Here is a 144,179-nt window from a genome sequence, read left to right on the forward strand (position 1 = left end):
GGGCCAGTACTCTATTTTCTATTCTTTCAAAAGAAACTTTAAAAAAAATTAGTTTTTCTAATAATAATTTTTATAATAAAATATCTTGACTTCTACATGTGGGTTTCATTTCAGACAAATACATGAAACCCAAAGAAAATGGGTTTGTGGGGTAGATATGCCTCTTAAGATGCATTTCAGCATCCAGTTTCCAACCAGCAAGGGAATGTGAGGGTCTTGTTTACAGTGTAAATTTTTCACTAAACAGACAGGAATATTGTGTCCACAATATTTTAAAGGGCCCACAGAGAGCAAGACTCGATCACAGGTCATTTAAGTGCCCCTCCATTGCACAGATTTTTAAAATGTTGCTTCCAAGCTTTGACCCAACCAGGTGTATTTGAGAATGAGGATAGGCTTGAGGGTGACACGGTGTGAGACTATACTGTAGATGTGAAAACACTTACTCCTCATCTCATCGCCAAACTGAGACAGGCGTGTCCCTGTAAGGAAACATCGGTGCCAGACAATCGTCAACAGGCTGGGCTCCAGTGTTCCCAAGTGACCTCCTTACCCATGAGTCTGAGAATACACTGGAGTTCACTTACCGTCTGCAGTCTCTCCCTGGACTGTATATTCAGCTGTCAGCATGTACTTGAGGCTTGTTCTGGCCCCACCCTAAGGATGGTATGCATCTCTTAATAATTTGTAGATGACAGCAGGGAGTTTTTGTAGTTGATCCCTGACAAAGGTTATAATTTTATATAGTCTAAGGAAAAGAATCTTTTTACTCGTATACAAATCATTTGGGTATATCTCTAAGCTCATCAAGAGATTAAATCCCCCTTGGAAAATATTAAAGGATTATTGCTTGTTCTTAGGTGTGAAAACATATGTGGTTGCAATGTATAATTTTATAGAATACCCTTATTTTTCAGAAACACCTGTGAAAGTATTTAGGAGCAAAATTCATGATAGCTATAACATACTTTCAAATGAGTTAGCAAAAACATATGTGAATAAAGGTAATAGGGAAAAACAAAAAATGACCTGAGTCTAAGTGGCAAATATACTTAGTTTGAAAAATTTCACAATAACATATAGATGAAAAAATCAAAAAATAAACCAATTCCCAGATTAATATTTTCCATAAAATCCTGGGAAACATTATCATATTGAGTTTAGAATAAGTATTTTTGCATTAGTTATACCTAGTCTAGTTCAGATCCAGACTCTAGTTAGTTGTAAGTGTAATTAAAATAATATTAATAGTGATTGTTTTTAAACATTGTAAGTGCTCACATATGGTAGCCCTATTACACTACTTCAATCTGATTTGTGAAGGGATTTATTTATTTATCTATTTATTTATTTATATATGCATATAAGAGCTGGGGTGCAGGCCAGACATGGGGGGTTGAGAGGATTCACCAGAGACAGAGTGGGGAGCAAAACAGGCAGACCTACTGAAATACACACTGCTGAGGGGAGCAGCAGGTGAGACAGGAGAGGTCTGCCTCACATTGTGGGTCACCACCTGGCCAGGGATCCAATGTATAGCTTCATAGTGCTGACACTTAACCCCTTGTGCCACTAAGGAGGCCCCTGTGAAAGGATTTAATACTCAGTCATTATTTTTGTGCCATTTTTAAAAATCCAGAGATGCCATTATTTCCAGAAAGACATGGGAACTAATTAACATCTTCCTAAGGATCAAGCACTGTTAGTTTGATTCCTCCTCGACTGTGGTCTTAATTGAATTTCAGTTTAAGAAACATGCTCCTATAGTATCTGAGAAATAAAAATTACGAAGAAAGGCCATGAGATATGTAGATAAAACATGACTATATAATTCAATTCTCTGTGTAACCATGGAATTGCATTTCTAATCTTCATGAGCTATTTCTTTGGAAGCTGTGGGTGCTGCCCACAATTTGGAATATCTGGCATTGTTCAGCTTTGGCAGAGGAGTGAGATATAATGATGGGACACACTAATTCATGTGGATATTCTCAAGAGGGCTAGCTTTTGGGGTTTGAGGATATTAACTGCTTAGGCTCTTATACTCTGAGCTGTAATTTGAATCATTATCAAAATTTGGAGCTGAATTTGGAGGATATGCTCTGAATATGTTTCTAAATGGCTTTACCAAAGGTTTGGGAAGAAGTGTGGACTCAACCAGATTGGCAGAGCCGGACTCTGGCAAATTAAATGTCAACACTTCCAGTTCTTCTTGGCAGATGCTAAAATCCTGATGTCATACAGCAATGATGTAAGCCAGAAAGAGTGTTATTTTGCAATGGAGAGATTCTGGTAACCCTTCCCATGAGTGTGGGCTGCAGGATATCAATATTTATATCATACCACAGAGAATGTGTGATATTTTGTAATTCAGAGAAGTCAGATGGCTAACTCATTGTCTCCTGCAGAGAAGAATTGTCCTCAATAGCCAAATCCTAAATTGCTGATGTTTGGCTTGTTATTTTCTGAAGACATTTTTTCAGTTACATTTAATGAATGGAAACCTTGATGTCACAAAAATAGACATTTCAGAATTTAATGATTAGTTCTCTATTGTTCCAGGAAATATTAAAGATGAAATATGCTATAAATCCATTAACTTCAAACATTATAAAAATATGATTTTACAAAAAATAATTTTGGGGAAAAGATACTATATCATAATCCCTTTTTTTCACATTAACTGGCTCAAGTATTAAGATGAAATTATAAGATTTGCTTCCACCCTGATTATGCTCCAAAATGTTAACTAGTGAAGCATTTGTGAAAATTGGTGACCTAAGAATGTATTATTATATTAAAGAATTGCATAAAATATTCAATTCCTGTGTCCAAGATGGATACAGGAAAGAGACAAAGTAGGGGATTGAGGAACTCCTTGCCCTGGTTTGATATAGTCAAAGATGCCAGAAACTTCTTCTTACCTATTTCTTTAGTGATCCATTCTGCGTAATGATCCATAGACTGACAACTAAAAATATAGTTCTATTATAAGTGTTCACTGGTAGACTCTTTTTCAGAGTTTATATATATATATATATATGTAGAGAAGAAGATGAAAAAATTGTAGAACATCTTGCATTTATATATTTTCCCTCTTAAGTCCCACTGACATATGTAAATATTGCTAGAATTGACTCTAGGAATTACAAGATCACAAGATTATGTAACAGATCATAAACAGGTGACTTCTTATAAGCAACACTTCAAATTTCTGTAGTGTCACTGAGTGGATTTTATACTGTTAATGCTACTGTTTCATAAGTGAAAATATTTGAATCTCTACTGGGTCTCATTTTGGTTTATTTTTTGGTTTGTCAATCAATCTGGAAGTTTTAATGATCTATCTAGTGTTCTAATTTCAATTACACTGTGTTCATAATTTAGAAATTTTTATGAATAGCAAAATATTTTTGACTTTTTAGGTTATCAGCTTTCCAGACTCTACCATGCATTCCCTTTCCTTTCATAAAGAGGTAGTCCTTAATTAGGCTTTATTGTTTCTTCTTGGACTCTCCCCAAGCTTTTTAACACCTTTTTGAAAGGCTCAGGAAGAGTACAGCTTTCTAGGTGCGGTCGCTAGAGTCACTGGGAGGAACCTTCACCTCCCCACTCTTTGAATGATGTAATCTTTGTATACTGTGTGAGGACATGCAGAAAGTGCTGACATGCAATTCACCTGCATGAAAGTTCTTCTGAAGGAAAAACAAGGCAAGCTAAATACCTTCTACTTAAAGGAAAGGATATTGTAAAGTTCTGTTTAGAACTAAATTAAAAGTTATAACTTAAATAAAAAGGTTTAAAAGTTATAACTTAAATAAAAAAGTTTATTACTGGATTACCATTGTAAGAGCATTCATGTTTAATTCTCTTTTAACAATCTCATGGCCAAAATAGTTTTTCTTATCTACATCACAATGAAAAATAAAAAGTACAGAATTTTGGATTGAATCTAAACAAAAATGTAGATATTATTTTTTAATTTCACTTTTACTTCCTTTAAACACACAAATTCTTAAATTACTATTTCACAAAACACTATAATATACACCTAATTGATGTCCAAATGTGTATTTTGGGATTAGAGGTGGGGTTGGGATTTAGAGGTAGGACTGAAGATAATCCCACTTGCAGCACAGATACAGAAAAATTTCTCTCTTTTCTTATTGACAGATTTTAGAGTTAGAAAGTCCTTGTAGAAATGAAATCAAAGCCCACAGAAATTAAGGGGTCTGCATAAGACTATTGGGATCACATGAAAGAAATATGATCAAGAGGGAAGACTTTAATTCCCAAGTTGTTATCACTACCTTTGTTCAATTTTCTCTCTGTGCAAATATGCTCTCAAGTATTCAGAAATGGTAAAGAAAATTTCCACATACTGCTGACTGTTAAAAATTCCTATGTCCAATTCTTCAGTTTTATTTCAGAACCAATTGTAGAAAATTGTTAGTAGAATTCTAAGATGTTGGTGCAAATGTCTAGTCACCAGGTAATTCCATTAACATTAAGAGGAAGAAGTGCACATAAACAGTACAGGACCAGTAAATCCAACATGAAGTCTTATAATCCATGAAGAAACAGAAATGTTTTGCCCACTCCAGGCTTGATGTCTGGAAAGCTTTCAGTCAACAGTAATGCTTTAGCTTATTCCATATTTCACAGATAAAATTTGCACAGTATTGTCACAACTTAGTCATGATTTGTGCTTGAATATTCTGTTTTCTTTTCTCTTAGACTTCAGGTGCATGTTTGGCTCACTGAAGTTGCCATAGTACTGAACTCATCCTAATATTTGATAGCACATTCTTTTAGACACCATGGAAGCAGCAAATTTGGGATGAGGTCCATGGAGCTCTGGTCCACCATGCTGGCAGCAAGCACATGAAGAACCCAAGCTTGGCATTTCTTTGGCTTGCTGAAAGTTTGATAATTGTTCCCATAAAAATTCATCCCTGGTCAGAAGCATGAAACTCTTTGTAGTGAGAACAATGACCACACACCAGCAATCAACCTAAAGTAGGACTGAGAGTTTGACTCCTGTCATTGTGACTTGTTCTCTTGTCTCCCATAGCACCCTAATAATAGCAAAGTCTAAAGACCAGTGTTGGATTTCATTCCTTCATTTCATCACGACCCCAGCTTCTATTATATTCAAGTCCAGTTAGCTTGGGGCGGGTTGTTCACTCATTAGATTTCGATTTGGGGCACACTGACTGTTACAAATGCTTCATGAAGGTTTCTTACAGGGGTCTCACAATGGGCGTCCTCCAGAACAGATGTTGTAAGGTGATTTCAACTTTAGACACCTGAAACAGAGCAGGGATTTCCATATGAATTTGACCGGTGTTTGCAAGCATATTGAGTATTACATAAATGTGCTGTTGGTGGAGCAGCTCTCAGTGCCTCAACTTCTTACCCACAGGTGGGGCCATCTTCCAGCAGCTGTGGGTATTAACAGACTCACAGCAGCGTCCTTCACCAGATGACTGCCCTTGGCTAGCAAGGCACTTTGCCTGAAGATTCCTAGGAGATTCCAAGTCCCTACTAAACCCAAGATCCTTCACCTTCTTGTGATAAGTCTGCAATGCCATTCATGTTCTAGACCATTCTGTGGAATTAAGTTGATGCTAGACTTCAGCTAAAGCCTCTTTGTTTACCTTCTTCCTCTGCCCTAGCTTTCCTTACTTCATTACAGGTTTCACCTTAGAGCACTCCCTCAGCCAACATTGCACAAGAATCCTTACCTTAGGTTCTAAGTTTCTAGGAACCTGACCTCAGATAGCTATCTTGTTAATGTTAAAAGGTCTTTCATCCTTTTATCCCCCCTTCACCAGTCTGTTAGGCAACTGATATAACAATATCAATTGATATACCAGATGTAATTATTAATTATTAAGATGTAATAATTAAGCAAATAAAATTTTCCTTATTTCCTTGGTCATTTAAAAAATTGGCAACTTAGTTAATAGAATACAGTAAGGGAAATGTATTCATAGTATTTTCTTTAGTGTATTTCATTACTTTTTAACTTTTCACTAGTTACTTGCATTTAAGGGAAAATTAAATCCTTTAGTTAAGATAAGCCAGAAATAAGAATGCATACAGAAGTAATTATACTGTGGAACAAGCTTATTTTCTTAGTCTTGTAGCAATAAACAGTATCTCCTTTTATATCCTCAATTAATGTCTAGGGAGAAAATGGTCTGTGTTTATCCCACATTTTCACTGATTTAATACTTCTTGATTATTAATTTAATCATTTTTACTGAGTGTTTATTATGTGCCAGGCATGGTACTAGTCACTAAATGTCTAATTGTGAACAAGATACATTCTCTATGTGTGGGGTTTACCTTCCTCCTCATTTGTAACTTTGATGGAAGCGGAAAGAGGATGAAGGGAAATTGTAAATTGGAGCTATACTATTGCCAAGTGCAAGTAAATTTTTACCACCTGCCTGGGATTATGAGAAAATATGTAGGAATATGCCATATTGGTAGGAATTGGTATGCCAATTGGTAGGAAAATAAGGAATATGCCTTATTTTCACTTAAAAATTATACATGTTAATGTTTGGCATATTGTAGGGGCTCAATATGTATTTGTCAAATGAAAATGTGACTTCATATTTTGTCTTTTCATACCTCTTTCTTATATAGCAGTAAAAAATAGCAAGAAAACCACTTAATAACAATCCAACACCAATTCCAATTGCAATGTATTTTTCATAAGAGTCCACAGCATATGAAGTTAAGGTCAAGTGCTCACATCTTTCTCCAGTATAACCAGTAAAACATCTATAAAAAAATAAAAGAATGTATAATTTTAAAACTCATGATAATATAAATGCAAGGAAGTGACCAATTTCAAAGACTGAAAGATTTCAATAGAAAATAACTAAATAAAATTAAAGAGGCAACTATCAAATGTTAAAGATATTGAAGAAGCTCTGGTTTTACCATAATAATTTCATTAAGGCCCATATTAGTATAATTTCTCTCTTTGGTAGCGGAAAAGGCAGGTAGTTCCTAGCTAGTGCATGAGTTTATCTAGAAAACTGTTCACTTCCTCTTTCATGGCAGAATGTTGAGTAAATCAATTATCATTAAAATTGTATCTTAGTTGCTCTGCAACTTTATATTTTTGGAGTGTTTTTGCCATAGTTTATTTTATCCCCTTCTCTATTTAACATTTTGAAATAATAGAATCATCTCTGCATGTTGTTAAAATGCAGATTTTGATTCAGTAGTTTTGAGGTAGCGCATAAAATTATGCATTTCTAACAAGCTCTGTACAAGTTCTATAATCTCCAATTACAGAGATGTTATTGATCTGGGACCCATATTTTCAGTAGTGCAGATCAAATAGCTCAGGAAAAAAGGCCCTTAGTTATTAGAATATAAATAAGTGGTGAGTCAGATTTAGATCATGTATCCCTTATTCTAGATGAGAGAGATGTGTGTGAAAATGCACCAGGTGAAATACCAGAAGCATAAATTTACCTCCCGTTTTATAGACTTAGAAAGTTCTTTGTAATTACCTGCAGATGGCTTTCTCCAGCTCATGGTGGAATGCACAAACACCATTGATGCAGTAATTATTGTGATCTTCCAGGCAAGGATGTGAGAACTTCAAGGCTATGTGTCCTTCAATATAGTCAGCTAGGAAAAGAAAATACAATGTTAACAGATAAAGTGAGTCATGTTTTTCATGGTAGATTTACACTTTATATGTAAAGAGACCTTTATTTTTTAAATTATTGTTGGGCCTCCTTGGTGGCCCAGGCGGTTGAGTGCAGCACTGTGAAGCTGTCCATAGCCTCTGCAGTGCTGGTTCGATTCCTGGCCTGCCAGGGAGATACCCACATGGTGCAGCAGACCTCTCCTGTCTCGCCCACTGCTCCCCTTAGCAGTGTATTTCAGTCAGTCTGCCTGTTCTGTTCCCCGCTCTGTCTCTGGTGAATCCTTTCACCCTCCCGCACATCTGGCCTATACCCTGGTTCTTGTATGCATGAATAAATAAATCTTTAAAAAAATTATTGTTGAAGTAAAAATGGTTTATAATAGTATGTGGGTTTCATATTCATGGCATTATAATTGGACCTCTCTATAGGTTGCATTATGATCCCCACGAAAAATCTAGTTTCTGTCCACCACTAGACAATTGACTCCCATTCCCTTTCCCTCTGGTAATTACCATTCTGTTAGAATCTAAATTGTTTTGTTTGTTTGTTTAGAATATTTAAAGCAATCCCAAGGGGTGGGGCTAACAAAAATGAGGGTCTCGTGCTCCCTAACTTCAAACTATACTATAAATTCTAAAATCAAGCAAATTACAAAAGCAAATTACAAAAATTACAAAAATTAAATTAAAAAATTAATCAAAAGAGCATAATGCTAAAAAAAGGGGGGGGGGGCACCTAGATCAGTGGAAGAGAATTTAAAGCCCAGAAATAAGACCACATACCTATAGACAGCCAAGAGCATACAACAGAAAAACGAAAGCCTCTTTAATACACGGTGTTGGGAAAGCTGGAAGTCACATGCAAAAGAATTGAGACTCACTACTATATTACAAAATGTACAACAATTAATTAAAAATGTGAATATAAGACCTAAAATTATAAAATACATAGGCGTAAACAATGGCATAAGTTTTTGACATTGGTCTTCTTGTCTTTGGGAAATCATTTCTAATGGCAAAGAAACAATAACAAAAATAAACAAATAGGACTACACCAAACTAAAAACATGTGTACAGCAAAACAAACAAACAAACAAACAAAAACCATCATCAAAATGAAAAGAAAATACTGAATGGAAGAAAATATTTGAAAATCATATGTTAATAAGGGATTAATATCCAAAATATATTAACAACTTGCATAGCCCAACAACAAAAAGAAAACCAAACAAGCTTATTAAAAAAAGCAAAAAATATCTGAATAGATATTTTATCAAATTATCCATACATATGGCCTACAGGCACATGAAAACATGTTCATCATCTTTTATAGATAGGGAAATGCAAATCGAAACCACAAAAGGTATCAACTCACACCTGTTAGAATGGCTGTTATTGAAAGGAAAAGAAACAGTAATTATTGGTGAGGATATGGAGATAAAGAAATTCTTGTGCACTGTTGATGGAGAGTAATTTGGTACAATCACTATGGAAAACATTTAGTGAGGTTGCTCCAAAAATTTAGAACAGAGCCACCATATGATACAACTATTCCTCTTCTGAGTATCTGAAGAATACCAAAAAGACATACGCACCACTATGTTCACTACTCACAATAGCCAAGTTATGGAAACAATGTAAGTGTCCATTGATAGATGAATGTATAAAAATGTGAGATATAGATATAGATACATTCATACACACACAGTGGAATACTACTCAGCTATAAAAAAGATAAAATCTTGCCTTTTGTGACAACATGGATACACTTTGAGGTGATTGTTCTAAGTGAAATAAGTCACATGGAGAAAGACAAATAACGTATGACTTCACTTATGTGTGGTAGATAAAGGAGCTAAAAATCAAACAAGACAAAATAAAACAGAAGAGATCTTTATTTTTAGGAATATTATTTGGGTGCTCTGTCTTTTGAACTGTTGATTGACTCCCATGGTAGGTTATATTTACAAGGGTTGGGTTAATATTATCTAGATATATAGTTAATTAAATAGGGCGTGGGAGTGGATTCTTTCATTCTTTAAAAGCTATGTAATGAGATATAGGTACAAGTTTGCCAAAAGGTGGCAGCATTGATTCTAGCCTTAGCAGGTTATTTTGAGCAAGGTTTCCCAAATGCTAACAACTATAGAAATCTAACACAAATTTAGACCGATTTGGATTACATTTGTGAGCTAATGACTTGATTTCTCTTCCTTCCCCAGAGAAGTGTAAGATGACAATTCTTGCTTCCTGTTAGGTTTTTTTTTTTTTTTTTTTTTTCCTGTTAGGTTTTCTACCATGAGTGAGTAGCTAGTGGAAAGAGGAGTGTTTTCCCTAACTGACTTCAAAAGAGGTATTTTTATGATGTTTCTGAGAACCCGGAAACAACTTATGCCTCAGTTTAACATATTCAAGATAAGGCATAGAGATAGGTTTACTCAGTTAAAAGGCATTATGAGATAGTGAGAGAAGACATCAACCTGGAATTTAAAAACCTGGATTTTATCTCTAGCTCTAATACTGCAAATTATCACACTGGGTAAAATTGTATAAAGTATCCAGAAAGTTCTTTATGGGAAGCTTCCCTTTTAGAGTCTATGTTTTGGCAAAAAAATGTATATATTTCAGGATGATTATATCTGATTCACTGGCATACTAAAGACATGTATCTGTAACATCCTTGGGAATGACTCTTGGATAAAACTGCCTAATGGAGTCCTTTTTGGTAAACTTTAACTACCAATTCTTAAATTTTTCTCAAGCAGAATTAGTGGCACTTCATTTTATCACTGGAATGAGTACATATTTCCTCACCCTTTGTTATGATATTAAGACTATATGTGCTTTGCTCAATAGCTTATGAGAATCCAACTTATTTCTTTTTAGGAAAGAAAATAAATCTAAAAAGGTGTCTTTATAATGAAAATATGAAATATTTAGCTACTAAGGCACCAATAACATATTGTGTTATATAACTTCATTTTTATTGAGAACACACAATATTACTTTAAAATCCACATTTATTTTATTGATTGTGGCATAGTGAATCAAATACTCATTTTAATAATTAACTTTGAGGTAGTGGGAATTTCCCATTATAAACTTTGCTAGGTTTTCCTACTTCAGGACTAAACAAGTTTACTTAACCAAACCAAGCCAGAATTTGCTAGAAAATATGAAAACAGAATGAAGGCATCCCCAAAGAAAGTGTATACTAGAGAGTCATCATTCTTCTAAGGAGAATATTAATTATAAATTTATGAAAATTTTCCTCAGATACTAGATTCAGTTTATTAAGTTAACTAAAAAGCAAAGAAAATTAAAGTTCTTAATCAAGAAAGTGTAGGAAAAAATACTGATGATATAGTAATTTTTTTTTCCATTTTTACCATCTGTAACTTGGAGAATTTCATTTGCAGCTCACTATACTGGAAGAAAAAGATGGTTCTGGGCAAGCTATCACAAAGTCAGTCACTAAGATAAATCTATACTTCTTTAATTCTCTATGGCATTATCTTCTAATTAAAATGTTTCCTCTTCTTTCATGTCAGAAGACATCAAGTTAGCTAAACGTTATTCTAAAACCCACACTGATTTTGTTTCACAAATTGACAGAAAAGCAAAAAATTAAATGGATATTTTAATAAACCTTTTAAAATGTTAAATTATTGGTGAAATGAGGAATACTTAATAGTACTCTCTCATATTCAGAAATGAAATACTTTCCAGGCTCTGAGATCAAGAAGCAGTTTCCTCTGCTCTGTCCCATTGCCAGTCTTCACATCGGAAGGCAGTGTGCTATTTCTGTGGGAATCACAACCACCCAGTACACAGGTCTTGACGGGTAACAAGCTTTCCAAGTTCACTTCTAAGAGTTCAAACTGGTTTGAAAAAATGCTGATGCTCAAGAGCAGCTAAAGCTAGGCTAATGATAATAATAAAGTAGGAAAGAAAAACATCATCACCATCAACAAAAAAAAAATCTGGGCACAAGCTGCTAGAAAATGTTGTATGTGCTAAAACAACAGAAGTCCCAAAAAAACGAACAGAAAAAAGAACTTTCCAAAGAGAAGAGTAAGCAAAGCAAGCCTTCATCTTGTAGCTATAACTTCTTTCACTGCAGATCTCAGTCAGTAATCAAATTATGACGTCACTCATCAAGAATGTCAAGAAGGGACAAACTGCCTCTCCAGGTGCATGGAATACAGAGAACTAAGCTGGAATCAAGCAAAAAATGTGGAATGTTTCCCATTCAGGACAGTAACCAAAGACAACTTTTCTTTTCTCACTTCACACCCTCCTTTCCTGAAGGCAATTCTTTGCTAACAAATTGACCTGTCACTTCTATTGAATAGCATCCTGCTAAAAGAGTGGATTCCCTAATAATAAAAAAATATATTTACAAATTTCCAGTATTACTTTTATCACAATCCAAATTTATTTCAAAATGTTAAAAAAAAGGTCACTTGAAATACAAAAATGTAAAGAAAATACCTTCTGTTTTGTTAACTGTCCAGTTACTGTGCTGGGCAGTGATTGGGGGTGTCACAGATATGGCTGCCTCTTCAGTCAGTGCTGTCATTGCTGTGTGAAGGGGGAAAAGGCAGCTTTAGCAGGTGAGCCTCCTATGTACAAGCCACAGATGGAAAGTTACTCTCTTTACTCTCACTTCTGTTCTATTTTTTACACATTTACATTTGAAATTCATAGCCTGGTTAGGGAACTCCTAAGAGTTTCACATACATACCAATTCCTTTGACACTGTAACTCTAGGAAATAATTTTTAAGAGAATGTAAAGACATTTATATTCTAATTCAACCACAGGATATTACATAGTAGTTAATACGTATCAACTACTTTCCAATTGTATAATGCAAACATTTAAAGGTCTCAGAAAAAGAAGTCTTCTCACATCAAAAGAGGAACATAATATTATGTAAGAATTTACTAAATAAGTAAATTCACAGATTCCTTGCTCTAATCTTTGTCATGACAAAAAAGTGTTAAAAGTCATTCTGAGAAAACAAATTCTATTCACACTTTACAATGATACCAAATTAACAAGACATGAAGAAGTTACTTACCATTGAATAAAAGATAGACTGACACTGGGATTCCCAAAGCCATTTCCTGCTCTTGTTAACCGTATCTTTTTCTTATCCTCCTCGCTGGACAGGTAGAAGGTTTTTATTGCACTGCCTGAGCCTTTCTTGCATTTATATTTCACGAAGCGTCATCTGGCAGTTCTTACCAATCAAAAAAAAATGTACTTCTGGCAGCAGCATGAAGCCTGCAGGCGCTCACACACTTATTTAGGATACCTGTGTTATCTAGCAATGTGATCAGACTTTCTTTGGAAACACAGGTTTCCTGTTACCTGTGGGCATAATCATGTATGTAAAAGTATTTAAAATAACAACAAAAAATTGAATTCAGGAAACGACTCATGGTGTTAACAGAAATGTGCCAGCTCCAAAAATGCTAGGGATCTAGAGCCAATATAGGTTATCAACAAGGGGTAGTTTTGATATTTGCCAACTAGGAGACAGCACAATCTGTTATTAAAAGAAACATCCCTGAAACTGCAGTCACACTATCTTTCATTACAGATATGGTAAATCAAGATATTTCGTAATTTTGTGGCAGTGGAGAACAAATAAATTTGTGTAAAAACAAAGGTTTAATATTCCATTTCAGTTTTTGCTAATTAGTTTTACCATTATAAGTTCTATAAAAATCATTCTTTTTAATAGTATAACATTTACCTTTATGTCATTCTGCTATTTTTTTCTGGGTAAGCAGCATGGGCTACCAAATTCTAGTACGTACAATACCTAAATCTATGCCCCAATGATTAGACTAGAGAGAACCAGTAAATTACTAAAACAGCAATGATGATGATGATGAAAGTTTCCATCAAGGTAAATGAAGATATTTAGATTTAGTACATCTAATAAGTAGAAAGTTTTAAATTTAACATAACATTCAAATCTTCACAGTTAACCTAGTTATGATTATTAAAGTGCCATTTTAAAAAATTAAACATGTAATTATTGTGACATTTTATGACTATTGGTACTTCCCATAAATTTTCACTTGCTCCAAATTGTTATAAATATTTATAAATATTTCTTGCTGATGTGTTATGACCTTTAATATGGAATTACAATTGCTCATACTTCCTGTACCTTAAAAATCTGTTTCAGTAAGTTAAAAGTGTCATTTACATCCTGTCCACTAGGCAAACACAATTTACCAGAAAGGATTCCTTTTACTATTCAAATATGAATTTGGCTGTAGAAATCACACAAGAGTGAGCTTGTTGAACTCATTATAATTTGGGCAATCACTTTCCACTGGAGTCATCATTTTTAAATTAAAAAAATATATAGCACTTGACTTACTTTAAATGTGTCTACATTTTGTATTTCTACTTTTGTGGCTTTTCAAAAATGAGACAATTTCTTGATAATATTTTCCCAGGCAAATAATATTCAAATTACAACTCAAATAATCATCTTAGGCATCACTGGTGAGAAATAAAGTATTATAAAATTAATTTACAATGAATTAAAGAAACCATCACTACCAATTGCAGCTTCTAGAGGAAGATGCTGGGATTAATCTTAAATATTTTTATTTCTAAGATCAGGCTAGAGTACAACAACTGTTAGGGGGAAAAGGATGTCCCAAAGCTAATTCCATATAGGCTTTGTGGACTCCACCCCCACCCTAGGTCAAAGTCAAAGACACTGGGAACTCCAAATCCCATCACCACCAAAGGGAAGGTGGCTGGGACCTGAGGGTGGGGTTAAGCAGCCAGGTGGATATAAAAGGCAGACACGTGGGCTTTGGAGGATCCCCCATTTTTGGCTCTCCGCCAGCTCGCAGCTCTGGCCAGCTCTGAGAGTGACTTTGGGTTTCCAGGTCGTCGGATCGGGTAGGACGCATTAAAGACTTTATTTCCCTATTTTCTCCCTGAGTTGTACATTTTCCTTATTTCCTTTTCTCTTGTAAATAAACCTTTTATTAACCTTTTGTGTGTGTCTGTAGTAGAGTATTCATAAGTCCCTTTAAAGCGCGCGGGTGAGGACCCACAGCCAGGAACCCGTTTAATATCGGGGCTGCTCTATAACACAACCATCTTTGTAATAATTACCAACTGGTACTACTTGGCATTTTGCATAAGATTTTCATGCATATCTCAATGATTTCTTTAGTAAACCTAACTCCCCCCCAAAAACCTAGTGTCTGATATATAATAGTCAGTGAGTCTGTCTTGAGTAAAGAAATAGAGTCAAGACTTGAACCCATGTTCCAAATCTTGATCTATTCTCTTAATTATCTCCTAAAACCAACCTTTAAATAAATTACCTTTGTCATGAGAATCTATTACATGAACTGTGGCTTTCACATACATTTAGGCTACAAGAAATGGACTGCTATCTCTCCAGATATTGCTGCATTGTGGTGAACTGGGCTATATCATAGAGAAAGTGATCTGCCAGTTTAGCTAAAGGTTGATAGCAGAAAATGGTTCTAAGAGAACTTACATGCTTCTTTTTCTCTTGGACTCATACTGATAGATCTCACACTCAGTAGAAAATTCTCTTACCTTCCCTTTTTAAATCCTCTCATCAAAAAATTATTTTTCCCAATCCTGAAGAATAGAGTAGCTTACAATAGTAAGGTGACCTCACTGATATCTTTATTCATTCTTGATGTACTTTAGAGAAACTTAGAATAAGAAAGGAGAAAGAATCTCTAGAGCTGAGCCACTCTGTCATCACTTTTCCATCCTATACTTTTTATGTATTCATTTCTCTCCTTTGAAATGTGTCCTTTCCCCTTCTTCTACCATCCCTTACTTTCCTCTTTATTTCTTCTTGCTCTTTCACTAAATCAAATTTTGTAGGCATTAACAACAGCTCATAGCTTCTCTCACAATAAACTTATTCTATAATTCTCATTAACTCAGTTGCATTCATCTATTCATTCGCATTGAATACCCACAACATCGATTGATGGCCCTTGGATAAGTGCATTATTTGCAAGACAAATCATGCTTGGATTCTACCCTAAAGGAACTAAAGGGAACCAAGGAAAGCACATATCTAATTACAATACAGGGCAGGGAGTGATACCTGCTGTGAATATGGGCATAAACAGCTGAGAACTCAGGGTGGGACCTGGTCAAACTCATAGTATTATTTATGGACAGGTTTCATTTGAAGTGAATCTTAAATTACAAGTAGAATTTAGAAATACAGTGATAACATAAATGATTGGTGGGGTGGAGGTAGAGGGGGTTGGCGAGAATAGGCAGATTGGTGTAATGAAAAAAAGAGTGGGTTCCGGCTCACACAAGCCCAACCGACCTTGCTTTGAATTCCAAATCCAGTTTTATTTTCCATTTGGTCATGGCTGGGCCTTTTTTTTTTTTTTTTAATATTTTTTTTTTTTTTTAGAGGCATGTTTTTTATTTATTTATTTGTTTGTTTGTTTTATACATGCATTGGGTACAGTCAGAAGCGCGGGAGGGTGAGAGAATTCACCAGAGCCAGAGCGGAGAGCAGAGCAGGCAGAAGGACCGAAGTACACTGCTGAGGGGAGCAGCGGGCGGCAGGAGAGGTCTGCGCGCCCTGTGGGACCCTCCTCTGGTGGCCGGGGAGCAGCCGGGGATCGAACCGGCGCCGCAGAGGCCGCGGGCAGCTTCGCAACCCAGCGCTCAACCGCTGCGCCACCGGGGAGGCCCGGCTGGGCCTTTTTAATAATCCCCAGGGTTGATTTCCTCTGTCAAATAGAGATTGTCAATAACCAAAAAAAGGGCTCAAAATTACAGCTTTTACCTTTTCCATTTACCTGTGTTTTGATCATTCTATTTGTTTTGGGAATGTGGGACCCTTAAAAATTAGAGACCTTTTCTGAAATCTTCACTCAGAAGTTTTGAATTTAAGCTTCTCTCAGGGTCCTCAGAAAAAGATAGGTATGAACTCATTGTTGAACGGACTGTAGAAACTTTTGCTTCGTGTTTGAGCAATTTACATATTTTTCCGCATGCCATAAAGAAAGGGATAACAAATATATATGAAAAAATGAGAAAGAAAACAGCCATCATTCAAATTGCCTTTATTATACAGTTGAATTATTAATTATAAACATCTAGTGTATTTCATACACACAATCAAAAGTACACACTAATAAAGACATGCCATGGGGTAAGGGTCATTATTAGTATAGAATACTTGGTTTTGGACATTAAAACAATGTAATTATATGGCTAGAACAGTCTCACAATTGCCTTCAACTGACATCCACATGTATTTCCTATTTTAAGCTATGTTAGACACATGGCATCTAGTTTGAGAACCAACTGCCACAACAAAAGAGGGAAGAACTGTGAATAATAAAGTAGTAGATTTTCAGTCATGTCCTAAGGCTTAGCTTTGGCACGCTGGCTCAAGATTTCCGAATTTGTGGAAACATAAGGCTTCTTTAATAAAGGCCTCACTTCATCTGATATATTTTTTGAGTATTTGTACAAAAACACAACCTTAGCTTTTGTGCTGTGTATTTGTTGGGGGTTTTACATTATTCCTCACTAAGATATTATCTAAAAACTTTTCTGGAACAGCAAAATTACATGTAAACCTAATAAATTCTCATTATAGTTTTACTATTGCAAGTAAGTCATTCACAATTTGCAATGATCAATATCTTTCAAGTAGCACTGCATTCTGTTTGCCTTCCTTGTATATTTTTCTTTCCTTGAGTAGAGCATCATTCCTCATGTCTCACAGGCCACAGATGGGAGATTTATGAGATCCAGATTCTTTTTTAAATCTTCTCTTTTAGCAAATAATCACTTTCAACATATACTAAAGAACATAAAACACATAAGCATGCTTAAGACACAACCTAAATCACGCTTTATGTGGGTGCCCATTTGAATGACAAAAATCTGTTGAAAACATACTGTGATATTTAATTCTGTCAAAAATACATTCATTTATTATGAGCCCTTTTGCTTGAAACTTATGAACAAATACTATTCACAAACAATTGTTAACAAAGTTTTCATTGAAATTGTTTTGTTTTTTCGTAAAACTCAAAGTTTATTAGCAGGAAATGCACAGAGTTGTATGAATCATCTGATCCACAATGATTCCATCCATGAAAAAATAAATACAATGTAGAAATAAATAGCTTTGTAGTAAAATATAAAGGTTTTTGCCCTTTGTCAAATAAATAAATACAATGACTTCGGTTGCTTTATTCTCTCATGTGATCTAGAAAATGACTTTTTTGGCAGCCAGAAGGGTGTTCCTCAGGAGCATCAGCACTGTCATGGGCCCGACACCCCCGGGAACTGGAGTGATAAAACCAGCTTTTTTCTTAACAGCTGAGGGAGGAAGCACAATATTCTTAATTTTTAATTTTTCTGATAATTTCAGATTTTTAAACATACTCAACTGTAAAAGAGAAACTGAGACATATCCATTTGATCTATTTGAATGAGCACTGATCCATTTGAATGAGGTATCTCTAAATAGGAAATGTTCAGGGGTGCTCCACTGGACAGGTGCTAGAGGTAAGTTTTATGTGGAAAAGGCAAAAGAAAAACAAGGAAATTATTGGTTGACTATAGCTTAAACCTCATTTGGCTGTGATATGTTGATCTTGGGTTTTGCTTTGCTTTGTTTCATTGAGGTAACATTGATTTATGCCATTACTGGTATTTTGGAAGTACAGGAACCCTCTTCAAATTTCATTCCCATAGTGCACCCACCACCAAATCATCCATGTCCACCACCATAGTCCATTGTTTTCCCTCCCTTCTTGTCCTCACCCTATCTGAATCCTCTCCTGCTCGGAATGCTTCCAGTTCCATGGTCAGCTTTCAAGTGTTAGTTTTCAAGCTTACTCCTGGGTATTGATTTTGAAACCTTCACTCATTTTAAGGCTTCAATTTTGGTTTGCTTCCATTAGAGCCACATCAGTCTAAGGTGACATTTTTAGTTTAACAGACAATAGTGGACTTTCCACACTACATATATAACTCTATAATCCCAAATCATTTTTAAAATGACATAGACCATAACACACATACATGTTTATATCTGATGTGAACAGAAAGAACAAAATGAGGCTAACACAGTAAGCTGAATCTCCATGCAACTCAGTTTTAAAGGATGAAGTTCTATAATCTGTGATTTAACCAACTAACTGTAATTCCAGTTAACTGCATCAAAGCTATATGATGTTGGCTGTCAAGTGAAGACAGGATATAAAGACATTTTGGCACAAACTATTTGTTCAATTGGAATATTCTTATAACAATAGCATCATGTATGTGTGGATAATACATTCCAATGCAAGAATGAAACAAATCATTACACATATTTGAATGACTGGGAATATACACATGTACCTGTTCCAAGATAGGAAGACTTCTTAGTTAGTGAATATGCTCAATGAAAACCTTCAGCAAGTTTCACTTAAGGTTTTCACACTATAATATTACAGGTGAATAACTCCCTGCAATATTGGATGAGTTGGGGTGGGTTGAGTACTTCACCATGTGAAGAACAATAAAGTTTTCCCAGGTAGACTTTTTTTTACAAAGTTAGCCTAGACAATACATTTTTAGTGCATAATCTGATGTTACTATCATATTATTTAGATGTATTGCTTTTTACAAGTTTGCTCATGCACACTTCTACATGAACCAGAATCTACAAACCTACAGTTATTTCTTAGATCTTAAATATTATTTTTGTATACTTTATATTGCCTTCTTGAAATATGGTTTATAAAGTTTATGTTGACTGAAATATGATTTGTAAAATTTATGTTTATTGAAACACAGTTTGTAAAATTTATGTTTACCTTATTTGAAGTGTAGTAGTTAGTGCATGGCAATAAATATTTTTAAATCATGGGAAAACAAACATTCTTTGACTTAAATAAAGGTTTAAATAAGCTTTAAGATATCACAAAAATTCCAGCTATGAATGAATCTTCTCATGGCATGTAATGAGAAAAAAAATCAAATATTTAGAAGGTAATCTTTAAGTTTTTGAAAAGCCTCAATACATATTCCTTTACCACATGCATCCAACATACTCCATGCTGGATAAATACTACACTAAGTCATGAATATCAAAAGCTATGAACTACCAGATTTTCCTTTTGTTCTAGTTATTTTCTTGACCTGGAATGCTGCTACCTATAAGAATAAGAAATGTCTTGTCAGTCTTTAAAAATTAACAAAATGTTACCCATTTATAAACAGTTCTCTCAAAAAGTTATCCTTACAAACTCCAATGAAAAGTTCTACCATTAATGTTTCAGAAACTTTATTCTTAAGTCCACATGGGACTGAGCATGTTGCTCTGTCTGTTCCCTTAACTAGACACCAGTACCTAGAAAGCAAAAACCAGAACTTGTGGTGCTTTTAGTTATTATTTCCAATCTTAGAATTTCTCCATTCACAGGGTAGAATTCACTAAATTTTGGTAAAGTAAATTAAATAGCTCTTAGAATTTAAAATCTAAATCAAGTTGCCAAAATGTACTCCTGTGCTTTAGTCTGGATGCAAACATCAAGTCAATTTTGTTCAAGTTAATGTACTGAAAACTATAAACTACTTATTTTGCTTAAGAGTAACAAGCGCATTTTTAACTTTTCAATAAACTGACTTGCTAGTATCAGGAACACTTTCCAGAACTTTTTCTTTAGGATTGGGGGAGTAACACCTATAAAAATGTCAGCAGGCTGCTAGAAGAAATGTACTATACTATACTATCCACATTGATATAAAAACTGGGGCCTCCCTGGTGGCACAATGGGTTAAGATGCAACCTCCAAAGCTATTCACAGCCACTGCAGCATGCATTAGATCCCCAGCCAGACCTCCTGATTCACCTGCTGCTCCCCTCAGCAGTGTATTTCAGTCAATCTGCCTGTTCTGTTCCCCACTCTGTCTCTGGTGAATCCTCTCACCCCCCCCACACCTCTGGCCTGTACCCCAGTTCTTATATGCATAAATAAATAAATCGCTAAAAAACCCCACATATTTGCCAAGCACTATGAAATATTAATAGATAAAAATAGAAGGCCACTGAATAATGTGGTTAATTAAAAATTAAGTACAAACTTCAATGAAAAACAAAAGGTTTTAGTCCATAACCAAAAGGTGGATAAAATTGGCTGTATCAGAATATGTATTGTGGGTATTTAATCATTTCTATATAATTTGGCTTTCAACTTTGAGATGAAGTGACTTAGAATTAGGTGCATAAGGATAAATAGTAAAAATCATATTTTCTATCACTTAAGTACCCTATTACCTGCCAAGAACTTTATATGTTATTTGAACAATTTGTACTTAATTATTGTTGCATTTTGGTAGACAAGGAAAGTGTGGCTCATTGAGGTGACAGTGACTTACCACTCTCCTACATGACGGAGACATAATTCACAGCCAGGTCTGAAACATTCTAAATTTCCATAATACCACCCACAATAATACAACTTTATATGACCAGGACAAATAAAAAAGTTCCCAAAAGGCTAATGTGGCAAAAATTAACTCAGTGTTCTCAAGGGGTTAGAAGCATATTCTGAAAAAAAGCAGCAAAGTGGACAAAGTTCTAATATATAATTTTCCTCCATTTTTACAACGTGTACTCATAGCTCATCATCGTTGAATCACACCCAGCACTTCAAATTACACAGCAGGCTTAGCAGTAGGAGTTGCTTTATTCCTGAGTGTCAGATCAGATAAACCACTGTTCTACTCATTGACCCTCCTCTTCCAAATTATGTTTTTCTCAACATGCTTATTGTTGCATATTTTTGGCTCAAAAAGTGGGGTTTGGATTGAGAAAGAGTGAATGGGAATGAGCAATCGCATGAAATAAAACCTGCCTGAAATGTGTAGCTCAGTGTCTGCATTTTTGCACACTTTACTGGTAGAAACTAACAATGTGATAGGTAATGGTTCTTCATCTATCTAGGCACTCATAAACATTTAGTTGCATCAATGGAATCTTGTTAATTACTCACTAGGCAGAAGTTTATGATATCACTGTGAACACACCTGGTTATTCAAATATACTTTTCAAATATTTTTATCTTTGAAGTAAACTAAGCAGATGTGAAAATTAAGTTTGCACACATTCATGAGAAGCAGACTGAAGAATCTGATTTAAAAACACTTAAGGTCTCTATTACTTTTGCATCTGTGTCTGAGAAAGAACTTTAAGTTTATCTACAGCTAGTTAGTATTAATATATTACTATTTGTCTATGTACAAAAGGAATCAGGATATGGAAGTAATTTTTAAAGAACGTGAGGAATTACCATTGGCTGAAGCCAATGGGCACAGATGCCAATGCTTAAAAAGAAATTCCCTAGTCTAATGATTTGGTGTAACTTTTCAGGGCTGTCTTATGCAGTGTGTTTTTGAAGTACTGGAAGTGACATATGAGCTAAAATTGGACAGCACGATGGACTATGGAGGTGGACTATGGGTGCGTTGATGGTAGGTCTACTATGGTGACTGCACCTAAAGTGGGAGATTCTATACTCCCAGATACTAGCCATGTGTAAGCCAAAGGCATTTTAATAAAATAATAAAACTGAAAGCTAGTGATCTCAAAAAGAGTTAAATTCTACACATAGTTGATCCTCTGTAAAACATCTTCCCCAATCATGTCTGGAGGAGAGTAAGTTAACAAGCATTACATCACCCAATTAACCTCTCATTGAGGACAGACAAAGGTTTGAATGTCACTTCCAGCACCTATTAACTCCCCAGGCTGAGTTAACTCTCATTCTTTGATTCATGAAACTTAGTAGAGTGATTTTTCAATTTGTAGATGCAGAGTATGTTGGAATCTCCTGAGAAATGTAATCAACTATGTAAGCCTCCTTCCACCTCAAGATTCCAGTGTTCATCACTGAGAATGACTGTTGAAGTTAAGAGGGAGGAGTAATTTTTAATTTTTGCAATGACAGGGAGGAGTGTGTTATATATCAACAGCATGGAGCATTATATTTATTTATTTTAAAGATTTATTTATTTATGCATAGAAGAACTGGGGTACAGGCCATAGGTATGGGGGGTGAGAGGATTCACCAGAGACAGAGTGGGGAACAGAACAGGCAGACTGACCGAAGTACACTGCTGAGAGGAGCAGTGGGTGAGACAGGAGAGGTCTGCTGTGCCATGTGGATACCCACATGGCCGGCTGGGGATCGAACTCATGTTGCAGAGGCTGCAGACAGCTTCACAGTGCTGTGCTTAACCCCTTGTGCCACCAAGGAGGCCCATAGAGCCATTTTAAAACACAGTTGAAATTCCATTCTTCAGTAAGACTACTTTGCAGGGTGAATTTCTTAATCCCGTTCCACATAACCCCAATGTGCAAATGCTTGAATCATGGTTGCTAATAATCCTAGTCACAGGTCAAACTCAAATTAATAGACTTGGAAAATGAAGAGTGACCAAGTCACACTACCAACGGGATATACATACAGGGACAGAAAGTATGTGAAGTAATTTTTTATAATCTATTGTCATAGTCACTTGCTTCCCAGTCTCTACGATAAGAGCCATATGAGGGCCTCCCCGGTGGCGCAGCGGTTGAGCGCTGGGTTGCGAAGCTGCCCGCGGCCTCTGCGGCGCCGGTTCGATCCCCGGCTGCTCCCCGGCCACCAGAGGAGGGTCCCACATGGCGCGCAGACCTCTCCTGCCGCCCGCTGCTCCCCTCAGCAGTGTACTTCGGTCCTTCTGCCTGCTCTGCTCCCCGCTCTGGCTCTGGTGAATTCTCTCACCCTCCCGCGCTTCTGACTGTACCCAGTGCATGTATAAACAAAAAACAAACAAACAAACCAGCAAACAAATAAATAAAGCATGCCTCTATAAAAAAAAAAAAACTTTAAAAAAAAAAAAAAAGAGCCATATGACCTGCTGCCAGACTTAATTCCTTAAAACACAAATTAGATGATTTCAGATTAGAAACACTTGATGACTCTGCATTGTCTCTAGGATAAAACATCAATTCTTTGTCATGGAAATTAAGATCTTTTATGATCTAGATCTATATCATTGCTTTGCATTATTTCTTAACCCTTGCATATTTTCCTGACTCAATTATTCACTGTTTCCACACATGCTACAGATTGACTCACATAGATTTGTGACAAAATTTTTTGAGAAAGATGGAGATCATCCCTGTGCCTTGGAGCTTACAGTCTAATTGGGAGATAGATATTATTAAAAATACATTACCTAAATAATAACTGGATTGCCTCTATGAAATGTGCTACAAGTCAAATGTTTAACGTACTGGTGTTAGGAGGGGCTCAGTGAGCCTGAGTACCATGTACCTATGTATCTATGCCAGGTCTGGAAAAATGAAGAATGAATAAAAAATTGTCAGGTGTAATGGAGAAGTGGGAGGTAGACAGCATTATTAGCAGGGGTTGCAATGTCTGTGATGGAGGGAGAGAGAAATTTCCCTCAGGGAACTCTTGGAAATACTGCAAGAAGGCCAGTGTGGCAGGAGCAAAGGGGAAGAATTGAAGGAAACAACATGAAAGAATATGGCTCCCACAGAGTCAAGCTGAAAATATTAAACATTTTGGATATTAACCTAAAAGCAATACTTGTATTTTAAAAATTTAGGAAAGATATTTGGAGTCAGGAATAAGGTCAAATGGGAAAATCATCTGTTCTATATTATCACATTCTTCTACTGAAGTGGGTTCATCAATTGGGACAGAGGGAAGGGAACAAACACAGAAGTAACAACAAAAAGTGAGGTGCGCTAAGATGGTAATAAATTCTAGTTTTTGTGAAAGCACTTCAAAAAGCGACAGAAATTTAATATGAGGTCAGAGAATGATTTGAAAGTGACAGCAAAGTTTCGAGATCTTATGGACGCCCAGGGGATTAGAGGCAAAGAAAACAGTGCAGACATTGGGAAGAGTGAAAGGAAAGGAGATATGGATTTGACAATGAATCTGATGCAACTGAAGAGATGAAAGAAGTTCACTCTGACCAAGCACATGGTGAAAACTGAGAGTAGAAAGAGATGAGGCTAGGGAGATGGAAGGATGTGTCACCCTGAGGTGAGAGTTTATGATACTTAAGATTGGGTGATGGCAGCAATTAGCGTTGTGTTCAAGGTGAGGACATTTTTAGAAAATCTTTTGTGAATGAATCTGGTTATTTATATACTTAGAAATGGCCAGCTTTGCAAGATGAGAGACTAGAAAGGAGTATGTGGACTACTACCAAACTTTCAGAAGAAAATTTAAACAAAGAGAAATTCAGTGTGTTGGCATCATGTTTCAGGTTCTTGCACAGCATTAAATTGTTACCAAGAAAGGCTTTGACAGTCTGACATACATGACCAGCGTTCTGTGTGCCCTGTGTCCACCATATGGAGAGCTACTTGTTCATGGATTGGGCTTCAGATTTCTAAAGGGAAGAATTAGGACAGGTTTGACTTGTCATCATTTCCATTATTCTTACTCAAGGCCATATTTTTCATGTTAGGATAAAAATAATAAATATAGATCAGAGGTTATTTCATATTTAAATTTTGAGGTGATGACAGGAATGATGGGGGAAGGTAGGTGGCTATTCTATTTTTGTGCTAAAAAAAAATAATTAAAAAAAAACAGCAGAGGTGACCTGTGGTCACAAGGTGTGGAAAGATTACTCATGAAGGATACTATTAATAATAACAACATAAGGGACATTAAAATGCCCTTTTCGCAACTTCGGCAAGAATAAAGGACAAAGTATGTGATAATTAACCACTGGCACGGGCAACCTATGCTTCATGACAGGGTGTCTCTGGCTTATGTGTTCTGTGTCATTACTTCCTCTGGAAACTTGAAGTTCCCAGGTTCCCAGGCCTGGGTTTAGTAATCTAAACTAATTCTTTGGCAGATAGTGAATATTTGCTTTGGTACATCATATACTACACAAAAGACTCCAAATAATGGACTTTCCAGATGTACCTAAACAAAATTGATTTTGCTAGTGTGATTTGGAAATTGTATATTCTGGCAAAGTCAAAGAAGACATTCATACTTTATAAATCTATTATTGGTTGTAGAAAGAAAGCAGAGCTGATGTCTCAAATACCTGTAACACTGTTTTATCTTTGTATTTTGTCTGATTTTCTTTCACTTCTAAAGAAGTACTCTATGATCCATGGCAGATTTTGACAATGATACAAAAATATTTCTGAAACCAAATTCTTTCCCCCCAAAAGAAAGGGATGATTCCTTATCTGTGGCAAAGCAGCAGAAGGAAAATGTCTTGTTTCTCTGATGTGACTTTCAGTCTCCCGGTATACATGTTTAATTGTCTAAATTAAACGCTTGGAGAATTTTCCCATGCTTCTAAATGCAGGCCATTTAGACATGACCTCTCAAACATATCCACCATAATGAAGGGGAGACAAGCTTTAGGAAAATGAAGTACTTGAATAACAACCAGAAAAACCTGACTGGCATAGGACTGGAGAAATACTATGACTCAGGAGGTAATGGAAAACACACCACTTTCTTATATGGTTGATATAAAAATGATACTTAAATGCACGATGAGCCAAGTGAATGGCTCACAAATGAACTCTTACAAAGCAGCAAGGAATCAGATGCCCCAGAGCCAATTTACTATGCCTTCTCTTACATATATCTGGCTTCTGATTCCTAGGGTTTCTATAAGTTTTCTACATATATTAAGACACTCATTGTCATGGCACCCTGCAGGGCAGTGATGGGATAGAGATACAAGATAAATGCCCTGTTGGGGTACAGAATATTATAATGTGATCCACATTCCTATACAAATTGTGTTGGCTTCATTAGATAGATGGGTTGTACTTATAAAAACTTTCCTTACCTATTTACGATGCTATCTGTGTAGGATGGCTAAGACTTTTAAAATCATTTTATCATTATTTTTTTAGTTACTTTTCACCTTTATTAACTCAGATGTACATATATCCAGCTACTTGCCTGATAGATGTGAATACCCCAAAATACCATGCATATCATTCAGAAGGCATCCAATGGAGCCAAATAGCAAATCAATCTTCTGATGAAAGTCTGAATTTGCTTTCTGTGAACTCTGCTGCCTATGACCCAACAATGGAACCTCCTCACTGACCATAGATGGTGTCACTATCATTGTCAAATTCTGTTTTGGTAGGCAGGAAGGCAGGAGTAGGGATTATGACTTAAATAATTTCCTTTCATGACTTCATTAAAAAAAAAAAGATCATCATACATTCTTGTCATTCTCCCCAATTCTTTTTCTTCCCTCCCAATCCATTTTCCTCAAGTGGTAAATATTAAATAGGCTGTCTGGAGTATCCTCCAAATCTCATGCCAGACCCTTGATCTCTGCTATAGTCAACCAAAATACTGGGAGATAAAATTTCTCTCCTCTACATATTTGTATTCTAATACGGAGCTCTGAGAAATAGCTATTAAAAACTTCAACAACAAGTATAAGGGAAGAAGAAAGACATGCAGAGGCATCAGGTACTTCTCTTGTCCCTACAGCTGTTCATTGTGTGCTTCAACTTTTACTCTTCCTTATAAAGGGAGATTATTCAATGTGAAATACATTCTACTAATTGTAGAATTGTAGAATGTTTTCTAAAGGTTGACCTGAACTCAAAGAACTCAGATTTTACAATGAGCATCTTGTCCGTATTTGAAGCAACAATGGAAGCAGTTTGCTCACTGATGATAAGAATCTTAGTGACCATCAGTAGTTCTAGCTTTTTGATGAAGTGACCTGTGTAGATACTGTGCCCACAGTGTTAGTATTAGTCTCTCCAAGAAAGGCTTTTGTGATTTCCTTCAGCTTATTCAAGATAATTGGATGAGGTCACTTCTGAGCTAACATGTTCAAACTTCCTTTCACGCAAGATGGTCTTTTGGGCTACTTTATATTAATCTATCACACACAAAATGACATTTTGGGTCAAACTAATCAACCATCTTGGAATATGTGCCCTCCCCGCAATGCATATGTTAAAATCTTAACCTCTAGAATGTGGGCATTAGGTGATGAGGGTGCAGTCTTCATTAAAGGAATTAATGTCCTTATAAAAAAGACACAGAGAACTCTCTTTAGGTCATGTGAGAATACATGGAAAAGTAGACCATTTGCAACCTGTAAGAAGGTTCTCATCAGTATCTGACTATTATGGCATCATAATCTTGGACTTCCAATATCTGAAACTATAAGAAATAAATGGTTGTTATTTAAACCATCAGGACTATGGTAACTTACTACAGTAGCTCAAACTTACCAGATACATATCATCAAATTAAATGACTAACACTGAAAACCGGGTTGGTGGGGAGTCATTTTAACTTGGTTATCTATAGTATTATAGATTCTAGTTCCTTACAAGTGACATAGTACAAAATAGTTGTATTTACATAGAAATTAGTAATTTACTCCTATTTTTTCCAATTGTAGAACATGCAGTAGGGCACAGCTGTGCCAAAATCACTTTCAAAAGAATCCTACCTTTACCTAGAATCTACTGAATATAAGTTCCTTCAGAACTAGGGCTTTGTCTATCATGTGCACGACTATATCCCTATTACCTTGAGGTGTGTTAAGTGAGAAATATACTCTGAGTGAATAAACAAATGACATAATGAATGTACTATTATTGGATCAGGGTTGTTGTAGACTAATAAATTGTTTGATACTAACTTGAGTGGGAGCTTCTGTTTCCAATAAGACAACTTTTAGGAATTGCTTCTATAACTAAAGAGTAGTAACACTAGAGATTTGTAAGTACAGAGGATGACCATGGAAGTGACCAATGGTATGACTAAAAGGGCTGAGACCTGGTGTTAGATGGACATACAAAAGAAATGCAGGATAAGAAGCTTACCTGACAGTAGAGAACAACAAAGTAAAAGAACAGGATTACAGAGGATTAAGAGAAAACATGAGTAACGTGAATGAGACCTACCATAGGAGTTTGGAGAAGATGAGGATAGCTATGAGAGCTTTGAAGTTGATTTACAGGACTATTGGTTGAAGACTGGACCATACCAGAAGAAAGTGAAGGCCAGAAAAGCAGTGAATTACAGGGTGATAATTTATATATGACATTGTATGTTTCTGAATAAGTACTGTAATGAGAATGAAGAGAAAAGGTGAACGACATGTACACACACTCACACACAGTATTTTCTAGCAGCCATTATGCTCAGCAAGTCACATACCTTAGCTCATGTGAGGTGGTTATTTCATTTACTCTTCATTACAACTTTATAAGATAGGTTTTACCTCAGTTTTTCAGATGATAAAATCAAGTCTCAGAGAAGTAAAGTGATTTACCTAAGATCATAATTGTTTTGAGCAACAGAGCTAGGATTCAAACCCTGACACCAAATCATTACCTTTTATGAAAAGTTGAACCTAACATAAAGTGAGCAGGGAATGAAAGGTAATGCTCAGATTTCAAAGAGAGAGCATTATGCACACACAAGACATCTGGAAGCACTAACTAAAACTCTGAGTTTTAGTTCCATCTCTAGCAGTTTCTTAGAATAATGATATAGGAATTCTATGTGAATCCAGACACTCTTCCATCCTAATATTTTGACTATTAGGTTGGAATTTTGAGGAATAATTCTGCTCAGATAGTGTTCCTAATTATAGGTCCTTTTGCTGTAAGAACAATTTTCTGTACTGGGCATTTTTAAAGAATGCAACAACTCTAAACATCCCTCCCATCTTCCTTTACTTTTGCAACACCAAACACTGCCTAATATGTTACATGGATATGTTTGTGTATATTCTATTTTGTGTCCTTTCCAACCAGACTGTAAGCTACTTGTGGGTAAGGACTTTACCTATTTAGGTCACTATCATATCTCAAGTACCTGAGGCAAGCATCAGGGGTGCCCTGCAGTGCTTTCAGTACCTCTCAGGAGGACCCACAAGATGAGCACAGCATCGAGAAGCAGTGAGCCAGGCTGCACCAGGAGGGAGAGACCCCATCCTCAGTTTTTTTTTAATATTTATTTATTTATATGTACAAGAACTGGGGTACAGGTCAGAGGTGCAGGACAATGAGAGGATTCACCAGAGACAGAGTGGGGAGCAGAACAGGCAGACTGACTGAAATACTCTGCTGAGGGGAGCAACAGGCAAGACAGGAGAGGTCTGCCACGCCATGTGGGTAGCTCCCCAGCTGGCCAGGATCAAACCTGTACTGCAGGGGCTGTGGACAGCTTCACAGATCTGCAATCAAATGCCTATGCCACCAGGGAAGCCCTCCATCCCCACTTTCACTCTATCCCAGCCTGGTCTCCAAGCAGACCATCCTGAAAATCTGTACTCTTCTGCCAGATCTCCCTTTGTGGGCTTCTCTTTCTCACCAGGTCAAAATAGGTAGTAACTTAGCTGGTAACTCAAGTGTCTTTTCCACTCAGGACCTGTTGTTGGTGACTGGGCTAAGGCTGGTACCAAGACCTACTTCCTTTGTTATTTCCAACTCCTGAACATACTGCATAACATAGTTCAATAAAGATATGGCCTGCTAAGTTGAAAGGCTATACAGAAAACATCAACAATGATTAAGAAATTGAAAATAAAGTCCATAAAGTTGGATACATAAAAATGGAAGCCACAAAGGGACTTGATATATAATTTTCAACATTGCATGAAGTGGTCATAAAGTATCTAGTCTCTACTGATGACTGAATAATAAAAATGAATGGCCAGAACTGGAGCATTTAGGTGGGGCTATATTATCTACACAAATGCTACAGCAAATCTAGATACCTTTTATCTGTGAGGATTTAAGGGTTAACAATGTAAGAAGATCTGAGCCAACACATAACTTCACTGACATTCTTGCACCCACCAACCCCATAGGAAAGAGTTAATAAATGGAGCATGCTTTGAAACTAACTAAAACTCAAGCAGGCAATGATGATGTCATCTTTGAGCTTATCACAACCAGGTAAGTCAGGATAGATTGAATGGTATGTGGCTGTTAAATAAAGAAATCCCTCTTTTTTTCACATAGGAGATGAATCTTCATGTTCTTATGTGCAGAATGGATCTTTATTAATCCAAGTATGGCTTCCCATACTGAGACTGTGGATGCCACATGCTTTCTCCTCCTACTTAGGAGTGGCCATGTGACTATGATCATGTCATTATGATGCTAGCAGAAGTGATGCAACCAGCTTCCAATTCTATTTTATTAAAGGTGAGATCACCTGCCTTCATCTTTATTTCACTTCTCCATGGAGGAAAACATGGATGAAAAGGAAATTAAACTGTATGGATGAGAAGAACAATGAATGCTTAAGTGAAATTGTTTTGCACTGAACTGTGGCCCCTGCAAATTCATATGTAGAAGTCCTATCCCCCAGTACTTCGGTATATAACTGTATACAGAAAGTAACTGTAGAGGTAATTACATTAAAATGAAGTCATTAGGGTGTTCTTTAATCCAACATGGCTGACATCATTATAAGAAGAGGAAATTTGGACACAAACCTGCACACAGGGACACAGACAGGGACAGTGTGAAAACACAGGGGAAAGACAGGCATCCACAAGTCAAGGAGAAAGGCCTCAGGAACAATTAAACTCTAAACTGGTCTCTAGAATTGTGAGAAATAAATTTTTATTGTTTAAACCACACAACCTTTGGTATTTCATTAGTTCAATCAAACTAATGAAAACAGGGCCTCCCCTGGTGGCGCAGGGGTTGAGCACTGGGCTGCGAAGCTGCCCACAGCCTCTGTAGAGCCCGTTTGATCCCTGGCTACTGGCAAGGGTCCCACATGGCACGCAGACCTCTCCTGCCACACCCGCTGCTCCCCTTAGCAGTGTATTTCATCAGTCTGCCTATTCTGTTCCCTGCTCTGACTCTGGTGAATCCTCTCACCCTCCCGCGTTTCTGACTGTACCCAGTGTTTGTATAAATAAATAAATAAATCTTAAAAAAAAAAAAAACTAATGAAAACATGCAAACAGGATGGATGAGGACAGTATTTCTAAATGAAGCAGAAATAGCTAGCTCCCTCAACTGCCTTCCTAACTACAAACTTTTGTGAGAGTTAAACTAACCTGTTTGAATTAATGTAATCTGGTGCCCATTTGTTACAGCAGGATAACCTATACCTTGGTAAAGAAGTGAAACAATGGAAATGAGTTAAGATTTTAACAAGAAAGAAAAAATGAAGCAAACCTGGATATACTCACTGAACACAACTCAGCATGCAAAATGACTGATTTAGGCTTTAAGGCATCTATCCTTCAAATTATGTAAAATTATAAATATACAAAACTTTTGGAAGCAAGCATAGCATAAATAAACAGCTTGTGTTAGAGTAGTTATTTTTTACCATACAATATGGCTTCCTCATTTTTTTCAGTTTCTTCAACAATATAATGTACCTTTAGATTTATCTCTACTTTTTCTATTTACCATCCCATAACTTAGGTAAGCAGAGAGAATCACTCTTACACATTAATACCTCACCCCCCATTTTGATTTTGGGAAAAGTGCTTAAACATTGCTCCTACTTTACTTCCTGTTCACCAGTTCTTCTCACTATTATTATTTTTTAAAGATTTATTTTATTTATTTATGCATATAAAAGCTGCAGTATAGCCCAGAGGTGTGGGGGAAGGGTGAGAGGATTCACCAGAGACAGAGAGGGGAGCAGAACAGGCTGATCTACTGAAATACACTGCTGAGGGGAGCAGTGGGTGCAACAGGTAAGATTTGCTGCAACTTGTGGGTTAGCTCCCTGGCCAGGGATTGAACTCATGCTTCAGTGGCTGCAGATTGCTTCATAGTCCTAAAATTCAATCCTTTGCAGTTGCAGTGAGGCCTCTCTTCTCAGTAATATTTTATTCCCTGTTTTACTATAGACCAATAAACGGTGACATGTAATCAGGAATTGAAGACAGGGAGAAGAGATGGACAAGAATAAGGAGGGAACATTCCACCATGCTCTTGTAGAATTCATCAAGTTCAAGTACAAGAGATTATAAAAACATTTCTGTGCTAGCTATGGGTTGTACATGAGGTCTGATAGTTTAGCAGTGTGAGAAAGTTTAGCTGAATTAATGGCAGGGAGGTCATTCATAATTAGATTGTTCAGTTGACCAAATATATTCAGTGTATTGCTGTTACAAAGGCAGTATGATTGTAAGTTTCTGAATCGAGGCTTACAGATGACTTCATTCATTTTGTCATTCAGAAAAAGCAATCTACAAGTCACACCACATAATCTCTTCCTTTTACATTAGATGAAAAAATACCCTTCTTTGGCAGAAATGTGTACCTTTTCTTTTAAAGCTATCAGTAAAAAAATGATTAAAGCAACTTAAAAAATTCTACATAGCAAATTAAATTTTTAGAGATTATTTATAGTATAATAAGCACTATAATTTTCAGGCAAAATAATTTTATCGCAGAGGCTTTTAAACACTGCTTCTTCTTTCCTGTCTGAATTTGGGGGGAGGGCATGTTCAAGTAATTGAAGGGGAATGGTAATATTTGCCAGAATGAGATAGCAATGATGAACTATCTAGAGTTCTATAAATGAGGATTAATACAAAACAACAAAGCACATCAATTTAGTGATAACTTTAAGATTCAATTAACTCTTCAAAACATGCAGAGAGAAATGGTGTTGCAGGGAAGACCTAACTTGGACTATTCTATGTTGAAGAAAAGCACTCATGTGAATCCCTAGGAAAGATGCTAAGCAAATAATACCTCCAATACCGAACAACCTACATTTGCAGAAATATTGAGAAATGGTAATCAAATAAAACTGAAAGATAATGTCGTAGAGGTGATTATGACATTGGACATGAATTTGAAAAATATGATCACTAATTTCATGAATTTTATTGGACATAACAGGAGTTTTACATTTTTACAGTTGTGTAAGATCATAAAATGATTGTTTAAGTTGAAACAGTGCAAAAGAATCTTAAAAATCCATGGGAAAAATATCCTTGATTAATGACCTTTAAAAATGCTTGTCAAACATTAAAAGCATTCATGATGATTTATAATTTATATAGGTTTTTCAAAATAATAGCAAAACTAATATTTATTGAGTAAACCATATTAAAACAATAGAAATCTGAGAATTAAGGTGTTGTTCTAATTTGTAAAAATCATACCAAGAATAGTTTGAGTGGTGCTTGTCTCCTTCTGGTCTTATCTTACAGTGGAGCTATCACCTTGTCTATTTCTTCTTGACTTGTTAACTTCCTTTCTAAGTGTAGACCAGCTTCCAGTATTTTGGTTTTGCCTTTTCAGTATTACAAAATATCTCTTGAGGTTTCTTTAGAGTGAAGTGTTATGTCACTTCCTCTGGGCACTGTTATCCTTTTCATCACAGCCATTGTTCTCATGTTCATCTTCACTAAGTTCCTCCGGCTGTATATCTAGAGTGTCTGAAGTGACGAACAGTGGCATTGTCCACACCCTAACGTCAGGTATTCCAAATTGCACTTTCAGCATATTTCATGTTTCATCTTTTTGCGATAAATTCAGAATGCAATAGCAATGATGAACTATCTTGAGTTCTATCCATTCACTTTCCATGATCTATTTTTCTAAAATGTCATTTTGTTTATCATGGGAGACAAGGAGTAAATGGAACAGCACACTTTGTTGTCTGCACTGAACACTGGATGAGCCACAACCCCGCACCAAGAAGGAGATGATGTGTCTGGTCACAGATCACAGTGCACACTTGATTTTTACAAAATGAGTTGTAGACTGACGTTTGCACTTTATGCATTACAGTTAACACACTATGGTAATTAAAATTTGAACCCTCTTTTTGATGAACTGGTGTTATTTAGCTAAATTATAGTACTGAAATTTGTGCCTATCAGAACCGTGCAAAGTAAGAACTGTTAAACAAAAACACTGGTGTTCAGATATTTTTTAAACTTAATATTATACATACTCTGGGGCTAAAATAAAAGAAGTTGATTCATATCCCAAAGTATTAACCAAGCGAAGTAGAAGAGAGTGGAGACATTAGAGGGTAAAAATTCCAAGCACTTGACTAGTGAACCTTTGGTGCCCCACTGCTAGTCCCTCTCAGGCAAGATGCCGAGGTTCTGTGTGTTTCCATGAAATGGGGGATAATAATAATACCTACACTATAGGGTTACCATATGAATTAAGTGAATAATTGATGCAAGAGGTGAAAAACAGGACCTAGCACACTGTAAGCACTTCTCAAACATGAGCTACTATCATGACTACTGAAAAAATGAAAAATAACCCGAAATGCCTGACACAAGGTTGTCCCAAATAGAAAACCTCTTACACTGTCCTTAGTCTCTGTAATTTTTACAAGATTTTCCTGCCACTTCTCTCAGAATAAATGGCAATTTTTATATAAGATGACAGGGAATTGTTGGAGAAGCGGTGTAGGAAGAAAAAATGTCAGTTCTAATCCTGATCACTATACAGTGCCATCAGTTACAGAGGGACTATTGTATTTTATTCTGGGCTTAGGTTAAGGAGAAAGAAGAAAGGAGGAAGAGAATAGAGCAGAGGGGAAAAAAAAAAAACAGAGCAGAAAACCAAATTGATGCTTTGGAGGAAATTACTGAAATAAAAATCTGAAGTTAAACAAGATGGAGGGCCTCCCTGGAGGCCCAAAAGGTTGAGCACCGCACTATGAAGCAATCCACAGCCTCTGCAGCATGAGTTCGATCTCCGGACAGGCCGGGATCCTGTTTCACCTGCTGCTGCTCCCCTCAGCAGTGTGTTTTGTCAGTCTGCCTGTTCTGTTCCCCGCTCTGTCTCTGGTGAGTCCTTTTATGCTCTGCATCTCTGGCCTGTACCCCAGCTCTTGTATGCATGAATAGGTAAATCTTTCAAAAAAAATAAACAAGATATGGAAACAAAGAAGTTGATTAATGAAGTTGATTAATTCCCCACATGGGACAATCTGATGCAGCTTTTCTTTAAACATCACTCCTGTCAATATAATCTACTTCACTAGTGAGTCAAAGATTTCAGCAAGGACACTTTCCTTCAACAATTGATTTTATTCATTCCATAGAGGATGAAAGCATAAAAAGATGTGGTCTATACACACAATGGAATACCACTGAGTTATAAAAAAGATGAAATCTTGCCCGTTTGCAAAGATATAGATAACCTTGAGGGTATTATGCCTGGAGAAATTTCAGAAACAGAGACAGACAAATACCATAAAGTTTCTCTCATATACAGAAGATAAAGAAACAAAACAAATTAACAAATAAAAACAAACTCTTAGATTACAAGAGCATAATGGTGGTTACCAGAGGAAGAAGGGAAGGTAAGTAGGTAAACTGAGTAAAGGTGGTCAATTGTATGGTGATGGATGTCTAGTCAAAAGTCTAGTCAAAACTAGACTTTTGGTGGCAATCATAATGTAAAATAAACGATGTCGAGTGACAATGTTATACAGCTGAAATCTAATGTTAGAAACTATTTAAAATACTGATGTGGGACCTCTGTGGTGCCCTAGAAGTTAAGTCTCAGTGTTATCACCACTAAGGCCTGAATTTGATTCCGGGCCAGGGAGTTAACCCACACACCGTACATCAGACCTCTCCTGTCTCACCAGCTGCTCCCCTCAGCAGTGTATTTCAGTAGATCCACCTATTCTGCTCCTTACTCTGACTCAGGTGAATCCTCTCACCCCCCCCCCCCCGCCCTGCACCTCTGGCCTACACCCCAGTTCTTCTACACACAAAAAAAAATGTTTAATAATAAAAATAAATAAAATAATGATGTGAACCAATATCACCTAAATTAAAAAAAAAACCCTGACATTAAAGTTAAAGAGAAATATTTAGACTGTTTCTATGTCTCCTTTTGTCCAAATTATAGTAAGTGGTGATGAAACCCTTGTGTTGTATCTGATAGAAAATATTACTGTTCTTAAAGAGAAACCTGATTCAAAACTGATGCCAAAACATCAAATAATAAAGAAGATTACAAATAGGTTAGTGTGTATTCTTAGAAATAGAGAAGATAAAATAACTTCTGGTTTTATCAATTAATGAATTCGTGATTATTTACCTATTTCCAATATTCCCCACATGGGACAATTTGATGCAGCTTTTCTTTAAAGATCACTCCTGTCAATATAATCTACTTGATTAGTGAGTCAAAGATTTCAGCAAGGACAATTTCCTTCAACAACTGATTTTACCTACATTTTGTTTATCTTGGCTATAGTTACAGCGAAACTTTCACCGATACCCACAAAGCAGCAACACTTCCCCCACGGCAACTGCAGTCAAATGCTTCTTATAAGTTCTGTGGCATAACCCAAGTTAACGTCCCTCCCTCTCAGCTGAGAAATCATCTCTCACCTCAGGTTAAGTCGTGATGCACAACCTGAAAAGCAACATGTCAAAACCTAGGGCCTGCCTGCTCCTCTGGGTGGCTGAGTCATGGCCCTGCTGGCAAGATCTTCCTTAACAAGCCCAGGTCTTCCCTGGGGTCTGACTCCATGAACCAGCAGGGCAGAAAGAATAATATATCAAACACGGAGACATATGATTGGTTTGGAAAAATTTGATCTTGCAAAAGTTCCTGTGTTTTTACACAATGTCTAAAAGTTTCTGGGTTTTTACACAATCATAGATAGCACAAAGTTGAATGTCCAAGAGGCACCAAGCATCACAGCTGAAAAGAGCCATAGAAATCACTGAACTGAGAACGATACCAATGGTCAGAGAGGTTGTAAAGTTGTCAGGTTATAATAAAAGGTGTAAGAGAAACTCTTCTGTCTCCCAGCCCACTGCTCCTTTCTATTCATCTTATAGCTTTGTTTCCATTTGTCATTTCCTTTCTGATTGCTCTATACACTTGTCACTGCAATTTAATAGTTACTACCAAGTGGAGTGGTATGCCACCTGAGTGCACAGCTACGTGTGACTTGGCATATGCACCTCTCAAAAATGCTCATTTTATAACATTTTCAGAATACCTTGATAAGCAAAACAAATTCTTGCTAAACATAAGAATGCATGGAAATGATCTGACACCACCAAAATATACTGAAGGGTGTCATAAAATGTGGTGAACTTCTGGGCAAGCTTTCTGCACAAGCATAGTCAAGGCTGTGAGCTGCAAAAGTTCTTTTCTTTCCTCGTTACTATAGGCCATCTGGGCCATCTGGGTGCATCATAAGTGGGTGGTGATTTAGCAACAGACACATGGTAACCATACTGATACCAAGTAGTAGAGTGACAGTGCAAGAATTAAGAAATAAGGTCAGATTTAAAATGAAATGTAACCTTATTCTTTTAAGTTAAGAAAATCAAATCAATTATTGATACCTGGCATGAGTGATTAAACATGGAAAATGAAATAAAGAAGTCATTTCTTAGAGTTAAGCTATATATGCAATACACACACAAACACACACACACACACACGTCCACTTGGAGAGCCGCCCCAGTAGACTGGAAGCATCATACCTGGCTGGGGCCATATGAATGACAGCTAATGAGGTTTCAGTGTGTTCTTTGATAAGGTACATCTGTATCTTGTTCCCATCCACCATTCAGTCAGAGTGCATTGCTGCATTTATGAATCCCCAGGTTTTCCATTTTTTCTTTTCATTTTTCTAGCAAGGTCAGATTGTCTATTTGGATTTGATCCTTCATGTACCTTAGAATCTCATATACATAGGGCCAGTACCCTAGGTAACTTCTCAGTGTGTGCACATTGAATTTTATTCATTACTATTTTGGAGTTGAATAAACCATCAGTTGATAGATTCCAACAGAAATGTTAGATTTGAATTATTTTAAAAATTACATCATCTATTTCCTTCAATTTGTCTGTAAAAACACACAGATGCCTAATGAAATTACTGACATGTTCCTACTTTTCTTTAGCCATAATAATTAATACAGAAGATATTCTAATATGAAAATGTTAGATTTACTTTACTATATGTCCTATTAGACATCAAAGATTCCTAGACCATATTGAAAAACTGAATGCACTCTAGGTATCTGACAAAGAAATTGCAAATCAAATTGGATTAGGGGTCAGGCATCTAGAAACATCTCTGTCTCAAGGCTCCGTCTCTTTGTCAGAAAAAGCAAGGCATATGGTTAGGTTTTTTTGCTTGTTTGTTCTTTATGATTACATATTTATTGCCTTATTTCCTTCATTGACCACAGAAATGTTGGTCTAATTTTCCTTCCTCATCCTTTTCAAAACACAAGTGAAGAATGTTCATTTGAATTATCCAAGTAACTGTCTAGATATGAAATATAGTTTGGTTTAGCAAACACACCCTAAAATGCCTTTATCCCTAAAAGTGAGTACTGATCATAGGTGGGGAAATATAGAAATACATTTAAAAAAATCAAACTAGTGCCGACTGTAAAAGAGCAACTGAATTCTTTCACTGAAAACACTGCACTATAAGGAATTTAATTTTAAGATATTAAGGGCACAACTATATTTTCCTCCCAAAATGGGAAAGAAGAAAAGAAAGAAAGAAGGTAGGGAGAAAAAGAGAAAGGAAAAAGAAAAAGGAAAGAGAGGTAGGGAAGAAATAGGAAGTATAATTAAACACTTTTTGCCTCAGGGGAAAAGAGGCATTAGTAAGTAACTTAATAATGTCCCCATGAAATAGAAAGTTCCTCTTTCTACTATCAAAACATGCAATGTAGAATCTTTTTTCCTTCACTTAGCAAAAAAGGATCTAATGTATTACCTTCAAAGTCCACATCTCCGACTAACTTTGTCTTTCCTGTCACTGGGTCAGGGACATAATTAATACCCACGTCAATTACTGCAGCACCTTCTTTGACCATATCGGATGTGATTAACTTTGGAATACCTGAAAGCAAAAGAGAATCATAAAATACTGGGAAAAAAAAAACCTTAAACTTTGTCCTGGAGAAAATCAGTGGTTTATGCATCTAATATCTTTCTTTTTATGGTTTTAAACAATATACAAAATACACACTACCTAAGATGTCACCTGGGCTTTGATCATTTCTGATGAAGCAGAAAAACAAAGGTGGCACGAGAGTGTGTGGATCAAATCCAGGAGGTGCCCTTTTGCATTAGAGACTGGCTACCAGATTTCTCCCAATGGATACCTGCTTGAGCAACCTCCTTTTGCATTTCATGTACTATTTTTTTTAAGATTTATTTATTTATTTATACAAGCACTGGGTACAGTCAGAAGCACGGGAGGGTGAGAGAATTCACCAGAGCCTCAGCGGGGAGCAGAACAGGCAGACAGATGGAGGACACTGCTGAGGGGAGCAGCGGGCGCGGCAGGAGAGGTCTGCGCACCTTGTGGGACCCTCGCCAGTGACTGGGGATCGAACCATCACTGCAGAGGCTGTGGGCAGCTTCGCAGCCCAGAGCTCAACCGCTGCACCACGGGGGAGGCCCTGTATTTCACGTACTGTTAATAGCCTGGGGAGATTATAGAGATGAGATAGTCTCCTGCTGAGGTGAAGTAGGGTGGAGTGAAAACAGCTTGGAAATTGGAGGCAGAGAAAAATAATTGAGGGAGAGAAGAAAAAATAATGAGGGTGATAATGACCATACTCCTTAGCGTTGTGATAAGCTGCAAAGTGCCATCCATACATATAGTGGACTCTCACCAACTCCAAACATGCATTGCTATCGCAAACTTTCTTTCAAATTTTTTCTTGTTTTTTTTTTATTTAGAATGTTCATATATGACTCAGATGAGTGTAAGATATATTAAGTTCTACTCATTATTTTCTTCAGTCCAGTTTGAAAAAGAGCTCTACAGAGAGCTTATGTCATCATCTGTTTCCTATAAGTATATTCGGATTTTATTTCAAGTCTGACAACCCCTGGTTACAATGGCTAAGGTTCACACTTTTTTGTTAATGATTAACAAACCATCACTTTATGGCTCCGTGGTTGACTGAGCTCAGCTGGATGGATCTTGTTCGAGTCTTTCATATGCTTGAGTTAGATCATGGTGGAGGCTGGAGTCGTCTAAAGGTGTGATTGGGCAGAATGCCCAAGGTGGCTCACTCACACGGCTGCAAGTAGGCTCAGGGTGGGCTGGGAGCTCAGGTAGGGCTGCCCACTGGGACACGCAGGCATGCTGGTAGCTGACTTTTAAGAGACACTGCTTCAAGGGGCAAGAAGGAAAAGTTGCCAGTATCTTAGGGCTGAGACCTGGAAACTGGCACGTCATTACTGTCATATTTTATTGGTCAAATAGTGACAGAATCAGCTAATTCTCAAGGGAAAAGATGGACACTCCATTTCTCATTGGGAGACAAGTGAAAGAATTTGTGCCCATCTTCACTCTCCTACTGGACATTGTATTGAGTAGTGATTTACTCACTTTCAGTCTACATCCTTCGCAGGAAAAGGGGTGCTATCTGTTGTGTTGTTAGAGATTTCCTTCTAGCATCTGAACTATTCATGGATGCATTCCAGGTGAATGAAATATCACCTTGTGACATAGTGTTTAATGTTAGCAGAAATTGAAAAGATCTAAAGAAATGGTCAGTAGCAAAATAGCTGTAGCTATCTGATCAGCCACATAATGCTATAACCAGTGAGGCATCACTGTTTGAGACATACTTTTTCTCTTGCTTTCAAACCCTACAACAGAGAACTTTACCCTTAGATTGGGTCTGCATATTGAATATTGCCCTAGAGACAGACATGAAATACTGCTTCTTCTTGGCATTCGATTAAAAAAAAAATACATTCATTGTAGCTGCAGGAAATTTTTTTTTAAAGATATATTTATTTATTTATACAAGCACTGGGTACAGTCAGAAGCGCGGGAGGGTGAGAGAATTCACCAGAGCCAGAGCGGGGAACAGAACAGGCAGACTGACGAAATACACTGCTGAGGCGAGCTGCGGGCGGCAGGAGAGGTCTGCGAGCCATGTGTGGGACCCTCGCTGGCGGCCGGGGAACAAACCAGCGCAGCGGAGGCTGTGGGCAGCTTCGCAGCCCAGCGCTCAACTGCTGCGCCACCGGGGAAATTTTTTTAAATTTAAAAAAAAAAAAAATTTTAATCTAAAAAAAAATAATAAATTTTTTTATCCGCAGGAAATTTTTTAAGATAAAAATGTTGAAGTAGGGCCTCCCCTGGTGGCGGAGCGGTTGAGCACTGGGCTGCAAAGCTGCCCACAGCCTCTGCAGTGCCGGTTCGATCCCGGCACCGGTGAGGGTCCCACATGGCGGTTCGATCCCGGCACCGGTGAGGGTCCCACATGGCGCGCAGACCTCTCCTGCCGCCTGCTGCTCCCCCTCAGCAGTGTACTTCGGTCCTTCTGCCTGTTCTGCTCCCCGTTCTGGCTCTGGTGAATTCTCTCACCCTCCCGCGCTGCTGACTGTACCCCAGTGCTTGTATAAATAAATAAATAAATCTTAAAAAAAAAATGTTTAAGTAGAAATTAAAATTCAGGGCCTCCCCGGTGGTGCAAGGGGTTAAGACACAACCTATGAAGCTGTCCACAGCCTCTGTAGCATGCGTTCTATCCCCGATCGGCCAGGGGGCAACCCACATGGCACAGCAGACTCTCCTGACTCACCTGCTGCTCCCCTCAGCAGTGTACTTCAGTCAATCTGCCTGTTCTGTTCCCCACTCTGTCTCTGGTGAATTCTCTCACACACCCCCACACCTCTGGCCTGTACCCCAGCTTTTGTATGCATAAATAAATTAATCTTTAACAACCCAAATACCCAAAAATAGATGACTGGATCAGGAAGATGTGGTACATATACACAATGGAATATTACTCGGCAATCAAAAAAGATAAACTCATGCATTTTGCAGCAACGTGGTTGGAGCTGGAAGGGATCATGCTCAGCGAAATAAGCCAGAAAGAAAAAGAAAAATACCAAATGGTCTCACTCATAGCGGGAATTTAGGAAACCTAAATAAGGGACCAGTAAGTTCATTTCTTAAACTGATACTAACAAGTTCATAAAGTATCTTCCCAACTTTAGAAAATCCTGTGGAAAAACTTTGCCTCAAGTCACTTAGTAAAGTTTTATGGGAATTTTCCTCAGTCCTTGTCTTGTTTTGTCTATAAAATCTCTCCAAACCAGTCTGAGGGAAACTGCAAATTAAGTCAGGTTTGCAGCTGGAGAAAGGCCAGCCATTTGGGAGCCGAGGCATGAGATACACAACCAGCAGATTCTTTCTTTTTCTTTTTTTTTTTTTTTTATTGAGGTAACATTGGTTTTCAACACTGTACATGATTTAGAGGTACAGGATCACACACTTGAGATTTATTTTATAACACCACACCCACCTCAAGGCACCCACAATCCTCCACTCTCCACTGACAAGCAGCACTTTCAGTGACCAGCCAGGGACTCTCCTAGGTTTGCCTCAGTCTAAACTTAAGATGATTTCCCCTCTGATAGAGATACCTGCTTCATATGGGTATTTATACCATAACCAAAATTTTTAAACTTACTTTCTAAACATCATCATTTCATCAAGTATAATTTAGAATTATGAATGTTTTTCTGAGCAACTTCAATATAAACAAGTGTTCATTTCAGAGGAGACTTAGAACATAAAGGAGTAAAATTCCAAGCATAATGACCTGCATTTTTAAATGTTCTTGAGGGAGTATCCAAATGAATAGATTCCAAAATTGTTCCCTTAAAAGTTATCTTGGTTAAGGCAAAAAAGATGAAAAAGCAAAAATCATCTTAGATTCTTCCAAATGTCAATACAAATTTAATATTCTTTATCCTTTTATTCCACATTCCCTGCCCCATTCCCCCAAAATGCTTCTCTATTTTTTTCTGACTTGCTTCTCTTCCATCCTGGTTGGTCAGAAACCTCCAAAGAGTAATTATCTCATCAAGTTAAATTCCCGTCAGAACAGAGACAACCACTTTGGTTACAAGATCTAGTGTCATTCTGCCCTGAAAGTCAGCATTACAAATTTTCTAAAGCCTAGAAAGATAAATTTGCATATAAATACTATAAGAAATAGAAATAGTTTTAGGAATTGAGAGAACTGAAGAAAGTAGAATTGTGTGTGTGTGTGTGTGTATTCAGAAGCAAAAGAAATGAAGGAAAAAATGGAATTTAGAAAAGTAATACATTTGGGCATTTGAAAACTATCCCCCAAGTCATTCCTGTGACCACAGGCTGGACTGTGATTAACTCCATGAGCAAAGAAAGAACCCATCCACTGGGTAATTCAGAGATAGTCTCTTTAATGCCTCCAGATAATAACTCCTGGTATAGCAGTAGCCCCAGCTCTCTGCTCACTTGTGGAAATAACCTTAAGACAGACAAAGAAGGCTTAATGAGTTAAAAAAGCTAAAATGAGAAATATCCCCAAATGCAGACCCCCAAGTGTTTTTGCTGAACATTTTAAAGAACTAAAGAACAAAAACATAGAATTCAGGATAAATGTATGACCTTACAGATAAAATAATCAAATATTCCCAGTGATTAAACACAAAGAAGGAATCACTTGGAAGGCCCTTATAGATTTTGAAGAGAAAGAACACCGGCAAAACAAAAACCTAAAAGGAAGTGAATGACACACTTTGTGATTTAAGGAAGAGGAGAAGGAACCAAATGCCCAATCTCCCACTTTACTCTTAACTGCTTAAGGAGAAATTTATCACAATACTGAAGAATAATCTTTTACTTAATCTGAGCACTACGTTATTAGCCTTATACTCTGCTATTCTTTAATATCTCCCTCAGAATAAACAAATTACTCAGGTGATAGATAGCTAATAGTCCTCAGACATTCTGCTGTCCCATCTATAGCGGTGTAGTCTTTTCTCAGCTGTGAAATTACATTCATTAATTTGGTAAGGAGAGCTGTCCTCTGAAATGGAATTGCCACATTAAAAGATGTCTTCAAGGCTTCTTTCTTAACACCCCTGAGAATTCCCTTCATAATGAGGTCACAGTTAACTCGAGCATCAGCATAGACTTACCAGTACCTATATGTCTAAATGGAGCTGAAATTGAAGTCCTCAAAGAGGTGTTAGAGTTTTGAGTAAAACTTCTATGGTATCTGTAGTATTAATTGGGCTCAACCACTGAGGTTTGACCTCTTTAAACTCTAAACTTTCATAATAACCTTTTGAAGAATAAGATTTAAAAAAGATTAAAACTAATAGAAAATAGACTAATTCATAAAACTTTCAACCTCCTGGTCAAAAATCCCAATGGGTAAGGATATAGATTCATTCAGAATTTGAGAGTCATAAATAGAATAATTATTTCATGGTTCCCTGCAGTAGCATACTTCAAATCTATTTTATATTTGTGCTGACTGGGGCTATATATTTTAATTTTACAACTGTATTTTGTTTGCTTTAGTGTCCCTTTAGATAATGATAGTTAATTTGCCTTCTTCTCAAAATATCAACAACATAACTGCCTTGAATGTTATATTCTAGGAGTTGATTAAAGAATCTAAAATGCCTCTTTGTTTCTACTCCTATCATTCAGATGAGGATTTGGAGAAGAGCATATATTTCAGAAGACATCAACCGAAATCTGAATTTGAAGTTTCTAATATTGTTGTTCTAATATTGTTCAAAATATTTTTCTTAGTTATCTGATCCATCTGCTGAAATATTTCTGAAGCACATAGGTAATAACATAAGAAACATTATAAGTATAACAAACGAGGTATTAGGTTTTATCGAAACTTTTACTGTTTCAAACTTCCACTTAAATATTTAGTAGTTTTCAAGACTCTCCTATCAGTTGTCTAAGCTCCTAACAAAATATATCAACTCTAAATCCTAGGTAATTCAGTAGCATATGTAAATGAATTGTTATATATTTATAATATCATCATTAAAAAGTTTTAGCTTACAAATAAAAGTATAACTTAATGTCATAGCAGATTTATGGAGGTAAGCTGATTTTGTCTTTTTTTTCCCCAAGCAAGTTAATCCATCTATGAATTCCTTTCTGGCAAAAGAAAAGGCCTATTATTAACAAAGATTTTAAAAAATAATTGCAATAATTATTTTAGGGTAAACTATTCTATAAGGAAATTTATTAAGAAGATTTATGATTCCAGATTTTCCAGTTGTGGGTGAAAATATTTTTAATTGATTAGTAAACAATGGATGATCTCTACAGAATGACTATCTCAAAGGTTATGACTTTGTTATTAGAGGATTTTAAATCTGCTAGTTTATGGTTCCTTACATGACACATATGAAATAAATCACCAATGTGGTCTCAGAAAAATATACAGAGTAAACATAACATTCTGAAAACAATGCCAGTGCCAAAAGCATGTACAAAGCACAATTCTATACCCTAAGAGGTAAGTTTTCCTTAGAATGAAGGCGATACCCATTCTCCTTCAGCATGCATGAGTCTATATCCTTATTCCTATAAATTAGAACCCCAACTGGCTATGTCTATATGTTTATTTGACAATCTCTGGTTTGAATTCATGATTTCTTTTTTTAATTAATCCCTTCCCTGCGATTCCTTCTATCATAGTCATCTTTAAGTCTTTACGAAATGGCTCAGTCAAGGCATCCTGATAAAATGAAGCACCATATTTACACATCAATTTAATTAGTAGAGATCAAAGGGCTGTGCAAACATTATCTAATTAAAACTTCACAACAATTCAGTGAAGCAAGAGAAGGTTTACCCATTATCCTCATTCACAGAAGAGAGATTTTGAGGTGCTGAGAGGCTAAATGATTTCTTAGTTTCACAATGATGAGTCAGAGCTAAGGCTGGGAACAAAACCACAAATCTTGTTCAGATATAAAAGTGACACCATGGAAATGCTTATTCAGGTGGGTCACTCCTTCAGCTGGAAGTTGTTCTACTACATAAATAACAAGGTAACTGCAATGGAATTTATATGAATGTGTATGCTTCTTTCTAGATTAGAAAAACTTTCTTTAGCATTGTTTGTTTTGGAGAGAGTCTTATGATGGCTAAGTGCATCCTAGTTAAATAGGCTACTACTGCACTAATAGTGAGAGTACCTCAGGAATTCCCTCAAGGGCCCTTCTGTTATAGCTAAGAATCCTCAAGAAGTGGCTATAAATCAGTAAGTCAGTGGCAATGACCACAGAGCATGGCCTTCCCCACCTCCCCCCAGCTTCTTTAATTCCTATCTAATACTTGTTTGGCTATGATGCCTATCACAAGAACAATGTCTATAACAAGGACAATACTTGCAATGCTTCCAAAGCTTCCAAAGCTTCTAATACTTGGGTGCCAAAGCAATGCTATGTTCCTTACAGAGCTAAGGACCAGCAGGACCCTGTTCTTTATCTTACTTGATCATCTGGGAATATGGCTGTTGTCAGCAATCCCATCAGCTTTTGTCTTGAACCCTTTTCTGTCAATTCCAGTGGACATGGGGTCCAAGAGGTATGCTTGTCTTTTCTTCCTCCCATCCACAAAAGCACATTCCCTTCAAATAGACTCTGGTGCATTTGGGGCATTGGTAGATGTTGGAGGTCAATGGAGGAGGTGCATGGTTTTATATTATCAACTATCAAGTACAGAACGGAGTATTATGGTAAAATGAGCTATTTTTCAGTTCTTTATTTAAAGGAAAAGAGTGTGCCAAACTCCATACATGCAATGATCAGCAAGGTGAGACGAATAATTGGAAGAGAAGGTGAGGCTAGAGGAACTTTACCCTCAATCAACAGGTCTCTAGTTTCCTAGAATTTGGTGTGGAAACCAATGAAACCAGTGAAACCAATGGAATTCTTGATTCCAATCCGTTTTTTGAATATATAGTTCCTGAAGGCCAGACAGTCTAATAATATATACAAATGAAGCCTGACATTTAGGAAACACACTATCTTTTACAACCTATGCTATTTCCTTAGTATGTAGTTAAATTAGACCTTTCATTCTCCACCTCCATTAAGCATTGAAGTGGGCTAAGACATTACCTGTACTGACTCAGGCAAGTGATACAGATAAGAGAAAGAAGCAGACAGGAAAGAACTTAGTTCCTGGCTTCTGGATTTCAAAAGTTGAGCACTTTGGGAAGATAGAAGAATCAACTAGAAAATGAAGTGCTGGGACCTCCCTGGTGGCACAAGGGGTTAAGGCACAACCTATGAAGCTCGCCGCAGCCACTGCAGCACGAGTTCAATCCCCAGCCTGGAAGCTACCCACACAGCACAGCAGACCTCTCCTGACTTGTCCACTGCTCCCCTCAGCAGTGTATTTCAGTCATTCTGCTCCCTACTCTGTCTCCGGTAAATCCTCTCACCCCCTATCTCTGGCCTGTACCCCAGTTCTTGTATGTATAAATAAATATTAAAAAAAAGAAAATGGAGTGCTAACATTGAAAAGTTAAAACTTGTCTAAAAATTCAGTTTTATCCCTTTCTTTCCAATCTGGATACACTTTATTACTTTCCTTACCTGACTGCACTGGATAGAACTACCAGCACAACGTCAGACAGAAATGGTGGGAGAGGACATCTTTGTCTTGTTTCTGATCTTAAGAGGAAAGCATCCATAAAGTGTGATGCTCTTTTACCATAAAGTATGATGCTTTTACCATAAAGAATGATGCTCTCTGTAAGGTTTTCATAGATTCTATTTGTCAGGTGGAGACAGTTCCCTTCTCAGTCTGTTGAGAGCTTTTATGAATAATGAATGATGAATTTATCCAATGTGATTTCTAAGACTATTGGCAGTTTTCTTGTTTTAGTTTGATATAATTGTGAATCACAGGGTTGATTTGCAACTCTTAGGCCAATCTTGCCTCCTTACAATAAAATTCATTTATTCTTTATAGATTGTCCTTTGACTACATTTGATTAACTTTGGATACATTTTGTTCCAAATACTTGCATCTGTATTGACAAGGTATGTCCGTCCATAGTTTTCTTGTAATACCATTGTCTGGCTTTGTTGTCAGAACAGTGTTGGTAGCTGAGAAGTGGGTCTTCCCTTTTTTAATTTTCTAAAAGAATTGATATAGAATTAGCAACATTTCTGGCTAAAATTTTGGTAAAATTCACAAGCGAAGTCATTTGAAAAGTTTTTGTTAAGTTCTTTGACACAGATTATTTTAGGTGATTTTTTCTTTTCTTTTCTTTTTTTTTTTTGAGTGAGCTTTGGTATTCTATGTCTTTGAAAAAATTGGTCCACTTCATCTAAGTTGTTAAATTTATTAGCATTAAGGTTTTTTTTCACTCGCGTTCCTTTATGATTCTTAATATCTGCAAAATCTATAATGTAATCTCTCTCACTCAATATTGGTCATTTGTGGTTGATTTTTTTCTCTTTTTTATTCAGTTCACTTAACATTGATCTTCTCAAAATATCAATTTTGGTTTCATTTACTTTGTTTTCAATTTTACTGATTTCTGCTCTGATCTTTATTAGTTCCTTTATTATTCTTAATTTGAGCTTATTTGCTCTTATTCTCATGTCTTAAGGTGGAAACCGAAGGTTTTCTTTTGTTCTAATATGGACATTTACTGCTAGAAATTTCCCAAATACAGTTTTATCAACAGTCCACAAATTAAGATACTGTTTTTTTTTTTATTTTCATTCAATTCAAAATGCTTTCTAATTTCCCTTTTGAGCCCTTCTTTGCCCACTGGATTGTTTATATGTGTATTAGGTTCCAGTATTTGGGGATTTTCAAGAAATATTTCTGTCCCTGATTTCTAACAATTCTATCATAGTTAAAAAATTTATTTTCCATAACTTGACCTATTTTAAACTTTTGAGACTTGCTTAATGGCACAGAATATGTTTTATTTTTGTGAATATTCTGTAGTTACTGGCAAAACATTTATTCTACTGCTGTTGGGCAAAGTCATATAAATAATTAGGTCAGTTGATTCGTAATAGTCAGGTCATATATCCTTACTGATTATCTACTTCTATCAATTATTGGGAGAAAAGCATTGAAATAGCTTACTATAATTGTATATTTCTCTTCATAGTCCTATCATTTTGCTTCATTTATATTGAAGTACAATTACTACATGAAAAAAAATATAGTTGTCATATTCTCTTGATGTCATATTCTCTTTACAAGTATGAAAACATCCCCTTTATTCCTGGTAATATTCTTTGCTCTGAAATCTACTTTGCTTGATATTACTGTGATACTTCAGCTTTCTTTTCATTGGAATTAATGTGGAATATTTTCTCTATGCTCTTACTTTGAACCATTTACTTCCTTTGATTTGTAATATATTTCTTGAAGGTAGAATGTAATTTTAGCTCCCTCTTTTTCCACTTTCCTTGAATTAACAGAATTTTTTTCATTTCATTTCATTTCCTTTGTTAGCTTATAGTTCACAATTTTTTTATTATTGGAGTGTTGCCACAGGTTTCTAGTATATATCTTTAAGTTTTCATGACCTACAATTTTGCACTGAGTTGTTTTCTCCCAAAATTCATGTTGAAACTTTAACGTGCAAAATGATTACATTTGGAGACAAGGTTTTTAGGGAGTTAATTAAGGTTAAATGAGGTCATAAGGGTGGGGCCCTAATCCAATAGGGCTGGTGTCCTTATATGAAGATAAAGAGATACTGCATTACTGTACTGGAATCCCTCCCTCTCTCTCTCCTTCCTCTTTCTCTCCACCCCACCCCCAAATACCCATAAATTAGGATGTGATGACACAGCTAGAAGGTGGCTATCCATAAGCCAGGAAGTGATCCCTCACTAGAACTGGAATTTGCCAATCCTGTTCAAAAACTTCTAGCTTCAGGAAGGTGAGAAAGTAAATGCCTACTACTTAAACCATCCAACCTATAGTATTTTTGTTATGGCAGCCCAAGCAGACTAATATATCTACCTTCAAGTGACATTATTCCACTTCCTGTGTATTGTATAAGAACCTTACATAATGTGCTTCCTTTTCTCTCTTCTATACCTTTATGCTATAAATGACAGATACCATAACTTTTAAATATTTATAAAGTTCACACTACATTGTGATTATCTTTATGTAATAACCTTTTAAACTGGTTTTAAAAATAAGGAAAAGTCATACACATTTATCCATTTATTGATAGTTTCCATTTTCATTGTACTTTATTCATTTATATACATCCAGTTTTCCATCTAGTATCATTTTGCTTGTGTCTGAAGGACTTTTAAAATATGCTTTTGGTGCAAGTCTGCTAGTAGTGAATTATTACAGCTTTGGTATGCATCAAAACATTGATTTGTGTAAAATTTTAAAAGATATTTTTCATAGGGTATATAATTCTAGATTGAGATACTTATTTTTGGTTTGGATTTTTCTCTGACATTAAAGAAAATGCTCTTCTTATCTGCACTGTTTCTAGTAAGAATCCTGCAGTCATTCTGTATATTTTTTCATGGTAGCATATTTTTTTCCTGGAAAGTGTTTAAGTTTTTTCCTTATCAATGATTTTGGACAACTTAATGATGAGTAGTCTTGGTATAAAGACAAAAGAAAACCTGGTATAAAGTTTTCTTTATACTTCTTGTGCTTATGAAAGAGCACAAAGGAGAGGGGTGAATTGTGGGCTCATAACCCATGCACTGACAATTGCATGACACAGCCCAAGATCAGGTGCAAAAACAGGGTTTATTTACAAAGGGAGATTGGGATAAGGAAAGAATTCTTGAAGCCACAAATGGCCAGCTGTCCTACCCCAGATGATGTCCACAGTGTCCAGTAGTCCAAACCAAAAGCTGCTCATGCAAAATAGTGTTGTCCCTCTGAAGGGAGCCTGGAATTGGTGGCACACCAGCAAGAGGTTGACCAGGATCCAGCTGTGGCAGCTAGGATAGTCACAGGTGGCACTGCTGTGGTGGTAGGACAGCAGTGTCTCTCCTGAAGCCAAAGTCAAGTCTCCTCCTGAAGCTTCTTCAAGCAGAGTCAAAACTTCTCACACCAAATCAAGCTTCTCCTCTTAGCTGGCTCCCAGCCTGCCCATGCAGTTTCTAACAATTTTCTCCCAGGCAGTCTTGTTCCAAGCAACTGTTCTCTCCAACCACCCTCAAGCTGAGTCAAGCCTCTGCTTATATCCCCCTTCAGAGTACCCGCCTTTTTAACCTGATTGGTCCATTTTCCAAACCAGCTGTTTCCAAGATTTAATTAGTGCCAATACAAGCTTGAGCCTAATTGGGGCAAGTGGGAGCTCAGGCCTGGTTCATTTGCAAAACAAGCTCAGAATTCAAAATTGAAATCCTGTAATATTTTCAACCTGCATTGCACTGTCTCAGGTCAGAGCTGAACAAGTAAGCTCTGCTGCGTGGGAATGGCACTGGCCAGGTTCAAACTGACGTGTGTTGCCAAAGCTGCCATGGATTTTTTTTCTCTTTTTCCTAAAACACAAACATGGCTGTGCCAGTGTCATCATCTAACCTGGCTACCACGGTGTAGCCCAGGTTGATGCTGCTCAATTGCGGGCTGCTTTTACATTAGAATTTACTGAACTTTTTAGTGAAATAGGTTTATAGTTTTGCCAACTTTTAAATATATTTGGCTATTTCTTCAAAATTTTTTCCTGTTTCCTCTTATCCTTTGTGGACTCCAATTATACATATAGTAAATGGCTTAAAAGTATCTGATAATTCACTGATGCTATGTTCATTTTTAATTGTTTTTCCTGTTTCATTTTGGATTGGGTTATTTTTACTACTATATCTTTAATTTCACCAATCTTTTCTTCTGCAAAGTTTTGTCATTATAATTGTCTACAGTTTCCTTGCAGACATTGTAGTTTTCATCTCTAGGAACTTCATATATGTCTTTTTAATAATTTCCATATCTCTAACTCTTTGAACATATGAAATAAAATTATGATAACTGGTTTAACATTTTTGTTTGGTAATTCTAACATCCATGTCAGTTAAAGGTCAGTTGCAAGAGATTGATTTATTTTATTATAGATTATGTTTCCTTGTATGTCTGGTAAGATGCCAAACATTGTGAATTTTAACTCATTGGATGCTGAGTATTTTGCGTTCCTAAAATATTCTTGTTCTGAGATGCTAAGTTGCATAATAACAGATTCTTTTTGGGTCTTGCATGCAATATTTATTAATCAGAACAGAAGCAGAGTTCATTCTGGGACTAATTATTGGCTGCCATTAACACAAGGCTCCTCTGTGTATTCTGCCCAGGACCTTGTGGAACTTGAGTTTTTATGGTCTCGATACTGAAAGCAGGCACTATTCATAACCTTGTATGTGTTCTGGACAGTACTTTTTATTTTTTATAAACCTCCAAAATCATTTTTAAAGAATATGATTTTTAATGAGGCAAAACTGATTTACAATATTGTAAATGATTTAGGGGTATAGGTTCACAACTTTTCAGATTATGTTACCATACCACACCTGGCACCAAAGCCTCAATAATCCCCCATAGTCATAGCCCATTGGGTCCACCCTACCCTGCTGGTAGCCTCAATTCTGCAGGTTTTTTTAGGTTTATTTTGGTTATTTTTGTCTGCTTCTTTGTTTTATTTCTTTGTATTATATATATTAGGGAAATCACCTAGTATTGATTTTTCCTCTCCTGACTTATTTCATTTAGCGTAATCCCCTCCAGTTTCATCCACGTTGTCACAAATGGCAAGATTTCATGTTTTTTATAGCTGAGCAGTATGTTGATGTGTATATATACCACACCTTCTAAATCCACTATCTGTCATTGGGTACTTGGGTTATTTCCATAACTTGGCTATTGTAAATAGTGCTGCAATGAACATGGGATTACATGTATCCCTCTGAATTAGTGTTTTTGTATTCTTCAAATAGATATGTAGGAGTGGAACTGCTGGATCATACAGCAGATCTATTTTTAATATTATATCAGGTTTTTGTTGATTTTAACTTTTGTGTGTATCTGTGTGTTTGTATGTATCTGTTCTAAGAGAGCCTTACTATTCTAAATTCATGAAGATGTCCTATTAAATTCTACAATAATTAAGTCTTATTTGTAAAATGTTTTATTATATAATATCATTGGCATAAAACATTATACTGGTTTCAGGTCCACACCATAATAATTTGGTATTTGTGTATGTTGTAAAATGGTGACCACAATAAGTCTAGTTAGCATCCAGCACCATACCAAGCCAACTTTTAAGGTTTACCCTCTTGATACAAAAGAATTTAAAGAAAACTGCCCTAATCTCTTCTCATTGTCTCATTCTGTCACACACACAGAGAAACCACAAAGACTGAGAGAAGTGCAAATGTCAACATTATGAGGTAATTAAAAAAAGTGCACAGACATTGTCAAGTGGCAATTGCAAGACTATTTTGAGAATAAAGTAAAGATAATAGGCTGGACTTCAGGTAAGCAGAGCTCAGGTGTAAAGAAGAAATGTGACCTTTTTTTCTGACATCCTTATCTGTGTAGGTACATGAGTCAATCCAATGACCCACTTTAGACTGACAAGTAGAAAGACATTTAATATCAGAAGTCTTAATTTTTATTTCTGTTTTTGTATTTTATCCTTGTTGTTCCCTATGGAATTAATTTTTACATAGGATGTGAGATAGAAAACTAACTGGACTTATTTTCCTAGAAGGGAAGTCAAATGTTCTAATATTACTTATTGAAATTTTTGAGTCTGCCCTCAGTTTTAATGATGCCATTCTGTTGACACAAACATATGTGAATGCTTTAAAATTTTCTTTCATTGACATATTTGTGTTTTCTTGGGCCTCTGTCATAATTTTAATTACTACTAATTTATAATATAACTTGGTATCTAATAAGGTACTTTTCATAATAATAACTAATACTTGCTGAGTGCCTACACTGTTAGTCAATGTTTAAAGTGCTTTGTATGTATATTGTATATTAAGCCCTATATATAAAAAAAAAAAACCTTGTAGATATTGTTAATATACTCACTTTACAAATGAGGAAACTAAGGAACAAACAAGTTAAGTGACTGGTAACTTAAGTAACAGGGCCATACGGCTAGCAAGTGTGAAGGTTGAGAAACTGAAGTTTAAACAAAATCTTTATTCTTTTTCGTCCACTGCTTTTTTAAATAAGAGGATTCTACATTAAAATAGGACAATTTTCAGAGTAAAAGGAAGCACTAATAACAATTACAAGAGGTCATGAGGCATAATCCTGAACTATTTCAAACAAATCATAATATGAGAACACATTATTTATAAAGTAACTCTGCTGTGGAATGAACCCTTCCAATATCTTGCAAAATCATAGGAGACTTTTAAATAAGGTCTCCTATGAAATAACATGTGTTATGTCTTCATTATTTTTCAAACTTTTCCCTTTTATTATTTTTTTCTATTACTTGCTCCTATTCCTAGGAATTTTATAATTTTGTTACTACTGTAAATGGGATGTATTTTCTATTACAAATTATTGATATTATTATTGTATATTATTGATGCCTGTGGATACTACTTATATTTTGCTGATATTGCATGCAGCAACCTGAGAGATAAGGATGACCAAGGGGAACAGTATTCACAAGACAGAACACTAAGGAGGAGACAGCTGCACAGAGGTAACTTAAGCTCTGCAAATGGTCACCCTTGAGGAACTCAGGATGCATCTATGTAAGGAAATTATTCATGAACCCCATCAAAAGTTTCACCCCATTAGCTGAGATATTCCAGATTCAATTATAGAATTTCAAATTTGGACTGTATATACAGCTTCTGATATCTCCCATTGAATTGGTCCTTTTATTATTTGATTCATAAAGTTATATTTTAATAAATTATGGCTTGTAATAATGCAAATAAGTACAACAGAATCTGCAATTTTGGTATCCCACTCATTGAATAATTTGATTTGAAATTTCCAAGTGATTTGGATAAAGTACAAACAAAATTTGGGTGATTCATGTATACAATTTCAATTCTACTCTAATACACTTAGTTTCACTGACCAACAAATATTTAAATGTGCATATGTGTATGCATATATAAAAACATAAATTTTGACAGTGACTACTTCTGCTCCAATTGGCAGAATATCTCCCCTCATTTGGAAGATATTCTGAGGTATCTGTGTACCATGATTATTCTGAAGTCATATCTACTCATAGCATTTTTTTTTACCAGCTATATTGATATACACTGCATATAATTCATCCCTTTAAAATGTACACTTCAATGGTTTTAAATTTATTCACAGAGTCATGGACCCCTTAGCACAATCAACTTCTGATCATTTTTATCACTCTCATAAGAAATCTTTTACCCATTAGCACTCTCTCCACCTAGTAGTGCTAGTTACCACTAATCTACTTTGCACCTTTATGGATTTACCTATTCTGTGCACTCATAAAATGGAACCAAACTATATTTGGCCTTTAGTGACTATTTTTACTTAGCATATTTTCAAAGTCAAGTCATGTTACAGCATGAATGTAGTTTAGTACTGTATTCTTTATTATCTCCTTTGTATGTTTATACCACATTTTCCTTAACCATTCATCAGCTGATGGACAGTTGGGTTGTTTCTACTTTAGGGTTATTATGAATAATGATGCTATAAACATTCATGTGTTAGCTATGGAATGGAAGTACGTGTTCTTTCTCTTGAATATACACCTAGGAGTGGAATTTCTGAGTCATATAGTAACCCCATGTTTAACATTTTTAATAACTGCCAAATAACTTTCTGAAGAAGATGCACCATTTTATATTTCCACCAACAATATACAAAAGTTCTAATTTTCCTACATCCTTGCCAACACTTGATATTATCTATCATTTTGATTACAGCCTTCCTAGTGGGTGTGAAGTGGCATCTTGATTTGGGCAAAGTGATTTGGCAAAGTGATTTGGGCTTGATTGTGAGCATCTTTTCGTGAACTTTTATTGACCATTTACATTAATTTGTTGGAGGAATCTCTGTTCAAATTGTTTGCCTATTTTTTTCACATATTTATGTGTAGAAGAACTGGATTGTAGGTCAGAGGTGGGGGGAGGTCGTGGTGAGAGGATTCAGCAGAGATAAGAGTGGGGAGCAGGACAGGCGGATCTACTGAAATACACTGTGAGGGGAGCAGCCGCTGAGACAGGAGAGGTCTGCTATGCCATATGCAGGTTAGCTCCCTGGCTGGGGATCAAACCCCTAGGCCACCAGGGAGGCCCTGTTTGCCTGTTTTTAACTTGGTTCTTTGTCTTTGTATTTTTCAGCTTTAAGAGTTCATTGCATATTCTAGGTATAAATCCACTGTCAGATATTTGATTTGCATATATTTTCTCACATTCTTTGGATTGTCTTTGACTTTCTTGATTGCAAAGTTTGTCTCCTATAGACAACATGGAGTCAGATCTTGCTTTTTACCAGTCTGCCAATCACTGCCTTTTGACTAGGTTGCCTAATCCATCCATATGTAGTGTTTCTTTGACAGGGTTGGATTTATGTCTACCATTTTGCACTATTGTTAGACATTTACCATAGATTTGTTTTTCACTGCTGATTTTCCTCTATATCTTTCTTTTAAATTAAGATTTTTTTTCCTGAAATGACACTTTAACACTTAAACTTTAATTTTTTTTCACTTTAGGATTTTTTGTTATCTTCTTAGTCACTGTTTTTGAATTTACAGTATACATATTAGCTTATCAGAATTGACTTCAGATTTATATCAATTTAGTTCCAATCATATATAGAAATGTGAGTCCTGTAAGGTTGTATTCCCTTCATCCCTTTTTCATCCTTTTTATTATTATTATTATACACACTACATCTTTATATGTTACAAACGGAAGCATATAGTCATAAGTATTTGTAATATATTTTTTGTCTTTTAAAATATACAAGACCCAACTTCATTTACCCTACACAAGCTTTCAGCTGGTCTTCATTTTATGGGGCTTTTGGGCTCCACTTATTGTCAATTGATGCTACATTGTTTCAATAATACCTTGATGGATAAATTTCTCTGCATTCTGATTCAGTTAGATTCAAACCTCTTTGTAGAAGTCATCTTCCAGGCCATTCTTTTTTTCCTACCACAGAAGGTACTTTCTTAGCTTTATCTTTCCCTGCTTCTCTCTGTTAAACCTAACTGATCTGTAAGTTAGTTTCTCTCATTGGATTACCAGTTTCTTTTTAATTGTCCATAACCAAAATCTGTATTGTTTTTAATAGTCACTTTAGGCTTTAATTTCCCTTTATTCTCCCCAATAATATAGTAATATACCTTAGAGAGTGCTCTGGAATAATGTGTTCTTATAACTTGCCCGATAGCAAAAACTCTGAGCCATTTCTCCAGACCTGAGTATAAGAAAAGTCATCCACTGTGATCAGAATGACACCTCTGCTTTATGAGCTAGTGTTCTTGGGCAGCTCATGGTGTTTACAATTTACCTCTCTTCTCATTAAGCCTCTGCTCTAGTTTGAAATAGAGCTTCTCAGCAACAAACTGCTGGTAATATGAAATACTACCTGGATCAGGAATACTACTCAGCTATTAAAAAAAAAAAAAAAGCCTGGATCAGGCTTCCAGATACTAGATTGGGATCTAAGGGGAAAGAGAACCCTGAGTTCTTGGATGCCCATACCCAGAATAAAACTTCTGTTATATAAGCTGAGCTGGAGGAGAGAAGAAAAGAAAGTTAAGAGTCACATGCAGGAGAGTTACAGTTTTCTTAAAATCAATTGATTTTCTTGAATGAATGTTTGTTTCTTCATTTATTGTGTGCTTTTAAGAATTTCTAGAAATTTAAAATAATTAAAAAGTATATACTTATACCAGTTATGGTTGGTTGTTGGGGAGAGGAACCATGGAGTTGCGCTATTCTAGAAGTGTTTTCCTGTTCATAGGATTCTTAACTGAATAAAATTATTGTTCTGCACTGGTATTTATGTTTATACTATCACAAAAAACTATTTCATTTTCATTGATGAACATTTAAGCCAAATCACTCTATTTATAATGTCAAATATTTCATATTTATAGAATAAAAATTTAAAACCTAGATATTAGTTTCATGAATTTATTATAAGTTGAGTTTCTCCGAAGTGTCCAATAATGTGTATATGTTTATTAATCAATAGGCATCCTGCATGCTGTCCAAAGGAGGTGTCTTATTTTAGGAAGGGAAACAGTAAGTGATATATCACTCCATGTTCATTGCAGCACTATTTACAATAGCTAAGCTATGGAAACAACTTAAATTCCTGAGGACAGCTGAGTGGATTAAGAAGATTAGGTATGTATACATAATGGAATACTACTCAGCTATAAAAAAGATGAATTCTTGACCTTTTTAACAACATGGATGGAACTGGGGGGAGATTATGGTATACAAATAAGTCATAAGGAGAAAGATAAATAACAAATAGAAGAAAGATAAATAACAAAAACTTGCAGAATATAGAGAAACTAAACAAGGGATCAGTCAAAACCAAACCCATATTAAACCCTAGAAGTCTATCAGTAAAGTTAAGGCTACTAGATGGGATGGGGGAGGTTGAAGAGCAAAATGAGGAGTGAACCAAATGGACTATGGTAGAGGACTAAGAGTGTCTTAGTGGTGGCAGTGGCTGGTGACATACCACTGAATGGTGTGATGCTATATATCTGAATCACATACAATGCTGTAAATGTCACCTCAATAAAATAAAATTTCAAAACAAAAAAAGAAAAGTGGATTATCTCTTTAAAATGTAGTCATATTAAAAGGACAGTTCTTTTCACTGCAAAGGTGTGTACTAAGCTGCAATTTCATGAAATTATCAATGATCCTCACTTAAAATATTTTATCTTTTATGCTAATATCCTAGGATTTCTACCTTTGAGTTTCATAATTTAAAATTCATACTGTAACCCATATTTTCCAATTCTTTATCTCTTTGTGTTGAATTCTAGCAAGAGTTCATTTTACTATCCAGTGGTTTATACTTTTTCTGCAATGTTTAATTATTATTCCATCTGCTTTAAAAGCCTTTTTTAATTACAATAGTTATGTTTTTCATTTCCAACATTTATAATTATTATCTGTTCTTGTTGCATAAAAGCATATTCTTGTTTTCAATCTTTCATTTTCTTCTCATGACTGTAATCTTTTCTCTATTTTACTAAGAGCATCAACAATGCTTATTGTCAAGTCCTTTTCGGTAATACTAGTATGCCTCTCTTTCTCATTGTCACTTTTTCTGTTTATTAAGTTTGTGTTTGTTCTTCCTTGTCTTTGTCAAGTACCTGTATAGTTAATTTCCATGGGATTACACCTCCTAGGGCACCCTGGCTTCTTAAGCAAGGTTGCAGTGGCCCTGGCACAAGTTCGACTGCAGTCTGGCTCCAGAGAAAGCCTGATACTCAAAGCTACACTCTTAACAGATCCATTTCCAAACTCCCACACCTGTACAAGCTATGCTACAGAAGCCCTAAGCTATATTGCTGAAGGTACTGCTGGCCTAAGCAGAACTGAAAGAGTAGAAAGCAAGTGGCGCTTTCCCAACACTCCAGTTTCACATAAGCTGTACGTATATGGCCCTGAGCTATCCACACAACCTGTGTAGTCACAAAGATGTCAGCATCTTTTTCTAGGCATTCATGTGGGTTCTGCCTGTGGACTGACTTCACAGTTTCAAACTGTTTTGAACCTTTTGTTCCCCATTGTTATTTTCTTTTAGAAGAGTATCCTTATGCTAGTCTTTAGAGACCTCATGCTAGATATTACAGTAGGTGACAAGGTTAAGGCAATAAACAAAACAGACAAAAACTCTTCCTAATGGAGCCTACATTTTACATAGAGAAGACAGCTAATAAACAAATAAAATGTAATACATGTCTGGTAATGACATGTGCCAGAAAGAAAAATAAAAGGCTATTTTAGATGGCACTCTCTAAATATATGTCATTTGAACAGATATGCAAATAAAGAATGTTAGTTTGCAAATTAGTGGTTCTCAAACTTTTTGGTTTTTGGACTACTTTCTTAAAAATTATTGAACTCTAAAGGAACTTTGTTTATGTGACTTAAATCCACTGATTTTATCATATAAGCAATTAAAACTATACATTGTTTAAATATTTAATAATTCTTTTGAAAAAATATTAATGCTAAAATAAATAACACATTTTATTTAAAATTACTATATATCTCAAAATTCCCCCAAAAATAGTGAGAAAAGAGGTAGTGTTTCAAAATTTTCAAAATCTTTAATGTCCAGTTTATTTTTAATTTTCCCCAAAATTGGCAAATTAATTAATCTATTTTTAAAACTGAGGTAACATTGGGATCCCCTATCAGGTGTCACCACTGTAGTTTAATAGAAGACAGCTGGATTCTGAAATCGCCCTCTTCTTCCAACCTCACATATACATGTATTTGGAAAAAGGAGTGGTTTAATAACCTTTAAGATAACTGGTTATCTTTCTTTGAATCTACACTCAAACTTGACATATAATAGTTTCTTAAGGTTAGTTACAAGGTGGAATTTGAAGCCATTTCAAAAGAGCTTTCTATATACTCTGTAATACCAAAATCTAGTATCGGTTGATCTTACATTTTGAACCAATTTGGTGATATCATTCATTGTTCATTTGGAAAATTTCACTTCATCGAGTTATGCAGATCCCCAAATGTCACATATCATTACACAATATTAAAATTGTATTTGTTAATATCACCATTGATCTCATGAGAAAAAAACTTTGGTTGGGAAGATGTCAAATTTACCATGGAAATACCTTTGCAAAATTTTGAATTTGCTTGGAATCAAATTATAGCCTAGCCCAGAGGGCTATTACAAGCCCACCCCGTCTGACCGGGGTGCCTTTCCTATCTGCTGACAGTCATTGCTTTGATATCTTCCTTCCTACTGACAAAAGCCTATCTCTGGGTGCTGAGACCCAGTTACTGCAGGGCCCATAGAAAGAAGGTTCTGAATCTACCATCAGCCAAAGACCTCCCCATCCCATCCATCTGCCTGACCTGAGGATCATACCACTTCCCAACAGATCAGAAGAATGTGGTAATGAATATAATGCATGATGTCACTCTTCTTTTAAGACCCCACCCCCCACAAACAGGGAGTGGCATTCTCTCCCACAGGTCCAACCTTAAATATATAATAATCAGGTAACAACAGTTGGGACAAATAGTAACGACAGAATTGTCCTGTCACACCTATCAACAAAGTGAATAGTGTTACTTCTAATTTTGGTCCTCCATAAAGCATAAAAACAGTATTGTTAGACACAGTATTGTTGGACTAAACCTTACAGAGTCCACTATCTAGATGAACTTGGGGTGCAAGAGGAATGGGCATTTTGAGACTGAAAAAAACCCTCTGTTCTCCTAGGGATGTAATGGGTGGTTCTGTTACCTTGCCTACAAGCCCTGTTTTGGGAGATTTACTAGTTACTTATAGCACCCTTTGCAATGACTTTTGTTTGGTAAGGACAAAATAAGGGCAACACATTTATATTCATTAAGAAACACTAAAAATATTCAGAGCATGGAATACTGAAGATGCCAGAGATAAAAGCACGGAAATCAAAGAAATAATTTTTGAGGCTTTTTTTTTTAATAAAGGAAAAGTACTGAGTGAAGTTAATAAGACAAAGTAATAAGGCTAAGTGTTTGCTTTAAAAAATGTTAAAAATCCATAAAAGTGGACTTGAGAAAGCATTAAGACTTTCCCTCTAATACATCAAGGGGTTTATTGGTAGAGTTTTTATCTTACCCTAACAATCCTTTCTCATGAAGCCTGATAGGCTATAGTAACAATGACATCTGACAGTACAAGAACTAACAGAGCCTCACCCTCAGGGAACTAGAATGTTCTGTGTAGAAAATGACTGTAAACTGAAATGCTTTGTAAATAAATGTACCACATCTCTGCAAGGTGCTCAGTGAAAATTGGTAAAAAGAAAGAAAACCAGAAGGCCCTTCACACCTATCCTTGAAAAGCATATGCCAGTACAAAAGCCACTTCCTCTGGAGCCAATCAAGCCCACACCAGTCCTGCCTGAGACCAAATTCCCTCTTTACATGTGCCTTTAGCCTCTGCACTTTCCTTTCTCTCCAATTTCAAATTTTTCATTTACAAATTTGAAATGAAAAAAAAGAGATGTGTCCTGATTTATTACAAAGCTTACTTCTGTTAAAATTTGGAGTTGCCGTTGGCTGAAAACTACAATAGAACATGGTTTGAGTGACCTGTGGGTAGCGCGAGAGACGAGACTGAGGAAACTGTTTCAGCAGCACAAACTCTAAGAGTATGTACTCTCAATACACATATGGAGGGCAAAATCTAAGTTGTTTTGTTGTATACTCAGCACTTCAGATAGCCTAACTCTACTAGGTCCTCAATAAATGGGTTGAGTAAATGAAAGAGAGTATAGCTTTAGATCTGTTTGATACACCAGTCCTTGGAAAGTGGTACACAAATCTCATTAGGAGGAAACAAAGAAAAATCCCATAGGACAACGAGAAAGTCACCAAGGCTTTTGTCCTACATCCTTTAACTTGGGAAAAGCAATTCATGTGAGTAAACAACTGAATATACCTACTAGATATCTAAAGGTAATAGAAATCCTCAGATTCTGACCAATAAACTCCAAGTTCTCTTTGTGAGATGTTTCTTTTTTCATGGTGTGAGAGAAAATGCTGCCCCCCCAAAAAAGAACATTGAGTAGTTTATCTCTTGTGCCTTTATCGCTTAAATGGCTTGGCTGACTCTGAAAGGCTGGAGAGCAGGAATCAGAAATAAAAACAGTTGTGAGCATCTCCACACATCTCAGGAGTAGCAGTGGTACAGAGGACTAACAAAAGCTGAATAAGGAACAAGAAGAGATTCCAGTTCCAAATGTGGATGTATACAGTTTATTTTGCTCCATGTAGCTTAATAGGACAGAGCATGGTCTCAGTAATTCTTCATGTGAGAAACACAATGCTATTGGCCATCTCTACATAAAGAACTAGTAATTACCTTGTCAGATAAAAGAGTTTGCCATCAGTTCTACACAAGAATGCAAACTCAGGACTTCCCTGGTGGTGCAGGTGGTTGAGCACAGTGCTGTGAAGCTGGCCGCAGCCTCTGCAGTGTGGTTTTGATCCCGGCCGGCTGGTGAAATACCCACATGATGTGGCAGACCTAGCCTGTCCAGCCCGCTGCTTCCCTCAGCAGTGTATTTCAATTAGTCTGCCTGTTCTGTTCCCCGCTGTCTTTGGTGAATCCTCTCACCCTCCCGCACATCTGGCCTGTACCCTGGTTCTTGTATGCATGAATAAATAAATCTTAAAAAAAAAAAAGAATGTGAACTCAGTCACTGGAAAAAAATTCGAGTAGAGAGGAGAATGCATGCACTGTAAAAATATGAAAAATTATGCAAAAATACATATATATAGAAATAAATGTTAAAACAAAGAAGATGAAGACATCAAAGCAAAATATTTTTTAAAAATTGAGCTTTGGAAGTGATTTCACCTTGACAATTATAAATTCTGTGATTTTTAAAGGTAAGATTATATCTCACAATTATAAGAATAAATTCAAATTACTTCTACCCTTTGCCCTAGGATTGCTGCAAAAGTAATAAATGAAAGTGCAAAGCAAGATGCTTGGCACGCAATAACATTTAATGAACAATAACTGCTTTGGCTTCTTAGTGTTCTAATTGAAATTTCAAACATAACATGAATATTGTGTTGCTTATGGCTTAATTGATATTAAGTTAATGTAGGTGACCTTTCTATGCAATTAACTAAATGTCTTTTTTTATGTTACTTCAAAATTTTTTCCAAAATGTCAAGGTATAATTAAGTTTTCAGAAACAAATGCCAGTGTTAATCTCCTTTGGGCAATCATAACAAATCAGTTTATTTTCCTAGTTATTCCTGAATATTCCTAGTTATTTCTTTAGGGTAAAAAGTAAACATGATTTAAAGAACCACACATAAATAAAATAAAATTGTCCTAATTTACCTGTTTATTATTATGGAATATGACCACCAGCTGATTATAGGAAATCATTGTCATACTTAGCCATTTTGTCTCTTTTTTTTTTTTTTGACAATATTTGGCTTTTAATTGGAGTATTTTTTTTTTTTATAAATTTTATTGTTATATTCCCCATACAATTGCAGCCCCCCATTCTGACCCCAATCCCTCCCCTCCCGCCCCCGCCCCCCTAAAAGTGTCTCTGGTTCATAGTTTTTTGTTGATTTTGATTTTCACTTTCTTATAGTTATTCATTTTCCTGGTCCATTATTTAAGTTTTCTAGATTCCTGCTATGAGTGAGACCATCCGGTATTTTTCTTTTTCTTTTTGGCTTATTTCGCTGAGCATGATCCCTTCCAGCGCCATCCATGTTGCAGCAAATTGCATGTGTTTATCTTTTTTGAATGCTGAGTAATATTCCATGGTATATATGTACCACATCTTCTTGATCCAGTCATCTATTTTTGGGCATTTGGGTTGTTTCCAAAGCTTAGCTATTGTAAACAGTGCTGCTATAAACATAGGGGTGCAGGTGTTCTTTGGAATTGATGTTTCTGTGTCCTTTGGGTACATACCTAGGAGTGGAATTGCTGGGTCATATGGAAGGGGACAGATTTACCTTTAGTTAGTCTAGGGTTATTAGTACACCAACTAGTTTTCACCTAGAGTTTATAGGCCAAAATCCCTAAGAGAAATGAAGGACAACGATGGTAAGAAAATATCTAATGAATATGCCAGCATAAACAGCAGCTAAAAAAATTTTTGATTTTTATTTAAAAATTAACTTCTTGGCCATCAAAGCCATACAAGACTGTCCCAGGAGCTTAAGTTTTTCGAGTTTTTCAAGTTGGAGCACAAATTTTGCTAGAAGAGATTATGGATTAAACATATATTTGAGGGATAATTTTTGCTCCTTTCAACAAAATTTAAATCCTAAAGAATAGCAGCCTCATTTTGTGGGAAAAACTCTTCCTCACTGCAACCATTACAAAAGGGACACACACAGAAGCTGTGCTTTGTAAGGACAACTGACCTAGAGTCATACTGCACTCAGCTATAGAAAGTCCAAGTTTTTTCTCCTATTTGAGTATATGAATATGAAATGTTATTTATTGACAGATAATTGCAAAATTGTAGTCACAACTCTGCAAGCTTTATGAACTTAAATACATGTTGCATATTTTTGTCCTAAAATACACCTTTTAGGTTCTATAAAAAATGTTACTAGTAAAATGTGGAGTGTGAATATAACTATGCATTCTTAAGAAACAGCTGTGATGCTTTGATGCCTTCTCCTTCAAATGCTAAGGAAAATGAAAGACACATCCCACTCTCTAAAATCATGACAATAGCCAAAGCAGAATGAAGAATCAAGATAGGGGCTTTAGTGTAAGATGTGACTTAATTACTTCATCATATGTCTACAGGCAAATCAATTCACTCTTTTAAGCCTCAACTTCTGCATCTATATTAACATGGGGGGGTAATCTCACTGATCTCAAAAAAATATTGGAAGATTCAAATAAATGATTTTTCAAAAATGCTCAAATACTAGCAATTATTATTATTATAAATAAACATTATAACACTGATATGATAATATAGAAAATTATGAAAAAACAATACTAAAACTCACTACTCAAATAGTATTTTAGATGTTTGATATAACCACTAAATTTAAAAAAAAAATGCCCATGATACTCAGAAATGAGGATGTTTTGATTATGTAATCATATAGAAAAGGATTTCTAAATGTCCCTGCTCATGTTTTGGGGGGAAATATACAGAACAAGCTAGTGCTGAAGATGAGTCAGATAAATCTGAAATTCAATAGTTTTTCTAAGGTTCAAAATATATATGATGGTTGGATGTGCCTCTTTATTACCAAGTTTGCTTCAGTTAATAATACGAATTTGTGGGCCTCCCCAGTGGTGCAGTGGTTGAGTGCTGGGTTGCAAAGCTGCCCACAGCCTCTACAGCACCGGTTCGATCCGGTTCCATCCCCGGCCACATGAGGGTCCCACATGGCACGCAGACCACTCCTGCTGCCCGCTGCTCCCCTCAGCAGTGTACTTTGTCAGTCTGCCTGCTCTGCTCTCCGCTCTAACGCTGGTGAATTCTCTGACCCTCCTGTGCTTCTGACTGTGCCCAATGCTTGTTTAGATAAATGGATAAATCTTAAAAAAAAAAAATTAAAAAATAATAATAATATGAATTTGTTCTAGCCTGTCTAAAGTAGAACAAGGCAACAGTGACTGGGTAGTTTTAAGAGCATGAGGCAAGAGCTTCAATACAAGGAATATTCAAGATAGATGTCAAAGGTGTAAGTCAGAAACTCAAATGAGGGCAAGTAGAATGTTTTTGTTTCAACTCCTTTCCCTCATATTCTTACTCCACTTCTTCCTTTTAGTGCTAATTGAAAACTAGATGATTTTATTCTACTACACATTTGTGAAATAATTTAAAAGTCAAAATTACCCTCAGCATCCCCACATCTTCCAGATTTTCATTCTCTTTTTTGGTAGATTTTATTGAGATATAATTTACATACCATATGAATGATCCATTTTAATTCACATCCCTTTCTTTTCTCCCAAGAAAAGTCACTTAATTAACATGCTTGGTACTTTGTAGGATATTAGCTATTTCAGATAACCATGCCACTCCCTTACTCTTCTATATTCAAAGATTAACAAACCCAGAAAACAACACGGACAGCAGGCAAACTCTCACGATGGGTTGGGAATGAGTCATTTTAATATTTTTTTATTCCATTTTATAATTATGAAATCAATGCATCCTGAAGAATTTACCTGGAGAATTCAGAGGAAAAACTTACTTAGAGCATTCAGAGGAAGATAAATAAGGATCAATATTTATCTATCACCTAAAGCCCACTAGCCAGAGGTAAGCAATCTTTTCAAGTTGTAATTTTTCCTTCCAGCTTTGTCTGTTGATGTGTGTGTGTGTGTGTGTGTGCTCATACTTGGATTTTCATCATGAATACAAATAATGTAATTATTTTTCAAAATATAATTAGCTGTAATAATTCATATGTATATAGTCATTAGTTTTTCCCTATTGTTGGATGTTTAGGCTGTTTTCTACTTTTTGCTACCATAAATAAATCTTTGATGCATATTCTTGAACATTATCTCTCTGTAAGTCTCATTACAATTCTCTCAGGTAAATTCCTGCACATGTAGTATTTTGGGAACTGAGACAATGTCTGTTCATAAGCTTATATCCAAAATAAGTCTTAAAATAAACTTGTATTTTTCATTTGTATTTGAAAACATTTATTCAAGTTTCTATCTAATCTAGCACTTACAGTAAACTAGTAATATTTTCTGAGTTCTTTCCAAGTCATTCAGTAATCTTTTGAAGAACTACTAAAATGTCATAAAATTTATAATAAAATACAGGGGCAGGAAACACCTTCAAATAGTTTTTTTATTAAAAAAAGTAAATTTAGGGTAATAACTGACATGGTAAAATATACCGCACTATTTTTAGGGATTTCTTGGGAAGAATGTATATTCATATATACATGTGAAATAATATACATATATATATATAGTTCATGGCAAGGATATATATTATAACATATCCTTTCTGTGATGAGTGTGTGTTTTACAGTGACAAGGAATCTTCTAGATTCCTTTTAATAAGTATGAATTAAGAAAAGCACACAATAGAAACTCCATAGAAACATTATTGAAATACACCTTGGTAAATTGTAGTATAATAAACTGATATTGATTACTATCTTGATTTCAAGGACACATGTTAGTAAGATACTAAGAGTGACTTACCTGCAATCTTCACACTCATAGAAGAACTATGACTTATTTGAATTTGTTCCAACCACAGTCATAAAATAAAGCCCACACTCGTGCATAGTACTCATTAATCCTCAGGTTTTGTAACAAATATAAGCAATCTTAATTAGCCAAATCAGAAATGAATTTATGAGAAATGCACTTAAAGGAAAGATGAAGCAACAGAGTCAGAATACTTTCTCTGACTATATAAATGTGTAAAAAGCAAGGACTTTCATAGAAAGCTGCCTGTGGAGACATAAGTCAACAAAGGGATTCCTTCCTTTTCATCACTCCACTTCAGAATCAAAGCCACACCTACAGCAGATAGCCAGGAGAACAGTCAGATTCTCCACAGGCCATTTCAAATACCGCCTCTCCATGGATTATTACACAAGTGTTGATGTCTGACATTTTGATTCCTGCATTTTAAAAAATTTTTCAGTTTTCCTGGATTTTAATTAGATGTGTGGATGCTACTGAAAAGCCACAATTATAATGGCTATCTATAGGTCTAATGGAATCATTTCACTTTCTGCCAGTCAACACATGTCTGGAAATGACATTTGGCAATGCCACAAGCTGTGAATATACCACTGGAAGGATGACTTCACCTAAGAAGGGCTCAGATTCCTACCCACACTAGAAAGTAAAGCAATGGTATTTTCTCATTCTTTCATTAAAGACAGTCATCATTTCTCAGTTGTTTCTCTGCCTCCTCCCTACCTCACCTTTGAACTCTGCAGGTGCGAGCTCTGAGTCAGTGGTGCTGATGCAATGCCATACTAAGCCTTCATGAAAGGGAACAACCCCAAACAAGGTATTAGGGAGAATCGAAGCTGGAACATATCACAAAAAGATCAACTGTTCCTATGAAGGCCCTCCTAAACTTCTAGGAAAAAAAAAAGCTTTACCCAAGATAAGCACCTGACTTCTAAAGAAGAAAGTTTACTTATTCAACAGGGATTTTTTATAATTATTGGTGGAAGGTTCTTCACTAGATATGAGAAATACAAAGTTATTCTATAATACAAGAAAACTATAATGGGTAAGATATGGCACTGGCTACCAGAGGTCTCGATACTGGGCATTCCTCCAGGGCTGTTCACTGTAATTCTCACCGTTCTATACTCATCACATAGCTCATCCAACTCTTTTATATTTTCATTCTCCTTTTCATTTATTATAAAAAGATAATAATAGAAATGTGATGTTTAAAAGATTTTCTATATAAGGGCACACTGTGTCATCTCATGCTAACACAGCAAATTCAAATTTTACATAATATTAAGGCAGATGTTATACCTTACAAGGGTGTTGCTCAACAGTTTTCTTTACAAATATAAACTATGTCTCGAGCAGAAAAATGAGGTCTATTAAAAATGTAATAAACTAGAAAGAGATAAGTTCACTGGAAGTATAGTAGAAAAATGTCTTAAACATCCTCCTCAGAGTATTGTCATGATGTTGAAGTGACTGATATATTCAAGAGACATGTTTTAAAAGGGCACAACAGTCTTACAGCAGAGGTTAAATCATTCACTGATACATTTGGAAAAAAATGTAAGGATTTAGGCACCATTCTTTATTAAACAGGATTAGGCAGACATCATCCTTTGCTTAACAAGAGAAAGGTTCATAATTTCTAAAAACATTCAGACAATGAATGCACGACCATGTCTGCTTGACCAGAACCTTAGGAAAATTTAATAGACAGCACAGTGGTATTAGCATAAATAGAAGAGAAAACAAACTGGATGGCCAGAAGAAAATACAGAGAACATCCAAAGCATGCGGAACTTTCGTTCTCAAGTCCCAGATTTTGGAGCACAAGAATGAATAAGTCAATAGATGTTTCAAGCAGAAAGGAGGCAACCCAGGCTCAGAAATCAGATAATAAGACTATAAAGGACTGAGAAAGCAATTTCTCTGGTTTTATAATACATTAAAATAATAAATAATAGGCATGGGAAATACATTGTTATTAAGACCAAGCTCAGTGTGGTAGAAAAAAACACTATGAAGATATAATAACCTGTGAGAATTAAGACTGGAAAAGAGTGAGTTAGTTGGGTAACTGACCAGGACATACAGTGAAAATCCAATGTATGGATGGTAAAGGCATCAGGTGGACATGACAAATCCACCATCACAGCCAGTAGTGCAGCATGAACAGAAAATACAGGCTGGGAGAAACATTTTTAAATGAAACTCAAGTATAATTTTAAAAACTCAAGTATATTTTAAAAATTCAACATTTATAAAGTTAAATCAATTATTCTAGTTTTATAATATGATTTTGTCTACAACTACCATATGGTGTGTTTTGGTTTATTAAAGACATTTCTCATGATGTTACTCAACAAATGCTTTCAAAGATGATAAAAGGTGAGGATACAAGGTACAACAGGTATGAAACAACAAAGCTTCAGAAAAATGCCAATTTCTTTCTTTCACAATTAATCAAAGAGAATGCTGAAACAAAACAGGCTATCTCTCCTTGGCACTGGTGATACAGAGGCAAGAAGGCAACATGACTGAATTTGTCATATCAGCCAGCGTGTTTCAGACATGTCAGAATAGGACTACTCAATCCAGATGTTATAAACTAACTCCTTCTGGATAGTTCTAACCATGCCTCAGTGTTAATGAGATGCAAACTACAGCTCTCACCCAAATCTCCAAACCACATATCTCAATCCCCAACCACTTGTCCACTTGAAAATGCCGCAAATATTTCAAACTCAACTAGTTCAAATTGAATTCATCTTCCACTCCCACCCACTTCTTATACTTCTCCCTTTCTACATGAATTGCTTGCTTTCATGAATTTTCTTTTTTTTAATTTTAATTTTCAAAAATTCTAAAAAACTTTTTACATCATTGTTCATTTTTATCCCAATGCACCCGTGCACTATCACCTCAGTTCCCTGTGTTCCTCCCTCTGATCCCTTTCCATCCTCCTCCCCTAAAGGATGTCTCTGATTTATAATTGTCTGGTTTTGCTTTGTTGTATTTTGTACTGCTATTATTTTTTTACACTGATGTCTTATTTACATGAATTTTCTTGTTCATGGTCACACCATATACCAAAGAACCAAAAACAAAGCTACTCCGTTTCTCCTCATTTTCAGCTACTAGAGACACATCAGTTCTATTTCCAGCCTCATCCCTGCCTAGAGGCTACTCCAGTTACCTCTCTAAAATTCAATTAAGGGCCTCCCTAGTGGCGCAAGGGGTTAAGTCTCAGCACTATCAAGTTATCGCCAGCCACCGCAAGCACGTTTGATATCCGCCCAGGGAGGTGACCCACATGCCACAGCAGACCTCTCCTGTCTGGCCCGCTGCTCCCCTCAGGAGTGTATGTCAGTAAATCTGCCTGTTCTGCTCCCCACTCTGTCTCTGGTGAATTCTCTCACCCCCTGCACCTCTGGCCTGTATCCCAGTTCTTGTATGCACAAATAAATAAAATTAAAAAAAATAAAATTCAAATAATATCATGTTACTATAATGTTTACAATCATTTAATGGCTTGCCCATGTCCTACAGGATAAAATCCAAATCTCTTCATTTAATTTGCTGTCTGACCCTTCCTATATGTTCAGCTTTGTTGTTCACTCCTGACAGAGAACTGCCATTTTGAAATAATTAATATTTTCTGACACGTGCATAGCATTTTACAGCTCTAGGTTGCCAAAAGTCCCCTTTCACCTTTGATTCTGGCCAGTGAATTTCTGTTCATTCTGTGAGATAGAATGCACACAATCATTTTATTTTCAAAGAACACAGCTGTTACTCCTTCTTGGGTGGTGCTCATGCTTTCTCTCTACCTGTCTCTTTCTGTTCCTGTCGATCTTTCTGGCTCTCTCGTCTCTCTGTTTTTTTCTCTTCTAGATGATGGATGGATGGATGGGTGGATGGATTAATGGATATGTAAATTAGATAGGTAGGTAGGTAGGTAGGTAGATAGATAGATAGATAGATAGATAGATAGATAGATAGATAGATAGATAGATAGATGACAGACAGACATACGTATATACATACATATATAGACCATAAATAAGATATTAGTAGACACCTACAATTCTACCTCAAATATTGTACTCACAAACTAATTTGCTTCTCCATCTTTCTTTTCTTTTCTGATAGATTCCAAGAACTAAAACTTATATTGTATGTACCCTTGCTTTCTAGCACCTGTTATAGCACCTAATATATACCACTAGCAAATTACCATCTATTGAAATAGAAAGAAGATATATACCAGCTTATACATTGTAGTATTGTTTATAATAACAACAAATTGGAAATAACATACATAGCCTATCAACAAAAGATAGATATTCAGTCAATTGAATGTTATACAAATACATGCATTTGCATGGGGAAATCTCCAAATATGTTAGAATAAAGCAAGCTGCAGAAATCTATAACATAAAGAGACTGACAGCAAACATGAGCTCAGCACCAAAACAAACATTATATTGAATATTTAGATCTGACTTCTGTGTGGTAGTTGTACAGGTATCAAAATATTTCTATTTACTTTAATTAAAAAGAACTATGGTTCTTTTTACTTTAAGCACTTTTTTTAAAAAAAGATTTATTTATTTATTTTTATACAAGAGCCAGGGCACAGGCAAGAGGGGTGGGAGGGTGAGAGGATTCACCAAAGACAGAGCAGGGAGCAGGACAAGCAGACAACAGAAATACACTGCTGAGGGGAGCAGCGGGCGCGACAGGAGAGGTCTGCGGCAACATGTGGGATTCTGACTAGCCAGCTGGGATCAAACCCACACTGCCAAGGCTGCAGAGAACTTCACAGCGCAGTGCCCAACCCACTGCGCCACCGGGGAGGCCCTACTTTAAGCACATTTTAAATATTTCATAATATAAATTTTTTTAAGACCTGACCACAAAACACAACAAGGTGTTACATTTCTCTGTTCTTAAAATAAAAAGAATAGTTTCCCTTTGAGTTAGCATTTTTGTATTCTTATGGTTGACACTTAGTAGTGTCATATGGCACTGGGTCATATGGCAGATATATTTTTAATCTTTTCAGAAAACTCCACACTGCTTCCATAGAGGCTGGACAAATCTACATTCCCAACAACAGTGAAAGTAAGAGAGTTCCTTTTTTCTCTATATCCTCACCAGTATATGTTGTTTCTACTCTTTTGATGTGGGTCATTCTCATAGGAATGAGGTGGTATTTCATTGTGGTTTTGATTTCCTAGTGATTATGAACATTTCTTCATGTGCCTGTTGTCCATCTGTATGTCTTGTTTGGAGAGATGCCTATGTAGCTCAGTCACGTTGCCTTCTTGTCTCTGTATCACCAGTGCCCAGGAAAGATTGTCTATTTTATTTCAGCATTCCCTTTGATTAATTGTGCCTGTTTAGATCTTCTGCCCATTTTTTGGATTTTCTTTTTGTTCCATAGTTTGAGAACTTTGTAGATCTTAGATACCAGTCTCTAGTCAGCTGTATGGTTTGCAAACATTTCTCTTATTCACTAGGATGTCTTGATTTTAGTGATGATTCCTTTCACTGTGCAAAAGATTTTTAGTTTGATGTAGCCCTAAAATTGTTTATATTTTCTTCTGTTTTCTTTGGTTGGAGGCAAATCCACAGACATCATTGAAGCATATGTCATGGAATGTTTTACCTGTTTTCTTCTATGTTTTTAATGGTTTCAGGTCTTACATCCAAGTCTTTTATCCACTTTGGGTTGATTTTTGTGTATTGTGTCAGATAGCAGTCTAGTTTCATTCTTCTACATGTAGCTGCCTAGTTTTCCAAAAACCACTTATTGAAGAGGCTTTCCTTGCTCCAGTGTATATTCATGATTCTTGTAGTAGATTAACTATTCATACAGTTTGGGTTGATTTCTGGGCTCTCAATTCTATTACACTGGTCTAAGTGTCTAATTATATTCCACTTCCATATTGTTTTAATTAGTACAATTTTATATTATATTACAGTTTGAAGTTTGGAAGTGTGATACTCGCATTCTTCCTCTTTTTTGTCAGGATTGCTTTTGCTATTCTGGGTCTTTGGTGGTTCTAAATGAATTTTAGTAATATTTGTTCTATTTATTTGAAGAATGACATTGAATTTTTATTAGGATTGTGTTGAATATTTATATTACTCTTGGTAGGATGGCCATTTGACAATGTTAATTCTTCCAATCCATGAAAAGAAAATACCTTTTCATTTCTTTGTGTCTTCTATTTCTTTTAACAATGCTGTATCATTTGCCTTGTATAGGTCCTTCACTTCCTTTGTTTAAATTGACTCCTAGGTATTTAATGCTTTTGTATTAAATATGTAATTGTAAATGTATTACATATGTAATTGTAAATGTGATTGTTTTCTTAATTTTTCTTCTTCTTGCTCATTGCTTATATATAGGAAGGCAACTCATTTTTGTGTTGATTTTGTAACCTGTTACTTTGCTGAACTGATTTATTATTTCAAATAATTTTTCAGTGGAATCTTTAGTGTTCTCTGCATATTATCATGTCATAAGCAAACAATGATAGCTTTATTTTTTCTTTCCCAACTTGTATTCTTTTATAATCTTCCCTTGCCTAATTGCTCCAACTAGGATTTCCAAAACTATGTTGAATAGTAGTGGTGAAAGTGGACAGCCTTGTCTTATACCAGATCTTAGTGCAAAGATTTTCAGTTTTTCATTGAGAATGATGTTAGCTGTGGGTTTGTCATACATATACATATATATATATAAATATAGATAGATATAGATATATATCTTTATTATGTTAAGATATATTCCATTTATCCCCATTTTTCAAGGACTTTCATTATAAATGGATGTTGAATATTATCAAATGCTTTCTTGGCTCATATTTATATGATGATATGGTTTTAGTCTATCCTTTTATTAATGTGGTGAATTATGTTGATTTTTGGATGTTGAACCATTATTGTGTCCCTGGCATAAATCCCATTTGGTCACAGTAGACAACATTTTTAATGCATTGTTAGATTCAGTTTGCTAAGGTATTGAAGATCTTTACACCTGTGTTCATTAGGGAAATCGGTCTGTAGTTTTCTTTTTATGTATTGTCTTTGTCTGGTTTTGGTATTAGGAGTGCTGGGCTCATAAAATGTGTTTTGAAATGTTCCCCTCCTTCTCATTTTTTTTGAAAGAGTTTGAGCAGGATAAATATCTCTTCTTTGAAGGTCTGGTAGAACTCACTTGTGAAGTTGTCTGGTAATGAACTTTTGCTTTTGGGGAGAGTTTTGATTACTGTTCCAATTTCCTTGTTTGTGCTTGGTCTGCTCAGGTTTTCTAGTTCCTACTCAATCTCAGATTGTAGTATAACTCTAAGAATTTTCCCATCTCTTATAGATTATTGAATTTATTAGTATACAAAGATCTGCAAGAACAATCCCTTTCCCCTAAATGTTTCAACCTTCCATAACCCCTCACGAAGTTAGAACTACTCCATAAGAGGGAGAGGTAACAAGAGACAAAATATACAAGTATGACCAAAGTTTGGTGTCACCTCAAAAGCCACAAATATTAAATAAAAATGAATCTTTCATGAAGTTGTTCTCTTGTATGTAAGGCGCTTCTTAGATTCATTTATTTATGTTTATGATGACCAATCAAATCTGATACTCTGCTGTATCAAAAGAAAACAAAAAATGTATTCCTTTAGTTACGCTGAAGTTGTAGCTTAATAATCAACTGATTTATTCTAACTGGTGGCTTAAATATTCACATACAATGGCCTATGAAGGACTAAAATACACTTATGAGCACAAAACATTTATTGAGTATTTGCGTTATGCTAGACACTGTGTTTTACTCTTTACATGGATTGGCTGACTGAACAACACTATGCTAGAGGTTTTCAAACACTGAAGGGTTTGAGGCTCAGAGAGATGGGATGACTTAACCAAGTTTATGCAATTATCAAGTGACAGAATTGGGGTTTAAATTTTGGAATTCTCATTCTAGCAAGAACTGTGCATTTACATTACCCTATATCATTGAAAATAATTGCTAAAATTGAAATAAATGACAACTTTTGGAAGGAGGAATTCTAAGTGGAGAAGCAGAGGGTAGCTAAAGGGACAAGCTAGAGAAAGAGAAATAGGATATAGGAAGAACAATAGCATTATTCAAACCAGAAAATGTGCTGGCATCTGCTCAGGAGGCACCCAGGGCTGTGAATGAACAAGTTCCACTGCCAAGTTGCATGGGCTGCAGATGGTAGAATAGACTCTGCTGCATGCCCCACCCACTGGAACTTCTCAGTGCCCTGGCATTCTGAAAATTACTAACTCTGCTGCAAGGAGGAAGAAATCTATAAGAGTGAAAACCCTGTTGGGAACCTAGGATGATGTCTGATGGGACTGTACCCAAATCTTGATAATATGATAGGAGAAGAGAAGCTGGTTGGTCACTTTGTGTTTTACGACTACTTACGTATGAATATTCCAAGTTACTTTATTGAATAATTCTACTTATCCCATTTTATATCACAGTGTCTATCATTAAAAGTGTTGTAATAGAGACGCTAGAGTTACAACTGTGATGGTTCATTCATCATGCTGTAGGGGATTGTTTAGTGGATAAAATTCCAACTTTTACCAACTACAACACTCTGCATCCAGAGGTTAATATGCAAGTGGCATTGACTCAGCAGTTCATTGTCTGAATGAAACTAGTTTCATAGAGTTTACTCAGATGGGTGGAGGGTCCTTTGGGCAATGTTTTGGGGGGAAAAAACAACAACAACAACCTGCCTCCCCTGCCTGAATAATGAAGATTCCTAGAACATTTACAAACTTAGAACTTGCCCCAGTTTCCTGGAAGCAAAAGATAATGAAGAGTTAAAGAAATTCTAACACAACCTTAGAATTGCTGATCTATTCTGGCTAGCCTTTCCTTCTTTCTCATTAGCCTTACATAAGTCAATTCATTTCTCCCCTATGCTATTTCTTTTCATTCAACTGTTTAATATGTTGTATTTTAGATGTACATAATAATCTCATTATTTCCTTGATCCTTCTCTATGTTTTTAATCTTAACACTTATACTCAAATCAGTCCATTCATCAACATGATATGAATTACTATTTCATGAATGACTCTTTCACTTTATGACTTTATCAATTACTTTTCAATAAGTTACAAATGTTTGCAGCTTATAAAAATAATGCTGCCACTATGTAAATCTGCTAATAACTAGACTAAATGATTCCACCTTTATAAAGTTGCACTCTTAAAATTTCATCAGCTACATTTGTATTAACTTGAAGAGGCCTTTATTCCAGTTGTAATCTCAAAATGTATGTATTACCCACTATATGTCAGGTATTGTTCCCAGAGCTTGGCTACCAGGCTAAAAAATAATGTATTTACTGCCCCTGCTGTAGTTTAAGATCTTGACAGACAACCAAAAACTAGTCTTAAGTGATTTTACCACGGATGGAACTTTAAAGTACCTAAAAACAGATGCATTCTCTCTGAGAGCTCAGAGAGGTGGTTTTGTATAGACTTGAAGCCACTTATTTCTAAATGCATCACTTCACAGGGTCTGATTTTCAGATTCAAGCACCTAAGTTTAAATCTCTATATTTTAAGGAAATCTTTAAAAGGTAAGTGATATATGGTTAGATCTACAAGGTTAGGCTTACTGGAATTTAAGAAACTGGAAGGATGAAATTAATATTAACAAAAACAAATTTTATTCATGCCCCAGGATTTTCACATGACAATTTCCTCTTTACTTTTTTCTTCTACAAGCCCATTCCAAGATTTCATCACTCCATTCTTTGCTGTCATCTCTCAGACATTATCAATCTTTCTGATACATACACATTACTCCTTCTACTCTTCCTGGCTTGTAGATGGATTGCTTCCATGTATGCTGACGTTCTAGTTATGACAACGATCCAGCCCTCCCTGTTACAGCTACCTCTGCCATTAGATCACTATCTCCTTCTTTAATACTCACTGCTAATTGTATTTGCTTATTTCCCACACATAATGCAAGATGTGGTCATTTTATTATTATATATATATATTTTTAAATCATTGTTCATTTTTAAACAATGTTTGCTTTCCCCCTTCCCTCAGGTGTAGTCCCCATAGAATTTCCTTCACCAATTCACCCGTGCACCATCACCTCAGTCCCCTGTGCTCTTCCTTCCCTCCCTCCAATCCCTCTCCCTCCATTATTTACCTCTTCTTTACCTATCTTATTTTTTTAATATCTGTACACAATGTTGATTTTACAAAGGACCATAAAGTACGTCTACAGGGAAACTAAAGGATGATATTGCTGGCATAATGATTTGTAATGTAATATTTGATTTGGCCATCCTCCCCTGCAGGATGTCTCTGGTTTTGTATTGTTATATTACTTTTTACACTGATATCTTATTTGGTTCCCCTATATTCTTGCTATAAGTGAAACCATCCGTTATTTTTCTTTTTCCTTCTGGCTTATTTCACTGAGCATAATTCCTTCTAGCTCCATCCATGTGAATGGCATTAGTTTATCTTTTCTGATTGCTGAATAGTATTCCATTGTGTATATATTGCACATCTTCTTGATCTAGTGATCTATTTTTGGACATTTGGGTTGTTTCCAGGTTTTACCTATTATAAATAGTGCAGCAATAAACATAGGGGTACAGATATTCTTTTGAGTCAATGTTTTTGTGTCCTTTGGGTAGATCCCTAGGAGTGGAACTGCTGGGTCATATGGTAGCTCCATTTTTAGTAGACTGAGGAACCTCCAGACAGCTTTTAATAGTGGTTGCACCAGTCTGCACTCCCACCAAATGTGGTCATTTTAGTACTAGTTCATTCCTATTGTATGGTTATATGGAATTCTTTTGTATATTAATTCACGCTTCCTCTATAATTTCACTGCAATTTACCAGTATCTACATATTTTATTCTGTGATTCTCCAGGTTGTTATTAAGGAAGCAGACATGTAGCAATCTTTAATTATTTCTTAAAAATTCTCAAGTTTCTCCCAACAAATGTCCCATAATGCAAATATTTATTTCCTCATTGGGACTGCAGGGCTATGTACAGGTCTGTCTTCCAGCATTAAATATATCTTTGTAGCTAGTTAGAGGCAATAGAGCTGGAAAACAAGTCAAGAAACAAGGCTTGTTCCCACTCTTAACTCAAAACGTCTTCCAACTAAAATGAGGACAGTATATGGCCAACTGCCTAATATAACCACGCACCTGACTGATGCCCTCTGCTGGTAAGATGATATCCGAAGTAGGATGGTTGGATTCCTGAGCCTCAATACTATCTCCATACATAATGGCCTGAGGACCTCTTAATTCCTATTTTATTTATTAAATATTCTTGAGTCTTCTTTCTTATTCCTTCCTTTATTTCCCTCTTCTTTACCTCTTATTTTTAAAAATCTTGTACACAATGTTGATTTACAACGGACCAGAAAGTAAGTCTACAGGAAAACTAAAGGATGATATTGTTGGCATAATAATTTGTGATGTAATACTTGATTTGGCCATAAAAGGATGTCATTTATATTTTAAAAAGGATAGGTATACTAGGAAAAGGAGAAAAAGGGCCCTGCATAGTCACAGGCAGGCAGTAGAGCTGGTCACTTGCCATTTCTTATGATAAGAAAACATGAGCATGAATGCATATAGGTGCTCTACTAGAAGAAAATATTTATTATTCAATATTACAATTGATTATAATTGATAAATGGGAGCCAAGATAAGTTAAGAAAAATTCTTTACAATTTGCTAACATTAGGATTAAGTACCATCTGTTAAAGAAAATGTAAATTTCATCTCCTCTAAAATTAGAAATGGACAAAGATGACCACTCAAACTCCTCCTTACTCACCAAATTCTGAATCTTATGTCTGAATCCAAGTGTTTCTAAAAAAAGACAATGCAGGGCCTTACTGGTGGCACAGCAGTTGAGCGCTGGGTTGCGAAGCAGCCCGCAGCCTCTGCAGCGCAGGTTTGATCCCCGGCCACTGGTGTGGGTCCCACATGGCTCGCATACCTCTCCTGCCACCCACTGCTCCCCTCAGCGTACTTTGTCAGTCTGCCTGCTCTGCTTTCCGCTCTGACTCTGGTGAATTCTCTCACCCTCCCGCACTTCTGACTGTACCTAGTGCTTGTATAAATAAATAAATATATCTTTTTAAAAAAAGTCAATGCAATATTTGTCTTTCATGAATATATCAATTGCTGCAGCAGTATTTCACTTAACATTCACCTGTGGCCTGAAAAAAGTTTATTGCTGTTCTAAAAATCTTCTGTAAATTCTATTCAAAAACTAGCATTTGATATCACTTCAGTATAATTTCTCAGAAATATAGGAAGTATGGTTATTTGTACTATCTAGTGATCTTTTAAAAAGGGGATATTTCTGTTTTTATTCTATAAAGAGGCAAATTTCTCTACCTGAAGTCATCACATATATATTCTGTGTTCCAGAAATGACTCTATATTAGAATTAAAAAATAAATTATGACTGAAACAAATTTAAACTATTATTATTCTCTTCATCAAAATGAATTTCCTCTGGAATTTTTTCACTCTACCTTTATTTTTGTACATACCTAGAAATTTAAGTGTAAAGTACAGAAGTAACCATTAACTTTCAATTGATAAACAAAAGGGCTCTTATGCAAGACTTGGAGAAAGTAAGAAGAGTCACAATTGTCTGAAATGTAGAAAAACTATTAGGCAAGAGTAAAGGTTGGAATTATTTTCTGTTTGGTTACAAAACAATTAGGGAAAAAACCTACATCCACTAAATGAAAAGGCAATAACTGTTCTCTGTTTCTACTTCAGTCCTTCTAGAGTCAATTCTCCTTGAAACAGTGTAAGTAATCTTTCATAAACATAATCATACTGTGTCAGTCTCCTGTTCTTAAACATCTTGGCTTATATAGCAGTAATTATCATGGTTTACGAAGTCCTATGGAATCTAGCTAGCCCTCATTATCTTTTCAACAGCATTTCCCCATGTCCCCATAACTCATTCATGTTTAAGATCAATCATGTCTGTTAGAGGAATTGGCAAAGCGCATGTTTGCTGGTGTTTAACCATTTGGGTTTTCCATAGAGAAGTGAGCAGTGCTAATGTGGGTCGCACTGGATCAACATGATGATTGCCAGAGACAGAATCCAGCTACAGAAGTAAATGATATATAAACCTAACTCTCCAAGAGAGTTCTTACAGACATGCCAGCAATTCAGGCAGGACTTACTCTGCTGATGACATTCCACCAAAAAAACAGCCACGAAACACTTACCTGCAGCCACTATGATGATATCTGCCAGCTGAGCATGGATCTTCAGTTGTTCTTTGGGAGTATATCTGTGAGCTATTGTCACAGTTGCATCACCTGGAAGACCGAAGAACTTCCATTAATGATTACTGAGCTTTTCCAAGTTTTCTGAACACTCAATTTTAGTAGAGTTTCAGTGATATCCTAGGGATAGGAAAGTTGCTTGGAAATGATTGAATCACTTTAAGAGCAAAAGCTAAAGAAGGAAATCTAGATGACATTAAATAGTATATGCTTCAACTGAACCAGTGTAAAATCATATCAGAACAAATGAGGGTGAGTGTAGACCATAACAGAACAAAATCAGGGCTCTAGAAATCCAGGATTTGAAAATTCACTATTGATGGGTCACTACATAGGTACAGGGGATACTCATTGGCTTGCTAATCACACATATAGATAAACACCGAAGACAATAAGGTAAGCGCACTGAAAACTGTCTTGTCTATGGTGGGAGCACAGACAAGAGAATAGCTTTGTCATAAAGAGGTGTCAAGGTTGGCCTCCCCTGGTGGCACAGGTGGTTGAGCACAGTGCTGTGAAGCTGTCCGCAGCCTCTGCAGCGCCAGTTTGATCTCGGCCGGCGGCGAGGGTCCCACATGGCGTGGCAGACCTCTCCTGTCGCGCCCGCTGCTTCCCTCAGCAGTGTACTTCATCAGTCTGCCTGTTCTGTTCTCCACTCTGTCTCTGGTGAATCCTCTCACCCTCTCGCGCATCTGGCCTGTACCCCAGTTCTTGTATAAATAAATAAATAAATCTTTAAAAAAAAAGAAGTATCAAGGAAGGGTTCTTACAGTGATTTTATTCATGGTGCTTGACAATAAGTACCTCTGCTACTGCATTTGTACTAGTGAACACCTTGGGCCTCCCTGTTGGTGCAAGGGGTTAAGCATAGCACTATGAAGCGATCCACAGCTTCTGCTGTATGAGTTCGATCCTGGTACCCTGCTGGCCAGGGAGCAACCCACATGGTGCAACAGACCTCTCCTGTCTCCACCGCTGCTCCCCTCAGCATTGTATTTCAGTCAGTCTGCCTGTTCTGCTCCCCACTGTGTCTCTGGTGAATCCTCTCACCCCCCCCCACTTCCCCCCACACACACCTTTGGCCTGTATCCCAGCTCTTGTATGCATAAATAAATCTTTTGAAAAAAAGTTTTTAAAGTAGTGAACACCTATGATTCTAACAGTTTAACAGGCTGGTATTTAGGAGTCTTCCTTTTGTTTTCCAAAAGATGGCAGAGTAGCACAAGTATTTTTTCCCATTAAAACAAGAGAAGAACATATTATTTAGCCCAATTATTAGAAATCTGTTCCTTTTAGGAGCTAAAGTTTATCTCCTTTTTTTGCAATGTCTACCATGATTCTAAGTCTATTTTTGATGGCAAGACATAACAAGTCTCAACTTCCTTTTCCATGAAACAAATATTCAAATACCTACTTATGCCTGCATCAGCAAGTAATGCAAAACAGCAGACCCAATAGGAGCTAGCAGGTTTTGCTTTGTCATTTTATCCAGAAAAAGGAAGACTTAGTCATTGCCAAAACATTAACTCATACCATAATCAGGTTAAAAGAGAAGTCACAGGAAGAAAGACTCAGCACTCATTAACATAACAGCACTGATGAAAAGAAGCCTGAGTTCTTAGTTTGAACAAGTACCTCCAGAGGCCTAAAGATTCTGGATTTGAATATATGTATATTTTTTCTACCACAGCTTCTATTGCATCTTTCAGCAAGAAGGAAGGACATAAGCATACAACAAGGCAATCAGATAAATAAATCTTCCTATGTAGAAATTCTCTGTGGAAGCCAAAATTGCACAGCCAAAACGGATGTGACTAAAACCCTTATATAAGAACTTATATGTCGGGCCTCCCCGGTGGCGCAGTGGTTGAGCGCTGGGTTGCGAAGCTGCCCGCAGCCACTTCAGCGCTGGTTGGATCCCTGCTATTCCCCGGCCACCGGAGGAGGGTCCCACATGGCACGCAGACCTCTCCTGCCGCCCGCTGCTCCCCTCAGCAGTGTACTTCGGTCCTTCTGCCTGCTCTGCTCCCCGCTCTGGCTCTGGTGAATTCTCTCACCCTCCCGCGCTTCTGACTGTACCCAGTGCTTGTATAAATAAATAAATCTTTAAAAAAAAAAGAACTTATATGTCTAGCACATTCATAGTACTTAATATATATATATAAACTTATACAATCTTCTCAAAATACTATGAGAGTACTTTTTATAAGGCAGAAACTAAAATTATTTACATTTTACAAGTGAGAAAACTGAGGAGCAAATGTCCAATAATTTGTCCATGATGATACAAATGATACAAGGGCCAGACCTCAGACTCAATTAGTCTAACTCCAGTGCTCAAGCTCCTAATCATTTCACTATACAATCTCCATATTGGGCAGAAAGAAAAAGAATTGTTGGAGTTCACAGTAATAAAAATTGAGTTAGCACACATGTGTTTTCACTGCTGTCAACTGAACAGCATTTCTGGGGTTAACATCCTGATTCTTTTAGGAAGCCATTGTAAAATCATAGTGTGCACTTCTTTTTCCTAACTGATAATTCTGCCTTGAGAATTAAGGACACAGTAGTACTGATACAAGGTCTGGTGACAGAAAGCACATGTACCTTTAATACAGAAAGTATGGTTTAACTTCTTTTTTTTTAACGATTTATCTATTTATGTATACAAGAGCTGAGGTACAGGTGTTGGAGGTGAGAGGATTCACCAGAGACAGAGTGGGGTGCAAAACAGGCAGACTGACTGAAATACACTGCTGAGGGGAGCAGCGGGCGAGACAGGAGAGGTCTGCTGTGCCATGTGGGTCACCTCCCTGGCCAGGGATTGAACTCATGTTGCATTGTCTGCGGATAGCTTCATAGTGCTGCAAACTAACCCCTTGTGCCACTAGGGAGGCCCTAACTTTAATTTTCTTACCACATGTAAAATGACAGAAGCCTATTTCACAGATCTTAAAATAGTACTGTACTCTTGACTCCTGAGTTGCATTTATTATGTCTTCTATTTTGATTTCAGCTCTTATTTCTGCATTAGGTTATTTAAATAAGTTTAGACATAGCTAAGTACACTCAGATCTGAGCCTTCTTTTCATGCTTAAAATGAACCCGACTTTAACATCATATCTAGTGAAGACCTGGCTATTCAGAGTTGCTTTTTATCAACCCTTCAATTATCATCCAAACACCTTGTGCCACTAGGTAAATTACAATTAAGAAATATGACTTTACTTTCAATTAGTCAAACGCCATTTGAAGCTCACTCCTTTAAAACATCTAACTCAGAATTCCTTTGAGATTAAGATTAAGAAAGGCCTACTGAGTCTAGACCAGCAGAGTCTCTAGATAGTTTTAAAACCTGGGGAAGGCTATGGGGAGTACAATTAAGAGTGAAGATTGTATATGGTAATTTAGAAATGCCTATTGGTCTTCTAAGGAGAACTCTCATGTGGACAATCATTAAAATATAGGGCGTACAGACTACATGGTGGATATAAATGGTATTTCATACTATGGGGCTAGAAAATAGGTGTAGGAAATGACTATGGAAAAAAAATAAGCTTTGGGCTCATTTCAGTGTTTTGAACATTTGTCCTTATACTGATTACATTGGAACCTTCTATAGAGTTTTCTAAAAAGTACTGTGATTTAATTGTTCTGTGTTCTGTAAAGGGACAATATTTTTTAAAGTCCTCAGATGATTCCAATGGACAGTTAGGGTTGAGATTCACTGGCTTAAAAGTTAGAAGAGGTGAATGATCCACAAACTGAGAAATTGAGAAGAAATGTCTACCGAGATAAGGGAAATGATTGCCAGCGGTAGTTTCAATCTGTGCTTAAGCAGTAAGAAATACCCTATACAATGTGGCCATTCCTCCTCCAGCTAAGCTTTTTACAGAAAGTTCTACTTCTCCTTTGTAGCACCTGGCACAATTACAAGGAGTTAATCATTCATGCTTAATTGTTTAATGACTGTCTTTCCTACCGGGCTGTAACTCGAGAACAACGTATGATTGTCAATGGTCAAGAGGTCAATGTATGATTTATTTACCATCATATGACATACTTAGTGACAAAGAAATCATCCCCTCTGAAAAAAAGACAGTATTATGTATCAGCAGCTTAAAAAAAAAGTCAACTCAAAATGATAGATCCCTAAGGATCTACCAGGAAAACTGTACTCTCTTACTTAAACAAATTTCTTTCCTCTTTCCAGTTTCCTGAGGTTCTCTCTCCTCTTCCTGAACCATTAATGATGTGATTCTTGAAAGAAGAGATGTTTAAATTCTACTTTTATATAAATGCCTGTAATTTTAAAATAGGAATTAGCATGTGGTGATCACTTAACCACTTCTCTCCATCCTCCCCTTCCTGCCTGCCACACAGATATTTTTCAATAAATGACATTTTATTTAAAATCACTGTACTATGGTCTTATTTTTTGAAATACTTGCACAGGGCCTGGCACAGAAGGGAAACTAAATAAACTTTGATTAACTGTCTAACTGGTTGCATTGTTATCAACTACTGCCACGTCCTGCGCTGCAAAAAAATCTAATAAGACAATGGAACTGGAGGGGATTGTGCTAAGTGAAATAAAAAGGCAAAAGACAAATACCAGAAGATTTCCTTTATATGAGGACTATAAAGAAACAAAGCAAAGAAACAAAGCCAACACAAAACAAAACCTAGAAATCTGACTGCAGAATAGAGACTACCAGAGGGAAAGAGTGGGGAGTGGGGGTAAAAAGGGGAGGGGGCTCCAATGGACAATGGTGAAGAATTATGGGTGCTTTGGTGGTGGACATAGTGTGGTAATATAGCTATGAAGAAGGGTGGCCTATACCTCTAAGTCATATACAATGTTGTAAACTGAGATCACCTCAATAAAAAATTAATACAATTTTTTAAAAATGCAAAGGACAAAAGACTTGTTATTGAGAAGTTCATGTTCACTATGTGTAGAAAAGAGGAACAAGTAGACAATGATAGCCAATAATTGTGATGTACTGTGATGGTAGCATTAACAACATGCAAAAGTGAGGCAACCTGAGCTGCATCGTGAAAGATAAGAGGGACAGGGAAGAGTACCACAGAGTGATGGGAACTAGCATTCCATCCTCAGGGAACAGGATATTTAACGGCATGGAGGCATAGAAGAGGTGGTGTGTTTGGGGAAGCCTGTATATAAATCCATGGAGCTTCAGCATAAGGTACCAGGGAGAAAGTGAGCCAGGGACTGGCTGAAAGGTCGGATGGAACAGATTCCAATATCTTGTGATATTGAACAATGAGGCTTATAGACATTAGAAAAGGGATGCTTTTTGCTGGTAGTAAAACAAATGGCTAGTATTCTAACATCATGGGAAATCAGAGAAAAGGAAAGGAAAGATAATGATCTAGACTTCATTTTATACTTTAATTAACGTTGAATGTTGGTTTCAACATTGTCAGGGTTCTGATGTGAATACACATAAGATTTCCTCAGAGCAGTGCTTTTCAGATACTAGTGGCTGAATTAGGAGACACTGAATATGGAATAGTGCTCTGATTATTTAGCTTGGAAAAGGAAACTAAAACAAGCATTTGCGCTTTTCTACTGCCTTGTACTACACAAACTCAAAGTTGTCATTTAGTAAAGTCCAATTAACAGAGGCATCACAGATCTCACAAAACAATATTCTCAATGTCTTGCCATGCATATTTTTAAAGTGGGGTATTCAGTGAGAGCAGCAGAGATCGCATGTCTGTAAACCACCCTGCCCCAATTTGGCAATGGTTGATTCCAAAGAGGCAGCAAATGTCCTATTCCACTCCACTGCCAACAAGGCTGAGTCTCAAGGCCAGTCACATGATAGCTTTGTGCAACTTCTGCATTCCAAGGTGTTCCTGTTTAGCTCCTCTCTTTGAAACCTGACCATGCCTGCCCAATCTGGCACTGGGCTGAGCTTAATCACACACACCACTCACATGGCGCTGCACTGTCTCGATCACCCACTCTTGTATTACTACCTGAAGGCGCCTCCTGGAGGTGGGTAATAATGCTCCCAAGTTGGCAGAAATGTTCATTTCTACAACTGTGGCCAACTTTCACAAAGGAAAGGTGTTTCACTGGCATATTGTCTTGTAGTTTTCAATTTAGAAAGGATATCCCTTGTATAGAAAAGCCCTGAAAAGTTGCAGCTTCAACACAAAAACTGAACACCAATGCAAAAGCAGTGCTTTGAGCAAAAAGTCCAAAGGTGAATCCTGAAGATGCAGACTCTCATTTTCTGGAAACAGAGGACTACGTCTTTTCCACCACTGTACATGCCAGTGTTTCCTAGCGAATAAGCACTGAATGAAAACTGCCTAAATGGAATCAAGAACATCCTTGTAAGCAAAACCAGCAGGTTGCTGACTCTTTCAAAATGATCTTCAAAAATGTCCCAGTATTAATGCCACTGTTTTTAGTTAAAGGAGGAGCATGTAGTAAAATCCACAAATGGATCGTTAGGGCTGTGACTCTTGTCAACTAAAGAAATACAACGTGAGCAGAATACTCAACATTGTGAGTGTCATTAGAACAAGTTCTGTAGATATGAACAGACTAAGTTAATTCCCCATTATATCCATTAGCTAACAATGCACATGTAGTCACTGCATATAATTACTGTTCTAACAGACATGGACATTTGAATTATTAACTTCCCCACAGACTCCAAATCTTCAATAAGTAGTTCTCAACAATTCATTATATTAATCATTTATGTTACCACACTTGTTAACTATGCATGAGATTAAACAACTCTGTGTTGCAAACTGTCCAACAGCATTTTTAATATAATTTGTTACCTTTTAGATATTGTAATTATAATGGTAACTATATGTGCTGCTATATTAAGTTTAAATTTAACCACCAGATTTGTAATTATCAGTACAATAACAATTCAATTTTCAACATGTAATCAAGTGAGAATACTTTATAACATAAAGTATAAAATACTTAGAAAGTTAATATATTTTATAAATTCTATCAAGAAATTAGCATATCTTTTGATATTCACAAGAAAAAGTGCAAAGTATGATTCAGTGAATTATGATGTCCTATTTCTAATCAAACACTTTATATTTGACTTGACTTATATTTATAGAATTGGTAAACTCAATGTTTATGGAAATTACCACAGCAAAGACCAAATTTGACCCCAAAAGGCAAAGTCTATCAGAAAAAGCAAGTGAATTGTAAAAGTTGAAGTAAAACTTTATCAATGCCATGAAAACTGTGTTTCTACCACCAGATTTGAACTTTCAAATAGTTCCTTAAAATTAAGGTGTCTTAAAGTTTCTAGAGTTACCATCAGAGCTTTCTTTACTATGAGCTACCTGTAAATTCTGATTTCTGGTACTATTTAATTCTTTAGGCTTAGGAGGGGAAAATAATATGTAAGAGCCTAATAATGCATCATTTTAGATACATGATATGCAATAATGGAGCTTATTTTTCCATAGTGTAATGTGGTTTAAATAAATTATTTCATATGTACCATGTCAACCAAGATCCTAAAATAAGTATTTGAAAATTTGGAACTCACTAAAAGATCAACACTGGAATTCATTAAAGTTAATAATTATAAGAAATTATTTTATACTGGTTTTGTGTGTGTCTTTCTGTGTGTGAGAGAGAGCACAGCATGTGATTTTTATGCTGTATTACTGATTTAAAGAAAATATATAGACTCAAAGAAGAGAAAATAGGAACAAAGGAGCTATACATTTCTAGTAACTCCTTTATTCACTTTCAAAGCATTCATGTCATTAGACGATGAATAAAGGAAACAATCATTTGCATAAACCTCAAAATATTCTAAGTCATATTTTCAAACATCTTTACTTAATGATCTTAAGAAGCAAGAATATTATAAAAATACACAGACTCTCCAAGTCCTACCTACCTCCTGGTCGTTCATGCTCTCCATCAGTGTGCAGAAGCATTGCAATAGGCATCCCCACATTCTTGGATCTTCCAGCCACTACCACGTTTTTCCCAAATGTTTCAATTCCTTAAAATACACAGTTTGATTTGAATGAAAAATTAACAAGAAGGAAATTAAACATTTGAAGAGCCAACCAAAACATTCTTTAAAAGCCTCCAGCTAAATTTGAATTATTGGTTGTCCTGTCTATAATGTGCCCACATTATTTAAAAATATTTCAGTTTATCATCTATTGTCTGACTATGACCTCATTAAAGACCACAAATACTTTTACATTGCCATTAAATTACTTTTAAACATTAAGCTTTGCATTAAACGTTGGAAGCACAGAGACTTAAAATATATTAGAATAAATACTAATTATAAATTAACTACTGCATAATGGGGTCAAACTTAACTGTCGATCAAACTGTGAGCAACTCTGCACAAAATGAAGTGCAAAAAACCTGTTTCACCAAATTTATGCATGTTAGTCCATATGAGAAAAGCAGTAAACTTATGGACTTAGAAAGGTATGGAAGATAAACCTTGCAGATTTAACACTCTTTACCACTTTTGAGTATAATTTCTTCATAAGAAAAATAAAGAAGATAGAATTACGGTATTTCTATATACTTTCTAAGAGTATGATTCTAGAACCTGTTTTCCCATTGGAAGTTTTCTTTTTATTATGGTTAGAAAACAATATATTAGAAAGGAGATGATAATGCCAGAATGAAAGTGACAGTGATGAAAGCAGGGGAACCATCAATCTAAAAGTCAAAGTGGAGTCAATTAATTGAGTAGGACACTTTAAGGGTTTATGAGAAAACTATTTAGAGCACAATTAAAGCATAGGTGTTTATCATGAAAAGCTAGGTCCTAAAAAGATGATTCAAATATGTTCAGCACATTTTGTTTTTAAAGGTAGGGAAAAAGGGCCTCCCTGGTGGTGCAAGGGGTTAAGCACCACACTGTGAAGCAATCCTCAGCCTCTGCAACACGGGTTCAATCCCTGGCTGGCCAGAAAGAAACCCACATGGAGAGGCAGACCTCTCCTATCTCGCCCGCTGCTCCCCTCAGCAGTGTATTTCAGCCAGTCTGCCTGTTCTGTTTCCCACTTTGTCTCTGGTGAATCTTCTCACCCCCTGCATCTCTGGCCTGTATCCCAGTTCTTGTATGATAAATAAATAAATCTTAAAAAAAAAAAAGGTAAGGAAAAATTAATACATATTGGGAAAATGATATTAAAATACATTGTTTAAAGTTCAAAAGTAAGGAGACAAATCTACTATTTGAAAAATTCATTGATTACAAGATGCAAATCAGTTACATGTAACCTGGGATGTATTCTTTATTTTGGAATGTTCTTTGACTTCTATAACTCTCTGTCTCTATACAGATTGAAGTTTTATATTTTATCATATTCTTAAGAGAAATGAGCTGGTTCCACGTACAAATGCTCAGCTGGACACTTACCACCCCTAGCCCATATACCAGAAGTTACCAACCTGATCTTTTGAGGATTTCCCAAACAGCACAGGCAGTGGCAGGTATGAGACAATGCTGATCAAGGCACAGTCTTCCCATATTGATGATATGAAATCCATCCACATCTTTTTCAGGGGTAATTCCATTGCATACAGTTCGCTCATCCACATGGTCTAAAAAGTAAATAAAATTAATTCAGTTTTACAATTATTATTAATATCAAAATCCAGAAAAAGAAATCTGAGGGCTATAGCCAGATCACTTACGTCAGTTTTAATAAAAGTGTGAAAGCATTACACTTAATTTTCTTGCCACCAAAAGAGTAAGCCAAATTGTTCTTGCCTGATGGAGATAATTAACTATGGTAACAGTGTATGTAATTACAGGGCTAGAAGTGACAGGTCTGGTGAGATGGAAAATTTTGTGAAATAAAAAATTTATCAGTTAGATCTAGGAACATTCAAGTAATAAGTCTTTGTCTTAATAAGTTTTCAAACTTAGAGGGTTTAAATGTATATTTTTCCTCTCTAAGACATTTTTTGAGTTGAACTTCTATTAAATATTTCTATCATGATGAATTAAAAGGTCTTTGTTAATGTGAAAATAGTCATACCATCATTAGTGCTTATGTTTCTACTGATGACATAGCAAAAAAGCAAGTAACATACACACACACACACACACACACACAAATTTCCACCTGAAACACTAGCACAGGGGAATCTAAAATATCATTGTGGTTTCCTATTTGGAAGAAAAAGAACATAACTTGAATAATGAGTTAAATGAGAAATGAATGACAATCATCTCTTTCTGAAAAATAATACATAAATATAAGTATTCTATGCAGAATACTTAATTTATCCTAAATCCAACAATTAGCTCATGTACATAGCACACTGAAATAAAATTGTAATTGCAACATAATGTTTCTTTGCCCATACACTATGGTTGCCATTTAGATATATTAGATATGTATATAAACCTAAACATAAAAGCTAAAATGAACATCTAGGTGAAAACTTAGAATTTCTGTGCTAGGTACATTTTCTTAGATCATAAGAAACATAAAACATTAGAAGAAAAAAAGATCAATTTAGATTTCAGAAAAATTAATCTTACATTCATCAAATCTTATGTTTTCTTAAAGATACCTTTAAGATATCTTTAAGATACCTTTAAGATATCTTTAAGAAAGCAGACAGGCAAACCAAAGATTGGAAGAAAATATTTACAAATCAGGCATTTGACAAAGAACTTATTTCCAGAGATATATAAAGAACTCTCAAAGCTCAATCATCTCAAAATAAATAATTCAGTTTTTGAAATGAACTAAATAATTAAACAGGCACTTTACAAAAGAAGGTAATCAAATGAGCAAGATGCATGTGAAAAAAATCAGATCAGTGGTGCCTGATGGTGAGGATGAAAGTCAGGGACAGGGATTAGGTGACAAAGGACAGTAAGGCAATCTTCAGTTGATATTCTATATTTTCACATGAGCTTAAGTACATGGGAACTTAAATTTTTCAAAACTTTATGGAATAATACACTTAAGATATGTTCATTTCAATGCATCTGAAATGCATGAATTTAGAGCTAACATAAATTATTGATACAAATTTCACATAAAAATGTAAATCTTGGGCCTCCCCGGTGGCGCAGCGGTTGAGCGCTGGGTTGTGAAGCTGCCCGCAGGCTCTGCAGCACCGGTTCAATCCCCAGCTGCTCCCCTGCCACTGGAGGAGGGTCCCGCATGGCGCGCAGACCTCTCCTGCTGCCCGCTGCTCCCCTCAGCAGTGTACTTCGGTCTGCTCCCCGCTCCCCGCTCTGGCTCTGGTGAATTCTCTCACCCTCCTGCGCTTCTGGCTGTACCCAGTGCTTGTATAAATAAATAAATCTTTAAAAAAAAAATGTAAATCTTGTAACTCATTGAAATTTTGGGGTATATTATGTTCTTAACTCTGAATACCACAAAAGTAATATAGATTGACAAATGAATAAATGGATAAATATGTAACAAAGCATGTAGAACAACATGTAAACAATTACCAAATCTAGGTTAGGGGCATATGGGTAGTCACTGTGCCGTCTTTTAACATTTCATAATAAAATGTTGAGGTGGAAAAACAAAACTACATCTTACCCTCAATATCCCAACCCTCTTTACTATACTTTTTTCTTTTTCCTTCCATAGCATATGAACTTCTAGTACAGATATTTGCTTATCTAGTACTGTTTTTTATAGTCTGTCTCTACTATTATTCCACAAGAGCAGAAACTTTCATCTTTTTTTCACTGATATAATTCTAGCATAAAGAACAATGCCTGGAATACAGGCATAGTGGAATATACTTATTGAATAAGTGACTATGACTGCTCCTGATTTATAGATAAACTAAAACAAAATTAGAGGACAAACGGGAACAATAGAATAGATTGTCATAACAAAATGATATCTTACCCATCAACTTTTAAAAACATAATGAAAAACCAAAGGTTGCTATCACTGAAATCTTGACTTGTCTGTATCTCTGCATCTACATTATTAGATACCTGGCACTATTATATCCTGTGACAAACTTTAATGGAAAAGATTGATGTTTGTTTGCTTTTCAATCCTTTCAGGACTTGAAAACTAGACATTTCAGGCAAAGTTTTAGGCTAATAGTTTCAAGTTCACACTCTGAGTATGAACATAGGCCCTTGAAAATTCATATATTCACACAATAAATTATCTACTGCTTTTCTACCTCATGCCCAGTACTGCTCTAGGGATTAAGGTATACAAGTGAACCAAATAAAGTTCTTAGCCGCTGCAGTTTATAATCTAATGGAATAAATGCAAGACTAAACAAATTATTTAGCTATAGCCTCTTAAGGAGTTAACTGTTTTTGAGAAGCAAATGACAGAGAGAGAGTTTTGGAAGCGGTGTTCATTGTTCTCAAGCCAATAAACAATACTAAGTTACACCCTCCGGGTTCTACACTATGGTTTCAAGACAAAAAATACTTATCAGGTTCCTATCACCTGCCCAATATCATTTAAGAGTTGTTTCATCATTGTGGAGTAAGGGGATGAGAAAGGAATGGGAAGTAACTCTAATCACAGTATACTACTCCTCCCCCAAATTTGAGAATACAGTAACGCTAGAAGGTGGAGTAGGAGGTGTTGTCTAGACTAGAAAGGAGTGATCTGGCTCCCCACCCTTCTCTACTATCTTTCTTTTGTAGTCACAGAAACTCCCAGTACAACCCCAGGCAGGGTTACTTCACATGCTACATTTGGAAAAAAAAAAAAAAAGATAAATGAAGTTGGAACCTACACAGCACGCAAAGTTTGCTGCCTTTGCCCTACATGATTCACCAGAGTGATGTGAATATTACATGGAGATCCAAAAGCCTCCTTATTCTTCATAAGCATTGTTACTGACACCCTGGTTTATTAAGGCCTTGGCTTCCTATCACTATACACAGTGATTTCTATCAAATATATTGTGCTGCACACAAAGCAGTAAATATTCCATAGAGGAAAACACTCAGACAAGTGTGTTATTCTAAATAAGCTTCTTTTACACACGAAAAAGAGACGCTGTGTTTGCGGGACTCTGCTTTCAAACTTCTCAGAGGCAATCAGTCTCAAATTGTTTTCTAATTAAACCTTTCTTTCCCCAATACCCCGCACAGAGTTATATAGATAGAATTTTAGGTGTATATTTGTTGGAATAGTAAATAAACACACAGAAGTCTTGGTGAAAGGGTTTCTCTTTGAAAACTTTAATAATCAAGATGTTCCAGTGTCTTCTTGCATGTACTATTTCTGACAGGAAACCTGTTCCTTCTTTTTATTCCTCTGTATGTCACGTAATGTTTTTTCCCCTTCTACTGCTTTTGATAGTTAATAGTTTTTCTATCACACTGATTTTGAACAATTTGATTATGGTATTCTTTTATATAGTTCTCTTCATGTTACACTGAGTTGGAGTGTGTTGAGTTTCTTTGATCTGTGGATATATAATTTTGGCCAAATGTGTTTTTTAAATATAAAATCTGTCACTGATAAAGAATACTTGATTATGTAAAGCTCTACAAGGATCTCATTTTCCTCCTTGTAATATACAACCATCTGTAACACCTAGCATCTATGAAAACTACAGTCAAGAGTGGAGGGGGCACAGTAGCTTTTAACCATCTCTGTCCAGCAGTAACTCAAAGAAAAGTCATTTCCCCTCACACTGCAGTGACCAGTATTCACATGGTGCTAACCTCGGTACTAATGGAAGCTGAGAATTGTGAATAGTTGGAGAACCTTGTCTGACATAGTAAAAAGCAGATATGAATAGAGAATAACAGCATTAAAATTACTTCAGATGGTATGGCCTGGGAAAGGTTCTCTAAGGTAGTTGTGTTTTAATACCTGAAGCATGGAAAGAAGTCAGCCCAGGTATGTTGGAAAAGTAAACAATGTAGTTAAGAGATCAGAGGCCAACGCCCTATTCAGATAATAAATGTGCGTTTTCCTAGCATGCCCTCTTTATGTAAACACTTTAGTTATAGGAAGCTTTCAAGGATAAGATCCCCACAACCTCAATCAGTGATAGTTACTCACTTTGAAAAAGAAAAATATAGAAGAATGAGACTTGAATAACAACAATAACAAATGAAGTGGCTGAGAAATTATGGAGTCTATTCATTCTTTCAATAACATTCACTGAAAGTTTGCCATGATACCAAGATGGATTTCAGATTATTGACCACAGTTCTCCCTGCTTTAAAGGAACCTCCTTTCTACTGGAGGAAACATTAAGAGAAAAATTAACCAAATATTTTATGTGAGCTTGCTCTGAACACAAGAACTGGGGTTCTTCCCAAAAAGAAAGGGGATGCTATAACAAAGGTTAAATCAAATTTTATAAATAAATAAAATATCTTACAACAAACATGAGGAAGTCTAGAGTAATGAAAATTTCATAATCTGATCAAGAACATTAAAATTGAGTAGTAAGTATTCTTTGTACGTGAAGAATTTGGATTTGGGTCTTGGCCCCATGATCACTAGCAATTCATATCACCTCTCTGTGCTTTAGTCTCTTCCTCTGTAAAATGAAGAAGATATTTCCGCTCAAATGATTATTTTGGAGATTAAATAAAATCACCCATATAAAGGAATACCCACCACATAGTAAGCACATCTTACTAGCTAAGGCTGATATGGTGGTGAGAGCCCTAATTTAATGTTTCATTGGAATGGCATGAGCGACCAGTCTGCCTGTATTAACATCCTAATGTAATTACTTACCAGTTTTGAGACCTTGGGGGAAGTTATTAACCTTCCTGTGCCTCAAACACCCTCCCAGGAAAATTACTTAATAATTTCTCCAACTCTACAGGATTACTATGAAATTTAGTAAGTTCATAAATGTAAAGTTCCAGAGACGTATGCAATTCTCAAAATAAATGGTAGCCACTGTTATTTTTTTTAATCTTACTGGCTTTTCAGCTAGATAAGAAATTGTTCTTTCTCTGAGCAATGTGATATTTGTTAGCTCCAAGGTCCCTTTGGCTCTAAAAATGAGCACAGAACATGGCAATTTAATAAAGATAGATCACTAGTGCCATCTAGCGGATGATTGCTAATAAAGTCAACCAAATGTAGCCCTTAAATTCAAATGTGAAAATAATATTTTAAGACATATAAATTCTATAATATTTAAGACCAAATTTAAATTTAATTGTCTTGGAATTTATGACATGTTTGAAATAATTTTTCTATTCATATAAGTGTAAGTGGGGGAAATTTCAAAAACCATGAACTATAAGAAGATGCACTTTCTCTTAACCAGACATATACAAGGGCATTATCATGTACCTGGCAGAGGTAGCTGAACTAATATACCACTGACTCTCGGGTCCATGTTCAATTGATCAGTTATATCCAACAGTTCTTCTTGAGAAACATCGTTAGGTTTTAGAATGACCTCACTACAGATACCTGAAAGGAAAACACAGAAAGTCACTTGACTAACAAAGAAAGATTTTTCATGAATGGTAACACACAGGGTATGACTGGTTTCCTGTGTTCCTGATCCACTGAAAGGAAAGAAAGGCTCTTCTACTAAAATGATGCTCAATGAACCATCAGGAGGGATTTGTCAAATAGAACAAATGCTTTCTTGTGATTGACATGCATTTTGTGGCCCAGTATCCCACGTGGCAAATCGCACTTATTTGTGATAAGTTACTGTTAGTAGATTTAAAGAGAGTAGAAATACCACCAGCACCACCAGCACCATTAGGCCAAGTTTGACAAATTGAACAAGCCAGGTTTATCATAGGATTAAAGCAAATGTAATAAAGACAACACTTTACTGCAAACCATGGTGGTGAAGTCTCAGCTCTATCAAGCTATCACCAGCCACTGGCACGAGTTCAATCCCTGGCCAGGGAGCTGCTCACACGGCACAGCAGACCTCTCCTGTCTCACCCACTGCTCCCCTCAGCAGTGTATTTCAGTAGATCCGCATGTTCTGCTCCCCACTCTGTCTCTGATGAGTCCTCTCATCTCTGTACTTTCTGGCCTATACCCTAGTTCTTGTAGGCATAATGAAATAAAATAAATCTTTAAAATAATATATATAAATGTAAAGTGCTTCTCTCACCATAGGACCTGAAATCACACAGAACTGTATCTCTGGAAAAAAATTAAGAAGAAAAAAATGAAAATAAATATAAACTTAAGTAGCTAAATAACTATAGTAATACATCTTATCCAAATAGCACTTATTTGACAATTATCACTCATAATGATATAAGTGACACTTTGAAGTAAAGTCAGAAAACATGACTTAAAATCTGGTAGAATTAAACATCCCCACCTACAGCAGAGGCAGCTCTGATCTTCTTCCTGACGTATGTATGGCTCGCCGGGTTATCACCCACTAAAATGATGCTGAGGTGAGGTCTTCTATTCCCCAGGGAAATCCATGAATCCACATCTCCTTGTATTTCTTTCTGGATTTTTTTAGCCATTTCAGTTCCTGAGATAATAATGGCATCATGTCTATGAAAAACAAGAGAATAAATGTAGCACTAAAAATAATAATTTTTAACCGCATAAATTTATGACACAAAAATGAACAGACTATCAATGATTCTCCAAGCGAGCAACCAAAATTCATGTTTGTCAAGTATATTTGACACCCATTCTTCAGGCTTACAAAAATATTTCATAATTTGTGAAGGCTATCAACTATGATTTTCAGTTCTATATTATAAATTATGCTATTTATTACTTGATAACTTTTGTATATATTTTAATTACACAAACCACATACTCAAGATTTGTAGGTGCTCTGCTATTTTTTCAAAAAAGGCCATGTCTAGTTAAAACCAGCACCCATCCTCAAAGTCCCATGCTATGCTGTATATAAGTCTCATGATGCCAAGACTAAGTCAATTAACACACTAAGTTGACATATCCTACAAAAATCCTGAAGTCAATCAAGATCGAAGAAAACAATATCCCATGGCCTGGACAGCTCCATGACAACAACTTTCCATGATTGTTATTGATTATGGTGTGGACTAGGTCAACAAGCAGATGGCTGCTATTCCCACACCCATGGCATCACGGTTAATGCAAACACTTTGCACAAAACATTGCTTCCTCGGGGCTCCCTGGTGGCACAAGGGGTTAAGCACCACACTATGAAGTGATCCGCAGCCTGTGCAGCATGAGTTCAATCCCCGGCCAGCCAGGAAGCAACCCACATGGCGAGGCAAACCTCCCCTGTCTTGCCCGCTGCTCCTCTCAGCAGTGTATTTCAGTCGATCTGCCTGTTCTGTTCCCCACTCTGTCTCTGGTGGATCCTCTCACCCCCCCACATCTCTGACCTGTACCCCAGCTCTTGTATGCATAAATAAATAAATATTAAAAAAAAAACATTGCTTCCTCACAGATTGTAAGTACTTAAGGAGATAAATTATGCTATATTTTGATAGATGACATAAATCTATCTCTGGAACACAAAGAAATGCTTTCTGAAAAAGTTTTTCTGTTCTCCATGAAGTCAACCTTAAAAGTTGTGTCTTATGTGTCCCTTACTGTCTATTTCTTAAATACACCTGATAATGTATCAGACGGTTTCTTCTGTTGCCCATCCTTTCAATACTGAAAGGTCCAGGGCCTCCCTGGTGGGGCAAGGGGTTAAGCACAGCATTGTGAAGCTACCCACAGCCTCTGTAGCATGAGTTCAATCCCCAGCTGGCTAGGGAGCTACCCACATGGCACAGCAGACCCCTCCTGTCTCGCCTGCTGCTCCCCTCAGCAGTGTATTTCAGTCAATCTGCCTGTTCTGCTCCCCACTCTGTCTCTGGTGAATCCTCTCACCCCCTACACCTCTGTCCTGTACTCCAGTTCTTGTATGCATAAATAAATAAATCTTTTTTTAAAAAAAGGTCCAAAGAAAGCAAGATCTGTAGCATATGATTATTATACAAATGCCAAATTTAGATCATTGAATATTGTAAAGGAGAGGAAAAGGAGGAGGAAGAAAGGCCAGGACAATAAAGATAAAGGAAAATCTTATAGCATTTTAATTTTTTCTAGTACCTGTACACACTTTATTTTTTAAAGTGAAAGACATCAGGAATATCAGCCAAAACACAAAATGAAAACTTGCTGCCCCATCCAAATAAGTCAACTGCTCTGTAATAAGGTTGGTATATATTACAGGTAGAAGCAGATCAAGAATACTCCATTTCGGTGTCATACCAGTGGTCCATCCGGGCTCATACAATTTTGATGTAAGTCATGTTCTGCTAAGAAGTAATTTCTAAATGTGGTCTATGGATAAGCATACACCAAAATTTCATGAGAAGCTTGCTGGAATTGCAGACTCCCAGACCCCATGACTGCACCACTATTCAGAATTCCTAAGGGGGTGAGTCAAGGGACCTGTCCATCTAGCAAGTTCCCATAGGTGATTCTTGTGCTGGGCCATGTTTGAAAACCACTACTTCAGTTCAACACAAAAATATATTTTAATAATAAAAATATATTTTAATAATAATTATGAGTAGATAATTAATGAACAAATAAACAGATGAGATAAAATAATTAAATCTAGAAACAATTTAAATAAATTCTACTTTTTTTTAAAAAGATTTATTTATTTATTTATACAAGCACTGGGTACAGTCAGAAGTGCGGGAGGGTGAGAGAATTCACCAGAGCCAGAGTGGGGAGCAGAACAGGCAAAGGACCAAAGTACACTGCTGAGGGGAGCAGCGGGTACAGCAGGAGATGTCTGCACACCATGTGGGACCCTCGACCATGGCATGGGGATCACACCAGGGCTGCAGAGGGCTGTGGGCAGCTTCGCAGCCTGGCGCTCAACTGCTGCGACACTGGGGAGGCCCAATAAATTCTACTTTTGATTCTTCACTAAAATCTATAGTTTTCAAAGACACGGCAGATAATGGTAAATTCATTGTATCAATCTTGCTACACTGTTATATGTCTTTATTAAAGTATAATTGACATAATACATACATATAATTTTGTTATACACATACATATATGCTTTAATATACGGATTACTTGGGAAACCTACATTACAATCAAGAAAATGAATGTATCTATCACCTTTGAAAGTTTTCTTATAATCTCATCATTCCACCTATAGATATGTAGTCTATCTCTGCTATGCCCCTCATTCCTTAATTAGCAACCACTAATCTGGGTTCTATCACTATATATTAGTTTATTACTATCATGAACTTTATAGAAAATGAACTCATGCACTATAACCTCCACTGTCGCCAGTTACTTCCACTCAGCATAATTATTTTGATTTATTCATGTTGTTACATATAGTTCATTTCTTTTTATTGTTGAGTAGTTTTCCATTCTATGGATGTACCAAAATTTATCTGCTCAAGTTTTATTAATATTTGTGTTACTTCCAGTTTCTAGGCTTAACAAATAAAGCTGCTATAAATATCCATGTATAAGCATTTTGTGCACATTCCTTGAGCAAACATCTGGGAGTAAAATGACCAGGTCATATGGTAAATATATGTTTAAATTTGTAACAACAAAACAAAACAGCCTCAATCTGTTTTCCAAAGTGATTGCATCATTTTACAGCAGCATAGGAAAGGTCCAATTGCTCCACATACTCACCATCACTTAGTATGTTTAAATTTTAGACATGCTAGTGGCTATCTGATAGTATTGTGGTTTGAATTTGAATCCCCTTAATGAATAATTATGTTGAGTATCTTTTAATGTGCTTATTTACACTCTGCCTGACTTCTTTGGTGAATTCCGTAATTTTATCTTGTACTCATTGTTTACTAGGTTATTTTCTTACTATTGAGTCTAAGAGTTCTTCGTGTATCTTAATTTGTCCTTTGTCAGACATATGATTTGCAATATTTCTTCCTAGTTTTTCTTTTCAGTCTCTTGGGTATTTATAAGACCACTTCTTAGTTTTGATGAATTTCAATCAATTTTGCTTTTATGGATCAAGTTTTAGGGGTTGTTTATAAGAAATCTTTGCTTAACTCAAGGTCTCAAAGGTTTTCTCCAGTTTCCTTCCAGAAGTATTTTGAGTTCAGGTTATAAATTAATTCTATGATTAATTCTAATCCTAGTTTGATGAGAATTTATATCTGTATACTATGAAACTTTTTCTGTGTCTAATAAGATGACTACATTATTCATTTGGATAATCACAATGATTGATTTTCAAATGTTAAACCAACTTTGCATTCCTGGGATAAGTCTCACTTGGTCATGATGTATCTATCCTTTTCAGATATTATGTAAAATGATAACCCATAATATCATGCATCTATGTGCATGAGAGGTATTTGTATCTTTCTTTTCTTGTAGTATCTTTGTATAATTTTAGTATCAGGGTGAAGCTGCTCTCAGAGGATGAATTAGGCAATATCCCATCCACTTCAAGTTTCCAAAAGAGTTTGTGTGGAATGTAGTATTTCTTTCTTAAATGTATGGTAGAATTCACCCATGAAAACATTTGCTCTTGGTGTCTTCTTGAAGCAAGGGTTAAATGTAAATTATTTAATACAAATTTAAATTATTCAATATAGATGTTCAGGTTACCTATTACTTCCTGAGTGAATATTTGTGCTTTGTATCTCTGTATTAGTTCATAATTACAATTATAGACTAAATCAAGTTAAGATAAAACACATTTCTTTTTGAGTTTAAGTTTTGTTTTTCAGGGTACCATACGATCTGGCAATTCCACTCCTAGGGATCTACCCAAAGGACACAAAAACAGTTATTCAAAAGAGCACCTGTACACCTATGTTTATTGCAGCACTACTTACAATAGGTATAACCTGGAAACAACACAAATGCCCAAAAATAAATGAATGGATCAAGAAGATGTGGTATATATACACAATGGAATATTATTCAGCAATCAAAAAAGATAAACTCATGTCATTCTCAGCAACATGGATGGAGCTAGAAGGAATTATGCTCAGTAAAATAAGCCAGAAAGAAAAAGAAAAATATCGGATGGTTTCAGGAATATAGGGGAACCAAATAAGACATCAGTGTAAAAATAATAATAATAATAACAGTACAAAACACAACAAAGCAAAAACAGACAATTATAAACCAGAGACATACTACAGGGGAGGAGGAGGGAGAGTGGTGAGAGAGATGGAGGAGGGAGGAGCACAGGGGACTGTGGTGATGGTGCACGGGTGCCTTGGGGAAGGAGATTCTATGGGGACTCAATCTGAGGGGGTGGGGGGAAGCAAATATTGTCTAAAAAATGTAAAAAATGATAAATGTTAAAATAAAAAAAAATTTAAAAAAATTAAAAAAAAAAAAACAAATCCTGGGTTTCCAAAGAAAGAATCTATATACATATTAAACTTGCTTACACCTTATATGTTGGGCTCTGAGAGAGTGATTTAACATTATAGCACCTGGGCCTCCCTGGTAGTGCAAGGGGTTAAGAAGCAACGTATGAAGCTGTTCACAGCCTCTGCAGCACTAGTTCCATCCCCCAGCCGGCCAGAGAGCAACCCACATGGTGCAGCAGACCTCTCCTGACTTGCCCGCTGCTCCCCTCAGCAGTGTACTTTGGTCAATCCATCTGTTCTATTCTCCACTCTGTCTCTGGTGAATCCTCTCACCCCCCACACCTCTGGCCTGTACCCCAGCTCTTGTATGCATAAATAAATAAATCTTTAAAAAAAATAACATTATAGCACCAATGTGCTAAGTCATCTTGCTAATTATAGTCTGGACTGGTTGGTTTAACACCCATAAAATGCCACCCAATTTTGAATAGGGAATTTAAGCATTTTTGGTAGCAGCTAGCCCATCCCATTAGTTGCTTCAGTCACTACAAAGCACCAGCTTTGCTATGTAAGCAACAAAATATATGGATAAATGAAGCAACAATGGAAGCAATGGAAGCTCAACAGGAAGATGTGTGTATCAGTTCATATGCTGGAAGAGCTGGCACACATACACATTATCAGTTCACTGAATGCATTAACAAATAAGATTTTTAACATACATATTGCTGAAATGCATTTTGTTAAACATCACCAAAATTCAAATGTTCAACAACAGAAGCATAGATCTCCTAAAAGTTCAACCTTACTCGAATCTTTATTTGTGCTAATTCATTCTCCATAATGTAGTCAGTGATTTTCCATTTAATTATGTTCCCTGGTTAAAATGCCTTATTACATGCAGTTGTGTGTTAATTTAAAAATACATACTGGGAACCTTTTGTGTGCCAAGCACTATTCTAAGCATTGGGAACATAAATAACTGCATAAAATTGTCCCACTTTCATGGAGACTATATTCTAGTTGAAGAAAGCATAAACAAATGTTTTAAAAAGCAAATCTTGGGCTTCCCTGATGGCGCAGACAGTTGAGCACATTGCTGTGGAGTTGTCCACAGTCTCTGCAGTGCTGCTTCCATCCCCGCTGGCCACGGAGCAACCCACATGGCAAGGCAGACCTCTCCTGTCTCACCCACTGCTCCCCTCAGCAGTGTATTTCAGTCAGTCTGCCTGTTCTGTTCCCCACTCTGTCTCTGGTGAATCCTCTCACCCTCCCGCACATCTGGCCTGTACTACGGATCTTGTATAAATAAATAAATCTTTTTTTTTAAAAAAAAAAGCAAATCTTTAATATATCATGGAAAGCAGAGGGGAAAGATATATCTAGGAATCAGAGTTGCTATTTTACATAGGTGGGTTAAGGTATTACTTCCCAAATAAATCAGGTGACATCTGAGCAGAAATAAAGGAAATGAGGGAATAAATCATTTGGCTATCTGGAAAAAAATAATTCCCGGTCAAGGGAAAATCCAAAGACCACAGGCAGAATTGTGCTTAGATTGTTTGAGGAATAGCAAGCAGATCAATGATAGATAGCAGTGAGAACAAATGGACCGTTTCTGGCCATGAAGTCAGAGATATAGTGGGATGTTAGATCCCATAAGGTCCTACAGGACTTTGAAATAATGTTGGCTTTTACTCTGAGACAGAAATCTATTTGAAGATTTTTTTAAAATTTTTTTTTAATTTATTTATTTATGCAAGCACTGGGTACAGTCAGAAGTGCGGGAGGGTGAGAGAATTCACCAGAGCCAGAGCGGGGAGCAGAGCAGGCAGAGTGACGAAATACACTGCTAAGGGGAGCAGCGAGAGGCAGGAGAGGTCTGCACGCCATGTGGGACGCTCTCCGGTGCCCGGGGATCGAACCAGCACTGCAGAGGCTGCAGGCAGCTTCGCAACCCAATGCTCAACCGCTGCGCCACCGGGGAGGCCCTAGTTGAAGATTTTGAGGAGTGCCATGAACTGATTTTCATTATTCAATGATAGCTACAAATGTGGGAGATAGGTTCTATGGGAACAAGGAGGGAAGCAGAGAGGCAGGCTGAGGCCAGAGTGGTATCCCAGGCAAGCATTGATGGAGTTTGAGCAAGGGGGACAGCAGTTGTGCTAAGTTGTCTGATTCTGAATCTACTTTGAAGGTAAAACCACTAGAATTTTCTGAAATTGAGTTTATGCATGAGAAAAAGAAGTCTAATATGACTCCAAAATTTTTGACCTAAGAAACAAGTTTTGACAAATTTCCTGTGCTTAAAACTCCCTGTATCAGCTCTTTTCAGACCATCACTAAAGAACACTGTGCTCGCCAAGTCCCACACTATACACTGCTGTATTTAAATTCACCAACTGTGCTAGGTTCGCACTTCTGGATTTCCAGAATGTGTATCTCCTCTTGACTGTAAACATTCTTCCTTCTCTCTTGCCACTCCAACCTCTGTTTCTCCAATCTGTTTCTCCTTCACTTCCACAAATTCCTCAAGTCTCAGCTTGGAAGACACCCCAGAAAACATTCTCTGACCTCTTTATCCTGGGAACTGCCTCTGCTATGAGCTCCCACGCACCCTGCACTTCTCTTTTATAGCTGACATCACTGTACTTTACCAGCCTCCAATTTGTGTCGGGTAGGAAGTTTACATTTACAACAATATATCATTAAAGCCTAACAAGAGTATTCTGCACAGTGTATGTATTCATTAAATATTTAAAGATATATTAAAGAGTTAAATTGTTTAGTGTATTGTAATTTGTTGGAATCAAGCAGCTACTGAAAATAGGAATTATAAAAACAGTAATATGTGAAAATATTCATTGTATAAAGGAAAGAAAAATTGTGCATACATAATTATAACTATTATAACTACCAATGAATATGACTGGAGTTTAAAAAGGTATATACAAAATAAAATGGACAGGCAATTTACCAGATATTTATCTTTCTGTCATGTTTTTTAAATGTTATCAAATTAGAATCTCTTGAATTGTATTGAAACATATCTATAAAACAGATAAGGAAAATAATGATACAATTAGCAAACAAATGCACTGTTTAAGAAAAATATACATAATCATTGAAATCATCTAGGTATCCCTCTGCTATCCAAACCCTTATCCTCCCTGCAAAGTTAAACACAATCCTGAAATTTGGGTTTTTAATTTCACTACTTTATCATTTAATATTGGTATCTCTAAACATTAAAGATATAATATATATTGCATTATAATATATATGTTCCACACTATATATTTATGCTATTTTATAAAATTTAAATATTTTATAGGGCCTCCCCTGGTGGCGCAGTGGTTGAGCGGTGGGCTGCAAATCTGCCCGCAGCCTCTGCAACGCCGGTTCGATCCCCAGCCGCCGGCGAGGGTCCCACATGGCGCGACAGACCTCTCCTGCCGCCCACTGCTCCCCTCAGCAGTGTATTTCGTCACTCTGCCTGTTCTGTTCCCCGCTGTGGCTCTGGTAAATTCTCTCACCCTCTCGCACTTCTGACTGTACCCAGTGCTTGTATGAATAATCTTTTAAAAAAACAAAAAAATAAAAATATTTTGTATTGTATAGCATCTTAAATCCGTGTGTGCACAATGTATTTGTATAGATATATGTGTATGTGTAAATATATGTATGTACACACACACATGCATATTTACTATTTCTCTAAGATACGCATCCAGAAATGGAATTGTTGTATTACAGGATATGTGTAAGTGTTCCATTTATGTTATTTTCCAAAGTGGATACACTAGCCAATTAGCGCTAAGTTAGAGGTTATACCACTCTATTGTCTTGATATTGTCAAAGTTTTTTTTTAAAGATTTATTTATTTATGCATACAAGAGCTGGGGTACAGGCCAGAGGTGTGGGGGGTGAGAGGATTCACCAGAGACTGAGTGGGGAGCAGATCAGGCAGACTGACTGAAATACACTTCTGAGGGGAGCAGTAGGCAAGACAGAAAAGGTCTGCCTCACCATGTGGGTTTCTCCCTGGCCGGCCAGGGATCGAACTTGTGCTGCAGAGGTTGTGGATTGCTTCATTGTGCGGTGCTTAACCCCTTGCGCCACCACGGAGGCCCCTATTGTCAAAGTTTTTAACTTCACCAATTAGATGACATTCATTTGGCTTGCTTTCTTTTTGATCTTTAAAAGCTTTTATTTTGAAATAATTATAAATTTACAAGTTGCAAAAACAGTACAGAGAGCTATCATGTATCTGTTGGGTCAATTTCTCTCAAAGGTAACATTTAATTAATTATAATACAATAGCAAATCTAAGAAATCCACAAAATTATTCAGATTTGTTTTACAGGAATTAATTTGTGTATGTAGATGTGTTTCTATGAATTTTAATACACGTGCAGACATACTCAAATCACCATTACCACAATCAAAATATAAAAACTAAGCCATCACCACGAAGATGTTGCTAAAACTGAACATTATAGTTACAGCCACCTAACTACCACTCATATTCCTACATACCGGCAACCACAGTTCTGCTCTCCAAAATATTTTCACTTCAGAAATATTACATACATGGAATTATACAGCATGCAATCTCTTAATTGCCCTTTTTCCCCAAAGTAAACTTTTGTATACTTGATGTCTTAACAAAACCACCACCATCTCTGACAAAACTGTCACTGATCATAACAGAAAAGACTGTTGATGAGACAGAATGACTAAGAAATTGCCAGGAACTTTGAGATTCTCTATAGGCCCACAGTGGTTTGTGACATTTTCTAAGCAGTACTGCTAAGCAATTGAATTAAAACCCCCTTGCTCTCAAAGCAAAGTCCTTGCTCTTGTATTCCTGATGGGGTTAACTATTTTCAATATGAAGAAATGTTTAAAGCATATGTGCTCCAAATATCATGAGACAAGTCATCTACAATGACAAGTTATAATCTTCAACCAACTGAAGCATAAATTGGTAACAAAGTTTACAAGTATTGCACACAAAAAATTTTTGTAACTAAATTCATAACTATTGTAATGAAGTTCATAAATACAAAAAAGGGCCTCCTCAGTGGCGCAGCGGGTTGAATGCCACACTGTGAAGCTATCCGTGGCCTCTGCAGTGCGGGTTCAATTCCTAGCCAGCCAGGAAGAAACCCACATGGTGCAGCAGACCTCTCCTGTCTCACCCACTGCTCCCCTCAGCGGTGTGTTTTGTCCTTCTGCCTGTTCTGCTCCCCACTCTGCGTCTGGTGAATCCTCTCACCCTCCCGTGTCTCTTGCCTGTACCCCAGTTCTTGTATAAATAAATACATCTTTAAAAAAAAAATACAAAAAAAGAATTTTACAGAATAGTCTTCCCTGCCTGCATCAGATTTTAGAAATGTGTTTGAAATTATTAACCAACATTTCAACAAATAGACCAGAGTTGGAAGGAGGGGGTCTTCAGATTCGAAACTGTTCTTTAAAAGAGACATAGAGAGAATGTGTCATGAAAACACAGAGGGAAGACACCACGTTAAGGACAGAGGCTGAGGTTTTGCAGTTACAACCTAAGGAACACCAAGAATTGCCAGTACAACCAGCAGCTAGAAGAGCATGGCTCTACAGCATCCTGATTTCAGATTTATAAGCTTTAGAATTTTGAGGATAAATTTCCATTGTTTGAAATTTGCGGTCCTTAAGAAAAGAGACACATCTATGATCCCAACCTATAATATTTCATTTTGTGGGAATAATCTTTTGAAGATCTTCTTTTCATAAATTTATATTTTATAACATAATGGAATATCATTAATAAGGCCTGTAATTTTACTGAACGTAAATATGGCCCCCAATTTTTTTTAAATCATAAATAGGCTTAATTTACTTGATGACTTTCATCTCAAGTATTTGCCAAAGAAACGTACTGTGGAAGGAGACGCAAAGATAGCACCCATGAAAATAATTGGCAGAAATAGCTTCACACTTCAATATTAGAAAAACTAGAATTGATCCTGCCGCACCTGCTGCTCCCCTAAGCAGTGTACTTCATCAGTTGTGATGCCTGTTGTGTTCCCTGCTCTGGCTCTGGTGAATTCTCTCACCCTCCCGCGCTTCTGATGTATCCAGTGCTTGTATAAATAAATAAATCTTTTAAAAAAATTATTCTTTAAAAAAAAGATAAAAAAAGAAAAAAAAAGAAAAATTAAAATTGAGACTATTTTCCATTCAGTATAGTTTGCTTAGAGCTTGCCAGGTGTTCTGGCATTTGTAAGAAAGTATTTTGAAACTAAAAAGCCATTCTAGAGAAGTGTCACTCTGCAACTTTTAAGAAAGCTCGTGAATTTTAAAATTAAGTAAAAGATTTTATTGACAGTTTTTTTTGTTTTTGGAAATGATTAATATCAAGGTGTTAAAGGAAGATATGGCAAGAAACTAATTCAAGTACATGAACATGTATTAAGAATTCAGCATGTGTTCGAAGTTTATATTCACAGAATCAACATACAAAGTAAATATATTAACATAAAGTTAATATAAAATTTTACATTGTTTTAAGGTAAAAGGATGTACATTATTTACTAAAACTTAAGTCACATGTGAAATGTTATTCTCATTAATGTCCCTTTTTTACTCTAAAAATATTTGAGGGTAAGCAAACATTGGTTTGCTCAAAAACCAATTGTTTGTTCAAAAAGTTAGAATTACCTGGTCATTAACACACATCAAAATGCAGTCAATTTGATGCCTTAATTCTTCATATAAAGCAGTCATCAATTGCCTAGGATGACATTTCCTACAAAGGCAGAAATATTGTGAGCAGCCCCCAAAGAAGGCAGGACAAGGATTGCTCCCTTTTAGCACTTTATTCTACTCACATCATTAGCATTGCTGGACTGGCAATAATTGTGACTTCAATAGAAACCAAAAAATCATAGCAGAAGAGAGGTGGAGGGGTTTAGGGTTTAGTAGGGCAGCATAATATAGTACAAATTACTCAAAGTCATTAGTATTGACTGTCAGTAGTAGCAGGTTGTAGTCCAGACTTAAGGTTGTACAAGTCACTTAACTGCTCTCAAAGGCAGGCAATTTCCTTCTCTATATATGTAAGAATGTTCTCAGCTGACCTTTCATAAGAGGATTTGGTTGAGTTGATTGGTCGCCCAGCAAAAATGGCTCTCTCCTAGTTTGTTTAGTAACAGATGGAAACATGTTCAGATAACTAGGGGTAATTGGAGATCAGAAAGCATTTAGTGTTGTTTCCCTCAGCTTGTTTGACAATACCTCCAGAAAATAAACTAACCATCCTAATCTATAATTACTGGCACTAAATGAAGTATTTAAATAACTAAAGCAAAATTAATAAAAATAAGAAAAAAATAAAATCACTACTTCCCTTGTGTATCAAAATATTCCTCCACAAAATAGTAAGGTAACAAAGTCTCAAGATCAACAGTATATTTAATTTATATACTTAGCATCATATTCTATATACAACTAGGGTTTATCTCATTAACTTTAATTAGACCTGCAATAAACTTCTGATCTATAAAGATGAAAAAGGCTAATACTATTATTAGAACCTCCACAGGTAGAGGTCCTAACATAGTTTAATTGCTTTGTATCTTAGGGCACAACTTGGAGATTTTGAGTTGGAATTCACAAAATGATAGAAATGGAACCCAAGGTAACTTGGGCAACATCATACATGGAATAAAATCAATCACTCTTACTAAAAATCTTTTGAAAGCATGTTTTTAAAATAAATTAAAACTTACAAATGTTAAGTTTATGGACTTTTGGGAAACCATTTCAATTCACATGCTAAATATTCTCCCATATACAACATCAAGGTAATTTTATCATAAATTATAATTTTTAAATCAATAAAAAGTAAAACAAGTTCTTTTCATTTTATGATTCTGGTATTCAATTTTTTAAACTTATTAACGCTTTCAGGACCTTAACATGTAAATTGAAACATAAGTAGCTATGAGAAAACACTGATGTTTTTTCAAACTGCACAACTTTTTATGCTGAGCTTTGTACCACAAGAACAGTTAGGCAGTCTGTTGAATTCTATAGACACCTTCCCAGAACAATATTTGAAAATGTTTCATATAAAACACATAGTTTACAAGGGAAATGTTTTACTTAAATAGCTATGAAAGTTATTAAAAAAAATAACAGAATCCAATAACAAGACTCTAGTAACTACTACAATATCAAGGTATTGAAGACTCTGTTTTCAGATCTCTGCATCAACTCTGTGATATTAAAACATCTGTGGTTTTTATTAGGAACATCATAAGCACTGATAATATCACTGCGTTGTTTTCAGTTTTCACAAATGAAAAAAATGCTAAATTTATTAGACGTTAGAACCTCCCATCCCAGTTCATAGATTCCCTGAATTCTATCTATGAGGTTGCAAGTCAAGAACACCCTATATTGAGAGAATTGACAACATAATGTTTAAGCATTATAAATTGCAAAATTAGTTTTCTTGACAGAAAAATTCTGAGTTGTAATTTTTTCAAATAGAAGACGAGCATGAGGTATGTCAACAATTATATAAATTCCTAATAAAGCAAAATGGTGGGCAGATTATGTAGTTTAAACTCTATCTTCACCATTCATATAGTATGTTAGCTTGGACAAGTTGTTCAATTTCAGTAAACCCGAATTTCCCAATCTATTAAGTGGGAATAGTAACAATGACTATTTTTCCTTCAGTTAATGTGAGCATTGAAGGATAAACTGCATGAAAAATTTCAGCAAAGTACTTAAGACAAAGTAATGAATCATTGAACAGTAATAAAATTGATTTTTTAACACATCTGGATTACTGAAATGAAAGCTATTACTTGTGAAGTTAATTAAAAACAGCCAAAAGAGTGTGGAGGGAACATTTAAAATGCATATATATGTATGTGTGTGTATGTGTATATATACACACTTTAGATTTACTGATCTTTGTGTGGTCTTTTGTTTATATTATCATTTAATGATAATAATTACAGAAACCTACAGAGGTCAGATGATTAAATAAACAAACTTGGTTGGTATGATGTTGATGAGAACATGACCTGAATCTAAGAGTAAATTATTTCATATGTTCCAAGGACTAGACATTGAACAATAGCAAGGTGGTTAAATAAATTATGGCCAATTGACTTAATGTGATATGATGCAGTCAATAAAATATTAGTAAAAACAATGGCAACATGAAAAATGCTTATGATGTAATATTAAGTAGAGCAGCTGGAAAAGCCTTCCTGGATAATAACCATCCCTGAGTTCTCCAAGGATACTTAGGAGAAATTTACTTTGATTTGTAAATTCCTCACACAGCAAGGCAATAAAGAAAAAAATTAATCACTAAGAATTTTTTTTAACTTTTTGACTGTTAAGTTAATTTGCTTTGAGAAATAAGTTGCCATAGAAAAAAGGGCTTAATTTAGTTCTTTGACATTAATTACATTTTCTTCTAATTCATAATTTACTAAGTAAACAAGAAAACCTCACTGCAAATTTTAAAGGAAAACACTGAGGGAAAAATGTTAAAGGAGACCTCAAGATTTTTAACTTTCAAATTTGGTCAAACATTATTACTTGAAATTCCATTTATTAACATAAAATTCCCCACTGAAAAAGGATTTATATGTTCCAATATTATATGTATCTAATTAGTCAAAAATATGAAAAATACTTTTTCACCTATGGCTTTATATAACTCAGAAATAAATCCGTTCATTTAAAATAGTCAATGCGATTGTGGAGCTTATCAAACCCAAGGACAATTTCTAGCAACAACTAACATTTAAGGTTCAAATTTCAAGTCAATAGGTTATGTCAGATTTAAACCACATTCACTATGAAGAACTAGATAAGAAATGTGTTGTTATATGTAAAAAAAAGATGACTGAGGATGGGGTCAAGTGGGGAGGCAGACAGTGGCGAACTCTGGAAGATGGAATCTCTTCTCTCTGCTGGTCCTAGAAGAGAAAAGAGACACCAATAAGCATCAACACACTGTCCGAATTCCTACCCACCGGAGACCCAACAGTCCACAGGTGTGTTTCTCAAGCTTACAGACAAGCTCACCTTCCACCTTCAAATGTAATATTTGGTGCCAATGGGATGTCAAAAATATCACCCTATCTTAAATTAATTGGCACTGCATTAAAAAATACAAAGTAACAAAAGTATTGCTTATTTTTACACAGTTATAATGTGCATCATTCCAGGCTGAAGGCAGCTGGGTTGAACATAATACTGCTTAATTATATTAAGGGTAACTTTTCAAACCTATTATATTCAATTATTGTAAAGTATAAAGAAGTCATTAAATATAATAAAAAGTCTGAATTATCCAGGAGTGAGTGTGTGTGTGTGTGTGTGTGTGTGTGTGTGTGTGTGTGAGATGTCTGAGCTGTAGTAACTGTTGTGACTCCCTTTCCAAGTACACAGTGATGAAAAGGATAGGGGGACATGCCAAGCATGACTTTGTTACCATCTTGTTGATAAAGGGAAATTAATCAGCTTTTATAATTTGAAAAAGAATATCCTCATCCTGGAAAGAAGCCCTTCAACAACTGAAATCCAAAAAAAAACCCACCTAAATAGAATGACTAAAGTAGTTAATTCACCCAATTCTGCAACACAAATAGAATTCTACAGAATCTCCTTTTCCTAGATAGTGGAGTTGGTAACTCCAATCCAACTGGCAATTCTTTCAGACACTGAGAGAGCTTACTAAACCAGAACTCTGAGTCACTGCTCTTTTCTCGCATATCTCTTGGAAGACTACTCCCTACACACCACCTTCAATTAAACCCTATAGGAAACATTTTTATTTCAGACACTGAAGACTAAAGTTCAAATGTATGCATCAGAGTTAATCAATTTAAATTAAATTAACAGTGGCTATGTTTCCACACTTTCTTCGGGGAATCGTGCTATGCACTGGGAATACAAAAAGACTAATAAAACACAAATCACTGGCCATATAAAGTAGCAATGAAAGCGCATTACACAAAGTCCTAAAAAGTCTAAAAACAATCCCTCTTGGAGTCATTGGCTTTATTTTTAAACTTGAGTTTGCAACTTCTGCAAGGAGATGAAGGGAGGGTAAAATGCCCCTGGGCAACACCGCAGAAGAGTTAAAATGTACCCGTTTGCATTCAATACAAATACAGTTTGTTAGCTGGCAACCAGATCTAAATAAAAAGAATCTAAGATAGAACTTCGCTCTAAATTGAAAGAGGTTTGGGAAGCAGCTGCCTAAAGAGAAAAACTGAAAAGTCAAAATTAATGTCTGATTCTAGGAGAGTTATAAGAAAGAACTTAATAGAACCCCCAGCCCTGGAATTCACGAACTGAAACAAGGGAAAACCATCAAGACAACGCCCACTCCTTTGTTGACGAAACACAACCGCCGAAACAAAAAGAAACGTTCAGAACAAGCGTGCCCTGTGCCCGTACGGCACCTCCTGAGAGCCTCAAATTTCCCAAATGACTGAAAAACGGGAAGTTCAGGCGCTGAAGGCAGCCCAGAGGCGAGCGCGTCCGGGCGGCCGGGCTAGAGGTCAAGGCCCGCCTCGCCCCGCAGCCCGGCCCGCGCCGACGCCGCTCCCCCCGCGCGGCTCCCACCCGGGCGCGCGGCCCGCAGGGCTCCGGCTCCCCGGGGCGCACCGACCTCCAGCCGCTGCTGCGAAAGCTCCGCAGGGCGCCCCCGCCCAGCGCCGGCGCTCGGCCCAGGCGGCCGCGGAGCAGCGACAGGCCTCGCGCGAGCTCGAGCATGGCCGCCGGGCCGCGGCTGCCGGACGGAGGCCCCGCTTTCCGCCGCTCGCCGCCTCGCCGCTGCAGGCCTGGCTCCCGGTTCCGGACTCCGGGCTCCCAAGTCGCAGCAGCAGCAGCCGGTTCCGGGGCGCCATGCAGGGGCGGGGCCAAGAACCAAGTTCAGGGCCGGGGGCGGGGCCGAAGGAACTCCCGGGCCGCCAGGGGCGGAGCAGGCGAGGCCGGGAGCCGCGGCCGGCGCCGGGAGGTTCGCGCGCAGCTTGGCAGGGGCTGGCGCTGCGGCCTGGCAGCCGGGCTTGGAGCCCACCCCGCACGCCTCTGACCTGCCCACGGTGCGGCCCCTGGGAAGTGGTCGCTAATCATTCCAGAGTCGTTCTCTCAAGCCAGGGTTTCTATCCAACAGCCTCCAAGGAAGTGAAATAGTAAGGGTGTTTCTGGTTCTTTGCTTCCATTTCCTTAGTGTGACCTTGGGACACCTTGAGGTCTGGAGGAAAAGAAAAGATGCGACTGTGTGGAGCGAGCAGGGGGACCTACCTGAACAAATCCTGGAACTTAGGGTTTCTGTAGCTCTTCTTTTGTTTTTTAAAGATTTATTTATTTATACAAGCACTGGGTACAGTCAGAAGCGCGGGAGGGTGAGAGAATTCACCAGAGCCAGAGCGGGGAGCAGAGCAGGCAGAAAGACCGAAGTACACTGCTGAGGGGAGCAGCGGGCGGCAGGAGAGGTCTGCGCGCCATGTGAGACCCTCGCTGGCAGCCGGGGATCGAATCGGCGATGCAGAGGCAGCGGGCAGATTTGCAGCCCAGCGCCCAACCACTGCGCCACTGGGGAGGCCCTCTATAGCTCTTTATATCTTCTCCGCTATGGGGTTGCTGAGGACCGTGACACCTGAGGGTCCTTGGAGTCTCTCGTGAAAAGAACTTCAGGAAGCAGCAAAATGAAGTCGGCAACAAGGTTTATTAGGAAGCCTTAGGGCAAAACACTGCAGAAGCAGTGAACAGCTGTCTCAGAAAGCTGGAAGGCTGCACTGAGCAGTATAGCAGTAGGGTTGTAAGGTTTCTCCTTTCTGGATGGGGAGGGTACCTCTTTATTATGCATACTTTGCTCCTATCTCCCCTGATTCCGGGGTTAATTGGAACTACCCTCTCTTCCTCTTTTGGAGTCCAGGGGATCTAGAAAAGTCTCTTCCCAGATTTGCCAGACCTTATCTGGTCCTTGAAACAAAGCAAAAACCCTCTTTGGACTGTGGAATTGCAGACATGCAGCTGTGCTCCTTGGGAGAATGTGTGAGAGCTCTTTTCTATCCCTGACAGTAATGAAAAATTAGCCAATGTCTATCCTTTACCTGAGTCTAAAATTAGCTAACACAGCCTAGGAATCTTCATTGCGTGACTTTGCAGTAAGAATTTGCACTTTGAAAAAGTGAAAATCAGACTGGTCATCCATTATGCTGTAATACCAGACAAAAATACCAAATACCAAATTTAAAGCATATTTCTTCCAAGCTCATTGCAATGGTGAAGTGTCCTAACAATCCCAATTGAATTCTTCCTGAGGCTCCTTATTGTCTAAAATCATAGACTGTCAAAAAATTGGCTATTTAAAATCATACCAATAAGAGTGAAATATCCTACTCTTGCCTAGAAGATCTAAGTCAATTTGATACAAAGAAAGGTTTGGTACAGAGCTTCAGATGAGGAATTTTTGGACTCATTCCATATATATATATATCTTGGTCAATTCCGGTTCTTCTGCATTCCAACCAAGTGTTGGCCTCTTTACACAAAACTCTTTTTTGCTTTAAGCCAACCAAAATACTGCTTCATTTAGATTTGAATCTACCCTTCTCCAAATCCTACAGTAACCTATATCTTCTTTTATTTGATGAGATTCTTTTGGGTTGCTCTGGTAGGTAGTTTCCCTCATTACAAGGAACCACTTATATTAACTTTGTCTAGCTATAGGATTCTCTCTGATGTTTGTAGTCTTACTAAACTAGGATAACAGCTGCAGATGATTGTCTTGCAGGAAAGGAGATATTTCTTTCCAGGAGCAGTTGTCAGTCTAGATGAGTTGGCAATGTTTTGTGCTCTCTTTGGACAGAGAAAGGTCTACACTACCTAAGGTTAAATACTACATACTCCACTTTCATTGCACGTCTGTAATGCCTAGCATAGTATTGGGCAGCATGGGTGTTAAGTAATTTTTTTAAGATTTATTTATTTATGCATATAAGAGCTGGGACACAGGCCAGAGGTGCAGGGGGTGAGAGGATTCACCAGTGGCAGAGTGGGGAACAGAACAGGCAGACTGACTGAAATATACTGCTGAGGGGAGCAGCAGGCAAGACAGGAAAGGTCTGCTGTGCCATATGGGTCACCTCCCTGGCTGGGGATTGAACTCATGCTGCAGTTGCTGCAGATAGCTTCATAGTGCTGCAACTTAACCCCTTGTGCCATCAGAGAGGCTCCTTATTTCAGACTTTTAGACCTCACTTTTATGAGAAAGGATCAACTCTATACTCTACACCTCTGGGTGTGAGTGGCAGCTTTGAGTCAACAATAACAGCCCTGGAGTCAACAATAACAGGAGCCTGCACAGCAGTCACCCTACCTCTAGGAATTATTCTCCTCTGGCGTCACTCTAAACAGTTTAATGCTAGTTTTTCCTACCACTTCCTATCATCACTCCTGACATACCCTACAGTCTTTAGCTATATTCAGTAGTTTTTGATTTTGCTTTGTCGTAATTTGGTTGTGAATATGTGGAAGAGGCAAGTTGGAATCTTTCACCATCATCGTTTTGCCAAACTCCCATTTTCATTTGTGTTTTTTTTTTAAGATTTATTTATTTATACAAGCACAGGGGTACATGCCAGAGGTGTGGGAGGGTGAGAGAATTCACCAGAGGCAGAGTGGGGAGCAGAACAGGCAGACAGATGGAAGACACTGCTGAGGGGAGCAGCAGGGCAAGACAGGAGAGGTCTGCTGCGACATGTGGGGAACTCCCTGGCCAGCCAGGAATCGAACCCTCACTGAAGAGGCTGCGGACAGCTTCACAGTGCTGCACTCAACCTGCTGCGCCACTGGGGAGGCCCCCATTTTCAGTTTTTTAAGGTCAGTCCAGATGGTTTTCCAAAATTGCTGACCGTCTTACTTTTCCACCAACAATATGTTTCTGTGCCTCTTTGTCTACATTCTCTTTAGCACTAGCTATTGGGGGTCTCTTTAATATTTGGCAATCTCACAAGTTTGAGATGATATCTCAGTGGGAATTTGACTTGATTGTCCATATTAAAAGTGATGAGAGCATTTTTCCATATATGCATTCACCTTCTTTAGATCCTCTGTCTTTTCATATCTGCTGCCCAGTTTTTAATTGGGCTACTTGCTTAAATTATAATTATTTCTTACTTAAATGTTTGATAGAATTCACCAGATTTTATATTTCTCTTTGTGTGAAGTTTGGTTGTTTGTGCCTTTTTAACCATTGGTTCATTTCATTGAAATTATGGAATCTGTGGGCATAGAATTTTTCATAGTACTCCTTTATTACCCTTTTAATCTCTGTGGTATCGATAATGATGGCCTTTTTCATTTATGGTATTAGTCATTTGAATGTTCTTTCTTTTTTCTTTGTTAGCCTGCCTAAAGGTCTATCATAACTAAATATAGACCTACTTGATAAAGCAATTCTTTTTCTTGGTATATATCCAAGAAAAATGAAAACATATATCCACAAAATATTTATACCTGACTGTTCATTGAATCTTTCTGTTCATTGCATCTTTACACATAATGTCCAAAGCTTGAAAACAGCTCAAATGTCTGTCTTTCTTTCTTTTCTTTCTTTCTTTCTTTCTTTCTTTCTTTCTTTCTTTCTTTCTTTCTTTCTTTCTTTCTTTCTTTCTTTCTTTCTTTCTTTCTTTCTTTTGTATTTATTTATGCATACAACAACTTAAATGACTTCCTTCAATAGGAAAAAGAATAAGAAGATTTTGTTATAGTATGATAATGAAATGTTTCTCAACAATAAAAAGGAACATGCTATAAATACAAAACAACATGTGTGAGTTTTAGAGACATCATGTTGAGTAAAGGAATCCAGTTGCAAAAAGATGGCTATTGTATGATTCAGTCAGAAAGTGCAAGGAAAGGCAAAATGAATCATTTATGATAGAAATCAGAAAAGTGGTTTCCTGGGGTGGAGAAGGAGGATGATTGAGGGATGGAACATCATTGACTCTAAAAAGACACAAGGGAATTTTAGGGGATGATGAAAATGCTTTGTCTTTTGACAGGGGTTTGGATGTATATGTATACATATTTTTCAAAATTCAATAAATATTATACTAAAAGATCTGTGCATTTTGATATGTGCAAATGCTATCTTAATTAAAAAAAAATGCATCAACAGTGCCTAGCTTTGCAGGTAGTGGCCAGAATTTAAGCTTATCTTTGCAATTAAAGTTAGTTTAGAAACGAAATTCTTAGTCTCTGTTCAAGATTCTGATGTGTTCTGTAAGTCTTCATGAAATTATGGAAGTGATGTTGTTAGATTGTAGGTAGGGCATAAGAACAAATTATCAATATGAAGAATGAAAGTTATCACTGCAGATCTTAAAGGCATTGAAATGTTAATAAATTAACAATATAAAAAAGCTTTAATATGATATATTTGACAAACTCAATAAAATAGACAAATTTAAGAATATGATTTCAAAAACTGATCCAAAAGGAAATATTAAATAATTACAAATTTAAAAAAAAGAAATTAGTAATTAATAGCCTCCTCACAAAAAACCTCCAGGTCTAGTAGTTTTAATTTATATTTCTCTCAAATATTTAAGAACCAAATAATAATAACCCTACACAAACCTCTCAGAAAAAAGAGGAAGGACCTCCAACTCATATTGTAAGACCATTAATTGCCCTGACATCAGAACATGACAAGTAAACAATATCCTACAGAAAATAGTAACAAAAATCTTCAAAACAAGGCTTCCCCGGTGGCTCAGCGGGTTGAGCGCAGTGCTGTGAAGCCATCCGCAACCTCTACAATATGAGTTTGAGTCCCAGCCAGCCAGGGAGATACCCACATAGCGCAGCAGACCTCTCCTGTCTCACCCGCTGCTCCCCTCAACAGTGTCTTCGGTCTGTCTGCCTGTTCTGCTCCCCGCTCTGTCTCTGGTGAATTCTCTCACCCTCCCATGCCTCTGGCCTGTACCCCAGTTCTTGTATAAATAAAAATAAATCTTAAAAAAAAATCCTCCCATTTAAAAAAAAATCTTCAAAACAATAACAAATTAAATATTAATAGATAATATATAGCAATGGTAATATGTCATGATCAAGTAAGGTTTATTCTGGAAGCTTAAATCTGATTCAACATTAAAAAAAATCAGTGTTGCTCTGGCTGCTCAGGAAAACACAGTTCAGAGTGAGACTGACAGTCACAGTGTGACTTCTGAGTAGAACAACCAATAGTAAATTGTGTTCCTGACATAGTCACCTACTACTTACCATGTGGGGCATGAACATGAATGACAAATTCAACTACAGGCACTCTAGAAATGGAGAAAGATTTCTCACATCACATCATATTTCAGAAAGCAGCCTTTTAGGTTCAAGTTTATATAACGTTTCACCCTTGATCACAGGCATCACTGTTATTTTCTGTATTTTGTATTTAGTATACATCAGTTTGTGTGTGTCTAAAATATAAAATGTGCCTACATTCTCTTACCTTGTGGAAAATCTTGAAGTTAAATTGGTTTTTTCCTTAGTAACAGACTAAAGAAAAAAAAAACTCAATAAATGTAAAGTATTTGACAGAATTCAACATTCATTCATGACAAAAAAATTTTCAATTTCAGAAAACTGAAGAAGAGAGCTATTCATAGACATTACCATTTGATGAATAACCCACACCTAACATCATACTTTATGATGAAACATCTCTAAGATTATGAACAAGACAAGGATGTATGTCCTTACCATTTCCATTCCATATTGTACTGCTTATCTGGGAGTGACTGCAAGAACTTTTAGAGGGAACGCAAATGTTTTGTATTTTGAAAGTAGTATGGTACATACTCTATATATAATTTGTCAAAATTCGTAGAACTATACACTTAAAATGGGAACATTTATTGAATGTAAATTATTTGTCAGTTAACATTGATAGTATACAGGGTTTAAATATTTATTGGTTCTAGATAGATGTTATCTATATCCCTCACTCTCTAGGAAGTGTCTTTTACAGCAGTATTCATACAGGCACAGCTCAGAGAGATTGCAAGTTTAGCTCCGGGTTGCCACAATAAAGCCAATATCACAATAAAACTGAGACACATGAGATTTTTTTTGTTTCCCAATGAATTAAAAAAAATGCATATGCCATGCCATATAGTCTATTAAGCATGCAAAATAATTATGTCTAAGAAAAAAAATATATATGAAATGCATACATGCTGATGGGAAAATGGCACCAATACACTTGCTCAATGCAGAGTTACCACAGCCTTCAATTTATTAAAAAAATAATAATGTCGGGAAGTGCAGTTTAGCAAAGCACAATAAAATGAAGCATGCCTTATATCACTTTGATTTTCCTAATTAATTTGGCCACTAGAGGGAACCCATACTTCAAAAATCCAGAAGTGTGACACTGATTTGAAAAGTATGACATCTATGTATGTAAATGCACAGAAAAGAATACTAAATCTAAAATTTTTATTGGAAGATTTATAGGAAACTGGTGATAAAAAGTTTGTAAAACCTTTTGACAGTAATAAACGAAATAAAACCTTTACTTGTGGACAAAATGAAGCTCCTTTCATTAGTGTATTTAAATAACGTACGCAGTCTTAACGTTCATCTACATGTTGTGGATGATTTAATCATAAACTTGGAATAAAAAAATAAATGCTATATTTTTGTTTACAAAGATGTACACATTCATTACAAGAGTTTGGAAGTTGCAGAAAGCTGAATGAAAACAAAAAAGAGGAAGAGAAAAATCAATAGAAGTCGTTTTTTTTTAATTTAAATATTTTATTTTATATAATTCTTACATCTTTTTTCACCTTTGCACAATGCATGCATTTTCATTTTGGTTATATTCCCCATACAATTGCACCCCCCCCCTTATTTTGACTCTAGTCCTTCCTTTCCCTGCCCCTCTCTCTCCCCCACCCCCAGTGTGTCTCTAGTTTATAGTTGCTTGTTGATTTTGATTTTCACTTTGTATTGATTAGTCTTTTTCCTGTCTCTTATTTAGGTTTTCTAAATTCCTGCTATGAGTGAGACCATCCAGTATTTTTCTTTTTCTTTCTGATTTATTTTGCTGAGCATGATCCCTTCTAGCTCCATCCATGTTGCTGCAAACTGCATGTGTTTATCTTTTTTGATTGCTGAGTAATAGTCCATGTGTATATGTACCACATCTTCTTGATCCAGTCATCTATTTTTGGGCATTTGGGTTGCTTCCAAAGCTTAGCTATTGTAAATAATGCTGCTATAAACATAGGGGTGCAGGTGCCCTTTGGAATTACTGTTTCTATGTCATTTGGGTAAATACCTAGGAGTGGAATTCCTGGATCATATGGAAGCTCTATATTTAGTAGTTCAAGAAATCTCCACACAGCTCTCCATAGTGGTTGGACCAGTTTGCACTCCCACCAGCAGTGCAGGAGAGTTCCTTTTTCTCCACAACCTCACCAACATTTGTTGTTGCTAGTTTTTTTAATATGTGCCATTCTCACTGGTGTGAGATGGTATCTCATTGTAGTTTTGATTTGCATTTCCCTGATTACAAGAAGTCATTGTTGTTATCAGAATTACAATCTTCAAATAAGAATGTTACTATATTTGAGTGTATTGCCTGGGAGCTTTATTCTGCACATTATTTTACTTCTGAAAAATACAAAAACACTAATTTGACAGATATATGCATCCCAGTGTTCATTGCAATATTGTTTACAACAACCTAAATCCCAAGCAAGGATGAATGCATAAAGAAAATGTAGTATATGTACACAATAGAATACTGCTGAGCTATTTTTGTTTTTTTTTTTTAAAAAAAAAAAAAAAGTTGAAATGCTGTCATTTGTGACCACATAGATCTTGCGGGGCTTATGCTAAGTGGAATAAGTCAGGCAGAAAAAGGCCAATTCCATGTGATTTTATTCACATGTAGAAGATAAAGAAACAAAGCATACAAACAAACAACCCAAAAATTTTAGATTCTGACAACAGAGCATCAGTCACCGGGGAAGTGCTTCTTAGGGTGGTGAAATGGGTGAAGGGCAATCATATGGTAGTGGATGAAAACGACTTTTGGTAGTGATCTCAACTCAATATGCAAATATGTCAAAGTATAAAATCATATACCTGACATGTATACAATGTTATGAAACAAAAGTCACTTCAACTATAAAATACATTTTTAAATGTAGCTTAGTAAGTGAGGCAAATAAGCTGCTGACTGAATACCACGAGCAGGTAAACAGGAACCAAACCTCCACAAATGTGGAACCAGAAGAGTCTCTTCCTCATGGAGAGACTGCTCCCCAAAGGAAAAAGGGAGGTGCTATTCTTTCTAAATACAATGTTATTTCTTCTCTGAACAGAGTCATGAAAGGGGAAAATTATGAATAGGAATGTTATGTAAATTGAGCTAGTTCAATTATTTATTGATTTAATGAAACACCTCTGATTTACATCCTTGTTAATACTTTGACAGTACAGGATTTTTCCTCTCAATTGTGGTCACCTTAGCTCTTTCACCACCAAGGCACCCATGGTCCTCCACTACAGTCCACTGTGTGCCCCTCCCCGCTACTCTCCGTCCTCCCTCCAAACCATTTCTCCTCCTCTCCTGGAGGCCTCAGATCTATGGTCAGCTTTCAAGTGTTGTTTTTAAAATTTGTCTTTGTCTTATCTTTGGTTTACTTTCTCTATATTCCACATGTAAATGAAACACCCAGTATCTATCTTTCTTCTTCAAGCTAATTTTGCTTGAAGTAGTTTAATTTAGAAAGAAGCATGGGTGGTATAAAATTGTTCTCCCAACAGGTATTTCTAAAATATTAATAATGATGTCAAAAAAAAATGATGTCAGTAACAACCTACAAAAATAATAGAAGACATAGATCAGCATCATGCTTAATGGTGGAACAATAGAAGGAGTACCCTAAAGACTGAACTTCAGACAAGGATGTCTAGAGTCACCACTATATGTAACAGAGTTTGGGAAGTGCTAGACAATGCAGTTAGACAAAGGAAATAAAGAGGATAAATAAATTAAAGCAAAAGAAATAAAAGAAGTACCCAAAGTATACCTATATGAAAGTTTAATATATAGTCCAACAATAAAATATTAAGCCATACATCTCTCTATTTCCAGGGAAATATGTAAAAATATTCACTGAAATTAGACATTCACTAAGATATATTTTTACACAAATCAAGCCAGGTGAGAACAGAGTACATGGTATTTCCCACGTATACCATAAAAATATATTGTGATGTCTACAACACACAAACATGTTGATTTTATGTGTAGAATATATTCCCCAAGTTCTCCACACAGTGAAAGTTATAACCCTACCAGGTTCTGAGAAAGAGAAATGAAGGTGCTGCAGTGGGAGGAAGATGCTTGGGGTATTTTTCTGGTTGGTTGTTTTTTACATATAACTTTTTCACCATTTGAACTTTCATGATACCCATATATTTTTTTCCTTAATAAATACATAAAAACAATGTAAACACTGACAGTGTAAGTTTTGGTTTGGACTGACCAGCTACACGTTGAGCAAAATGCTTATGGCATGATCATAAAGGTGGTTAGGCGTTTGGGTCTGTTTCTGTTAGGACTATTCAATTTTGAAAAGGCTTAAGGAAGACTGAACAGTTCTGGGGTGAACTAATAGTGCTGTGTATGTTTTTGAAGCATATCGTTAGGATAAATAATATGCATTTTTATATAAGTACCTCATGCTAACCTATTGCTCCATGGGCGCTCCAATACAGATTTTTGTGAAAAATGAAATAAGGAAGCCAATGGCATGTGGTTTTTGTCCCTCCTAAAATTCACATGTTGAATTCATAACCCTTAGTACCTCAGAATATAGCCAAGAGATAGTCAAATTAAAGTGATATGGGCCTTAATCCACTACAACTGGTGTCCTTAAAGAAAGGAGATTAGCACACAGAGAGAAGGCTGTGTGAAAATACACGGAGAAAATGGCCTTCCTTAAACCAATGAGAAATGTCTCAGGATAAGCCAAACCTGAGGACACTTCCAGAACTATTAGAAAATCAATTTCCATTGTTTAAGTCACTCAGCCTGTGATACTATATTATGGCTGTCCAATCAAGCTAATATACCACCTAAGTTAGCCCTGTGATAGTGGCTACAGTGACAGGCAGCCATTGAGGAATCTCAAGAAGAAAAATGATTGGAGTTATCTTTAGATAACTCACTTTGCAATGAGTTATTATGTTGGTAAACTGAATTAAGCTATAAGTAAGGTAATTACACAGAGAAGGAAAAGTAGGGTTTACAAATTAATTTCAGGGGTAGAAATGGTAGGACTTAGCACTCATTTGCATGCAAGGCAGATGAAGAGGGTCTGTGATAAAATCCAGACCACTGGCTTAGTCAGCTGAGTGAAAAGTTTAGAAAGCAAAATGGAAAAATGGACCTGCTGTGGATTCCACGTGTGAACTCCAGGGAGAGCTAACCATGTTATTGTGGTTACATCTTATCATAGGTAGCAAAGGGAATGCAGGTGAAACAGGCATCAGTCCAGGTAAAGAGCAAAGCATCTGATGATCCCAGGAAGGGAGGCTGGCAGAGCTGGCAAAGTATAGCAGTCAGGATGTTTAGATGACCTATCAATTAATGTGTAATGGGTAAGAAATGCACCCCACCCAGAAATACACAGAGTGTCTCTTTTGGAGGTTTTGTCTCAGCATTCCATAGAATTTGGGTTTAACCAAGGTGGAGCTAGCTTTTATCACCTGAGGCGGAAACAACGGAAAACAAATGGAGAACCCAGTCTTTGAATCATGCCTTGGCTCTGCCTGTAACAGACTTTATAACCCTGGGAAAGTCAGTTGACTTCTCTTTGTCTCATTTTTTTTTTTTTTTCACTATCAAGTCAGGGTGAAAAGAAAATGATTGTTTTACTATACTTTATTAGCTAACTGATACTTGAAGGACTCAAAAGCCTCTTAGAGAAGGTAACTTATAAATTAAGATCTGAAGAATAAGTAAAAATTAACCAGATAATAGGATGATTCTAAGGTATAGAAGGACCATGAAAAACTAAAACACTGTTAAAGAAAAATTAAAACACTACTAAAGAAAAACAATAGTATCGAGAGACTTGTCTTTCCATTTACCAAGGTATTTTATAATGTGATTGTAATGAAGACAGTATAGCACTAGTGCAGATATCAATCATGAGGATTGATATGTGTGTTTCCTTGATTTGTGGCAGAGATTGGAAAACGATGGCTTTTCTCTAAATGGTGTTTAGAGCTTATGCATATGTGAAAAATAACATTTAATTTCTACAACATTGTAGAGAAAAATCAATTTTGAATTGTAAATATAAAAAACAAAAGTACTTAATTATTAAAGTCAATATAAAAGAATATTTTTATGATTTTGTGTCGATGTTAATCATAAGAAAAAAGTTATAAAATTTAATAAATACCGCAGATACAGTTTTTGTCATATGTATGATACAAATGATTAATATAAAAATCTGTTTTTTTAATAAGGCTCTTATAAAATAGCAAATATGCAGCAGGACAAATGACTAAAAGAAATTTTAAAAATTTTAAAGAGGAATAAATAAAAATGACTCATAATTTTGGGAAAAGATATTCAACCTCACTTGCAATAGGAAATGCAAATTTAAACCACAAGATACTATTCATCATGGTATATAGTACTTTGGCAACAATTTTAATAAAAGTCTGACAATTTCAAGTTTTCGTCAGTAGATGGAGAAAGAGTCCTCTTTCATGACTTGCTTGCGGGTAAGGTAAATCATTTTGAAGAGAGCTGGGTGATGATATTGGTCAAGTTGAAGAAGAGACAGAATGTTCTCATAAGTCAATAATTTCACTCTTACAAAGATATTCTAGACTATCTCATATATGTATAACTGGAGACTGGTACAAAAATGCTAAGAGCTGTACAGTCATAATAGCAGAAAGATAAGCAACCCAAATTTCCACTGAACAGTGGGACCATATAAATAAATGTTGGTATTGTCATACAGAGGATAGCAGTCATCTGTGAAAATGAATTGGCCTAGATTAAACTCACAAATATGGCCTCTCTGGTGATGCAATGGGTTAAGATGCAACCTATGAAGATATCTGCAGCCACTGCAGCATGAGTTCAATCCCTGACCAGTGAGCTACCCATATGGTGCAGCAGGCCTCTCTTGACTTGCCTGTTGCTCCCCTCAGCAGTGTATTTCAGTCATTGTGCTAGTTCTGTTTCCCGCTCTGTCTCTGAGAATCCTCTCACCCTCCCACACTCTGGCCTGTACCCCAGTTCTTGTATGCATAAATAAATAAATCTTTAAAAAAAACAACTCATGAACATATTTGTTGAGTGAAAAGGTCATCATATTTACAAATCATCTCATTTACTCAAAGCTTAAAAACCAACACAACTAAAAAATCATTTAGGAATTCACTCATAGGTGGAAAACTTAATAAAGGATGAGTGATTACTACTAAATTCAAGATCAGGATTAAGTTTGGGGGGGGTTGGAAGGAGTGACAATGTGATTTGAGTGGGGTACACTCAGTACTTTCAGTTCCTGGAACTATTCCATGTCTTGGAAATGAGCATAACTGTTCTCTTTGTTACTATTTCTAAAACTGTACATGTATGTGTGAATAAAGACACATGTAGTATACTTATGTATACGTATGTTTTATAATAAATGCCAATAAATATCAATCTTTTATTCAGTATATGTATACTGTACATGTTTTACACAATCTTTTAGATTTATGATAAATTGCACAATAAAAAAAACTTTTTAAACCTACGTCATATTATATCTTGGACTATCCTCTGTTCAAGTATGTAAGGGACTTCCAAATAATATAGATGATCTATTTCCTTACCACTGACCATGGATCTTTGCTTATTTCACATGTTCTTTGACTTCAAAGTTAAATCTACACATTCCAATTCACTTCTTACCATGTTCCCATGTCATATATTTAGGTTTTTTGGGGGAGAAAGCACAGGCAGTTTCCAGAATGGGACCTTGAACAGTTCTTCCCTATACCATATATGGATAATAATTAAAACCTGTATTTTTTGTTGTGTGTGTTTTGTAAACATTTCTGTTCTGAAATCTCCATAATCAGAGGTTCTTAACTACATGATTTCTTTTCAACTACAGCAAGAAGTATCAGATCAGCTGGACATTTTTCAAGAATTTAGGAAATTTTTTTTAATGAACATCTGAATATATTGCATTGTAACTCTTGGCTCTCACAGCCATCAGCGATGTCACATAAGTACAGCAAAATTCTGAGTGAAGATAAAGATAACCATGTTTCCTAATGTTAGTTTAATATTGTAAATCAGTGCAGCAGACCATACATTGATAGAAATAATTGAGAAAAAATTACAAAAGACTGATTCCTTGCAAATATCATAACAAACATGTATTTATTGAGTTGCTACTGTTAGGGGGAAAAGGATGTCCTAAAGCTAATTCCATATCGGGGTTGCCCCATAACACTTCTAAAGAACTTTGTTAGTTATTCTAGAGCAAAAATTTATTCCCTAAGGTCTTGATTGTCATCAAGATAATTTTGTAAACATAAAATGCATTGCTTCATTTGATAAAAATTAATATAATAATAGATGTGTGATCTCATTTGAATATATTAATCCCCCAAACAAACTTAAATTTTCTGAATTGATTTGCAGCAATATTGCTATTGCTATCTATAATAAAAGAAGCACAAACTCCTTGTCAGTAGTTCAAGGTAATTAAATAGAATTTGCTCTGCCTCTTCATGGATTCTTTGACATTTGACAATCTGCTTGTATGTCTGGTTTAACTTTACATAATTGAGTTTTTGTTTTGTCTAAAGTCAAAAAAAAAAACCTCTTAGGTCTAGTTTCTCTTTTATAAAATCTCATAAAAATGTTTGTGAGATTTCACTAGGAACCTCTAATTTCAGACATTGTTGGATTAATACTATATTTTTCTTTATGCACTACAGACTCAAGATTGTTATTGCTGCTTCCTCCTCACTAAAGAATGAAAGAAGTTTGTGAAAGTACCATTTTATAGTTACAAGCCAATAAGGAAGTGGAATATTTTTTCCAGTTTGTTTTGTTTGGGCGGGATAGGGAGTGCAGAATGCAATAAATTTTTCAGCAGAGATATGAACTTTTGCCTTATTACATTCTAGGATGGAACTATGCAGCTCGAAAGGATCCAGTGCCATTTTCAGTCATGAGGATTTAAAAAAAAATCTCATGAGAAAGTTTCCACATCTTTTATAGACCATGTTTTTACCAAGCTTGAAATTAATAATGTCTTATCCTATCTTTTCCTTTTTTGTCCATTTATACAATGATATTTAAAGTCTAAATGGAATCTGCCATCTATTGACAAATTAATAAATCTTGTCCTGTCAAAAGCAGTGTGTTTTGCCTCAAATCTCTCAAAAACTAAATTACTGATAATGACTTACAAGCTCAATTTCTGTGCATTCTATTTTTAGATGGACTTGGTTATGTCATATTTAATAATTCTTTCTGCATCAATAAATCAAATCCTTTAATCAAATACTTAATACAATTTTGATACAGTGCTCTTGTACACATAGCCTGAATAGTCAGAATGTATCATTTGCCTTCACGAAATGAGATGCCATTGAATTGTGCCTATAAAGATGAATAAAAGCAAAGGTTAGCACACAGAGAAAAATACTGATAAGCAAGGGCCCCCCTGGTGGTGCAGGAGTTAAAGATAGTGCTATCAAGCTACCGCCAGCCACTGCAGCCACAAGTTCGATCCTGGCTGGCCAGGGAACAAACCACATGGCACAACAGACCTCTCCTGCCTTGTCTGCTGCTCCCCTCAGCAGTGTATTTTAGCAGTTTTGCCTCTCTGCTCTCCACTCTCTCTGGTGAATTCTCTCACCCCCTGTACCTCTGGCTTACACCCCAGTTCTTGTATGCATAAATAAATAAATCTTTTTTTAAAAGAATACGATAAGCTCTGGAGACAGAAGCATGCCCCAAGAGCCACTCACTGTTTTGTGCTAGGGAAGGACTTATTAAGGAAAAGTCTGAATCTTGAAGTTATGGTTGTAAATTATATTAGGTATTTAACTTTAAACTATTAGTTGAATTTGTTTATCCTGTCATGAAAACTATACACTGTACTAGTGTTATAGGACAGGGAGAGGGGCAGCCCAAACCCCCGCAAACCTGCCTTTTCTAAATGGGTTCTGCCATCCACTGCATCAACACAAAACATATGAGACTTTAATGGGAAGGAACTTTAATAAAACTAGGAAACAATACAGGTAAGGCAAAGAATCTAGTTTCTAAATGAAGCACCCAAAGTTACCCGTCCCCTCGTGGGTAAAAGTCCATCCATATGGGATCCGCCCAGAGCAAGGCCCCAAAGCCAGCCACAAGTCTAAAGCATCTTCCAGTGGGGACCCACAGAAAAGGGTCAGAAACAACCAGACAAGCCCGGAAGGAAAAGAGCAAAATCAACATCAAGATAAAAGCTGCCATTGTCACCTCCCCATGGGTCTCACCCACATCTGTGTCACCCAGTCCATGACCAAAAGACAAGCACAGTTTCTTCACGTGTCTCTAGGCTCTATGTGCCTCCTCCAGGTCTCCTGGCTCCATCCTGCTTCCTTCCATCCTCAGTCTCCTCTGCTGCTTCTCCTCTTCCTGCTCAGCTCCACCCTCCCTTGGGTGGGGCAGGGAACCTGGAACTTCCCCCTTTCCTGGGGACCACCCTGTTACACTAGTAGTAACAACAATTTGTTAAGTATTGCTTTATGCAGTATAACTCTACATGCTTTTGGTTTATTATCCTGAAACCTTACAAAATGCATCCAGAATTGTTTAAATTTTATAGGTGAGGAAACAGAAACTCAGAGGACATAAGTAATTTGGCAAGGTCACAAAAAGTGGCCGAGATTTTCTTTTTTTCCCAGAGTATTGAACCACAATGCTCCTAGCATTCCTTTAGCCCACACTGCTATGACTGAGGTGAGATATTTAAGAAGAATCCTAAGAAGCAGAAGGAAGTGATGGTTCCACATTGTCCTAAAGATAACACTAGATTAGGAGTCAACCCCCAGTTCTCTCTGACAGTCATGTAAACTTGACTAATGTTCAAAAACCTTGACTGTTCATATCTGTAAATCTCAATGCAGACACTGAGTTAGGTGGTTCTGTGCACTTGTATCTGTTTTGTAGTTTATTGAGCAGATTTCTTTGAACTCTAACTGTAGCAGGGTGGTCCCCAGGAAAGGAGGAGGTTCCAGGTTCCCTGCCCCACCCAAATGGAGGGTGGAGCTGAGCTGGGAGAGGAGAGGCTGCAGAGGAGACTGAGGAAGGAAGCAGGATGGAGCCAGAAGGAGACCTGGAGGAGGCGCATGGAGCCTAGAAACACATGAAGAAACTGCGCTTGCCTTTTGGTCATGGACGGAGTGACACAGATGAGGGTGAGACCCGTGGGGAGGTGACAATGGCAGCTTTTATCTTGATGTTGATTTTGCTCTTTTCCTTCCGGGCTTGTCTGGTTGTTTCTGACCCTTTTCTGTGGGTCCCCACTGGAAGATGCTTTGGACTTGTGGCAGGCTTTGGGGCCTTGCTCTTGGCCAATTCCATTTGGATGGAGTTTTACCCACGAGGGGACGGGTAACTTTGGGTGCTTGATTTAGATTAGATTCTGTGCCTTTCCTGTATTATTTCCAAATTGTATTAAAGTTCCTTCCCATTAAAGTCTCATATGTTTTGTGTTGATGCGGCGGATGGCAGAACCCATTTAGATTAGGTTTTCAGGGTTTGGGTTACCCCTATCCCTGCCCTATAACATAACTTGGTGTTACACATCTGGTTTCATCTGATCCTCTCATAATTTCATCTAATTTTCTTTTCAGAGTCCTTTTTAAAGTAAGTCATCTGGGGGCCTCCTGGTGGTACAAGCGGTTAAATCTCAACACTATGAAGCAATCTGCAGCCACTGCAGCATGAATTTGAACCCCACCCCAGGGAGTTAACCTAGAGGGCACAGCAGATCTCTCCTGTCTCGTCCACTGCTCCCCTCAGCAGTGTATTTCAGTAAATTCTCCTGTTCTGCTCCCTACTCTGTCTCTGGTGAATTTTTTACCCCCCACACCTCTGGCCTACACGCCAGTTCTCGTATGCAAAAATAAATAAATCTTAAAAAATAAAATAAAATAAGTAAGTCATCGTTTCTATCACTCCGAAGGCAGAAATAAAAAGTTTCCACAAGAGTGCCCAATATACAGGTGAATATAAGATCCTTGAGGACAGCTGGCAGGCTTAATAAAGTACCAACACCTAGGTGGTTGCCTCAGGTTCTGCATTACGGGAAACTTTGGATGAAAGAAGACTCTTACATTTTTCCTATTTTAGCAGAGATAACATCTCCCCATCTTACTATTGCAGAACCTCCATCTCTCTCCACTTTTAAAACCGTCCAGTTTTTAGAAGCCCCGAAGTGATATCTCAAGAGATGTCTCAAATGAATAACCAAGATCACTGAGTGGGTCATCCATTATTCTCTTCATTTGCTCTGGATTATTTACCTAGGAAATCTCAGGTGGCCCTCCCATACTGTTTCCTGATGGTTCTCAAATTGACAAGGTATGGTATCATATGGTATCACCTTGTTCTAATGCTAATCATCTCCTTCTACCCTTCCTGTCCTCATTGAAAGGTCTGGCAGGAGCCAGAGTCACTAGGGTAAAAAGACATCTGGTATCTTGCTCAACGGAGCCCTATAGCCCCCCCCTCCCTACCAGCGCCTGCTGGAAAATCCTGACAGACATAATAGGAACAGTCACAGAATGTTGAAGACCACAGGGTAAGAATGAGGGCCTGCTGATACCATGGGGGGGGGGGGGGAACAACTCTGTTTCTCATCAAACCAGTTCCCCCACCTGCAAGTCCGGTTTCCCTCTCCCCATCCTATAAAAACCTGCTTTCCCCTGACAATGGGCTTGACTTCACCAGCCCCCACCTTGGGTCCCTGAAGTTCACCCAGGAACGCAATAGAGCCCCCCCCTTTAAACTTATTCTGTCGTCTTCATCTTTCTCTGCCGACCCTTTCACTCATCACCCTGGAACCATTCTAGAAAATGTCCCTGTCCACCACTTCCTCATTTGATCTTCCCAGTGGAAGTCTATCCTGTACTTCAAAGTCTCACAGACAATTCAATGTGACACCCACTCTTGCCACTTCTACTTGCTGCAGGGATACATTGATAACCCTGAGAACAAACAGAGAACCAATGATAAACACACACCCAAGAAGGCATCCTATGTTTTCTGCCAGACTTTCTTCTTGCACTTCTAGTTATCCCTGTCTTCCCTCTAGTTATGTAATAAATCTTTTTTCGTCACTTTGAAGCTTTCCAGGAGCAGTCTGAATAAAATACTCATTTTGCATTTGTTTGACTTAGGAACATTAATAGCAGTTGCATTTATTGAACACTAGCCCAAAATGGTACCATTTTGGTTCCTCCCACAGTCTCCAACTTCCCTTCTATAAAATGGACATATTGTTAGCCTTATCAAGATTGCTTTGAACACTGAAATTCGAGTTTCCTATGGGAGGCTGAATAATGGTTCTGATGGAGGACAAGAATAGAAAAACTGGAATGGAAGCCTCACAAGAATAAAACCTGACTCACACAAGGAGATGGGGGTCAAGGGGAATAACATGACCATTAACCCAGCTGTAGAGGTCATGACCTTTAGGCACCAGCGCCTTATCACAAGGCAGGAGACTCAAGTAGGATCAGACTGCTATAGGGAGTGGAGCACAGGCCTGAGGGTAAAGATATGGAGATTGGGCTCACCCTGGAATCTCTGATCCCTTTCTAGTTTTGCCTGTTACCCAACATCAGCAAAAGCAGGCCATTCCACGGAGGAGTGAGCCCTCTCAAAGAAAAAAGGACTGTATCAGTGCAGTCTCTGCACAGGCTCAGGGCAGCACTCCCTCTGCCCACCTGTGACTATGCAGGTGCCTCTTTTCACCAACTCTTTCCCTCCACAGGGCAGCAGCTTTTTGGCTGCCGGTAATCTGTACCATGCCAGGACTTCTCTTCACAGACCTCCCTCAGCGGAGGCAGCTCTCCTCAAGGCCGCCCACCTGTGACCATGCAGGCCTCTCTTAGCAAAACCTGTCCCTTTCCCTTTCCCTAATAAACCTGTTCTTTAAATATGACCAACGTTTCTGTCTCATGGAGAAACTCGCATGGGGAACTCGCCGCGTGCCACTGAAAGGGGAGCTCTGGTGAAACCTTTCCCAGAGTGAACCCAAGGACTCCGCAACTCTACAAAACTCCAACAGTTCCACAAAGATATCCTTGTCTTACTCTGTAGAATCTGTGAATATTTTGCCCTATATTTAAGGACGTTTGCACCTGTGATTAAAGATTTTGAGATGGTAGATTTTTTTTATGTAATCATAAGAATTCTGATAAAATGAATTCAGAAGGAGGCAGAAACAGAAGGCAATGTGATAGAACAGGACTGAAATAAAGGGATTTGAAGAGGCTACGCTTCTGACTTTGAAGAGGGAGAAAGATGGCTACTAGCGGGCCTCCCCGGTGGCGCAGCGGTAGAGCGCTGGGTTGCGAAGCTGCCCGCGGCCTCTGCGGTGCGGGTTCGATCCCCGGCTGCTCCCCGGCCTCCGGAGGAGGGTCCCACGTGGCGCGCAGACCTCTCCTGCCGCCCGCTGCTCCCCTCAGCAGTGTACTTCGGTCCTTCTGCCTGCTCTGCTCCCCGCTCTGGCTCTGGTGAATTCTCTCACCCTCCCGCGCTTCTGACTGTACCCACTGCTTGTATAAACAAAACAAACAAACAAATAAATAATAAAAAAAAAATGCCTCTATTTAAAAAAAAAAAAAAAAGATGGCTACTAGCAAGGATTGCAGATGGTCTCTGGAAGCTGGGAAGAACAGGAAATAGATTCTCCCCTTTCTAGAAGAAACCTGTCCTGGGGACACCTTGACTTTCACCCAGCTAACCTGAGTTTGGTTGTCTGAGCCCCAAAAGTATAAGAAAGTGCATTTGTGTTGTTTGAAGTTAGTATCAGTATATTTACAGTCATTGTTAAAGCAGCAACAGAAAACTAAATTAAACACTGCCTCTACGGTCAGTCACATTGGGTTTTGTTGTTGTTGTTGTTATCAGAAATTTCAAAATTCTGGAGCCATCACCATCTCTCAGACACTACCTCCCTTTTTATTCAAATTATCATGCGCTATTCCAGTACAACAACTAAAAAAGGATGTTCCATTATTATGCCCCCTTTATGAGAGGAGAAATGTAGTTCAGAGTAATTAAGAAACTTCACCTCAAATTACACAGGTGTGAGAAATGGAATCTATTGCCACATCAGTCTAAATATTTTAGTCTGTGTTTTAATCGCTATATGAACATGGCATACCTCCTTCATTCTTCTTTCCACACACCAAGTTATCAAAGCCTATGTTGAGTTTTAATATTCACATTTAATAATTTTATCCTGAATGCACACAAGAGATATTAAAGATCAAAGGCAGCTTTCTTATGGATTACCTCACAGTGAGTCTGTGTCACTCCCAGTTTGCCTCAGCCTTGTTCCCTGCATGATGCTGTAGCCGGAAACCTACCACTTTACAACAGCAAAAGTTCCTCTAGATGACAAATTTACTAACAAGCAGAATTAAGCTGCTTGCTACTGCACCCTCCTTAGGATTAACTATTAACTCACTGAATAACAGTCCCTTAGTTCCTCCTTATGATTAACCTCAACTTGCTCTAACTGCATTTCTGGAAGAGTTGGGAAAACTATTTTGTAATCTTAATAAAAAGTCTCTGTGCTTCTGTGAAGTGATAATGATATCTGAAACAAACATCTCATGATGGCTGAGAAAACTGCTGCAAAGGTCAAACGCCCCGACTCAAGTTGCCTGGATTGTCCAGTCCTCCTCAGACCTAGAAATGCAAAGCCCCCAAGTTTCCCTCACATTCCTTCCATCCTTATAAAATCACAGCACTCCTGAGGTTTAGGAAGTAGGTATTATTAGGGTGCTAACCTGATTGCTAACTCCCTTGATGGCCATTTCAAAAAAATTATTTCACATAAAGACAATTTGTGTTTCATAGTGTGGCTTTCTGCAGGAGGGCAAAAGCCATGATTTGGTAGTTTACAATGCCAATGAAGTCAGCAGCCAAACACTCCATAAACTAGGGGCCAGGGAAAAGTTATTTTCTCTGCTTATAAGGGAGAATGAAGATTTTATTCCTCTCCCCTCCTTAAAAGTTTTCTTCTTGAAAACTCAAAGGGCCTGAGTCTTAACTCCAACCAGTTGGTGCAAAAATAATCTTTAAGTGCCAATTTGGTCCTTGTCTCCACTTTTATGACCTCTAGGTATCTCTAAATTTAGTGGCTTTGTCTCTTTTGACATATAAATATCTAGAAAGACAGCACCCACCAGCAGGCTACACCAAGGATCCATTGCATCCTTTTTAGGAAGATTAGTTTTATTATCTATTAGGATCAGATTAATTAACTAGACAAATGACTACAGATACTCATACAACAATTATACATACCACAAATGGCTACTGATATACATATGTGTCAAAGCGAGGAGTTGTTGCAAGAACACTGAGAAATCCAAGGAAATTTTATTCCCTAAATCTAAAACTTACTCCGTTGACTTGGGGTTATGGAAGAGTCATTGTGGTATTTGTGGAGTTTCCAGAATGGTTTGCATTTACCTCCATACATTTAAAATTGCTTTTCTATCTCACTCATTCTGAGCAAATACCATTGGAATTATAAAGAGTCTGTTATACTTATTTGTTAAGGGAGGATATGAGGCTCAGAGTAGTTGTTCCTTGTCTGCAGTTGCCCAACTGCTTAAGATGAGCCTGAACAAGCTCCATTTGAAACAAGGTGGTCCCCAGGAAAAAGGGATATTCCAGGTTCCCAGCCCCACCAAAGGGAGGGTGGAGCTGAGCAGGGAAGAGAAGAAGCTAGAGAGGATACTGGAGAAGGAAGGAAGCAGGATGGATAACAAGAAGGAGATCTGGAAGAGGCACATGGGGCAGAGAGACATGTAAAGAAGCCGCATTTGCTTCTTGGTCTTGGGCTGTTTAAAACAGACATGGGTGAGAGACCCATGGGGAGGTTAACAATGGCAGCTTTTATCTTGTTTTGATTTTGCTCTTTTCCTCCCAGACTTGTCTGGCTGTTTTTGCTCTTTTCTAAGGGTCCCTGCCAGAAGGTGCTTTAGACTTGTGGCAGGCTTTCGGGCCTTGCTCTGAGCCAATGTTGTTTGGGTGGACTTCTACCCATGAGGGCATGGGTAACTTTGGGTGCTTGACTTGGAAACTATATTTTTTTATCTTTTCTGTATTACACAGTAATTGTATTAAAATTACTTACCATTAAAGGTCTTATAATAAATGTTTGTCGTGAGACAGTATATGGCAGAACCTATTTAGAGTGAGCAGGTTTGGGGGTTTTGGGGTGCCCCTCTCCCTGCCCTGTAACATCTTCCTTTCACTGAAAGTCTTAAATAAGCCCAGGAACAGGCCCTCAGTCAAAGACAATCACATACCCTACCTGCCCAACCCATGTGAACCAAATTTCCACTTTCTCTGATTTGGAATGTGTTCCTCTCCAGAGTTATTTAAATCTTCTAGCATGAAAAGAAAACCTTTGTTTTTATGTAGAAACTGGATGTGCTCTTGTCGTTTTTTTTTTTTTTTTTTTTTTTTCTTTTTTCTTTTTTTTGGGGGGTGTGTGATTCAAATGCAAATTTAATGGTTGTAAAGGCAGGACATGGGCACAGTGCAGGTTTTCTGATCCCATGCAGACCGGGTAAAGGAGGAGTCAGAGTCCTCAGTAGTTTTGCAGGTTTTTTATTTGGGGTTCACCAGGCATATGGCAGGCAGGAGTGCTGGCTGGGGGGCTGGGAGGCTGGGAGCCTGCCAGCCTCCCAGCCCCCAGCAAGTCTTCACTCTATCTGGGCTCTCTGGAGTTGGTTCTGCTGCTTCTCGGCTTCTCTTTCGGCTTCATACTGCTGCTGCTGCTACTGCTGCTGCTGCTGGTGTCCCCGAGACGCCGCCCTTAAAAGCACAGTCTTAGCTCAGCTGAATCCCATCTACCTATGCCCACACCCTCTTCCAGGTGCCTGCCATCAGGCATACATTCAGGACCGCAAGGATCCATCATCTATCCTGATGGCGGAAGGGCAGAAAAGCCTGACATTTTCTTTACCCTACAATGGTTTAGAAACATTTAATCTTTCACAGGGCACACTAAGCATTGTTACTGCCTTGAACTTAATGACAATGGTCTCTCCACCCTTCTCAATTTTACCTTTACACAGAAGGACTCAGCCACTCACCTTTTCTTTTTTCCCCATTGCTTCATTAAGAGGGGAGAGAATAGGGTCTCCCTGGTGGCGCAAGGGGTTAAGCACCGCACTATGAAGCAATCTGCAGCCTCTGCAGCACGAGTTCCTCAGCTGGTCAGGAAGAAACCCACAAGGCACAACAGACCTCTCCTGACTCGACCGCTGCTCTCCTCAGCAGTGTACTTTAGTCAATCTGCCTGTTCTCTTCCCCACACTGTCTCTAGTGAATCCGCTCACCACCACCCCCCACCCCACACCGAATCTCTGGCCTGTACCCCAGCTCTTGTATGCATAAATAAATAAATCTTTAAAAAAAAAGAGGGGGAGAGAATGTATAATTGTTTGAAAAACCATTGTACAAAGTAATTTAGTGAGGACTTTTAACGAAATAAGGAAAAATATTGGAAAAATTTTACGAACTAGAAGTGAATAATGGGTTGGTAATACAAAATGAAAATTTTATGTAAAGTAGTGATTCTTAACAAAATGGACTTTGAAATTGCTACCTCTTTCCTGCCCTGTAACAGCATCAACTATGCCTTCTATAACAGGAGTGAAACAAGAGGTGTGCCAGCTAGTGGCATAATTTCAGGTTTTCAGGTCTGGTCTCCCAGCCAGGAACCGATCCCAGGCTGCAGCAGCAGTGCTGAGTCCCAGCCTCTAGACCACCGCAGGTTGGTGTCTCACCAAACCACAGCAGGAACTACGCAAGCAAGGGAAAAGTGGCAGATTTGTTTAGAGAAATAGATATAAGAAAAATTTTATTAAGGAGAAAAGAAACAAATAAAGTGGGACTCCCAGGCCAGTGGAACCAGGCCAGGGAAGGACAAGGAAGCCAAAGTAGAGTCATGCCTTGGAGAATACGCACCTTCTTTCCCTAATTATTCCAAAGCCCTGTCAGTCTCTTTGTGATTGGTTAGTTCTTGGTGGTCTCACTCACTACATCTTAATGTTTCTGTGCTCAGAATTAAGTTTTGTGTCCCAGCCCTTATCCTAAAGTCCTTTGTATTTATCATCCTTGTTCCAGAATGTCCTGTTGCCCATAGTCCTGGGGGTGTTTGATTAGTTGGAATTTGTTGCCCTCATTTCTGGAGACTTCCTTATTCTAGTCTGACCCTAGAAGGTATCCGCTTGCCCTATGAGTCAATTAAGAGCAGGAGAGCTATAGTGTGTCACAAATTTACAACACTTGGGTATTCAGGAGGAACAAGAGGTTAAGAAGTAAAAAACCAATTCTAAGCAAGAAATGTTTGTTTAAAAAAAAAACCTTTATTTTTCATGTTATTTATAAGATTATATTAATAAATATTTAAACTTCTCTATTCCAAGACATACATTCCAGAAACACTGCATAATAAATGCTAATCAAGGCAATATGCCTTACAGAGAAGACAAAATGTCCAAGGGATAATGAGAACATTGTCCTTTTTAAAATTTAAACATCAGAAATGTTGCCCACATACTATGAAATCATTTCAATAAATAACAACTGACATTCTTCTTAATAGTACACACCAGATGTATGCACACATTCCCCTGCCTTTACAGTTGTTACAGGGGAGGGAGAGAGTTGACACAGTGACCGGTCTGTTTGATTCCCTTAACTCATTTCCAGCCTTTATCATAGTGGATGGAGTGGTATGGTGGGGTCTTGCCTCTAAAAAAATTTTGTTTCATGAATGAAGAAAATTTAAAACATATTTCCTTAAAATTAAATAGTAGTCAAGACTGAACTAACTTGGGTTTAACATAAAATGATCTTTTAAAATTCCAGTATGGCAAATTACCAAACATTCAAATCTTTAAATATTAGATAAAACATAAGTGCATAAGCTTTAAAAAATAAATAAATAAATATGTAATAAATAGAAGAAGGCTCATGAAAAATAGTCAAACACTTTAAAAATAGTCCCAGTGGCTCCAGGATTCATTTGTTTATCTTCTGTTTTCTATCTGATTCATCTCAGGTGGGAACAGCAACTTTTAAGTGTCTTCCTTTTCTTCAGTTCATTTGGTGCCTATAGTGAGAAAATGGTTGCTATTAGTAGAATTCAAAAATTTGACTGCATAGCCCTGTACTAAGTGGTTCCTACCTATATACCACTGCTGCCCTGTGTGAAGGAAAATGCCAGACTCCTGGATGCTGTTTAATTGGGAATAAAGAGCATCTGGTCTAAATTACATCATTATTTTTAGCTTCAAAAAGCCAGAACATAAGACCACGCTGGGCTACAAATGTACACGCATGACGCCATTTAAATCTCATAGCAAACCCCATGAGGTAATTACTACTATTTTCCCCATTTTATGAAGACTCAAAAAAGATTGAGTACTTTCCTGTAGCCTAAATTTACACTTGGGAGGGGATGGGGTTTACTGCAAAGCCCCTGCTCTTCACCTTAACTCTGGAGGGCAATGCGCCCAAAACCAGGGGCCTCACTTTTCAGTCCTGCAGTCCATGAGCAGCTAAGGCAAACATTGTTTTTTCCTATATGTGGGAAAACTATTTTCTTTAGTAAATGTTAGATCTATCAAATCTTCTTTACCCACATCCATTTGATAGGGATGCAGGGCACTGGAAATATCCTGTCACCAGAGCAGATTAAATCTTAATAGTGAATTCAGCTCTTAACTATAATGATTTCCAGTCCTTCACCGAACCCGACTTTCCAGGGTACATTTGCAGGAGGCAGGTGCCAGTATTTGAGATCCTTGGCTCTAGTCACCTGTGACTCAGCCCAGAACTCACTTTTTGAGCATCTTTTCGATGATTTTCTTAACCATGGGGGCTGCAGGGTTGAGACAAACTTCCTGCCCATTCTTGAGAGTGGCTCTGCAGAGAGAAGGGGGAATCCGGTGAGGCAGGAGGTAGGGCTGGGGGGTATGGTGGGGGGCACCCGGGCTTGCAAGGTGGTGACAAGCACAATGGAGGTAGCAGCACTTACAGGACTTCCGTTTGGTCGCAGTGGGGTCCTGGGGGCGTCACCTTCACACTCTGGATGTTCTTGAAGTGAATTCCCTGCACGGTCTGCAGGCACTGGCAGCGCAGTTCAGTGACCACCGGCGCCCCTGCGGGCAGAACAGGCTGGCTCAGCGGGGGTGTCCCGATGGGCGCCCACGGACCCCAGGCCCATCCTTGGGATTCCCAGGCACCACGGTTTTACCTGTTGCGCGCCGGCAGGTGGCGACCAGAAGCAGGAGCAGCATCGCAGCCCGGAGGAGCCGGGGAGCGCGGGGTGTAGCTGGGGAGGCGGCGCGGGCCATGAGGTCGGCTTGGAGATCTGGGCTGCGGTGCCTGGAGCAGAAGAGCTGGTGTGGAGAGTGTCTGTGGTGCTGGCTGTGTGACTCCCTGAGATGAGCGAACCCCTTTTATCGAAGGTTCAGGCGGGAAATCCCGCAGCCAGAAATTCCCTGACGTACCCCCGGTAGTGTAGGAAATGAAACCCCTCCCCTTGGGTGGAGTAGGTCTGCGGGTACCGGCCAATGCCGCCCGCCTTGCCTCCCTAGTAACTGTGCGGACTCTGAAATATCTGTCTGCCCCAAATCGCTAATGGGAAAGTGAATCGCCTTGTAGGACTGTGTCACTGGTTAGTGGACAGTCATCATGCGTAATGGTAGTTATCAGGACCAGGGGGATTAGGGCGGATCCGGGAGGGTGTTGGGGAGAGATCTAATTTTTCCCTTTATTACATGTAAATACCTTCTGGTTTGATTTTATTTTCATCTCCTTAAGTACACTATTAAAATGCAGCTGTCATTTGAGATTATACATAAAATAGTTTAGAGATGTTCGCCTGGTTCTGGTATTTTACAAACATAGACAGGCACATTTTTGCTATATCATCCCACAGGGTCGAGGAGGTGATCTGTGTTAATACAATTCACTGTTTAAGACTGAGTGTCGCAATTCTACATTACTTCCTTCTGTGAAATACTGGAACTTCCAGAGCTGGAGTAAATCCTTGAATGTAATCTTTTCAGTGTAGAGGGCATTGAATAATTTGTGGAAAAGGGACTGGTGATCATTTTGGACTTGTGATGGGAGGGAAATCTGTGCTGGGCTGAGGGAGTTCACAGTTTGTAGCTTTGACCAAGCACTTTTGTTTTTGCTTATTTCTAGTCTTTTCTTTTCTTTTTCTTTTTCTTTTCTTTTGATCAAAGGCATCAGGAGCCATTCCTAGTGCTCATCTAAGCAGGAAAAAGATATTCCTGTAAAATATGTAAGTGGTAGATCACTAATCTAATCTCATATCTTTGCTTTATGAACAAAAAATCTCATTTTATTTCCATGGTATGTGGACTTTCTGTCTCCAGTGTAATTTATTTCTCCATAGAAAAATCATCAGTCATATTTTGTTTGCACTGATGTTTACCAAAACAATTAATTCCAGTCTTTGTCATTCAGGAGCTCATTTTTTTTCACCCTCAGTTTTAATGTTCTTTGGTGGATTTAAGTAGGTTTCAGATGCTGTGGGCGGGTGTGATTTCAATGCAGATGGCTGAGAAGTGTCGGAAGTGGAAAGGTATGTGGAGGGGAAGGAGAACAGGTATATTATCGAGGTGGACAGGGACACAGGGCAGGAAGCTCCAGACTGCTAGGTAGGATGGCAGCTCTCTGAACAACAGGGGTGTCACATCTAACTTGTCTGTCTTAGTTTCTCATCTGTAAAAGGAGATAAATGTTGGTATCTACCTCACTGGGTTGTTATCATGAATAAATGGGTTGATGTTATTCATTGCCATACTAAATACTTTTTAAATAAATACAATACACATTATTTTTCCATTTTGCTGAGCTAAAACTCACTTGGGGATTAAGTCTTTGTACAAAGAGAAAATAATTTTTGCAAAATAACCTTCTCAAAATATAACAACAAAAAAATCCTCCAATATAAAATTTTTGTGTTACTTTTTCTTTCTTTTTTTTTTCAGCTAAAGATGAAATTTTATTTTTAAAAGAAAATCATAGTTTACAGGAAAAAATTCTAACTATTTACACTGGCCATTAGACTATCATCTCATCCAATATATGTGCTAGCTATTTATTTTTTTATTTTTTTAATAAATTTTATTTTTATATTCCCCATACAATTGCAACCCCCTTATTTTGACCCCAATCCCTCCCCTCCCAGCCCCCCACGCCCTCAGAGAGTGTCTCTGGTTTATAGTTGTTTGTTGATTTTGATATTTTCTTTCTCATAGTTATTCTTTTTCCTGGTCCCTTATTTAAGTTTTCTAGATTCCTGCTATGAGTGAGACCATCTGGTATTTTTCTTTTTCTTTCTGGCTTATTTCGCTGAGCATGATCCCTTCCAGTGCCATCCATGTTGCTGCAAATTGCATGTGTTTATCTTTTTTGAATGCTGAGTAATATTCCATGGTGTATATAGCACCTGCACCCCTATGTTTATAGCAGCACTGTTTACAATAGCTAAGCTTTGGAAACAACCCAAATGCCCAAAAATAGATGACTGGAT

General features: G+C 37.0%; 3 protein-coding genes across 8 annotated transcripts; all 3 read right to left on the minus strand.

Annotated features, from left to right (window-relative positions):
• Positions 1-5,254: 5,254 nt before the first annotated feature.
• EPGN (epithelial mitogen) lies at positions 5,255-12,812 on the minus strand (the record flags this gene model as incomplete). Of its 6 annotated transcripts, none has more annotated exons than XM_084234239.1 (5): positions 5,255-5,309; positions 6,772-6,798; positions 7,542-7,662; positions 12,206-12,268; positions 12,770-12,812. In XM_084234239.1, the coding sequence occupies 5 exons, from the start codon at positions 12,810-12,812 to the stop codon at positions 5,255-5,257; spliced, it is 309 nt and encodes a 102-aa protein (XP_084090365.1). The 6 variants fall into 6 exon arrangements, with proteins under 6 accessions (XP_084090365.1, XP_084090364.1, XP_084090363.1 ...); XM_084234238.1 differs by having other exon boundaries at positions 12,179-12,268; XM_084234237.1 differs by having other exon boundaries at positions 6,646-6,798; positions 12,179-12,268.
• Positions 12,813-17,974: 5,162 nt separating this feature from the next.
• MTHFD2L (methylenetetrahydrofolate dehydrogenase (NADP+ dependent) 2 like) lies at positions 17,975-114,993 on the minus strand (the record flags this gene model as incomplete). Its single annotated transcript, XM_084232981.1, has 8 exons — positions 17,975-18,087; positions 39,513-39,638; positions 81,836-81,928; positions 89,827-89,934; positions 91,359-91,511; positions 97,208-97,330; positions 98,214-98,398; positions 114,890-114,993. 8 exons carry the CDS (start codon positions 114,991-114,993, stop codon positions 17,975-17,977), a joined length of 1,005 nt encoding a protein of 334 aa, XP_084089107.1.
• Positions 114,994-141,270: 26,277 nt separating this feature from the next.
• On the minus strand, positions 141,271-141,966 carry LOC311171337 (growth-regulated protein homolog gamma-like; the record flags this gene model as incomplete). Its single annotated transcript, XM_084234083.1, has 3 exons — positions 141,271-141,535; positions 141,648-141,771; positions 141,867-141,966. 3 exons carry the CDS (start codon positions 141,964-141,966, stop codon positions 141,448-141,450), a joined length of 312 nt encoding a protein of 103 aa, XP_084090209.1. The 3' UTR covers positions 141,271-141,447.
• Between the last annotated feature and the right edge of the window lie 2,213 nt (positions 141,967-144,179).

The sequence above is a fragment of the Talpa europaea genome (genome assembly GCF_964194135.1).
Source record: "Talpa europaea genome assembly, chromosome: 5".
Lineage (NCBI taxonomy): Eukaryota > Metazoa > Chordata > Mammalia > Eulipotyphla > Talpidae > Talpa > Talpa europaea.